This window comes from Alnus glutinosa, chromosome 5, assembly GCF_958979055.1.
Source record: "Alnus glutinosa chromosome 5, dhAlnGlut1.1, whole genome shotgun sequence".
NCBI classification, from domain to species: Eukaryota; Viridiplantae; Streptophyta; class Magnoliopsida; order Fagales; family Betulaceae; genus Alnus; species Alnus glutinosa.
Genome location: NC_084890.1, coordinates 9,977,529 through 10,093,828, shown reverse-complemented (window position 1 = coordinate 10,093,828; position 116,300 = coordinate 9,977,529). Strand labels below are relative to the sequence as shown.

Genomic DNA, 116,300 nt, shown 5'->3' with positions numbered 1-116,300 from the left:
GGGTCAACCCACTTAAATGGCCCAAAACTGCATGGGTTTTAAAAAAAAAAAAAAACTTACTCAAAAATATATCAAACCCAGAAATCTTAATGGGTCGAAACCCTACCCGTAATGTTCCAGATGGGTTGAAAACCCTAAAAAATGGAACCCTAGCCGCCACCCTTTTGTGAAAAAACCCATATCAAGATTACGGCAACTCAAAAATAGGCAGTATATCACAATACACAGAATAATGATAATAATAAAAAAAAAAATTGCCATATCAAATTTATGGGTTTTCAAACGTATGTGAACAACAAATTTAATTGTATTCACAAAACATCTATTGGATTGAACAAAAATATGTTCACAAAACTATGATTTAACAACCGAACATGAACAATAAAAAACAAACTATGTTCACAGAAATTATGGATTCAACAAAAACTTATTGCTAAGCAAAATAGCATAGAAGTGACTTTGATACCACATGTTAGAATATGTAAACATATTATATCAAACTAACATGCGCAACGGAAATAAAATGATAAGATTTGGGCTTACCTCTACCCATATTTGCTCGAACGTTTTCACAATCCATCTGTTGAACAAGAAAAAATTATTTGAGGGATCTTCTAACCTATGCCTATGACCGAATTGCTGTATTGATGGTGTACACAGGCTATTAATTTATAGGTTAGGTTAGGGACCCTCAAATCTGGTAAATACCGTATTGTTCCTCTCATCAAGGAAACAATATTATTAATTGATTTTAAATCAATTAAACGATTCCATTACGGTAATCTAAATTAATAGAAATTACCATAACCATAATACCGTATAAAATATTTATTTATTAAAACATAATAAATATAATAAACACCGTAATATGTGATATAAAGGCCACATAAGAAAATAATATCTTACATTATGTTCCCAAACATGTAATGGTTGGTTTTTCTATGTGAGACTCTATAGAGTTTGTAGAAAGATTAATCACTTTTTTTTTTAACAAAATCGTTCGTATATTGTAATTGGGCTTTTTATTTTTTTATTTTTTTTTTCCTCTCCATCTCCCGATTGCAAAAAAATGGGCCTTTTTCATTTTATTTTTTTTTACACTAATACAAATCTAATTATTGGGGTGCCCTTCTTCCCTTCGGAGCCTTAGGCGACCGCCTCAGTCGCCTAAGGGTAGAGCCGGGCCTAAGTTAACATGAATTTGAGTAATTAAAGAGCATTTCATCTATTTTCTCTCCTTCTTGCATTGTACCTTTTTATTCTCGTCTTTAAGGAGTGAACGTTTTCCTTCACTTTTAACTTTGACAACCAGCATGTATTTCCTTCTATAAACAAAGTTTCTTTCATTTTTATTTTTCTACGGCAAGCCGTAGCAATGTTTCGGTCCAGATATTGTGGTGTGACTTTTCTTTTTGCTTTTAATGATTTTCTAATTTTTTTTTTCTTTTGTAGTGTTTTCTTGTACTTAGCCGTGATGGTTTAAAATAGTTCAAGCTAGGCCATTGTTTTAAATGTTTTAAGCCTTTATTTCTAACACTTGAACCAATTGTCCTAACCTTTATAGCCATTGACTTGGATATTTAAAATTATTGTCCTTGACAGAAGCCATTGTTTTCTTTTGTTTTAAAACCTTGTTTTAGCAATTTATATATTTTTATACCCATCCCCGGTTTAAACATAATATTGTTCATACTTTAAAATTTTGCTTTTGTTTATCTCTGGGTGTAATGGCAACCCTTGAGTACTAACACCAAAATTTTTATAAGTTTTATCCGTAAAGAATTTGGTCATTGCTTAATTTTGGTACGAAATATTGGTAGGGGTCACTTTATACACTTAAACACCACCAGAACAAGTTAAAAATAATAGTAAAATATATTTATGAATTGTATAAATGTTGTAGTTGCTTATAAAATTTAGGGTTAGGGTTAAACACTTTTTTTGGCATCTGAGTTTTGGAAACTTAATTTTTTAGTTACTGAGTTTCAATTCGCATCACAGATGGTACTTCAATTTTAGAAAAAGACCGAATTAGTATCTCGGTTAAGTTTTTTGTCCAAAAACTAACGGTCCGCCACGTGTCCACCCCTGAGGGTTGACCTATCACAATAATTTTTTTTTTCAAAAAAAATCTAAAAAAAAATTACTAACAACATAAAAAAAAAAAAAAAGAGAGAGAAAAGAAAAAAGAAAAGGAAGAGGGTGGCCCATGACCGGTCTAGGGTGGTCGAACCACCCCCATGGGTGGTTCGGCCACCCCATGACAGAAAAAAAAAAATGAAGTGTTTTGGCCCTTGGGGGTGGCCGAACCACCCCCAAGGGCCACGAGGGTGGTTCGTCCACCCTCATGGGCAAACCCTCTCAATTTTTTTAGAGGGTTTTGGCCCTGGCCGGCCTAGGGGTGGCCGAACCACCCCCATGGCCCATGGGGGTGGTTCGACCACTCCTAAGGGCCAAAATCGGAGTGGTTCGGCCACCCCAAACCGGTCAAAAGGGTGGCTGAGTCACCCCTCTTCTTTTTCTTTTTCTTTTTTCAATTTTTTTTTTCAAATTTTTAATTAATTTTTAAAGATTTTATTGTTTATTTTTTTTATACTACAACATGTGTCAATTCTTAGGGGTTGACATGTGGCAGACCATTAGTTTTTGGACGAAAAACTTAATCGATGTACTAATTCGGTCTTTTTCCAAAATTGAGGTACCATTTGTGATGCGAATTGAAATTCAGGGACTAAAAAATAAAGTTTTCAAAACTTAGGAACCAGAGGTATATTTAACCCTAAAATTTATTGTTATCAAATAAGTAGAATTTAAAGTTTAGAATTTATATTTTAATAGCATGCCAAATTAATTTTTAAATACGTCAAGGATTCATTCTCAATTGACTAGCAGCCTAACCTATAGTTGTATTAGTATGCTTTCCTAGTTGTGGATATGATGGTAGTAATTTATTTAAACTTATGCTCAGGTGATCTCTAGCTAACTATCAAGGATTTCTCTTAGATGCATTATACGAGAGGTAAGTAGATCATCTATCCCTTCTAAAGTTATTTTATGTCATTATATTGTATCCATTGTTTTTAGAAGCTATAGGTACGTATACGTGAATAATTGTTTTATTACTATATTGTAAATTTGCCTTGCTTTCATAAATAAAGGGTTTCCAAAGAGCTTTTGAAAATGAAAGTTGTCTATGAAAAATTATATCATTGAGAAAATATGTTTGTTTTAGAAAGTTCTTATTATGAAATAATTTATAGATATACGCAATTTTTATTCTTGAAAAGTTCCCAAATTGGGAAAGCGTTATTGTTAGAAGATAATAATTATAAGAATTATGAAAATGAAAAACCCTCCTACATATCGCCCTAAAGATATCAAGAAAAGTAAAAGAAATGAAAAGCTTAAGAGATGAGGGCATATGTGGAAGAGATTATTTTGGCCAAAGAGAATTCAGAGAAAACGCGATTCGATACCAATGCTGGGATGAAGGCGCAACCATTGAATTAGAGAAGGCGGTATTCCATCAACAGTATTGTACAGGGCCTTATTATGAGGTTTATGAGGTTTTCAGTTGTGGAAATTATATCTTTATTTAATAGTTATATATATATATATATATATATATATATATATATGTGTGTGTGTGTGTGTGTGTGTGTGTGTGTATGTGTGTGATAAACATGTTTTGACGTGGTATAAAAGAAGAAAGCATTTTAAGTAAAAGGTTTTTATGAAAATAAATTTAACCCAATTGTTTTGTGGTTTGGGATTTACTTACTGAGTCTTTCAGTTCATTCAGATTACTTTTTTTTTTCTTTTTCTTTTTTTCTTTTTTTTTTTTTAAATTCAGGTGTTGAGGAAGACTAAGGGGCCGGAATGTGGGGCTAGGAAACCTATAAGGAGCATGTCATAAGTAAATTTTTTTCATATCAAATAAGTGTAGCAGCACAATAAATATTTGTTTAATTGAATCTGGTTACTCTTATGATATTATTTTAGAAGCTTTTACTGCATTAGATGAATTTTAAATTAAAGTTCCTTTTACATGCATTTATTATCTCTCTTAGCTAGTTGTTCTGGTAAACTTTAAAAAATTTTGCGCCTCTAAAAAAGTAAGTTGACAATCCTAACTGTTGGCGTGAGTTGTCATGGGAGATCTTTACGTATAAAGATCGATACTTTACATATGAGGATCGATCCCTAGAATCCTTTATTCTTTCCATGTATTTCTGATTCTTTCTCTCCGTGTATCTCTGCTTCTTTCCATAGTGTAGGAGATTGTTAGGTTATATATGTACATGTCTCGGGTGGTATAAGATACAATGAAAGAAGAACAAGATTTTACCCTACGAATTCTAACATGGTATCAGAGCATGGTCTGATTCAACCCTACTCCAAATTCATGAACCTGCCGCCACCCACATCTTCTCCATAACCATTACCCAACTCCTCTGTTTCTGGCCTACCCGAAACAATGAGCAATCCCACCGAACTAAATGAACCTTCCACTGAAATCCTCACCGAACTCACCACTCGAATGAACGAAGCTTTGACCAAAGCTTCAAACCCCATGACCGAAAATACAGCAGCTCCTATCGGCATCAAGTTGGACGGCTCCAACTATGCGCTATGGTCCCAGGTGGTCGAGATGTATATCTCGGGCAAGGACAAGCTGGGATACATCAATGGCGACATCAATCAACCTGCACAAACGGACCCAGCCTTTCGAAAATGGCGCACAGACAATGCCGTTGTCAAAGGCTGGCTTATTAACTCAATGGATCCTTCTCTGTTCGGGAATTTCATCAGGTTTCCAACAGCAAAAGGGGTGTGGGACTCCATTGCAACAACATACTTTGATGGGAGTGATACCTCCCAAATATATGAACTTCGGAGACGTGTGACCCGTCTGAAGCAAGCGGGTGGATCACTGGAAAAGTATTTTACTGATTTACAGGGCCTATGGCGTGAGATAGATTTCCGCCGCCCAAACCCAATGGAGTGTGCGGCTGATATTCAACAATACAATAGCATGATGCAGGAAGACCGAGTGTATACTTTTCTGGATGGCTTGGATGATCGGCTGGACAACATTCGCGGGGATATTCTGCAGATGAAGCCGTTTCCAACAGTTGAGCAAGCATATGCCCATGTCCGCCGGGAAGCTGTCCGACAAGCAGTGATGATTTCCGGTGATTCTGTCGACAACCTAGGAGCAGTCCTCGCTTCAAAAAGTTTCAGACCCGGTCAACACTCTTCATCCAAGTCACTGTCTCTCGACAATGGGAAACACGGCTCTGGGTCACGACCACGTGCTTCCTCTGATGGACTCAAGTGCACACACTGCGGAAATCTGAAGCATACACGGGACACGTGCTTCAAACTCCATGGGTATCCTGATTGGTGGAATGAACTCCAGGCTAAAAAACGTCGTGATGCTCCGGAATCCACGGGTGGGAAGGGCCAGGCCGCAGTGGCTACTGCAGATGCACCGATCTCAGGTCTCTCCCTCTCGGCTGAGACCTCCAGAGAGACTACAAACCCCACGGATTCAGGTAACCGTGGCACTGCCCTATGCAGCTCCTCTCAAGGTGAGAACAGGGACTCATGGGTGATTGACTCAGGGGCATCTGACCATATGACTTTTGATGACAAAGATTTTATCGAATTATCTCAACCCCAGCGAACGTGTGTTGCAAATGCAAATGGGGGTCTTTCCCCTGTTACAGGAGCGGGCACAGTCAATCTTTCCCCTACATTATCACTAACCCACTGCTTGCTTGTTCCTTCTCTATCACACAAGTTATTATCTGTGGGGCAGGTTACTGCGGCTTTGAATTGTGTCGTACTCATGTACTCTACTTTTTGTCTACTACAGGATATTCTTACCAAGGAGATAATTGGGCGTGGTACTAAGCGGGGGGGGGGGGGCTCTACTACGTGGATGACTTCAGCATGGGCCGGGCATTCCACGTTCATCATCCCATTGATAATAAAGAAAGACAGATTTGGATGTGGCATCGTCGGTTAGGACACCCATCATTTGGTTATATGAAATATTTGTTTCCTAGTTTATTTACCAATAAGTCAATGATTGATCTCAAATGTGACACATGTATTCTTGCTAAGAGCCATCGAACTACTTATCCTTTGAGTATGAATAAGAGTAATGTTCCCTTTGCTTTGGTTCATTCTGACGTGTGGGGTCCTTCCCCGGTTTCTACAATTTCTGGTATTCGGTGGTTTGTCATATTCATTGATGATTGTACTCGTATGACGTGGTTGTATTTGCTGAAAAATAAATCTGAAGTGTTGAGTGTGTTTCAGTTCTTTCACACTATGGTTCAAACCCAGTTCTCTGCTAAAATTCAGATTCTTCGCTCAGATAATGGTGGGGAGTTTAAAAACCATCAGTTTCAGACCTATATTCAGAATCATGGTCTCATACATGAAACATCTTGCCCACATACTCCTCAGCAAAACGGGGTAGCCGAGAGGAAAAATCGTCACATCCTTGAGACTGCTCGGGCCCTACTACTTGGGGCTCACATGCCTAGTCGTTTTTGGACTGATGCCGTAGCCACAGCAGTACATCTCCTAAATCGGATGCCATCCAGGGTGTTGGACTTTACTACCCCCCTACATACTCTATCTACTTATTTTCCCTTACCCACAGTGCTCATGATTCCTCCTAGGGTGTTCGGGTGTGTGGTCTTTGTCCACCTTCCCAAACATCAACGCACAAAACTAGACCCCTGTGCTATCCGCTGTCTGTTCCTGGGTTATGCCATACATCAAAAGGGATACCGCTGCTACGATCCGGCTCAACACCGGACATATGTGACCATGGATGTTACGTTTCTGGAGACGGAGCCATTCTTTCCCTCTCCTGTTTCCACTTCTCCTCGTCAGGGGGAGATTCCGGGTGACGACCGAATTGGCTGAAGTTTGACTGGCCAGGGTTTACTGAGGCTAATGAGGAAGTGAATGAAGATCCACACATCGGGTTCGAACACGAGGAACCCCATAACAGGTCAGACATGCCTAGAGCTGAAGAAGATACCCCCCCTCGCACTCCAGTACCGGCAGACCCATCTCCTGAGAATATTCCTGAGGTAAATTTCCCCACCATACCTATAGACTCTAATATTGTGGATACTCTTGTTGTTGGATATACCTTACCTTTCAGGCACAATCGAGGAAAACCACCAACTAGATACTCTCCAGAGATGGGAGAACGGAGCTCAAGGTACCCAATTGCAAATTATGTGTCCACAGAAAGGGTATCTGAATCACTCAAAACATTCATACATGGTCTTTCCTCAAATCATGTTCCCTCAGATATCCATGAAGCTCTTACAGACCACAAATGGACCCAGGCTATAAAAGAAGAAATGGAGGCGTTATTGAAAAATGAAACATGGACCCTAGTCCATCTACCCAAGGGAAAGAAGACCGTGGGGTGCAAATGGGTATTCTCCATCAAACACAAAGCAGACGGGTCGATCGACAGGTACAAAGCAAGGCTAGTAGCAAAGGGTTATACACAGACATACGGCATAGATTACCAAGAAACCTTCTCGCCAGTAGCAAAATTAAACACTGTCAGAGTACTCTTATCTCTTGCAGCTAATCTAGACTGGCCACTACATCAGTTCGACGTAAAGAACGCCTTTCTCCATGGTGACCTTGAAGAAGAAGTCTACATGGATGTCCCACCAGGTTATACAGCCAACTCCGACTCCAAAGTAGTGTGTAAGTTACAACGAGCACTGTATGGATTAAAACAATCACCTAGAGCATGGTTCGGGAGATTTAGCTGGGCGATGAAAAAATATGGGTATACCCAAAGCAATTCAGATCATACACTATTCCTGAAGCACAGACTTGGCAAGGTCACAGCCCTAATAATCTATGTAGACGATATGATCATTACAGGTGATGATGTGGTTGAAATATCAAAACTTCAGAAACAGTTAGCAACTGAATTTGAAATGAAGAGCCTTGGGGGACTAAAATATTTTCTGGGGATTGAGGTCGCTAGATCAAAGCAGGGCATATTTCTTTCCCAGCGAAAATATGTTCTGGACTTACTATCAGAGGTGGGGCTACTAGAATGCAAGCCCGCAGACACTCCAATCATTCAGAACCACAGACTTGGGGAGCTCACAGATCAAGTGTCTACAGACAATGGGAGATATCAAAGGTTGGTTGGGAAACTCATTTACCTCTCTCACACTCGCCCGGATATTGCCTATGCTGTAAATGTGGTAAGTCAGTTCATGCACAACCCGAGCGAAGATCACATGAATGCGGTAATCCGGATTCTTCGTTATTTAAAGTCATCCCCAGGAAAAGGACTCATGTTCTCAAAAAATGATCATCTCAGGGTTGAGGGATATACAGATGCAGATTGGGCAGGAAGTGTATCAGATAGGAAGTCTACATCAGGGTACTTTACATTTGTTGGTGGAAACTTGGTCACATGGAGGAGTAAGAAACAGAATGTGGTGGCCTTGTCAAGTGCCGAAGCAGAATTCCGAGGGATAGCCAAAGGTCTATGCGAGCTCCTATGGCTAAAACAATTACTAACAGAAATCGGATTCACTCCTAGTTGCGAGATGGATCTCTTTTGTGACAACAAGGCTGCAATTGATATTTCACATAACCCTGTCCAACATGATCGAACTAAACATGTGGAGGTAGATCGGCACTTCATAAAACAGAATCTCGAGACCAAGGTAGTTCGTTTCCCGTTTGTCAAATCCGAGGATCAGTTAGCAGATATTCTTACTAAAGCCGTATGCAGTAAGAGCTTCTACAACTCACTTGACAAGTTGGGCATCAGAGACTTGTATGCACCAACTTGAGGGGGAGTGTTGGCGTGAGTTGTCATGGGAGATCTTTACGTATAAAGATCGATACTTTACATATGAGGATCGATCCCTAGAATCCTTTATTCTTTCCATGTATTTCTGATTCTTTCTCTCCGTGTATCTCTGCTTCTTTCCATAGTGTAGGAGATTGTTAGGTTATATATGTACATGTCTCGGGTGGTATAAGATACAATGAAAGAAGAACAAGATTTTACCCTACGAATTCTAACACTAACCCCAGCGGGTTGGAGGTGTTACATCCCAAGAACTAACAAATAAACATTATGCTGGTAGAGTTAGAATTAAAAGAGAGGGAACTAGTCTGAAATCTAAACAGTAAGATGATGTCTGAACTCTGAACAAATGTTGGTCCCCTCTTTACACTTCCCAGTAAAATAATCATATAGACCGACGAGACAAGTCGATCATATAGAGAAGGGAATTACCTTCGGAATTGGGAGCCCAATCATGCAATGGATCCACCAAGCATGAATAATCACAAGGTAGGTTGTATTTTTCAAACAAAATCTACCAGATGCTTATCTAATTCTTTTTTCATAAATCTAAGAATACTTGGCAACGAGTCTTTCCTAATTAATGGGGTACTCGAATGCCTCGATCGCCCCCAATTTGGGTAAATTAAAAGGGTGTGAAATTCAAGTGTTCATAATCAAAGTAAAAGATTTCAAATAAGAGTTAATTAAATTCATTTTTGCCCATATGGTTTAACATTTTTTTTTTTCACCAAAATTTCATTTTGTATCAAAAATAGTATCTCACTTATGGTTAAAAATAGAAATGGTCCATCTATCTAACTTTCGTCCATAAGTGAACAAAAATACACATCAATACCCTTCAAAAATAGACAAGTGGCTGAACCATCCCCCACAAGACTACAAGAAAAAAGAAAAAGAAAATATAGGATTGGACCTTTGGATTGGTCGGCAATGGGGTGATTCGGCTACACCCAAAGGCCAACCTCTTAAAATTTATTTGGAGGGTTGGCTTCTTGAGAATGATCAAACCACTAGACCCGCTATATATACGGAGGCGGCCGAAGCACCTCATGGCCTTAAGGAGTGATTCGAAATACATAAAGAAGGAAAATTTTGGTTTCGGAAATTTCAGAAAAAGCTTAAATGGGAATAGTAGGAATCCAAGCGGAGCGGATGTCCAAATGGAGAGGTTGGAAGACAAGCGCGAGAGAGAAGATGGAAGAGAGTTACTCTTTTGTTTCTTGTTGGTTAATATACTTTAAAATTAAACAAACAAAAACCAAAGAAAATAGATTATAAAAAAGAATATTCTAATGTTTTTGAAGCCGCGGGTTCAATTCGACCTCTTCAGATGAGTTTTAGTGAATAGCTCGGAGATCAATTTTTGTTTTCCCTTTTTGTTGTGAACTGATCATTAATTCTCGAAGAATAATTATTACAGTTCAACGGCGACTGACTGTAGAATTCTCGTCGTTCTCATACGACGTCGGGTGAATTGAAAGATGTAGTGTTGTGACATTAATTAGCTATATCATATCGTAGAATTTTCGTTTTCAATCTTAACATCTAGTGCTTCTGTGCCCGCATTTCCGTGCAAACCACTCATTTTCTATTCGGATCGTAAGTTTTGATTTTCAAAGATTCGAGATGTTTGACATTGAAAAGTCCAAAAAATTCTGCAGTCAATCTCAGCGGACCAATAAGTTTACTCCCATTCAAACAATAGTTTCCATTTCCAAAAAAATACTGGCCTATATGCTCTTTCTTTTTTTTTTCTTTTTTTTTTTTTTTTTTTTTTTTTTTTTTTAAATGTTTGGCTCAACCGAAAATAACAGTCAACGAAAATTATTTTTAATATTTGACCATAAAAGCCTCTTTAATTTTAATTTAAAAAATGATTTAAAGTTTTAAAAATTGTAAATAGTTTTTTGAATTTAAACTATTCGTTCTTGCAGGTACGTTTGTGAGAATCTGCCACCGTCAGGCATTGAAGTTTGTTAGTAGTACGAATATACCGACGGGTCTTCGAATTTTGGTATGTGATCGTCGAATTTCGGCGTCGGCGACCGTCACCGGAATCTGATAGGTGCTGGAATCTGGCATTTGTCTGTAGGAATCCGTTACGTCCGGTCACCATTGTCAGATTTCGCAGACCATATTCCGTGTAAACTGGTCGGAATTTAGCTATTGCCGCCAGATTCCAGCCTTCATCGCTGGAATTCAGCAACAGTAACCGAAATCTTACCGGTCAGTAACGAAATCTCGTTATCGGTAATTTTTCGCTGTTGATGATTTTTTTATACCAGTCAAATGTCAAAAAATATTTTAATATTTTATTTTTAAAAAAATAATTTCGTTAAAAATATTTTATTTCGAAACAAACAAAAATTAGAGAATTCACCGTAAGTAATGAAAGTTATGTTGTGAAATCCTATTGCAGTACTTAATTATAACCTTTTCGTTGGAGACTTAGTCTAAGGTACGTATTTCAGTCGACTAGCTTCTTCTCAGCTGACCAATTCAAAGATACAAAATTCCACGCCGATGCCCTCTTGTAAGAGCTCTTTTCTATGTACTAATTATTTGTTTTGCTCAACCCTAGTTCTTTGGTTGAGTACTGGATGAGGACATTCAACACGTTTAGATCCAACGGTATAAGAAGTTCGACACGTACAAGCTAATTAAACGAAAGGAGCTCATAAATTTAGATCGAACGGTATAAGAAGTTTGCACAAATGCTTATTCATCAAAAAAAAAAAAAATTTGAAATTTATTTATAACGTACCAATTCGACAAGAAGCTCATAAATTTTTCATCTAATACCTAGCTTTCGTACTTGGTGCATTCAATATATATATATATAAAGAGTTCTATGCATGGCATTTCAATTTCAGCAGGTACGGAGGCATGAATATTGTCCGGAGCATCGGAGGTGCTCACATTCTCTCAGGAATTCCATTCATCCGTGGTGGGATATTGATCTCTCCATTGTAAGAGTATCTTGCAACTCTATTGCTTGAAGTTGCATTGCCTTCGTATGCCTTTGATACCACTTTAGTTAGCGGATTAATGATAGTAGAAAATAAATGGTAGAAATTGCACTATATATAAGGTAGAGGCCTCAGAAGCTCTAGAGGTTCAAATGTTCTGTACTATTGGATGTTATATTCACTGAACACTCATTTAAAAGAGTCAACCATTCATCTTCAAGTGGTGTGAGCTTACCGTCTTCTAATAGCCTTAAAATTGATTCCGAAAAATTCCTAGCTATTGGGGAGCCTTTCTGGAATGCCTGCATGGAAGATAAGAATCGATACCTAGCTATCAGAGAAAAAGATTCTTTTAACTGGCTATTGGGGAGCTAGCTTACCATCTTCAAGTGGTGTATTTTAAATCTTTTTTGGCAATATTTACTATAGAAATTTGGGATGATCGATCGATTAACTTGAAGTTATGTGGAAATTGAAACAGCAAAGTTGTAGTAACTACTCACAAATCCAAATCCTCCAAATTTATAGGTAGTAGGTGTGGTGGTGGCAATGTATCCCTTGCAATGCTTGTTGATAAAAACTTTCTTATATGGAAGTTCAAGAAAGGCAGCAATTATATCATTCTTCTCAAATAGTCCTGTGTATTCAGATTCGTTGAAAACTGTGATGATGTTCTGTGAATGGAATCCAATCACATCCTCCAGGTAATTCCTGACAAATGAACCATTATCACAACCAATTTTTGAGTTGATGCTCTTTAGCCGCTCGATATCTGTGTTATTTGGTTGAGCGCAAATTGAGTATATTTTTACGAGGTTCTTATACTTTATGCCGTATAAAAGTTTTAAGTAAAAAATAATATTTTAATTTAATAATTAAAGAAGAAGCGTCTCTTCAAAAGTAGAAAAAAAAAAAAAACCAGAAAAAATCTTTTTATTTTTTGATTACCTTGATAACATATCGTATCTTTAACATGTAACGGCCTGATTTCATATAATTTGATACTTTAAAATTTTAAAGATCCTAATCCTGTACCCTCCTTAATTAGCCATGGCTGATCGAATGCAATACGTTGATTTTACTTTGCCGTTTGCGGAGTCAGGTTTGTCGATGATTGTTCCAGCAAAACCGGAAGGGTCAGCATGGATGTTTATGAAGCCATTCACATTGGAAATGTGGGTGGCGACAGGTGCCATCTTGATATACACAATGCTCGTAGTTTGGTTCTTGGAGCGTACGTCCACGCAATCCAGAATTTAATGGCCCCTGGAAGAACCAGATGAGCACTGCGCTTTGGTTCACCTTCTCATCTCTTTTCTTTGCTCATAGTAAGTATCGAAATTTTTAAACAATTTTCAAATTTTATATATACACACACATATATATAAAGAGAGTAAAATTGAAATTTATAAGGCCAACACATACTAAGTTATTGCTTTAAAATAATATTTGGATGTATGCACTTGTGTGTAAACTCTAATACGGTGCGAAAGATTGGCAATACTAGCCTTAATGGCGCACTTGGCATAAACCATCGGAGCTTGGAGCGAACTGTAATTTTAGGACGCGCAGTCTTGATCATACAATATGGTAGTTTGATCTAAATCATATGATGCTTCTAAGGTAGATCTAACTATTGGATTTATGTGATCATTAGTAAAGTTAACTATAAGATTAAATTGAATTTGATCTTATGGTTGAGATTAAGTGATCGTTACTAACAATTGCGATCAAACAGTTACAATTAAATAATCATTAGTTCTAATTTAATCAAACGGAAAATTAAGTGCTTGTTAATATATGATGGCCGGTCAAATTTTAATGACTATTAGATTAGCAGTTAAATACTTTTCTGGTGGTGAACAAACATTAAAACTACTGATTTAACATTATAAAGAGTCCACTGCATGCAAAAGTTTTAGTATAGAGAAAATTATATATTTATGTTTCTCTCAAAACCTTCAAGTCTCTTTGTCTGGATCGATGTTCTAATTTGCTTTCTGTTCTTACATAACTCTCGCTATATATATATATATATATATATATATATATATATATATATATATATATATATATATGTATGTATAGAGAGAGAGAGAGAGAGAGAGAGAGAGAATAACAATAACATTGTTTTGCTTGCCGGCCACTTTAATGCACCCATATATATATAGCACGTGGTTTCATATTGCAGAGGAAAAAATCTACAACAACCTCAGTCGTTTGGTGATTGTACTATGGCTTTTTGTCGTCTTGGTCCTGACATCAAGCTACACCGCTAGTCTGTCTTCAATGCTGACTGTTCAACAGCTGCAACCCAGTGTTACAGATGTAGACTGGCTAAGGAAGAATAACTTGACAGTTGGCTGCGATGGTGATTCATTTGTAAGGACATACCTGAACAATGTTGTTGGGTTCAATCCACAAAACATCTTGAATGTCACCAGCGAATACAATTACACAGGGGAATTTGAAACCAATAATATATCTGCTGCCTTCCTTGAACTCCCATACGAGAAAGTTTTCCTCAATAAGTACTGCAACGGCTACATTGGCACCAGACCCACCACCAGATTTGGAGGATTGGGCTTTGTAAGTAGCAACTCCTTCTCGATCTCTTCCTTTCGAAATCTACTACAAAAGAAAATAAGAAAATTCTTTCTTTCTCTCAATGCAGATATTCCAAAAAGGCTCTCCAATGGCCAGGGATTTTTCTAAAGCCATTCTGTCTCTATCGGAGAACGGTAAACTAAAGGCACTGGAAGACGCATGGTTGACTCCTCTGGATGAGTGTTCAACCAACATAACTTCCAACACAACTCAAAGCCTGAGCCTCCAAAGCTTTTGGGTTCTCTATCTAATATCCTTTGCCACTTCCACCATTTGTTTTCTACTATCACTAATTTGCTCACCAATAAATCGTCGGCAACATCAGCATATATGCATATGAAGGAAATGTAACCCCAGATGATGAAAGTGTTTGGAAGAAGGCCGTTACACTAGTAAGATACTTTCGTATCAAAATTACAGGAACAGCTCCTCTAGCGGACACATTGGATATAAATCCAGACACGTAGGATGTAGTTGACACTCTGGAGCCGTCCTTCCCAGCAGCTGAAGTTGAAATTACTACAATGAACTCCTGACCGTAAGTCTTAATTAGAATATTTTAAATTCTCAACATTATTGGTTGGTTTAGTTTCCTCTCGATGGGTTTATTACCTTACCTTAATGATATTAGGATTTTTATTCACTGTTCCTAAGTTCTCTATTGATAGAGACTATTGTAATAATATTTGATTGAGATAATTCAATATATATAATAAAGATGATGTAGCTCATTCTTGCTTCCTCTCTCTCTCTCTCTCTTCTCTTTTTCTTTTGTTATTTTCTCTTCAATATATTTAACAGTATATAAGAAATAGGAAGACACATATTGTTAGTCTATCTTGGCGTTTAACTCTCTCTCTCTCTCTATATATATATATATAGTGTGCATAACATGATTTTTCAGTACGTGATCAACAGTGAATAATTGCTCAATTTGTTAATGTAATTTGAGAGTAATTTTTGTGTTTTGTTTAAAAAGTGTTTCGACGCACTATAAAAATACAAGCATTTTGACGCGTGTCTACAGTACCCGTTACTGTAGACACGCGTCCAATTTGACACTTGTCTTTGGAGACACGTGTCTAATTGTACAGCCGTCCAAAATGGACACGTGTATTTAATACACGTGTCAAATTGGACACTCGTATTTAATACACGTGTCCAATTGGACACGCGTATGAAATACTCGTGTCCAAATGGACACGTGTATTATTACACGTGTCAATTTTGGACGCGTGTCTAAATACACGCGTCCAATTGGACGCGCGTATTTAATACGCGTGTCCAATTGGACACGTGTAATAATACACGTGTCCATTTGGACACGAGTATTTCATACGCGTGTCCAATTTGACACATGTAATAATACACGTGTCCATTTGGACACGAGTATTTAATACGTGTGTCCAATTGGACACGTGTATTAAATACGCGTGTCCAATTTGACACGTGTATTATTACACGTGTCAAACAGTTATTTTTTTGCCAAATATATATTAAAAAAAAATTCTGTGTTGTATTAATTTTTTTTTTAAAAAAAAAAAAAAAAAAAAAAAAAAACTCTTTATCTTATTAATCATACAAATCTTTGAAAATACGGTGTACATAACTTATACACATAAAATTAGGTTTGAAAGCTATATGCTATATGTAAATTTTATGGTTGGAATTTATACTTTTTAGGTTCCTTATTTATATATATATAGTATACTAATAAGTACCTAAACCCTAACCTAATTTACATATTGTACTATATGCATAATTAAACAAATTTAGTGCTATATATCTAATTAAACCAAATAGTTCAAATTAGGGTTTAGTTTTGTACACCATCTACGTTTAGAAACAAAAAAAAAAAAAAAAAAAAAAAATTAAACATAACAAAGTTAAAAAACCTATAATTAATACTATATATATAGATATGCATGCATGTAAACGGTTTAGAAACTATATACAGTAACCTTGCTATTTATGGCTATATATAGTAAATGCAATTATTTTAAGAGTTCTGCGCTACATAATAAATTAAATACTTATAGTTTAGTCCCTCATATAGTACATACATTTAGGGTTTATGGCTATATATAGTACATACACTTAGGGTTAGGGTTTATAGCTATATATAGTATATATAGTATATACACTTAGGGTTTGGGTTTTATGGTTTATAGGTATATATAATATATACACTTAGGGCTATGGGTTATAATTTAATTGATTTTACATTTAATGAATAATAATGTCAATATATTTTTCACGTGTCATTATTGTACACTTTTAATTATATATATATTAAATCATGAGCAGTTCAAAATTAGATTGTTCCGATATATATAGTATATACACTTAAACTTAGGATTTATAGCTATATATAGTATACATACTTAGGGTTAGGGTTTATCGCTATATATAGTATATACACTTAGGGTTAGGGTTTATAGCTATATATAATATATATACTTAGGGTTAAGGTTTATCGCTATATATAGTATATACACTTAGGGTTAGGGTTTTATGGTGTATAGGTATATATAATATATACACTTAAAGCTATGGGTTATAATTTAATTGATTTTACATTTTATGAATAATAATGTCAATATATTTTTCATGTGTTATTATTGTACACTTTTAAATATATATATTATATCACGAGCAGTTCAAAATTAGATTGTTCCGATATATATAGTACATAAACTTAGGATTATGATTTATAGCTATGTATATAGTACATGTATTTAGGGTTAGAGTTTATCGCTATATATAGTATATACACTTAGGGTTAGGGTTTATAGGTATATATAATATATACACTTAAAGCTATGAGTTATAATTTAATTGATTTTACATTTTATGAATAATAATGTCAATATATTTTTCATGTGTTATTATTGTACACTTTTAAATATATATATTAAATCATGAGCAGTTCAAAATTAGATTGTTCCGATATATATAGTACATATACTTAGGATTATGATTTATAGCTATATATATATAGTACATGTACTTAGGGTGTTTATAACTATATATATATATATAGTATATACTTTTGGACAGAGGATTAGGGTTAGGGTTTATGACTATATACAGTACGTACCCTTAGGATTATAGTTTATAGCAATATATAGTCTATGCACTTAGGGTTAGAGTTTAATTTTATGGTTAGGTTTTAGTTTTTATTTTTTATTTAGGGTTTAATATAGTATATATACTTAGTGTTAGAGTTTAATTTTAGGGTTAGGGTTTAGTTTTAAATTATAGTTTACGGTCTAGTTTTAGCGCGTAAGGTTTAGCTATATGTACGGTATATACATTTAGGGTTGCATGGGTTTGTATTTTTTTTTTTATGTGGTTAAATTATATAAATACATATATATAATTTATTTTTTTAAAAAAATACATTTGGGGACGTGTATTTAAATACACGTCCTGGATTGGACACGTGTACTCAGTACACGTGCCCAATCCTTTGGCCAGGACAGTTGCGCGGGAGTTCTCCCGCGCGCCACCTGGCCAAAACAGGCGTACGTCTATATGTATATATATATATATAAATTTTAAAATTCAAATAATAATATATTAAATATATATATATATATATATATATATATATATATATATATATATATATATATATATATATATATATATATATATATATATATATATCGGAAATGGGTAGCTTCCAGAGGAAGCTTCCCATCTCTGATCACTCTCTCTCTCTTTCTCTCTCTCTCCCCCTCTCCGTTGACACATACAGCCGCACCGGACAGCTCCCGGCCACCGCGATCCGCCCTTCCCACAGGTGAGACACCCTCTCTCCACCTCTCCTCTACTCGGTTCTCGGTCTCTCTCTCTCTAATATCTCGCTCCGTCTCTCCCTCTCTCTCTACCTTTCTCTCTCTATCTCTCTCTTCCTCTCTATCTCTTTCTCTCTCTGTCTACCTCTCTCCCTCTTCCTCTCTATCTCTTTCTCTCTCTCTCTCTCTCTCTACCTCTCTCTCTCTCTCTCTGTGTGTGTGTGTGTATCTCTCCCTATCTCTCTCTGCCTCTCTCTCAGTATACTCTCTCTCTCCCTCTCTCTCTCTGCCTCTCTCTCAGTATACTCTCTCTCTCTCCCTCTCTCGCTCTCTCCCTATCTCTCTCTCTGTATCTCTATGTCTCTCTCTCTCCCTATCTCTCTCTGCCTCTATCTCTCTTGGCCTCCCTCTCTCTCTTTATCTCTACGTCTCTGTCTCTCTCTCTGTGTAATAATATGAAGTTAGTTTTTTGTAATTTTGTGTTTTTTATTTTTGCTGATAGTATTAATTTGTTCCTCCCAAAAAATGCAGGTACAAAAAATACAACAATCAGTAGTATATTACATCACAGAGTACAGGATTGTGAGTAATTTTCAAAATTTGTTTCCTACATTTTTTGGCTATAATAAATTTCAAATATTTCACTGTATTTATTTATATATTTTTCTTAATTGTTTATCATTGTAGTATTACTATATTTGTTGTATCATTTTTTTGATTTTTCTGTGGTTGGTTATTATGCATAGAAAATATGCATGCGTACAGTTGTATGTTTTTTGGTGATATATTTTACATTTACAAATTTGTGTTGTTATTATCATTTTCGACAATTATCATATTTTGGTTTTTGGGAATTCTATAAAACCGAAATCTGGCAAAATGACTCAACAAAATGATCCTCATATAGAAAATCACTTCTTAAAAATAAAATTATGGAATTGTTTAAACTAAAATTGAAACAAGTATATCGTACTATTCCTTTTTGGTATTTTCTTGAAAAAACAGTTTGAGAAACATAAAATGACCCAAAATATTTAATTTATGACCAAAAACCCTTAAAAAAACCAAAAAACCAAGCTCCTTAACCCTAAACCATTAAAAAAAAACAAACACCCTAACCATAAACCCTAAATCCTAAACCCTTTACGAAAAGTAAAACCCTAACCCTAAAGCCCAAACCCTATAACAAAACAAAAACTCTAACCCTAACCCTAAACCATTTTTTTTTAAAAAAAATACCCTAATACCCTAACACCCTAACCCTAAACACTAAATTCATAACCGTAAACCCTAAGCCCTAACCCTAAACACGGAAAAATAAACCCTTTTTATAAAAAAAAGAAATACCCTAAACCCATATTTGTTTTTGTTTTTTAAAAAAAGAACATTCAACTCTTAAAACAAAACAAAAACCCTAACCCAAAAAAAAAAAAACTAAAACCCTCTAAACCCTTAAGAAAAAACTAAAACCCTAACCCTAAACCCTTAAAAAAACAAAAAATTCCTATACTTCCAAAAAAAAAACTAAAACCCTAAACCCTTTTTCCAAAAAAAAAATCCTACACTTTCTAAAAAAAAAACCCTAACGCTAAACCTTAAACCTTAAACCTTAAACCCTAAATCCTAAACCTGAAACCCTAAAAAAAAAAATTCCTACACTTTCTAAAAAAAAAACCCTAACCCTAAACCTTAAACCCTAAAAAAATATATCCTACACTTTCTAAAAAAAAATACCCTAACCCAAAAAAAATATATATATATATATATATCCTACACTTTCTAAAAAAAATACCCAAACCCTAAACCCTAAAAAAAAAAAAAATCCTACACTTTCTTAAAAAAAAACCCTAACCCTAAACCTTAAACCATAAACCTTAAACCCTAAATCCTAAACCCTAAACCCTAAAAAAAAATCCTACACTTTCAAACCCTAAAAACCCTAACCCTAAACCTTAAACCCTAAACCCTAAAAAAAAAATATCCTACACTTTCTAAAAAAAGAAACCCTAACACTAAAAACAAAAATCCTAACCTTAAACCCTAAACCCTAAGAAACTAAAGCCTAAACCCTAAACCCTAATCCTAAATCCTTAAAAAAAAAAAATAAATAAATAAAAAATCCTACACTTTCTAAATAAAAACCCTAACCCTAAACCTTAAACTCTAAACCCTAAACCCTAACAAACCCTAAACCCTAAACCCTAAAAAACAAATATCCTACACTTTCTAAAAAAAGAAACCCTAACACTAAAAACAAAAATCCTAACCTTAAACCCTAAACCCTAAACCCTTTAAAAAAAATATCCTACACTTTCTAAAAAAAGAAACCCTAACACTAAAAACAAAAATCCTAACCTTAAACCCTAAACCCTAAGAAACTAAAACCCTAAACCCTAATCCTAGATCCTTAAAAAAAATAAAAATAAAAAATCCTACACTTTCTAAATAAAAACTCTAACCCTAAACCATAACGAACCCTAAACCCTAAACCCTAAAAAAAAAAATATCCTACACTTTCTAAAAAAAGAAACCCTAACACTAAAAACAAAAATCCTAACCTTAAACCCTAAACCCTAAACCCTTAAAAAATATCCTACACTTTCTAAAAAAAGAAACCCTAACACTAAAAACAAAAATCATAACCTTAAACCCTAAACCCTAAGAAACTAAAACCCTAAACCCTAAACCCTAATCCTAGATCCTTAAAAAAAATGAAAAAAAAAAATCCTACACTTTCTAAATAAAAACCCTAACCCTAAACCATAACGAACCCTAAACCCTAAACCCTAAAAAAAAAATATCCTACACTTTCTAAAAAAAGAAACCCTAACACTAAAAACAAAAATCCTAACCTTAAACCCTAAACCCTTAAAAAAACATATCCTACACTTTCTAAAAAAAGAAACCCTAACACTAAAAACAAAAATCCTAACCTTAAACCCTAAACCATAAGAAACTAAAACCCTAAACCCTAAACCCTAACCCTAGATCCTTAAAAAAAATAATAAAAAAAATCCTACACTTTCTAAATAAAAACCCTAACCCTAAACCATAATGAACCCTAAACCCTAAACTCTAAAAAAAAATATCCTACACTTTCTAAAAAAAGAAACCCTAACACTAAAAACAAAAATCCTAACCTTAAACCCTAAACCCTAAACCCTTAAAAAAAATATCCTACACTTTCTAAAAAAAGAAACCCTAACACTAAAAACAAAAATCCTAACCTTAAACCCTAAACCCTAAACCCTTAAAATAAAATATCCTACACTTTCTAAAAAAAGAAACCCTAACACTAAAAACAAAAATCCTAACCTTAAACCCTAAACCCTAAGAAACTAAAACCCTAAACCCTAAACCCTAATCCTAGATCCTTAAAAAAAATTAAAAAAAAAATTCCTATACTTTCTAAATAAAAACCCTAACCCTAACCCTAAACCATAACGAACCCTATACCCTAAACCCTAAAAAAAAATATCCTACACTTTTTTAAAAAATAAACCCTAACAATAAAAACAAAAATCATAACCTTAAACCCTAAACCCTAAGAAACTAAAACCCTAAAGCCTAACAAACCCTAATCCTAGATCCTTAAAAAAAAAAAATCCTACACTTTCTAAATTTTTACCCTAACCCTAAACCTTAAACCCTAAACCATAACAAACCCTAAACCATAACAAACCCTAAACCCTAAACCCTAACAAACCCTAATCCTAGATCCTTAAAAAAAAAAAAAAAAAAAAAAAAAAAACACTTACACTTTCTAAAAAAAAACTAAAACCCTAAATAAAATAATCCTACACTTTCAAAACAAAAAAAACCCTAAACCCCAACAAACCCTAACCCTAAACCCTTACAAACCCTAACCCTAAACCCTTAAAAACAAAAAATTAAATAATCCTACACTTTCAAAAAAATGAAACCCTAAACCCTAAACCCTAAACCCTAACGAACCCTAACCCTAAACCCTAAACCCTCACAAACCCTAACCATAAACCCTAAACCCTAACAAACCTTAACCCTAAACCCTAAACCCTTACAAACCCTAACCATAAACCCTTTTAAAAAAAAAATAAAACAAATTCTTACACTTTATAAAAAAAAAAAAAAACCCCTAAACTCTAACCATAAACCCTTTAAAAGGGAAATAAATTCGTACACCCCATGTTGCGTGACATGCACAATTTTTTTACACGTTTATACTGTAAGACGTATGATTTGTCTTGTCCTCTTAACCCTATACAGAGAAATATGGACAAGTCTTGGATGTCAGCACCTAGGGGTACGACACAGTATAACGACGGGTGTAGGGCGTTTGTGGCATTTGCCGTTAGTAACTGTACGGCCGTCGATGGAAAAATTTACTACCCATGCAAGTATTGTCGAAATAACCAGCGTCACACTCCAGATTACGTTCTTACCCACCTGACTGGAGGTAGGGGGATGAATCCGGGATACAATTTGTGGTATATGCACGGTGAGACTACGACTGGGTCCGCTATTCCTGGTCAGTGTTCGAGTTATCACAGTGGCACAGATACCGCTGCCTGTAGCACTGAACATGGTGAAGTCACAGAACAGGAGGGTGTCGCCGTGGAACAGGATGATAACATGCACGCCATGTTGCGTGACGCCTTCGGCGTACACGATGTTCCTGAAGCCGTCAGTACTCTTCCGCAACAAGTTGATGAAGATACCTCTTGCGGGGACACATTGAAGTACCAAGAGCTGTTAAAGACCGCCGAGAAGCCCCTTCACCCTAGTACAAAGCATAGTAAATTGAGTGCTACTGTACACATGTACAATTTGAAGTGCGTTGGAGGTATTAGTAACAAGATTTTTTCAGACATTCTCAAATTTATCAATCAGTTGTTGCCTCCTTGCGATGAGGCATTGCCAGATAACACGTATGAGGCGAAAAAGTTTCTAAGTGGCATGGGTCTGGGGTATGAGAAGATTCCGGCATGCCGTAATGACTGTATGTTATTCTGGAAAGACAATAAAGAATTAGATTCATGTACCGTATGTGGAGAGTCTAAGTGGAGGGCTGATACACATGTAGATGATGATGGTGAGATCATATCAGGGAGAAAAAAACGCCCGGTGAAGATCTTGAGGTGGTTTCCACTCATCCCACGGTTGCAGAGGTTATTCATGTCTGAGCATACTGCGCCCCATATGAGATGGCATGCAGAAGACCGCACTAGGGATGGCGTATTGAGGCACCCGGCCGACGGTGAGACATGGAGATCGTTTGACATTTTACATCCAGATTTTATGGCAGAGAGTAGGAACGTTCGGCTTGGTTTGATAGCAGATGGATTTAATCCATTTGGAAAAATGAGCACATCCCACAGCACATGGCCCGTAATGCTGGTGCCGTACAATTTGCCACCTTGGATGTGCATGAAACAGTCGTCCTTCATCCTGTCCCTAGTTATCCCTGGACCGAGCTCACCAGGTATGGATATTGATGTTTACCTTCAGCCATTGATTGATGAGTTGTTGGAACTGTGGAATGTAGGGGTACGAACATTTGATGCTTCAAAGAAGGAAAATTTTATTATACGATCCCAGTTGATGTGGACAATAAACGACTTGCCAGCGTATGCAGATTTATCTGGTTGGCCTAACAGGGGTGCGAAGGCATGCCCTTGCTGTATGCAATCGACACGTTCTATACGCTTAAAGAACGGATGCAAATTTTGCTATATGGGGCACAGAAGATACCTGCCGCCTGAACATCTGTGGCGACTGAACAGGAGAACATTTGACGGTACTGAAGAATTTGACAGCGCGCCGATTGTGCCATGCGGAGACGAGATACTCCAACAGTTGGACGGAGTTGCGTTTGGGGATGAGACTGCGGGTAAGAAGAAGAAACAGAAGAAGCGGAAGAAGGGTGCAGGGAGTTCCGATGTTATATGGAAGAAGAAAAGTATCTTTTTCAGATTGCCGTATTGGAAAGACAATTTGCTTCGGCACAATCTTGATGTTATGCACATAGAGAAAAATGTCATGGACAATATACTTGGCACTATTTTGGATATGAAAGGGAAAACGAAGGACAACTTGACAGCTCGGCTGGACTTGCAGGAAATGGGGTTGAGACCTAAGTTGCATCCGTTCACGGCCGCCAATGGTAAAACGTATATTCCCGCTGCCTGTCACACCATGTCTAGAGAGGACAAAGAAAATTTTCTGAAGGTTCTTTGAAATGTGAGGGTCCCGGACGGATATGCCTCGAATATTTCACAATGTGTTCGGCTCAAGGACTGTACAATTTCCGGCTTGAAGAGCCATGATAGCCTCAAATTGATGCAACAGCTTCTCCCAATTGCACTGTGTAAGTCATTGCCTGATAAAGTTGTTAGACCTCTTGTGGAGATTTCTGCATTTTTTAGAGGCATATGCTCAACAAAGCTATCACAAGAAGATATGAACCGACTGCAGGGTGACGTCTGTATCACTTTGTGCAAGCTAGAACAGATATTCCCTCCAGGGTTTTTTACCAGCATGGTCCACTTGGTCGTGCATCTTGTGCGCGAGTGTAGACTCGGCGGACCCGTGCAGTATAGATGGATGTACCCGGCAGAGAGGTAAAATTTGGCGTAATATGTATATATATATTTCAATTTAATTGTAACCCTAATTGACGACAATTAAATTGTCGTGTATCTGTGTACACCAGGAGTCTTGGGAATTTCAAGTCTAATGTGCGAAATAAAGCGGCTCCTGAGGGGTGCATTGCGGAGGGGTACATAGCGACCGAGCTGGTAACGCTCTGTTCAAGGTATCTGAATAACGCACCAACATCCCACAACAGACCTCAGAGAAATCCTGATGGATCGAAGGGGGCGGGCACGCGTGTTACTCTGAACCTGTTGATAATGCACCAGATTCATCGTTATATTGTGTTCAACTCTGAAGAGTTTCACAATTTGGGGATGTAAGTAGTGTTTATATATTTAACAGAATTCGAATAAAAATATTAATAACAATTACTACATAATTGTATATGCTGAATGTAGGATGTACAAAGACGCGCTTAGGCGATCATGCACTAGAGGTCGCATTACGGAGGCTCTTATTGAAGCACAACATCATGAGCAGTTCTGCGAATGGTACCGTGCATATGTAAGGAAATAGTTGTAATTTTGAAATTGGATAAATTTATGCGGGTTCAATATAATTACCCAATGTGATGTTTAATATTTGTAATTATAACATAGGTCGATGGCCTGGACGATCAATGTAGGGAGGAATTGGGCCACAACTTGGTTATGCGTTGTAGAGGGCTGAAGGAGACAGCGGTCAAGTACAACAGGTACGTGGTAAATGGGAAATTGTTTCGTACGCTTGCCCATGATGTGGGAAGGAGGACTCAGAACAGCGGCGTATGTGTTCCTACCGTTGAAGGCGAAACGTACTACGGGCAGTTAACCGATATAGTTGAGGTCGAGTACTATGACAGGACTATGTACGTCCTATTTAAGTGCAATTGGGCAGACCCCACGATGGACAGAGGATTCACAATAGACGAGTATGGCCTAGTGTTTGTCAACTTCAATCACCTCGTCCACAGGGGAGAACTGATTCAGGACGAGCCGTACGTGCTTACATCTCAGGTAGATCAAGTATTCTACGTCGAAGATGGAAGGAACCCAAATTGGGTTTGTGCGGTTAGGACCAAACCGCGCAACGTGTACGACGTTGGCCAAGGGGATGGGAGTAATGAGGATGGTACAACCTACCATGAGTGCGTACCGCTCGTACTAGCCACTGATGACCTACCCGATACGAATGATGAATTCGAGTACGACAGGCCCGACATTGATCCGATTGAAGCTCCCGTGATACAATGATTGATGTATTTGTTGTGAGTATAATTAGCTTGAACTCAACACACTTGACTGATATATATATTGTTTGTACAATTCGCTTGAACTCAATATAATTTTTTATTATTTGCATAAATTTCGTTGTATAATTTGTATATTCATTAAAAATATATAAAAAAAACATATTCTAATTAATTTGTCTACATTTGTTCGCAGGTATTGATGGACCATAGACTCCCGCCTTATGCATATCGGGCACCTCGCCCACCCATGCCCCCCATGACCACGCCCACTGATTCGACGGCATTATATACTGCGGCGTGGCCACACCACCTAGACGGGGCTTATAGACCATTGTTGCTGGGTACGGTGGTCGTGCCGACGTCAGATCACGGGCAGACCAGCACAGCTGGACCTTGCAGCTAGAGCTGCCGACATTATCTCAGATAGGGTTCACCCAACCGGGTAACGCCTATCGATGGTGGGTGCGAGAGGGGATGGGGCCACAGGGTTATGCGCCGTACTTTCCGTATACGTATAGTGTACCGTCGACGTGTAACCCTGATAGTGAGACGCAGGATTGTAGATTTCCACTGCCCATGACCGGGGACATGCAGATGCCGGTTGTGGGGTTGGGACAGATACCGGCACAGGCGGCGATGCAGGGCCAGAGTTTGGGGGCGAGTCAGGGCCCGGGGCATGTAGAGAGCCAGATGCCTTTATCTGGTGAGAGCCAGGTGCCACTTTCCGGTGAGAGTTAGATGCCAGATGTGGAGGGGAGCCAGAGTACCCATGAGGAGGACGTTGCGATGTTGGGTACCGATCAGTTGGCCCCCGGTAGCCCCCAGGATATGGATTCAGATGATGATTAGCAGCCTCCACCAGCCGGAGGGGTTGGTGAGGAGGTTGCAGGCGACCCAGCCAGCAGCACATAGGGATTGAGCAGATTCGGTTGATGGGTAATTACATGTTTAGACATCCTTAAAACTCATATTATGTTACCGAAATATTTTTTTTTGTTTGGAAAAAAATAACTATTTGATTACAATTTTTTTATATATATATATATATATATATATATATATATATATATATATATATATGTTCTTTAGTGTTAACCAATTAAATGTTGAATATTTTTTTCATTAGGGTACAACCCAGACGGGACCATTTATTATGAGATGATTGACGACCCAGCGAGAAAGTGGGTGCTCCCGAGGGGGAAGAAGGTTGTATTGCAGTACAATGCTGCTATACAACCTGTAGGACGAGCCTGCAATCTTTTTCGGCGGGCTGAGGGCAAGCTGATCAGGAGTGGGTCCTACATACACATGCGGGACGAATGGGCGAGGGTAAATAAGCAGATTAAGCAGGCAATGTGGGACGCGCTGATGGTATGTTTATGAATATAATTTAATTATTTATTTGAATTAAACTTGAGATTAATGTTTTTCTTGAAGTTTTTAAACCTATAATGCTTTGATTGAATGTGCAGGAGGAGTTCTATCTACCTGTATCAGTAGACGCGCACAGGGCACAACAGGAGGCGTGGAATAATATTGTCCGTAAGCACCGCTCGTGGAAGTCGAGGTTCAAAACCAAACTATGTATTGGAGACGGTGACACGCCCGAGAGTATCCGTGCGAGAATGCCGGACAATTTTTTTGAGGAGTATGATGCAGCAGATGTAGAGTTCCTGCTGAGAGATTGGTGCAGAGAGCATAAAATCGTATGTAGGCCAAAAAAATGTCAACTATTTTTTAATAACAGTTCATTTAATTTTAGTTTTAATTTAAGTGTGTCAATGCTTACATTTTTATTTTCATGTTCAATGCGTAGGCAACCTCTGAACGGATGAAGAGGCTGCGGGAGGGGAATGACATTCCCCATTGTGCGGGATCTAAAAGTTATGCCAGATTTAATCACGAGGAGGTATGAAAATATATATGTTTATGTTTTTAATATTTGTTGGTAATTGTTTTTCTTTTTCTTTATACTATTTTTATCGCTATCTGTTTGTTATATATGTCAAATGCATGACGACAGACATGTACATCTGGCACGCCCCCCACTCGCGCCGGGTTGTTCGTGAAGACCCACACAAGGAAGGACGGCACTTACGTGAACGAACGTACACGGGTCCTATGCGTATGCTACTGATTTAATTTACTCATATTTTTAAATTATGTGTGATATGTCATTATCCAATATATGACTTTTTCATGTTGACGACGTACAGGAGAGGATGACGCAGAGTTTATCCAGTGATCCAGCCACCACGCAAAGCGTCTCCGCAGACACGGTGCGTTGGGCACCGAACGACGCTTACGAACAGGCGGTTGGGAGGCCTGAGTATGCAGGGAGGGTTCGGCAGGTTGGGCCGAACGTCACACCTGTTCGAGGGACATGTTTCTCATATAGGCCTCGGTCACAGGGGGGACCATCTTAGGGCACGTCTCGGGATTGGGCCGAACAGTCTCGGAAGATGGAAGAGATCCAAGCGGAGCTACAGGCTGAGCGAGCGAGGAATGACCGGTTGGAGCAGCGCGTGCAACAGTTCGACGGCATAGAGCAGCGCATGCGACAATTTGAAGTCTTCATGTCCTCCATAGAAGTATCAGCACCATGTCTTGGTAATCAGTCTTCACCTGCACACGTAGGTAGTACGTCGTCCGTTAGTAGTGCATCTGCAGGTATAATTTATATTGTGTATAGGACAAAATTAATTTCAATTTGTTTTCATTACCCCTTTAATTTTGCAAGTAATATTATATACTTTAATTGTCTATATTATTTGCAGGTAATTCGACAACGGTTGGTACGTTGTCGCCTGTTGGACGACAGCTGAGCCAGCACTCCACTGTTGCTACACCTTCGCCCGCTACACCATTCATTGCGCAGCAATCGCCGGTTGGCGAGAACACGCCTGGGACGGTACCTCGTGATTCGCAGGGACACCCTTCAAATTTGTAGATATTTTGTGTAATTATTTTTTGTTCGTAAATATTTGCTTGTTAACAAATATGTTATTAACTATTGATTTGTGTAATATGATTTCGTGCTGTTTTTGGGTAAAATAAATATTGCGTTATTTGTGGTCGGAAATTACAAAACTTGAAAAAAAAAAAAAAATTTAATTAACCCAAATAAATTTAAAAAACAATAACAAAATTATATTTTAAAAAAAAAATCCAAATTCAGTTTTTTATTTAATTAAATTTAAATTTTATTTAAATAAAAAACTGAATTTGGATTTTTTTTTTTAAAAAAAAATCAATTTGACACGTGTATTGGAATACACATGTCAAATTTGACACGTGTATTTCAATACTCGTGTCAAAATGTTTTGACACGTGTATTATTATACACGTGTCAAATTTGACACGTGTATTACAATACACGTGTCAAATTGTGCAGTTAATGACATGCACATTTGACACGCGTCTCACGCGTGTGAAAATGAACGTGTCCAACTGTTTGACACGTGTACGACACTGTACACGTGTCAAACTGCACGTGGCAAATTGAAGTGATTTTTGTAGTGACGTGACATAAATATTAGAAGTTTTTTTAATACCCAAGTTTTTCATATCAAAATTAAGTAATAAAAATTTCTTTGTATTTTAAATGATTTTACTATGATCAATACAAAAGATTAATACGTCACCATTATATAAGTACATTATTAGACAATTATTTTGTAAAATTTGCAATATAGACACTTACCAGATAAATATATATAATCATTTATAACATAATTGTAGCAAATTAAGTTTTCATGCTAATGTTTTGCTGCTTGTTTAAGCCTATAAAGTATACGCGACTAATTTATAGATTTTCATGTTTACGTATAACAACCATTTAGGTTGTTCTATATATATATTTCTTCATTTAGTTCACCATTTAAAAATAAATTTCAAGCTTATATATATGTGGAGGTCAAGATAATTAAACTTTGATAGTAGCAATTAGTAATGAGAGCATAAGTATCAAAGTAATCTAAAACCATATTTTGTTTAAATTCCTTAGCTCTTAACTTCGCTTTAAACTTTTCTAAAGCCGGATATCTATCGTTAATTTCTTTCTAAAAGTCCATTTACATTCAATAAAGTGAACCAAAGGATAAATTCATTAATTCCATGTCTTATTATCTATTCTCAAATCCATATATATATATATATATATATATATATAATAGCCTCTTAATTTAAAAAATACAATATCTTGAGACTTCATTGCCTCTTCATATGTTTAACGCCTTTAGAACGAAACACAATGCCACATGGCAACCAGAGGTGAGCGTGGGAAAATGAACGGTCAACATCAAATATATCGTGTTCGAACGAAAGAGCTTGTCGTTCTAACATAGCAGAATCTCCACGTGTTAGCTTTCAATTGAATGGTAGCAGAATATCAACGATCATGATTTCGTCACGTGCCAAAATGACTAATGGGATGAGCATTTTAATGTCCAGGGTCAAATCGCATTTGAATGGAAGAAAGAATCGTTTGAATGGAAGAACGAATCGTTTGAACGGAGATGCATCTCCATGTGTCAACAATTATGCGGTAAGACATGGTGCTGACACGAAACGTATTTAATGAAGCTAATTCAGTGCCTTTCGAATAGAAGCAAATCCTGTTCAAACTCGAGTACACAAAGTTAAAAAAAAAAAAAAAAAAAATTGCCTATTGAAAGAAATCAAAGCTGATGGAAAAATGTAAGCTGTCTTTCTTTCAATATTTTGAGAGTTTGTGTAATGATATTTCTAACTTGTTTTTGAGTGAAGGGAAAGAGAGAGAGAAAGTAAGAAAACAGTGGGAATGATCTCATACTTGCTCTCTATACTATCGTTTTGATCTTATGCACTTGCGAGTAAAACGTACATTTATTTGTTTATTATTTAGGTGGATATTTGCACAACATCTTTATTAAGTCATTGTAAAAGATGTAATGTGTGGAAATGTTCTTCAATATATTCCAAGTAATGTTTACAACATTATATACTAATTTACATGAGACAAAGTAAGGGACAAATAATTCTGATTAACAATCAATCAGAATTGGTACAAGATTATGTTGGAACTGGTGTCCAAAACTCCAATTGCATTAAGTTGTTTTTCCAAAATTATATAATATTGAACATTATATATATTTGAATTTATCATATGATATACATGTAAAGTCCCTAAGTTATATTGTATTTGACTTAGGTGTGAGTAATGAGATTATCACATACAATATCATAGTCATAGGTCTTTAAAGTTTAGGGTTAAATACATATTTGCCCCCTATGCTTTACTACCTTTATTTTTTGACCCATCAGTTTTACTTTTTATCAAATTTGGTACCTGTGGTATACGAAAAGACGAAAATGGTACCTTCGTCTGATTTCCCGTCCAAAACTAACGTCCAGCCACGTCATCCTACAGGTGTCGGCGTACATGTGCGACACCTGTCCCCATGGCACACCTTAACGCTGACGTGGCTACCATTTTTTATTTTATTTTAATGATTTCTTATATATATATATAAATCTGCGGTGGCTGCCCCCCCTATTTTGACTAAGGGGGTGGCTGAGCTACCCTCAAGGTATCATTTCTGATACTTATTCAAACCACAGGGGGCACATCATGAAATTTATAAAACCACAGGGGTATATATTATAAAAATTTGTATTTAAGTAACAAACTTTTGGTCATTTTTTGGGTTATATCAATTGGCCACGCATATAATTTTGTGTTTCCAATTGTTACACATGACCGATTGTGTGTTGTTTTTTTATTTATTTATTTATTTATTTTTTATTAAGGGTTCAATTCTTGTCAACATATTATTTTGATACACGACAGGCATTCATGTTACTTTTAGTTCAAAACAGGCATACCAAATATACCAAATATTATTTGTGTATAAAGTACCATTTGTGATATAATTACAAAACAAAAGTATCATTTCTGGTACTTATTAAAATCACATGAGGCACATCATAAAATGTATAAAACCACAAGGGTATATATTAGAAGAAAAAAATTGTGGTTTTTAATTTTAAGGTTTTTCTTTTTTTAAAAAAAAAAAATTTCTAGGGGTGGCTCGGCCAACTCCAGACCGGCCGGTCTGGGGGTGGCGAGCCACCCCCAAGGGCCATAGGGTTGGTTCAACCACCCCTAAAAATGGCCTTGGGGGTGGTTGGGCCACCCTAGAATTTTTTTTAAATTTTTTTTTATATATAAAAGAAATCATTAAAATAATAATAATAATAATAATAATAATAATAATAATAATAATAAATAATAAATAATAGCCACGTCAGCGCTGAGGTGTACCACGGGGACAGGTGTCGCGCATGCACGCCGACACCTGTAGAATGACATGGCTGAACGTTAGTTTTGGACGAAAATTTGGACGGAGGTACCATTTCCGTCTTTTCCCATACCACATGTACAAAATTTGATAAAAAAGAAAACTGAGGGGACAAAAAATAAAGGTCGTAAAGCGCAGGGATGTATAGGCTATTTAACCCTATAGTTCATAAAAGATTATTCGTAGTCATAAATGGAACTGGGAAATCCATCTAGACTATAATACGTCAACCTTAACGATTTATCTTGACTAGGAGAAACAAATACGGCTTCGGGTTGATATATTGGTGTAAGCGCAAGGTAGTGCAATGCACCAAACGGTGACCACGTGAGTTATCATTCTTTCAACACTGTGATTAAGAATGATGTATGTGTATGCCAACTTATAACAGTTACTCTAAATCCTGAAAAGATTGCAAACTCATATGTGAAGTGTATGTCACTTTGCTGTACAAGAATGAGATCAAATGATCGCATGTAGCATTGTGGGAATACTTTCTTCAAGAAAGAATCCAAATCCTTTGACATAAAGAACAAAGCAATAAGGAATATTCTCATTGATGTAAATTTAATGAGGTTAATTATTCTAAAATTCGGGTTTGAGTGTTTCGGTGATATTTACTGAAACTTCATTTTGTGCAATGTGAGATAAAAACTCACAAGGTACAAAAAATGATATATCATATAATTAAATTAGGATTATCAAGGAAAAGAGATAGTGAACTAAGTAACAGTGTATTGGCTTTGGTTCGACTACAAAATGATTCCATGGAAGGGTAATATGTAATAAATAAGTATGTCACGGGGATTGATTCATTAATTTGAAAATACATATTAGAGTGCAATCACATTTGTTTAGTGGAATCAATTGTGATTAAATGGGTTATGTGAAATTCTCACAGACCTATTTATAGCTAATTGTATTTTTCCTTTAGGTCATTCTTTGAGCTGATGTAAATTGATCAGATACTATAAGCCTCTGTTATATATTTATTTATGTCGAATTGTTTTATTTAACAAAACATGGGCTAAATGAATATAATTCCTAAGTGGCTTATTACTTTAAGATGATTGGGCTTAGTAATTAATTTCCATGGGCTTAAGTAATTTAATTACTATGGGCTTAGGAATTAATTCCTATAGGCTTAAGAAGAGATAAATAAGCATTGGGCCTCAGGGATAAAACCCAAGTCCATGCTAAAAAATATGTAGCAATGGGTTAGGGTTAAAAACCTAGCCCTAGATGCATGTGAAGATATTATCTCCCCATTAGCTAGTTAATGCATGGCCAATGGGAGATATTCCTTGGCCGTGTATCCTAGTAGCTAGGAGGAGGAATTATACGTACCCCTCCAATAACTCCTATGCTATCTTAACTACATCTATGGATTATCTCATAATCCTATCAGAAGAAGTAAACCCAAGTCTATAAATAGAGAGCTATAGTGAAGTATTAAATACAATTGTTAGACAGTTTTATTACTTCAAGCTGTGAGTCCACACTCACGCTTCAAAGTCAACATTCAACATGTAAGCTTCAAAGTCAACTGGCCCTAGTAGCCTAGGAGAGGCCGATTTCCATTGTAAATACTCTGAACATGTAATGTGACGACCCGTTTTTTTTTTTTTTTTTTTTTTTTTTTTTTTTAAATATACAAACGGATCTTCACAGTGGCACGACTACATGTCGCTCAGCCAATATATGGCACATGCCCCATAACATGCACCTGATAATCAGAGTTCTATTTATGCAACGGAGAACATAATGATACAATCATTAACTCAGCGGAAAAGCATATCTAAATATAAACATATTGTTTACACAAAAGAGCCATTTACATGTCTAACTGTTTAAGGCTTAACATCATTACAACTATTACAAAAGGATGGCTACACAAAAGAATAAGTGACGCATTTGTCACGAGCCATATACAAAATACCCAAAAGTATGGACAACCCGCGGTCCATAGCACTACAACTGTCGCGTCATGCTCTAGTCATAGTATCCCAAATACAAAGCTACGGGGTCATCCTCCAAGTCGGGTGTACCTGTAGCCAAAGAAGCTCCATCTATACGGTTGTGGGGGTAGCCACATCCATATAGGTGAAATAATGAGTTCACCGTCTTAGCATAAATAAATACACTAAGACCTCAGAGGTATACTATTCACTGAGTTTTCGCAAAGAACCAACTTTTCTTTTTTTTGTCATGCGTACACTATAACAGCCACCAATTTTATAAATTTTTGTTTGAAAACCCCCATAGCTGATATAGTAAACACTGACTTATAGAAAACATTTAAACATGATAGGCAGCTAAGATTATACGCAGAAGTTTGTTGTAGAAACAACTACGTACGACCTCACCTACGATGTTTGCTTAGGTTTACATAACCCTTATGTTAGAAATCAATGGCATTTAAATCATGCAACTATCCGATAGAAATATACATAAGCTCTTTTCCATTAAAACTCTTATGCATACCAATACGTATAGCAAAACTACTAATAATATAAAAACATCACTCATCAAAACCATGCTATGAATGATTATGCAATGCACATCATGGGTTACCCCAAGCATCATGGAAATTAATCCAAGCATCATGGGTTACCCCAAGCATCATGAAAATTAATCCAAGCATCATGGGAATTACCCCGAGCATTGTTTCCCGTGAGTTGTGAACCTCACTTCGATGCACGTTTAGCGTTCATATGCATATGCATCGTGCTTTAAAACAATATACACAATATACATTTCATTTTATGAATCATGCCTTTAACACATGCTTTCTTTACAAAACATAATCAATTCAACATGTCATTTCTTTAACAATTTGCATAACTTAAATCTTTATACTCACTCTAAACTCACCAATCATGTTCATAGTTCAAAACATCATCAATATTTCAATATACTCCAAAGTACTCAAATCATCCAAAACAATTCATAATCAACATACAGTTGGTTCAGGTTTGTAAAACAATATATTTTGCAATTCATCATATACGAAAATAATATTTCTCAGTGAGTAGAATACTCACCTTGAGCTGCTTATACTCCCAAATTCCAACAACTCAAGATTCGACCCACAAAGTGCCGCTAAAACACAATACAAAGCACCATTCAGTTTCTTAACTAATAACTACGCTAAGTAGCACCTTGAATCGCTCAAAGGCTACATCACTAAGTTACCCATAAAATTCTAAGGTTTACTTTATTACCCATTAATTAACTAAGCCTATACATAGAATTATTATTAGGTTTACAATTACAATCTCCGATTATACAAATTACTAACATTAAAACCAAACCCCATAAACACTTATTTTCATGAAATCCATAGATAATTTTGGGATTAATCAACACCCTAAATTCAATTAATTCACAAATTAAAAATCTAGGGTTTAAGCACCTAAAAAAAAATCCCAAATTAATATTCACTAATCTAATCATACTAAATGCTAACCACCATTTTATTTTTACTAAACCATAACATAACAATGCTATTTTAACACAAATAACATTAACCCATAAGGTTTACTTAGGATTAGACACAAAATCCCAATTTAGATACATAACTCCAAAAGTTAGGGTTTTAGAAAGACTTACCCAAAGTTCACCAACTAATACCCAAGGCTTGGGTAGCCTCCAGAAAATTCCAAATAGCCAACACCTAAAGAGAACATTCAATTAAACTCACATTTACAAGATTTAATTAAAAATCTCAAAAATATGAGTTTAGTGTTTTACCTCAAAATAATCGGTCAAAACGTAGATCCACACGCGTAGATCACGTTTCCAAAATCAGATTTGAGATTGAGCCCTTAGATCTTCCTAGATCACAATTTTTCACTAAAAAACCTCCCCCCTTTTCTGTTTCTTCTTTCACGTTGTGCTTTCTGCTTTCTGCTAGAAAAGGAGGCACTACTGCCTCTTTCTTTTTGTTTTTCTTTTAAGTGAGGTGCGCCTCACTGAGTGAGGCGCGCCTCACTAATTGCTGCGCCCTGTTTGGGGCGCAGGTGTGGGGCGCAAGCCCCACACTTTAATAATTAATTTTTTTATTTTTTTATTTTTTTTATTTTTTTTTATTTTTTTATTTTTTTAAAGAGGCAGCCGTGCTGCCTCTGAACATCTTTTTTTCTTCTTCAAGTGAGGCGCACAGTGCGCCTCACTATATATATATATATATATATATATATATATATATATATATATATATATATATATTTATATATTTTTTGTATTTAATTATAGTTTTTTAGCATTTCTCATGACATATACTTTTTTTTTCTTTTTGATTAGTGTTGGATTAGACTTACTGTAAAGACCAGGAAAATAAATAGGAGATTTATCAATTAATAAATTGTATTCATTAATAGATGGGCATAATAATTATTATAGTGTGGTTTAAATAAATATAGGGTCAAATATTAATTCTAAAATGATAGAAATAATATAAAATGGGGTCTTAATGTAATTTACATAAGTTGGAGCATTTAAATAAAATGTAATCCTCTTTGACACATGTCAGCATTTGGTTGGCTATGAGAAGATAGCACTATCTTCTCCCAACCACTCACACATGGACACATGTCCCACTTACCCTCTCTCTTCCTTTTTCCTTTCTTTTCTTTTCTTTTTCTCCTCTTTTTCGGTGGACACCAGCAGCCCCCTTCTCCTTGTCTTTTCCTTTTTTCCTTTCTTTCCTCTCTCTCTTTCCCCTCACGCACGTTCTTTTCTTTTTCTTCTTCATTTTTCCTTTTCTTTCTTCTTTCTTCCCCTCGTCTCCTCCATTTCCGCATGCTGCTCTCCTCTTCCCCCTTTTCTCTCTTCCTCTCTTCTCCACGCACGCCCAATAAGAAGAAAAACATAGAGAGATCGTGAGAGAGAAAGTGACCCAGTCCGTAAGAGTGATGCAGTCCGAGAATTAGAAGGGGATTTTGGTGATTTCTGGCCATTGGTGGATGAGGAGCAAATCCTGTATTTTTAAGGTAAAAATCGTGTTCCCCTTTAGCTCTTAGATATGGATTTTGAAATAGATTTCTTGTTCCTTAGATTTGGGTTTCAAAATGGATTTCACTTCTATCCCTTTGGTTTTTCTACAAACCGTATGGGTTCTTGGGGGTTTGAACTAGATGTAATCCTAGGATTTCTAAAGTTCTGAATTTTGGTATATAATTTTATGGGTTTTGATTGAATTTGGTTTAAGAAGAAATTTAGGGTTTCTAGGTGATTTTTGGGGTGTTGGCCGAATTGTGCAAGCCTCTTGGAGTTTTGTTTGGTGGTTTTAACTTATGTTTAATACTCTGTAATGGTTTGATTTCGGGGTGGAATTATGTTTGATAAATGAGATGGTTGATGGAATTTTGGCGGTTAGATGGGGAAGAAAATCTTGACATATTTGATGATGTATTTTAGGGCTCAGTTTGGTGATTGATATTTTGAGTTTTAGAGAATGTATGAGCTAATTTTGAGGAGTGTTTTAATTGAAATCAAATCTGGTTTTTGGGGTTGATAACTTGATGATGTTGGTTAGTGTTTGATTGTTAAGGATCGAGTTTAATGACGTAATTGATTTATTGGTGTTTTGGGTTAATGTGGTAACTTTTAATTTCTGTGGCCGAATGGTGGTGTTAACTACATGCGTGTTTGGTTGGTTGAAGTTGTAATTGATTGTGTGAGTTAAATTGGGGGTATTTTTGATAGTTATAAATTATGGTTGGTTTGGATGGTTGTATAGCATAGTATGAGTTGTGGTGGAATTTGGATGTATAGGTGATGGTTGGGTTTTGAATTAGTTGGTGATGATGAATTGGTACCATGGTTGTTAGGTTGAGCTCCTTATTATGGTTGAGAGGGTATACTAATTATGAAGTTGAATTAAGTTATGATTGTTGATGATTGTTGTGATGATATTTTGGTATTATGATTGTGGAGGATTGGTGTTATGATATTTTGGTTGAAGATATGAGATTATTCTCACTTGAGAGAGAAGTTGGTATTGATGAGAATGTTTGAATTTGTTGAATCGATTAAAGTTGGATTCCTCATTTTAGTGTTATAGGTATGGTGATTATGTGATGGTATTAGGTTGAGGTTATAAGTAATACGGTTCTAATCTTGGCGGTAATTGAGGAATGAGTCAAAGTAACTAATTATAGAGCTTTATATGGGTAACAAGTGAAGATAGCAAAAAATAAATTATAGAACCCATCTATGCCATAGGTTTAATAAAGAGTATAGTGTAATCCTCAGCTTTGATGTTTATGTATATGTCTCAAGCTTTAATAAATAAATATATTGCAATACGTGGTTATAACCTAATCTAATAATTAATATGTTAAGCAAGATTTAGGTTCTATAATCTAAATTACCTAGATGGTTAGTAGCTAATAAAAGATAAAAGTATTGAATATAATAACAATGGTGTTAAAGGTTAATAAACGAAATAACGTTACAAACCTAAAGCCTAAGGTTTATACCAATGAGACAACAATTTAATAAGAATGTCAAAAGAGTTATAGATTACCCAAATGACCATAAGTTAATAAGTATAAGTTAGTAAGCTTATAGGAACACATAAATATAATATGAATCCACTATGTGGCGACATAGTAACTAATCCACTTGTACGTGCACACATGATATTTATGTGTTATCAGATTTGGTTAAGCGTTGTATGTGTATATATATAAATGTATATATATGCATATGCATGTAAATAGGTTAAATAAATATTGTTAACTTGGTAAAGAAATAACAAGCCAATAATGGATTAATAATAATAATGTGCTGTAATAATAATAATAAATAGGCGAACAAAATAGTAGACATGTCTTAAAGATAATAAGCGATATAGTGTTAACTTATAACCAATGTTTAACCTAATAATAGTTTAGGATACTTAGACTTAGAAGCGGGTAATGCGACGTGTGAGTACGCGAGTAGTCTATGTGTCAAAGAGTGTAGAGTTCAATAGCATAGCCTAACGATACCAATGTCTGCAGGATAGTGTCCGGATTGGAGACTTCAATGGGTTCTCCAATGTAGAGTTCGAGTTGGAGTCCAATGCAGCCAAGGTGAGTATTCTACTTACTGAGAAAAGATATTTTTATGTATTTTATAGAAATGCAAATGATATATGATTTTCTTACTGAACCAACGATATGTTAACATGTATGCTTTGGATGTTTTAAGTAGTTTCAATTATGTTGAAATATCAATGATGTTATGAAATGATGCATAAATGAAAGGTTTTGAATTGATTGAAGTATTTGAAAGGTGTTGTAGTTGGGATTTAATTATGCAAAGAAGAATGATGAAATTTCATGTTGATTGGTTCATGGTATTTGAAGAAAGCATGATTTGCAAAGAATAGGAGTATAGAGTTTGAGTTGTAAAGCATAATGCACGAACACATAATAAAGAAGAGAGCGTGAGGCTCATAATAAAGAAGAGAGCGTGAGGCTCATAATAAAGAAGAGAGATAATGAAGAGAGCGTGAGGCTCATAATAATGAAGAGAGCGTGAGGCTCATAATAAAGAAGAGAGCGTGAGGCTCATAATAATGAAGAGAGCGTGAGGCTCATAATAAAGAAGAGAGCGTGAGGCTCATAATAATGAAGAGAGCGTGAGGCTCATAATGAACAAAAAGACTATCATGAGCATGCATAGCATTGTTTAAATTGTGTAATGTTTTCATGATAAGTATATTGTAGTTTTGCTAGACGTATTAGTATGCATAAGAGTCTTGATAGAAAAAGAACTTATGTATATTGGTATCGGATTGTGTGATGTTTTTATGAAAGTATATTGTAGTTTTGCTAGACGTATTAGTATGCATAAAAGTCTTGATAGAAAAAGAGTTTATGTATATTGGTATCGGATGGTTGCATGGTTTAAATGCCATTGTGTTCAATAACGAATCTTTCACGTATAATACTAGCTGCCCAGTGTATTTAAATGTTTTCTATTAGTCGGTGTTTGCTATATCAGCTATGGGGGTTTTTCAAACAAAAGTTTATAAAATTGGTAGCTGTTATAGTGTACGCACGACTAAAAATGAAAAGTTGGTTCTTTGCGAAAACTCAGTGAATAGTATACCTCTGAGGTCTTAGTGTATCTATTTATGCTAAGACGGTGGGCTCATAATTCCACCTATACGGATGTGGCAAACCCCCACAACCGTATAGATGTAGTTTCTTTGGCTGCAGGTATTCTGGTCGTAGTTGATGATGTTGTAGAAGGGCACTTTGGATATTATGACTGAAGCACGCCGCAACGGTCGTAATGGGTGGACCACAGGTTGTCCACTTGTTTATAGGTTTAGTTTATGGCTTGTGACGTTTGTGTCACTTGTTCTTGTAAAGCCATTTCCGTTATGTAATTATATTGAGAAAAGACTTAAACAGATAGATGTAATATGGCTCTTTGTTTATGATTATTTGTAATAGAAATTATGTTATGATTTCCGCTATTAGGTTATGTTTTCCGCTGCATAGTTGATAGATGTTATACTCTGATTTGCCAGGTACATATTATGGGGTATGTACCATATTTTGGCTTTGCGACATATCGTCGTGCCACTGTGAAGATCCGTTTATATTTTAAAGGACTAATATTTATGTAAATGTTTTGTATAAAAAAAAAAACGGGTCGTCACAGAAAATGGTATCAGAGCAGTTTGCTCTAGGGTTGTTAGGAAAAGCGGAAGTTTAGGTTTGTATTAGAGTTTAAGGATAATAAAAGAGCCTTAGGAATGTAAAAGCTTCAACAAAGATAAAAAGATTTAAATAATGTTCTTTGTGTGCATTGCATAATTATTGTAATGCATCTGTTAGGATTTGGGTTGGTCATGTAGCATAGTTCTGTGTAGACAAGTCATGCCACCTAGACAATGACCTCTTTCTTTGTTTGGAAGTGTTGCATACGTCTCAATTGATTCAAGTGTGACACATTCCTGTATCTCGTCCACGTATGTGGAGTCGTGTAGGTAGAGTACGAACCCTTAGATCTAAACATATGTGTGACCACTCTTGTGGTGACGCTGTATGGGTAGGCCTAGGTGTCTAGTCACTTAGTCTTTCATAAGAGTCTAGCATGATTGTGTTAGGCCATAGGCGAAGTAAGAGAGAGCTTCACGTGAGGGTGGACTAATAACCGTCCTTTGAGAAGTGATGACGTATTCTTTGGGCGCATCGAAGGAGACTCGAATCTTGAAGAGCACGAGACCATTGTACGAGATCAATTCAAGAAAACTGCCTAGCTACAACTATGAGGACGACACCCTAGCGAGGAAAGAACTACTTAATGACGAGAGACGTTTTCGAGGAATCCGACCGATAGGTACGAGTTAAGATACTAAAACATTAATGAAACAGATTTAACAAGTAAATAACTAAAATGATAAATTTCAGGATATCTTATTTTTAAATAAATAGTGATTTAAAAAAAAATGATTTAAAAATGGGTAGTCAAGTTAAATATGACAAAATAAAATTTGTAGGCTAAGCCAAAATACTTTTAAAACACAATTTCAAACGTAAGGATTAACTTAAAAGTTAGTAGTTCAAACATGGGTTATGTGTAAAGTATAGAATTTACAAATGATTATTAAAGTCAAAGTGCTAGTTCAAATATGAACTTTCAATATATACGGTTGTACGTATTAGAGAATGTTGTTTGAATTAGGTCCAAGTGTTAGAAAGGAGTTAATTGTCAGTTGACTTTTGATGAAATAATAGTGTCATAGCACATTTGCGGTCGTGAAACCGATATTTAGGAAAATTTATGTTTTAAAGGTATTGATAACGGTGGAATAGTAAGAAATTAATGGATTGGATTGATAAAATGTTGAGGATAAGCCACCGATCATGAGTTAGGAACAAGTTAAGGCATAGTAATGTTTGGTTAAATATGAAAATCTAAATGGTTTACCTATTTGAGGATGGTAGTACTTATGATTTAAAGAGAAATAAATCATAAAACCACATGAGGTTAAGTAAATTTGTGAATATTGGAGACACTTAGTAAGCCCACACTAGATCTTGGATGTCTTAAAGGTCACAATTGAGGACAATTAGAGTTATTCCAATATGATTTTAGGAGTATATACGGTAAACGACATAGGAGATTCATGTAGAACAATCAAAATATTGTTGAGGTTGCTTAAAAAAAAGAAAAATATTCATGGCTAAACTTTGGTGATAGTGCCACAATGACAAAGAATTTGAAGAACTAAGAATAAGTTGAAGTATACGGTATAGAGGAATAGGTCTGGTTCACCTTAAGTCATAATTTAGATAATGAGTTGGAACTAAGGAGGGGTGACTTAGTGAAATGACTTGGACTTGTGATGGGTATGTACAAAGAAGAAACAAGTGAGGATAGTTAAATGGTATGCAGTAAAGTGACGTATGAATTAAGTGATTGACGATTGTTGAGGAAGATGGAAAGATTAGTTATGACTTCGGGGATTAAAAATAGAATGCGTGGTGCAAGTTAACTTTGAGGACTATTAGGGTAGCTTCAGGTAAGCATCTGAGATCATAAGCGATATTTGCAAATTTCGAGGACGAAATTTAATAAGGAGGGGTGGATGTAAAGACCAGGAAAATAAATAGGAGATTTATCAATTAATAAATTGTATTCATTAATAGATGGGCATAATAATTATTATAGTGTGGTTTAAATAAATATAGGGTCAAATATTAATTCTAAAATGATAGAAATAATATAAAATGGGGTCTTAATGTAATTTACATAAGTTGGAGCATTTAAATAAAATGTAATCCTCTTTGACACATGTCAGCATTTGGTTGGCTATGAGAAGATAGCACTATCTTCTCCCAACCACTCACACATGGACACATGTCCCACTTACCCTCTCTCTTCCTTTTTCCTTTCTTTTCTTTTCTTTTTCTCCTCTTTTTTGGTGGACACCAGCAGCCCCCTTCTCCTTGTCTTTTCCTTTTTTCCTTTCTTTCCTCTCTCTCTTTCCCCTCACGCACGTTCTTTTCTTTTTCTTCTTCATTTTTCCTTTTCTTTCTTCTTTCTTCCCCTCGTCTCCTCCATTTCCGCATGCTGCTCTCCTCTTCCCCCTTTTCTCTCTTCCTCTCTTCTCCACGCACGCCCAATAAGAAGAAAAACATAGAGAGATCGTGAGAGAGAAAGTGACCCAGTCCGTAAGAGTGATGCAGTCCGAGAATTAGAAGGGGATTTTGGTGATTTCTGGCCATTGGTGGATGAGGAGCAAATCCTGTATTTTTAAGGTAAAAATCGTGTTCCCCTTTAGCTCTTAGATATGGATTTTGAAATAGATTTCTTGTTCCTTAGATTTGGGTTTCAAAATGGATTTCACTTCTATCCCTTTGGTTTTTCTACAAACCGTATGGGTTCTTGGGGGTTTGAACTAGATGTAATCCTAGGATTTCTAAAGTTCTGAATTTTGGTATATAATTTTATGGGTTTTGATTGAATTTGGTTTAAGAAGAAATTTAGGGTTTCTAGGTGATTTTTGGGGTGTTGGCCGAATTGTGCAAGCCTCTTGGAGTTTTGTTTGGTGGTTTTAACTTATGTTTAATACTCTGTAATGGTTTGATTTCGGGGTGGAATTATGTTTGATAAATGAGATGGTTGATGGAATTTTGGCGGTTAGATGGGGAAGAAAATCTTGACATATTTGATGATGTATTTTAGGGCTCAGTTTGGTGATTGATATTTTGAGTTTTAGAGAATGTATGAGCTAATTTTGAGGAGTGTTTTAATTGAAATCAAATCTGGTTTTTGGGGTTGATAACTTGATGATGTTGGTTAGTGTTTGATTGTTAAGGATCGAGTTTAATGACGTAATTGATTTATTGGTGTTTTGGGTTAATGTGGTAACTTTTAATTTCTGTGGCCGAATGGTGGTGTTAACTACATGCGTGTTTGGTTGGTTGAAGTTGTAATTGATTGTGTGAGTTAAATTGGGGGTATTTTTGATAGTTATAAATTATGGTTGGTTTGGATGGTTGTATAGCATAGTATGAGTTGTGGTGGAATTTGGATGTATAGGTGATGGTTGGGTTTTGAATTAGTTGGTGATGATGAATTGGTACCATGGTTGTTAGGTTGAGCTCCTTATTATGGTTGAGAGGGTATACTAATTATGAAGTTGAATTAAGTTATGATTGTTGATGATTGTTGTGATGATATTTTGGTATTATGATTGTGGAGGATTGGTGTTATGATATTTTGGTTGAAGATATGAGATTATTCTCACTTGAGAGAGAAGTTGGTATTGATGAGAATGTTTGAATTTGTTGAATCGATTAAAGTTGGATTCCTCATTTTAGTGTTATAGGTATGGTGATTATGTGATGGTATTAGGTTGAGGTTATAAGTAATACGGTTCTAATCTTGGCGGTAATTGAGGAATGAGTCAAAGTAACTAATTATAGAGCTTTATATGGGTAACAAGTGAAGATAGCAAAAAATAAATTATAGAACCCATCTATGCCATAGGTTTAATAAAGAGTATAGTGTAATCCTCAGCTTTGATGTTTATGTATATGTCTCAAGCTTTAATAAATAAATATATTGCAATACGTGGTTATAACCTAATCTAATAATTAATATGTTAAACAAGATTTAGGTTCTATAATCTAAATTACCTAGATGGTTAGTAGCTAATAAAAGATAAAAGTATTGAATATAATAACAATGGTGTTAAAGGTTAATAAACGAAATAACGTTACAAACCTAAAGCCTAAGGTTTATACCAATGAGACAACAATTTAATAAGAATGTCAAAAGAGTTATAGATTACCCAAATGACCATAAGTTAATAAGTATAAGTTAGTAAGCTTATAGGAACACATAAATATAATATGAATCCACTATGTGGCGACATAGTAACTAATCCACTTGTACGTGCACACATGATATTTATGTGTTATCAGATTTGGTTAAGCGTTGTATGTGTATATATATAAATGTATATATATGCATATGCATGTAAATAGGTTAAATAAATATTGTTAACTTGGTAAAGAAATAACAAGCCAATAATGGATTAATAATAATAATGTGCTGTAATAATAATAATAAATAGGCGAACAAAATAGTAGACATGTCTTAAAGATAATAAGCGATATAGTGTTAACTTATAACCAATGTTTAACCTAATAATAGTTTAGGATACTTAGACTTAGAAGCGGGTAATGCGACGTGTGAGTACGCGAGTAGTCTATGTGTCAAAGAGTGTAGAGTTCAATAGCATAGCCTAACGATACCAATGTCTGCAGGATAGTGTCCGGATTGGAGACTTCAATGGGTTCTCCAATGTAGAGTTCGAGTTGGAGTCCAATGCAGCCAAGGTGAGTATTCTACTTACTGAGAAAAGATATTTTTATGTATTTTATAGAAATGCAAATGATATATGATTTTCTTACTGAACCAACGATATGTTAACATGTATGCTTTGGATGTTTTAAGTAGTTTCAATTATGTTGAAATATCAATGATGTTATGAAATGATGCATAAATGAAAGGTTTTGAATTGATTGAAGTATTTGAAAGGTGTTGTAGTTGGGATTTAATTATGCAAAGAAGAATGATGAAATTTCATGTTGATTGGTTCATGGTATTTGAAGAAAGCATGATTTGCAAAGAATAGGAGTATAGAGTTTGAGTTGTAAAGCATAATGCACGAACACATAATAAAGAAGAGAGCGTGAGGCTCATAATAAAGAAGAGAGCGTGAGGCTCATAATAAAGAAGAGAGCGTGAGGCTCATAATAATGAAGAGAGCGTGAGGCTCATAATAAAGAAGAGAGCGTGAGGCTCATAATAATGAAGAGAGCGTGAGGCTCATAATAAAGAAGAGAGCGTGAGGCTCATAATAATGAAGAGAGCGTGAGGCTCATAATGAACAAAAAGACTATCATGAGCATGCATAGCATTGTTTAAATTGTGTAATGTTTTCATGATAAGTATATTGTAGTTTTGCTAGACGTATTAGTATGCATAAGAGTCTTGATAGAAAAAGAACTTATGTATATTGGTATCGGATTGTGTGATGTTTTTATGAAAGTATATTGTAGTTTTGCTAGACGTATTAGTATGCATAAAAGTCTTGATAGAAAAAGAGTTTATGTATATTGGTATCGGATGGTTGCATGGTTTAAATGCCATTGTGTTCAATAACGAATCTTTCACGTATAATACTAGCTGCCCAGTGTATTTAAATGTTTTCTATTAGTCGGTGTTTGCTATATCAGCTATGGGGGTTTTTCAAACAAAAGTTTATAAAATTGGTAGCTGTTATAGTGTACGCACGACTAAAAATGAAAAGTTGGTTCTTTGCGAAAACTCAGTGAATAGTATACCTCTGAGGTCTTAGTGTATCTATTTATGCTAAGACGGTGGGCTCATAATTCCACCTATACGGATGTGGCAAACCCCCACAACCGTATAGATGTAGTTTCTTTGGCTGCAGGTATTCTGGTCGTAGTTGATGATGTTGTAGAAGGGCACTTTGGATATTATGACTGAAGCACGCCGCAACGGTCGTAATGGGTGGACCACAGGTTGTCCACTTGTTTATAGGTTTAGTTTATGGCTTGTGACGTTTGTGTCACTTGTTCTTGTAAAGCCATTTCCGTTATGTAATTATATTGAGAAAAGACTTAAACAGATAGATGTAATATGGCTCTTTGTTTATGATTATTTGTAATAGAAATTATGTTATGATTTCCGCTATTAGGTTATGTTTTCCGCTGCATAGTTGATAGATGTTATACTCTGATTTGCCAAGTACATATTATGGGGTATGTACCATATTTTGGCTTTGCGACATATCGTCGTGCCACTGTGAAGATCCGTTTATATTTTAAAGGACTAATATTTATGTAAATGTTTTGTATAAAAAAAAAAACGGGTCGTCACACTTACAAATGCCACTTATATTTTCTTTTCATGACTACCATTTACAAGTCCATAGAATAAAATAAAACACTTTATTTTATTTTACCACACTTAATAGACTTATTTTAATTAATCCTAATAAACTCATTAAATATTTTCTTGGACATTACATGTTAACTTAAATAATTTAGCTTTGTTTATCTTGAAGAAATTTTTTTTTCTAGAATCGGTACATATTCTGCTGCGGCTAATTTGATTAACGCATAATCCCTGATCGTTGCTATATGAGATTTGTCTCCTCCAAACTTTCCTTCCTTTACGGCTGTGTCTCAGTATGCTTGATGAGCAAGGCAGGCAATGATTTGCTGGTTAATTGTATCCATATTGGTTTTGTTGGTTTGCCTTTAGTGTCACGTCTCTGTTGGATTCCATATTGGTCTGATTGCATCCATATTGGGTTGGCTTGATTGCTTCCATATATTGACCTTGTTGCTTTCTTTGGTGTCACGCATCACAGAGTGGTATGTGGAGGTTGATATTGCAGAATTTGTGGCCGCTGCAATATCTCCAAGATGCTGTCTTGCAGCTGGCTGATCTTCAACAGCTGTTGTTGCCGTGTCAGCTGCATCATTATGTTTAACACATTGTTCCTTGCTGCAATGCGCTTATGGAGATCAAATCCTTCTCAAATGAGATTGTCATTTTCTTCCTTACCAGACAGACTGATGTTGCCTAGACTGCTACCGCATTCAGGTCGTGCTGTGCAAGTCCTCATCCTCTTAAGGTATGTGGCCGTTGAATGTGTGAGTGATTTTATTTATGTTGAGATCCCTTAATTTCTTTGGTGAGGATATGTTGCTGTAGCGCGATTGAGTTCATGACATTGAGCTCCCTCGAATTACGCTGGTGAGGATCTACAGGATTTGCTACTGTAGTGGCATGCACGTTGACAACATTCAGCTTGTTTTTCATGGGAAGTATTTTTGTGGGATGTCATATCGGGTTTGTCTGTCATATTGGGTTTGTATGTCTTTTGTCGCTCAATGGGTGTGAGCTCTCCTAGGGTTTTCTATGATGTATAGTGCTATGTAATAATGATCTTTATTTTATTTTATTTTTAATTTTTATTTAATTTTTTTAAAAAAAGAGAAACCCGAGAAAAATAAACCGGTTAATAAAAAGGAGAGGCAATTAAAGTTACCCATATTTTGGCTTTTTAATTTGTTGGCCCATTTATTTGGCATATTGTTGGTCCTGTTGTTGACTTAGACTCATCTTTTGGCCTTTGTTGTATTGTTTGATAACTCATGACCATTTAAAGCCCATAATTGGCCTCATTTTAGCTCTTGTTGGCTCTCATTTTGGCCCTTTTTGGCCTATGGTCGTTAAAGGGCATCTTCAATCATCGTTGCCGCTATTAACTCCAATCACATTCGCAAGCCACCACCAATCCTAGGGATTTCCAGCCACCATCTTTGGCCTCCGCTATTTGCCACTCACCGCTACCATCTTCAGCAAAAAAAAATATCATACTCAAGATTCTACAATTTTTTACCTTGAGTTTGGGGGGAATATTAAAATAAATTATGAGATTTGATTTATATTAGAATATATCATTGGATTTGATTGTAGTCTCCTATAATGAGATTTGATTGTATTCAAACCTGATTTGATTTGATCTCCCCCTACCATTTTACATATATATATATTCTCCACCTCCATATAAATAGAGACATTTGTATTATAAATTTCATCAAGTGAATAAGAGCAAAACATAGCGCTTAGGACTTTAACTTGTAGACGTAAGTCATAGATCGAATCACGTAAATTTCCATCCCCAATGAAATTAACAATCAGTAGTTAACTTCATGATTCACCTACAATCTCATTCTATAAAGAGTAGACCACAAGATATAGTGTCTTTAGGGCATTAACAAGTTTTTTTTTGGTATTTAGTAGATTAACAATTTTTGATAATTTGATGAGAATATTTACGTAATTGATAATTTAGGAGAAACTGACAATTGGATGTTAATTTGACAGAAATACGTGTGCTTTTTCATAAAAAAAAAAATAAAAATAAAAATAAAGAAAAGATATAGTACTGTTGTGACATTAGCTAGCTATGTAACATTGATCTAATATCATTTTCTATTTTGCTTTCCCCTCTTTTCGTTTTCAATCTTAACATCTAGTGCTTCTGTGCCCGCAGTTCCGTGCAAACCACTCATTTTCTATTCGGATCGTAAGTTTTGACTTTTAAAGATTCGAGACGTTTGACATTGAAAAATCCAAAACAATAATTTCCATTTCCCAAAAAATTCTGACTTATGCTCATTTTCGTTTGTTTGGGCATGAAAAAATTTTTGTATTTTTTTTTTTTTAATAATGATTCAATGCCACCTAAATATACAACTTTTCATCACCTTGCCTATGTGGCAAGGTGGTCCCCCACTACTTTTTGAGTTTTTTTATTTTTTAAAAATAAATTAAAGTGAGGGATCACCTTGCCACATAGACAAGGTGGTGGAAAGTTGTATATTTAGGTGGTAGTGAATCATTACTCTTTTTTTTTTTTTTTTTTTTTTTTTTTTTTTTATGTTTAGTGCAACAAAAAATAACGGTCAATAAAAATTATTTTCAGTTTGACTGTAAAAGACTTTTTAATTTTTAAAAAACGATTTACAGTTTTAAAAACCGTAAATAGTTTTTTGGATTTAAACTCTTCGTTCTTGTAGGTCGTTTGTGGGAATCTGCCACCGCAGGACATTGAAGTTTGTTGGTGGTTCGAATCTATCGACGAAGGCCCTCGAATTTTGGCATCCGACAGGTGCTTGAATCTGGCACTGGTATGCCGGAATCCGACTACGTCTAGTCACCGTTGCCAAATTTCAGCAATCATATTCTGTAGAAATTGGCCGGAATCTGGTCATTGTCGCTAGATTCCAGCCTTTATGTTCGGAATCCAACAAAAGTAGCCGGAATTCTGTCCACTAGTGACGAGATTTTGTTACCAATGATTTTTTGTTGCTAGTGATTTTTTCGTAAGAACCAAATGTTAAAAAAATATTTTAAAGAATTTTTTTTTTTATTATTTTCATTAAAAATAATTTACAATGAAATACAGTTTATGCTGAAACAAACAAAGCGTTAGAGACTTCACCGTAACTCCGCAATTGATGAAAATTATGTTGTCAAATCCTATTACAGTACTTAATTATAACCTTTTGGTTGGTGACTTAGTCTAAGGTCTATACGTATTTCAGTCGACTAGCTTCTTCTCAGCTGACCAATTCAAAGATACAAAATTCCACGCCGATGCCCTAGCTCGATCCTCTTGTAAGTGCTCTTTTCTATGTACTAATTATTTGTTTTGCTCAACCCTAGTTCTTTGGTTGAGTACTGGATGAGGACATTCAAAACATTTAGGTCCAACGGTACGTACAAGAAGTTCGACACAAGCTAAACGAAAGGAGCTCATAAATTTAGATCGAACGGTATAAGAAGTTTGCACAAACGCTTATTCATCAAAAATAAAAAAGAAAAAAAGAATTGAAATTTATTTATAACCAATTAGACAAGAAGCTCATAAATTTTTCATCTAATACCTAGCTTTCGTACTTGGTGCATTCAATATATATATATATATATATATATATATATATATTGAGTTCTATGGCATATATTTCAATTTCAGCACGTGCAGAGGTATGAATATTGTCCGGAGCAAAAAAAGATCTCCCTGGAATATTGATCTCTCCATTGTAAAAGTACATGTCTTGCAACTCTATTGCTTGAAGTTGCATTGCCTTCGTATGCCTCTGATACCTCTTTAATTAGTTATCGGCCGGATTAATGAAAGTAGAAAACAAAAGGTAGAAATTACACCATATATAAGGTAGAGACCCCAGAAGCTCTGGAGACTCAAATGTTCTGTACTATTGGATGTTCCATTCACCGAACACTCATTTGAAGGAGTCAACCATTCATCTTCAAGTGGTGTGAGCTTACCGTCTTCTAATAGCCTTAAAATTGATTCTGAAAAATCCTTAGCTATTGGAGAACCCTTTTGGAATGCCTGCATGAAAGATAAGAATCGATACCTATTAGAGAAAAAGATTCTTTTAAGTGGCTATTGGGGAGCTAGCTTACCATCTTCAAGTGGTGTATTTTAAATCTTTTTTTGGCAATATTTACTATGGAAATTTGGGATGATCAATCGATCAACTTGAAGTTATGTGGAAATTAAAACAGCAAAGTTGTAGTAACTACTCACAAATCCAAATCCTCCAAATTTATAGGTAGTAGGTGTGGTGGTGGCAATGTATCCCTTGCAATGCTTGTTGATAAAAACTTTCTTGTATGGAAGTTCAAGAAAGGCAGCGGTTATGTTCTTCTTCTCAAATAGACCTGGGTACTCAGATTCATCGAAAACTGTGTGGATGTTTTTTGAATGGAATCCAATCACATTCTCCAGGTAACTCTTGACAAATGAATCATTATCACAACCAACTTTTGAGTTGCTGCTCTTTAGCCACTCGATATCTGTATTATCTGGTTGTGGTCGTTGCACGGTGAGCAAAGAAGACAGACTAGCAGTGTAGCTCGAGGTTAAGATCAACACAACAAAGAGCCACACTGCCACCACCACTCGAGTTAAGTTGCTATTAATTTTCTCTTCTGCAAAGAAATTAAAAACATGGAGTTCATGACCGGCAGTTCTAACTCAGCAAAAAAAGTCGACGATTCAATTCGATCACAAGCATTCACAAGATATTTCAACTTGGTTATCATAGAAATATATAATAGGACATCATATAATATGAGAGAGAGAGACAGATGAAGCGTTAGGACTACATCTTGAATATATTGGACTATGATGAAATGTATTATAATGGTCTATATTTATAGATTGAGAGGCTACGAGTGGTAAATAAGAAATCTTAGACTAAATAAAGAAATGAATAAATATGATGAAGCATTACGTTAGTAAAGTCCATATCTGGGGCTCCTGTTGATTAGAAAGCCTTATCATATTAGATTTAGCATAATCCTGCAGGGGTGTTGTCAGTAAATTCTTGCTTCAAATAATGCAGTGTTTGATTCACAAACAAGTAAATTTTCAAGTCAGATACGATTTGAACTCGGTGTCTGTGCATACAAACTCAGGGCTGCAACCTTGTAATTTTTGTAGTTTTCTAGCATCCTAATTAACCCTTAAACTCCGACTAATTTCTCTGAAGTACTGTCTTATATATATAGAGCAGTAACAAGTTTATGTTGTTAAGGTACTATGCCCTTTTGTCCAATAACAAGAAACTTTACTAATTTAGTTGAATGACATCCACACTAATAACAATATTGAGTTGTTTAGATAACATTATTGAATGCAAGTCATATGTTTTTGTGGTAAGCGTCATAGAATATTTCTCGTCATAATTCTAGAAATTTGGTACTTACTGTGAGCGAAGAACAGAGAGGAGAATATGAACCAAAATGTGGTGCCAATCTGATTCTTCCATGGGCCACCAAATTCTTGATTGAATCGATGCTCCAAGAACCAAATTATAAGCATTGTGTAAAGCATGATGGCACCAGTCACCGCCCACACTTCCCACGTGAAAGGCTTCAAAAACATCCATGCTGTCCCTTCAGGTTTTGCAGGAACTATCATGGACAACCCTGACTCGGTGTATGGCTGAGTAAAGTCCACGTATTCCAATCTGTCAGCTAATATGGTCACGTCACCAACGACAGCATCATATGTCTTCCATTGTTTTTGATCCACATGACAAGGGTAGTCTTTATCAGAAACAAGAAATTGTTTTCGGAAAATTGAAAAAACATAATAATCATCAAATGAGAAAAATCCATGTTATATACAACTGGTTTTAGTTTTGGTCATATATTTGCTGCTCTTCCTGCAACTTCCAAGTATAAGAGCAGATAATGCAGCAGATGAAAATAACATTTCAAATTCAACAAAAAGAGATAAACCAGCAGCTCTATCAAATTGATTGTTGGCGCTAGCTCTATCAAATTGGATTTCATTTGTCCAAAATTTATATCATATCCAGAAGGCACATGTTGCTGGGTGCTACGTATAAAGGATGAAGCATATTGTTGATATAAAAGATATAAAAAGAGTTTCAAAGTCGATACCTTGTTAGAGACGCTGTAAACCAATTCGTCGTAGGTGCCGTGGAAGGGCGGCATAAATTCATACGGCAAAGTATAACTCAAATTAGATAGCACCGTCTTGAAAACTTCAATGCACCAACCACCATATTTGATATCATCTTTGTTGCTGTCATTTACCTTCACAAACTTCTGGAATGAAGTTCTACTGGGAACAACAATTTTCAATGGATTCTCGTTAGTAGGCATTACCCACCCTTTTGGTGATCCTCTTGTTAAGTTCCCGGGCCAAATTATTGAGGCGCCATCCAAAAGTTGTGCAGTTTTCTCTCTACCTTCTGCGTAACTTCCCGGGCCAAATTCTTCATACCTCTTATCTATCTGGTCTACCACATTTACAATCCACATCAACGGGGGAGTTTGCAACGGCTTTCCTGCTGCGAAACTTATTTCGCCACTTAAACCAGAGAAACTGCTTGATACTATATTCCTTAACAGCATCTCTGCGCTACTGCTGTTACTCGTCCTTGTCTCTATGGCCTGTGAAATGGCCCTAATGCTATCATATGCTCGTAGAGCATGAATTGCCGGCTTTGGATACTGGGGTTTGAATTTTTTTGAGAACTGGGCGTAGAAATCTTTATAAGAATCAGTAGCATTAGAATAGTAGGTCTTGATCCCTAAAGCACCTTGCATAGAGGAAATAACAGAGTCCTCAACCGAGTCCAGCAAACTTGTTACACTGTCGGTCATAATCCAAGCCGAGTCTCTCTCTATAAGTCCAACTTTATCAGCTTCTCTGAACAAATGAGCCACCATCGACAACGATGACTGAAGAACAATAAAAACCCGAGATTTGGTTGCTTTCCGTAGCTTCAACAGCTCGCCCAGAACAAGCTCTTGTGGAGAAGATGGCGGAAGAACTAAACGATACTCGATCTCTGAGTCAACATCCTGAAGAGCCTCGGATAGAAGAAGAGCTGACATCCCCCAGTCACTGTCATACACGTCATCTTCATATATCACCACAACCCTTTTCCATTTGTACGCCTTAACAATATCTGTAATGCATTTGATTTGGGCAGAACCGTCGTTAGCCATTTGTATCAAGAAAGGCCAACGGCGTTCCATCAGCGGTGGGGTTATGGCAGGAGCCGCAAATGAAATAATCGGAACTTTTTCCTTGTTTCCAACAGCTGCTACGAATGCGGCTTCCTCCCATTTGTTCATGCCAATAATTACATCCACTTTCTTCTCCTTAATTAGCTCTTCAGCTGCAGTAAAAATAAGAAATTATTTCTATAATTACAGGATGGAAAAGAAGCCTTAAAATTTACTGACCAGCAGAAGCAACTTGAAAGGGGTCTAATCCGCTGGAGTCCTGGAAATGGAGGGTCAGCTTGTTAGAGTTCAAAAAGCGGTTGAAGTTTTCGGCGGCAATTTCAATGGCTATTTTCTGTTCTTTCCCGATTCGGGACGTGACATCAATGATTCCACCGATATTTGTAACTTTGGTTGCATGAGCAGCTTGACCTCCATCGGGTTCGGAGATTAAGAGAAGAAAAGAGACGACAAGGGGAAAGGAAAAAAACCCCATTTTGGTATTTGATAATTGTGTACACAAAAGAATAAATAAATAAATATACAAGGCTCCAACACTTATTATATATGGACATGGTTGTTCTTCTTTGAGTCTACAGTTCTCTCTTTGAATTGTTGAACCGTTCGTAGAAAATGTCAGCGTGGAATTTGGGATATTTTGGTTGGTATCTTTGATTCTTTGACTTGACTGTAAAGGGCGCCGCAGCTTTCCCATTCCCCCTCAAAATAACTCAGCCCGGTCAAAAACTAAAACTCAACTCACCCCTCTATTATCCATCATTTTTTTTTTTTTTTTTTTTTTTTGTGAGTACTCTATTATCCACCATTGTTAGAAAGAGCAAAGGACCAAAGGTAGAAACCATCTTTTTATTTTATAATTATTTTATAATGTTAATCGATGTGATAATTTTAATCAATATTATTTTTTATTTTTTTAAACAATAATCGATTCAAAGGTTAATTAAAATTGTTATGTCAATATTATGAGATACTTGAAAGATAAAAAAAATATAGTTTCTAACATTATTGTTGTAAGTTAAGAATCATATTCAACTGATGTGTAATTTATTTTTTTCGGTTTTTTAATTTTTTTATAAAAAAAAATTGTTTTAACTTTTTTTTTAAGATTTTTTTTTTTTTTTTTTTTTTTTTTTTTTTTTTTTTTTATGGATAATTTGGGGACATTTGTTCCTAAAAAGCCACATGTGTTGCACGTGGGTCCATTTTCTTTAGAAAAGACAGATTTAAGTAACGAATGGCAATATTGAAAATTTCAAAAACTTGGTTGGAGGGTACATTGCTAATTTTTAAACATTGGATGCAAAAGTGAAAAGAAAATCTAACTTTTTTATTTTATTTTATTTTTTATTTTTTTATTTTTAGGGGGATAAAATGTATTTATTTTTTCTTCCATTCTTTATTTCTCATATCACTCTGGAAAATGGTTTTCGACAACTATCTAGGATATCTTTTCACTTAACATACATGTCTGTCGTGAGATAATAGTCACTTTAACTATGAGAAAATGCTAGATTATATTAAGTTAACAGCATCGAGGAATACATGATCTCAAGGGAATTGTCCCTTCGTGTAATGGCGTCCACCATGTCTTCGTTAAGGTAATTATGTCTCAAAATTGGCGTGCAGCTAAGAGAGAGATATATATATATATATATATATATATATATATTGGGTCATATTGCTCTTTTTATTGAAAATATCATAAAAATAATTCCAAATCAATATTACCCACCATATAATTGAACCTCAGAATTTGGAGCAAACATCTCTCTTCACTTGTTTGACTTAGTAGAATCGATTCCCTTCTAATAAAGCTTTGCTAAATTTGATCATAACCAGTTTCTTCCTAAGATTGTAGAGACTATATCTCAACTAATTATTTATCCACTATGCACGCTCCACTCACTAAGGTAAACAATTTACTCTCTTCATTCATCACGAGATCATGACCTCCTCAGAAATATAACAATTACCAATATTGGAGGCATCTAAAACTTCTGATAAAATAAATTACAACTCCGAAACTTTTACATTTGTCGCTACTCACTCTTCTTGCATTTTGGGAGTTTAATTTGCAAGTTAAGGTAGAAAATGAGTTTATGATGTAATCATTATCGATTACATCTCTAGCCATGAGTAGTATAATTATTTAAATAAAAGTTTATCTCTTATCTTAAGAGATAGGCGGTTGATTAGTAGTAGAAGTAGTCTTTTTAATTTTAAATAAGAATATCTAGATTAATATGTTATTTGATTTAGTAGCCGTCATATTTAGTAGTTATCTAAGTAGAGGAGTATGTTAATAAGAAGTTTTATCTCTTAGGATAAGAGTAAACGATCAGATCATGGTTGCACTACAAAAATAGTTGTCATTCGCCACGTGGCTACAGTAGTGGTTACTGTAGCCACGTGTTATGCTGACAACGTGGCAACATGCAGCTGGGAGACGTTCGGCCACGTGTATTTATTACACGTGTCCAATTGGTTAAAACCAAGTCTTTTCCTTGTATTCCAGTAGGTCTCTAGCCATGCAGAATGACACTTCTACTTCAATTGGGTTACCTAATTATATATAAGGAACAAATCAGTAATTATATGAGAATGTTAAATTTTGTTAAGTAAAATACAATCTCATTGTATTTTTTGAGAGTTTCTGGCTCACTCGAAACATATCAGTTTCTTTTCTCGTTGTTGGTTAATCTATCACCTTAACTATTTGACAGCTTTCCACCATGAGTTACTCATCATCTCTTCTTGCAAGTGAAACAACAACTATCATAGTTTGAGGTCATTGAGTCGTGACTTCCAATCAGATTTTTGGCCGAAGTCGTTCAATGAATGTCCTCACTAGCTGTATATCGGACCAATTATGAGTTTGATCACATAACTGTTCAAAACGACTTATGTATTCCTAAATTGTTGATGTTTGCCAAATTTTTACTTCCTTACCATCCATATTTATATGTTAAAAATAACCAAATCAAACAAGGAGCCATTCCACAAATTCCTTCCAAGTTGATTCTCCATGGCACACTACCAACCAATTATGAAACGACTATAATGCCTTCCCTTCAAGAGTATCAGTTGCTATCTCAACCTTTGATATTTCTAGTGTCTAGTGAAAATTGAAAATAATATTATGCGAGTGATACTCAGCCAGAGGGATCTCAACGATCAACTTTTAGATGTTGAACTTCGTACTCTTGATCTCCTCATGATTGTACGTTTGGTACAGACACTCAATGTCTGATTGTCCCAAAAAGTACTCCTATCCCTCGACGGTATAGGGATAAATGGATGGCTTGTTTGATGAGGTCATCAATCAAATCATTTTATTTATTATGTATATATAATAAATAAAATTAGAAAATATAAAACTTTACTAATAATATAAAAAGTAGGAAAAACTTCAAAAACTTCACTAAACTTCTACTCATCTTGAAATACTATCCTAAATTAAATTTAAAAACCTTCAATTTCAACCATCGAACTTTTAATTTGATGCAATGCCCATATCTATTAGGACTTTTTGTGAAATTCTTGAAAATGATGAAAATACTCTCTTTTTTGTTCTTCTCATTTAATAATAATAAAAATTTGGGCTCTGATCGATGGCGGAGTCACCACCTTAGGTTTCGTGGTGACCCACAGTTGTGGCTCACCAGACCTATGGTGGGGTCACCATTTTTTTTTGTTTTTTTAAAAAAATTAAGTTATTATTTTTTCAATTTTTAATTTAAAATTAAGGGCTAAATACCCTATTGGTATCCGAGTTTTAATCTTTATTAAATTTAGTACCTAAGTTTTCATTTGTTTCATAGATAGACCTGAGTTTAGGGGTAAAAATCACTTTGGTATTTCTATTACATTTTTCTTCCAAATATTAACGGTCTGCTAGCAGTTGACACGTGGCACTATATAAAAAAAATAAAAAATTATATAAAAATAAGAAAGTAATATAATTTAAAAAACAAAAAACAAAAAAGAAGGGTGGCTTAGTTTGGGGGGTGGTTCGCCCACCCCATGACCAAAAAAAATAATAAAAAATGATGGGTTTTGGCCCTTGGGGTAGCCGAACCACCCCCAAGGGCAATGGGGTGGTTCGACCACCCCTAGGTCGACCAGTCTAAGGGTGGCCGAACCACTCCCGTGGCCCATGGGTGTGGTTCAGCCATTCTCATGGGCAAACCCTCTAAAACTGAGCCACACCAAGGGTCAAAATCTATCAATTTTTTTATTTAATAATTTTTTTATAATTTTTTTTTCTACCATGGGTGGTTCGGCCACCCTGGTGCGCCACCCTTTTTTTTTTTCAATTATTATTTTATTATTTTTATATAGTTTAAATATTTTTATTTTTTATTTTTTATTTTTTTTTGTATGGTACTACGTGTCAACCTCTGCGGTGGACTCGTGGTATACCGTTACTATTTAGATGCAAAATGTAATAGAAGTCCTAAAGTAGTTTTTACCCCTAAACTCAAGTCCACTTATGAAACAAACGAAAAATCAACTACCAAATTTAAAAAACTTAAAATTCAAGTAATAATTAGATATTTAACCCTAAAATTAAAAACAAATTTAAAATTTTATAAAGATTTAAAAGGCATAAAAGTCATTTACCAGCAAAATATCCCAAATTCCATGCCGACATTTCCTAGTCTCGGGTCCGCGTTTTCTGAAGTCAATTCAAAGAGAGGAAAGCGAAATATACGAAATTCCTCGGCGATATACACACTCTAGATCGAAGAACAACCAGATATGCATGTCCATATATAATAAGTGCTACCTTGAGCCTTGTGTATTTATTTATTCTTTTATTCTTTTGTGTACACAATTATCACATACAAAATGGGATTTCTTTTCTTTACCAATAACATACTTCTAAAGTTTTGCCACCTCTTTTCCCTACTAATCTCTATTCTTCTCTTGATCTCCCATGGAGGTCAAGCTACTAATACAACCATAGTTACAAATATTGGTGGAATCATTGATGTCAAGTCCCGAATCGGGAAAGAACAGAAAATAGCCATTGAAATTGCGGCGGAAAACTTCAACCGCTATTCAAAGTCTAACAAGCTGTCCCTCCATTTCCAGGACTCCGGCCAGTTAGACCCCCTTCAAGTTGCTTCTGCCGGTCAGTAAATTTTACGATGATATATCATATTTCTATTGTATTTATAGAACTAATCTCCTACTTTTACTGCAGCTGAAGAGCTCATTAAGGAAAAGAAAGTGGATGTAATTATTGGCATGAACAAATGGGAGGAAGCCGCACTCGTAGCTTCTGTTGGAAACAAGGAAAAAGTTCCGATTATTTCATTCGCAGCTCGTGTCATAACCCCACCGCAGATGGAACGCCGTTGGCCTTTCTTAATACAAATGGCTAACAACGGTTCTTCACAAATCAAATGCGTTGCAGATATTGTTGGGGTGTACCAATGGAAAAAGGTTGTGGTGATACATGAAGATGGTCCGTATGCCAGTGACTCGGGGATGTCAGCTCTTCTTCTATCCAAGGCTCTTCAGGATGTTGATTCAGAGATTGATTATCGTTTAGTTCTTCCACCAGCTTCTTCTCTGTCTTCTCCAAAAGGGTTTGTTCTGGACGAGCTGCTGAAGCTACAGAATGCAACAAAATCTCGGGTTTTTATTGTTCTTCAGTCATCGTTGTCGATGGCGACTCATTTGTTCAGAGAAGCTAAAAATCTCGGGTTTATGGGGAACGAGTCAGCTTGGATTATCACGGACAGTGTAACAAGTTTCCTGTACTCGGTTGACGACTCTGTTATTTCCTCTATGGAAGGTGCTTTAGGGATCAAGACCTACTATTCTACTAGTACTGATTCTTACAAAGATTTCTATGCCCTGTTCTCAAAAAAATTCCAATCCGAGTATCCAGAGGAGGCTAATCCTAAGCCGGGAATTCATGCTCTACGAGCATATGATAGCATTAGGACCATTTCACAGGCCAGTAACATCAGTAGCGCAGAGATTTTGTTAAGGAATATAGCATCAAGCAGTTTCTCTGGTTTAAGTGGCGAAATACGTTTCGAAGGAGGAAAGCTGTTGCAAACTCCCCCCAAATTGAGGATTGTAAATGTGCGAAATAAGAGGTATGAAGAATTAGACTTTTGGGCGCCATATGATAGGTTCTCAAAAGGCCTTGTGACAGAAAAAGGTAGACAACGTTTGGCTGCCCCAGTGATTTGGCCCGCCGAGATGAACTTAAGCAGACCAAAAGGCTGGGCAATGCCTACTGACAAGAATCCATTGATAATTGGAGTTCCCGGGAGAACTTCATTCCAGAAGTTTGTTAAGGTAGATGACAGCAACAAAGATGATATCAAATATGGAGGTTGGTGCATAAAAGTTTTCGAGATGGTGCTATCTAATTTGAATTATAGTTTGCCTTACAAATTTGTGGCCTTCAACAGCACCTATGACGAATTGGTTTACGGAGTTTTCGACAAGGTAACAATTTCAACTTTGCCGTTCAGTTTCGTGAAACTCCTTATTAATCTTCATGTAGTGCATGACACAAACAAACAACTTCATTTTAATTTTCGAAAGTACTTTACAAAAGTTTTCAAAAAAGTGATTTGAGTTTCGAACAGAGTTCTTGAAAAAGTGGGAATTGAAAAGTAAATAGAATTGAAAAAACTAATTGGATAACTTTTGTTTGAGAAGCATTTTTTGGTGATTGAAAATTTCATATGTTTTTCTGATGGGACTTTCTTCTGATGTTGTTTTCTCAAAACTCTGAATCTTCTCAAGCCCCTTGGTATAATAAACTGAACTATAGGTGTTTGATGAGATCATTTTCACACACTTGGTGTCGAGATTTCGACTTGTATTTGTAAATAACTATTTACAGAGGATTGCACAATCAGATAACGATACAAGATAGCATTACAAATTCAAAATGTTATTCTATCCTATCTTAAGTTTGAGTTAATGTGTCTGTCATGATCTTGAGCTGCTGGTTTATATCTTTGTGTTGAATTTGAAATGTTGTTTTCATCTGCTGCATTATCTGCTCTAACACTTGGAAGTTGCAGGAAGAGCAGCAAAATCTGCTCTTAACTGGAATTTTCTCAGTTGATGATTATTGTGTTTTTTCAATTTTCCGAATACAATTTCTTGTTTCTGATAAAGACTACCCTTGTCACGTGGATCAAAAACAATGGAAGACTTATGATGCTGTCGTTGGTGACGTGACCATATTGGCTAGGGTTGGCAATTTTTGACACGACCCGCGAACCCGACACGAACACAACACGAAAATTCAGGGTTAGGGTTTAATATTATCGGGTTCGGGTCATAATCGGGTCAACCCGATTATGATCCGTTTATAATCGTGTCTGGCGGGTCAACCCGCGGGTTGACCCCCCAGACACGTTTTTGTCCTCTTTTTTTTTTTTTTTTTTTTTTTTTTTTTTTTTTTTTAAAGTCAGGTCCAAAACCAAAAGGACCGAAACGGTGAAACCCTACCCGGATCACGCATCACCCATTTCTTGTTTTCTTTTTGCTTCACGCCATCACCCAGTTGGGCTAGTGCCGCCAGTTCACCATCTTCAATCTTCATTAAGTTCACAGACTCACAGTTCACACCGCAACCCTCCTAAACGGCCGAGACACCTCTCGGAGACTCGGATCCTCCCCACGAGGTCCAGGGGCCCAAGCTCTCAGAGCCGCAAAAGCAGAGTTCTCAAAGCCGAGCTCCACCACGCAACCCTCCAAAACGGCGACATCTCCACCGGTTCTGTCCGGGCTTTCCCTTCGATCTCCACCGGCGTCGTCCCCACCGGCTCTTTCCATTCAATTTCCACTGGCGTCGTCCCCACCGGATCTTTCAAGGTCCAAGCCAGTCGAACCTCCTAAAGGCGGAAGTGCTCGGTTCTAGTCATCGACTCATCAGATCCGGAGGCTTGGGCTTGCCAGCCCTGCTCGGCTGCTCCACCTCGTCGACGTCGTGTCCTGTGGGCTGTGGGGTGGGCACTGGGCTCGTCGACGTCGTGTCCTGTGGGTTGTGGGGTGGGCAGTGGGCACGCGTTACCGGGTTCAACGGGTTCGTGTCGTGTAACCCGGTTCACAACTGGGTCGTGTTCGGGTTCTAGTGTCTGACCCGATTAATAATCGGGTCGGGTTCGTGTCTGACCCGATTATGTAATCGGGTCAGCCGGGTCGACACGAACCCGACCCGTTGACCCGAATTGCCAACCCTAATATTGGCTGACAGATTGGAATACGTGGACTTTACTCAGCCCTACACCGAGTCAGGGTTGTCCATGATAGTTCCTACAAAACCTGAAGAGTCAAAAGCATGGATCTTTTTGAAGCCTTTCACGTGGGAAATGTGGGTGGTGACTGGTGCCATCATGCTTTACACAATGCTTATAATTTGGTTCTTGGAGCATCAATGCAATCCAGAATTTAGTGGCCCATGGAAGAATCAGATTGGGACCACGTTTTGGTTCACATTCTCCTCTCTGTTCTTCGCTCATAGTTAAGTACCAAATTTCTAGAATTATAACAAGAAATATTCTATGATTAATATCTGAATATTACAACATACACGATTATTTATATATTTTCAGTTAAGTTTCTGTCAGAAACATCGTCGCATCGAGTGCTTGTGAACTCCATGTTTTTTCTTTGCAGGAGAGAAAATTAACAGCAACTTAACTCGAGTGGTGGTGGTAGTATGGCTCCTTCTTGTGTGGATCTTAACCTCGAGCTACACTGCTAGTCTGTCTTCTATGTTCACCGTGCAAAGACTACAAGAAGTTAATACAGATATTGAGTGGCTAAAGAGCAGCAACTCAAAAGTTGGTTGTGATAATGATTCATTTGTCAGGAATTACCTAGAGGATGTGATTGGATTCAATTCAGAGAACATCATCACGGTTTTCAACGAATCTGAGTACAGAGAGCTATTTGAGAACAAGCATATAACTGCTGCCTTTCTTGAACTTCCATATAAGAAAGTTTTCATCAACCAGCATTGCAAGGGGTACACTGCCACCACACCTACCTATAAATTTGGAGGATTTGGCTTTGTGAGTAGTTACTACAACTTTGCTGTTTCAATTTCCACATAACTTCAAGTTGATCATCCCAAATTTCTATAGTAAACTTCAATGTCATGTCTTTGAGATTTCTTAGCAGAAAATATGTCTTTCAGACAATTTAAATATGGGAAGAAATAATTCTGTAGATCTTTCTCAAACTTTCCATGCATGGTGGCCAAATGTTTAAACACAAATTTTAAATAAATACTAATTAAAAAAATCTTTGTAGTACATGCTATGATATAAAAGAAACAAAAAAAATATACAAGAGTATATCTAACTACTTACACCATTTCGCCCTTTTTTTTCCCTCTACCTTTTCTTCTATCATCCATTTAATTTGGAGTCTTATAAGAAAATAGCATCTTTTTCTCTGATAGGAATCAATTCTTATATATCTTTCATGTAGGCATTCTAAAAAGGCTCTCCAATAGCCAAGGATTTTTCAAAATCAATTTTAAGGCTATTAGAAAAAGGCAACCTCACACGACTTGAAGATGAATGGTTGACTCCTTCAAATGAGTCATGTTCAGTGAATCTAACATCCAATAGTACAGAATATTTGAGCCTCCAGAGCTTCTGGGGCCTTTACCTTATATCTGGTGCAATTTCTACCATTTGTTTTCTACTATCATTAATCCGCTTACTAAAGAATTATCAACATGATCAGCAAGAGGCAAACGAAGGCAATTCAACTCCAAGCAGAACAAGTGCTTGGAAGAAGGCGCTTAGGCTCGCAAGATTCTTATACAATGGAGAGATCAATATTCCAGGGATAGCTCGTACTTTGGCTCCCACCATGGCTCGAGGTGATTGGAGTTCTTCAAGGTCATGTGTGGCCGTGTGATAGTTTAAAATAGTTAAGCTAGGCCATTGTTTTTGGGGCGACCTCGTTTTTTTTTTTTTTTTTTTTTTTTTAACAAAACGTAAAACGAGTATCACAGTGGCACGACTGCATGTCGCTCAACCAACATATGGCATATGCCTCATAACATGTACCTGAAATATAAAGTTATATCTACAGCGGAATACATCATGATACCATCAAACATAGCGGATTACCATAATTATAAATAAACCTGTTATCTACACAAAAGTGAGCCATAACACAAGTCTATCTGTTTAAGGCTTAACTACATATAACTATTACAAAAGAATGGCTTATATAAAATAATACGTGGCACATACGCCACAAACCATATACAAAAGTACTCAAAATAAGGACACCATAGTCCAACCCCCTACGACTGTCGCTACAGGCTTCAATCGTAGTAACCCAAATAGTACGCTACCGGATCATCATCCGCCTCAGGAGTACCTGCAATCATAGAAATATCATCAACACGGTTGTGATGGTATCCACATCTGCATAGGTGAAAGAATGAATCCATCGTCTCAGTATAAAACATACTAAGACCTCAGTGATATAAAACTAACTGAGTTTTTACAAAGAACCAACCTTTATTTTATTTTTAGTCGTGCGCACAATATATCAGCCACAATTTACAAATAGCTAATACAGCAAACACCGACTATTCAAAAAATATTTAAGACATACTATATAACCGTGAAAATATATAGAAGTTTCAGTCTACCGATTGGAAGATTCTACATATAAACCCCTCTATTATAGTATTTTTCAACGATGGCTCAGACATAGGTGTACACGATCACTCTATCACAGATATCATGTCTACACATTAGTCTTAAGCAATAAAACATGACATATTACTCTTCCATACTAGGATATCATCCTTCAACATTATACTTGCAACACCATCTCTAATCGTATTTTAGCTTCATGCCTTGAACGTCAATAGATCATGTGAGCACTACAGTTAAACTCAATTATGTTAACACGTCTTTCCTGAAAAACAATAACAGTCAACCTTCTTACTCATAGACATGCCATTATTCGCACCTGGGCAATTATGAATCCATGTACATTCAAGTTCAATGTTTCTTAACACATGTGACTATCCGATAGAAATATAAATAAGTGCTTTTCATTTAAGACACTTATACATACCAACACGTCTAGTAAAAGCTATTCATAACATAAAAACATCACTCATAAAACAATGCTATATATGATATACATGAAACTGGGTCTACTGGGGGCTTGGGTCCCCCACGATGCTGACAACTGCTGTTTAACTGTGTTTACTGCATTCTGTTACTATTGTACTGTTATTATATGTATGCTCTATACTACATGCTCTATGCTCTGTGCCTGACCAGTATATGTTTCACTATTGTATCATGCTATAAAATCATGCAGTTGCTAAATCATGTTCCCTTAAAACTAAACAAATCCAACATTTCATCAAATACTTTGAAATCATTCATGTTAGTATTTGTATTGGCTACATTCTGGTTAAAACAAAAACACTTTATGTAATGGTTGCGTTTTAACAGGACAGTCGATTTTCAAATCGGAATCTTCATAATATTCAGACATTTACTGTTTACAAGCTTCTAGAACATATCCATGAAGAGTCCATTGCAAAAACCAAGACAAATCAGTCGGTTCTTGTGCAACCGTTCGGACAGGCCTTTGAAGGCGTCCGAACGCCCCGCAGTGTCTTATGGATAAACATTGAAGACACTCGGACGACAGAGCAACACCGTCCAGACGCCAGGTCAATTAGTATTCAACAAGGATTGTATTTCAGAAGTCAACACTATTTGGAAAGTTTCTGTATTCCGTCTGGACGACTCGGCAACTCGTCTGGACGATATCCAGTAATTCAGATAACTCCAGATTTCCGTTCGAACACGGAAAGAATTCTAGCGAAGACCATCCGGACGCTCGGTCAAGCCATCCGGATGCAAACCTGATAAGGATAGAATTGCGCTATTTCTGAAGGATCGCTGAAATCCGTCTGGACGAGGCTATCTTCTGTCTGGACGCTCGTCAGTCAGAGTTTGATTTTCAACAGTTTTCAAGGTCTCTTGAAGCCTATAAATATGGGGCTCTAGGCTAGTGTTTTGTATAGAATTCAACAGAGAATTGCATAGTGCTTTGAGATGGTGTTTAGTGAGAATCGAAGATCTGCTAGCTCTCAAGCTATTGCCAGTATGTGCTCAAGTGTTCATGCGAAGTTTATCTTAGGGGTTGGACCTAATGTAACGACCCACCCTCAATGAAACAATATTGTCCGCTTTTGGCTCCCCCAAACCAGACTTCCCAGGAAGTCACTCATCCTGGGATTACTCTCGCAGAAGCACGCTTAACTACGGAGTTCTGATAGGTTCATCGCCATCATGGCTTTAAAACGCGTTGTGTCATAAATTGTACATTTATACATATAAGCACATCTCCATTCCCAGGAGATGTGGGACATCACAATCACCCCTTCTTGGGACCCAGCGTCCCCGCTGGCGACCTTCATGGGATCTATGACGACCCATTTTTTTTTTAAAAAAAAAACATATATAAATGGATCTTCACAGTGGCACGACTACTTGTCGCTCAGCCAACATAACGTACACGTTCCATAACATGTACCTGATATTCATAGTTACATCTAACACAGCGGAATATAAATATCAATATGCAGCGGAACACATATCATAAGCAGAAATACATCTAATACCTAACTGTTAATTACAACAACGAGAGCCATTTACGAGTCTATCTATTTAAGGTTTATAAAACATATTACACTAATTACATACTAAAATACAGGGTTCAATAAATACATAAGCCACATAAAACACGAGCCATAAAAATATAATACGCAAAATACGGACTACCCATGAGTTCATAACTTATGACTGTCGCGATGTGCTCCAATCATAGCATCCCATACGCTAGGTGAACGAGTCAATATCTATATCCGTAGAACCTGCAACCAAAGCATCAATGTCTGTACGGTTGCGGGGGTTGCCGCATCCGTACAGGTGGAATTATGAGCCCACCGCCTTAACATAAATAATTACACTAAGACTTCAGAGGTATACTATTCACTGAGTTTTCACAAAGAATCAACTTTTCTTTATTTTAGTTTTGCGAGCACTATAACAGCTACCAATTTATAAACTTTTGTTTGAAAACCCCCATGGCTGATTTAGCAAACACCGACTAATAGAAAATATTTAAAGCATACTATGTAGCTGCGAACACATACAGAAGTTCCAGTCATCCCACCTTGGAAACAACTACATATCTTCTCACCTACTATAAAACTATTGGGGGTAATTACCTTTTTCCCCCATGAACTACCAACTTTTGCGCAAAGCCCCCACAAACTACCAACTCGACCAAAATAGAGCATTCAACTACCAAAGACAACCATTTTCCCCTCTTCCGCCAGTCAAAAGGGTTAAAACAAATGGTCAACAGGTCACGTGACTGTCACATGCTGTTTTACCCTCATTTTCTTCCTATTTTGCCCCCATGAACTGCCACCATCTTCCAACATGCCCCTATGAACTACCACCATCTTCCAGCATGCCCCCATGTAAAACGGCACGTGACGGTCACGTGACCCGTTGACTGTTTGTTTTAACCCTCTAATTGACGGAAGGGGGGAAAATGGTTGTGTTTGGTAGTTGAATACTCTATTTTGGTCGAGTTAGTAGTTTGTGGAGGCTTTGCGCAAAAGTTGGTTGTTCATGAGGGAAAAAGGTAATTACCCCAAACTATTGTATTTTGTGACTCAAATGTACAAAGAAACAGCATTGCCAGATGTGATAACTTCATGTCAAAAGATGTTTACATTACCCAATCCAGTAACGTACAATCTAGGTACATCAAGCATAAAACTATGGTAGCTCAAATGTACAAAGAAACAGCATTGCCAGATGTAGGTAACTTCGTGTCAAAAGACACTTATATTATCCAATCCAGTAGCGTACAATCTAGGTACATCAAGCATAAAACAATGGTATCTTACTCAGCAATACAAAGAAACAGCATTGCCAGATGTAGGTAACTTCATGTCAAAAGACACTTACGTTACCCAATTCAGTAGCGTACAATCTAGGTATACTAAAGCTCGATTCCTTTAAATCATGCAATAAGAAATATATATATCATAAAAACGATATAAACAAACACACCAAGATATATGTATGCATATGCCAAGCGAACGGGGACCGTATCCTAAAGGACAGGGACCGTATCTCAAAGAACAGGGATCGTATCCCAAAGGACAGGGACCGTATCCCGAGGTTTGTGCCGTTAAGCACGCAATGCATCATGTCTCCCCCTTTATAACTCACACTAAAAATCTCAGTAATTTACAATGCAACCCTAGTCTACAAAAATCCCCAATCATATCCTAGAGTCACACCATTTATTCAAACTCCACATATCATATACATACTTCAACATCATCATAATTTCAAGATATTCAAAAGTACTCAAATCATCCAAAACAGATATCTTCAACATACAGTTGGTTCAGATTCATAAAACATATATATTTTGCAATTTATTAATATATGAAAATAATAGTTTCTCAGTGAGTATATTACTCACCTTGGCTGCGCAGATATTAAGCACTAGGTCTCCTAAACCTTGCCATGCAATGCATTACTGTAAAAACAATACATTGCACATTGTTGACAACTTCTAATATTGGACTCACATTTAGCTCTTAAATTGCTCAAGAGCTAACCCATAGAAAACCCATAATATTTCTAGGGTTCCCAAATATTTACCCATAATCCTAGACACTAACTAAACTCAATTAACACTAACCTAAAGTATTTACTACGGGTTAGTTATTAAAAACACCATTTAATTATTTACTCATAATATTAATTACTAACTTATCATTATTTCCACTAACCCATAAATTATTTTTACTAATACTTTTATAATAATATTAGCCCTAAAATTATATTTGCTAATCTTTGGATTATTTCTCACTAACATTTTATCAATATTATTAACTCTAATATTATGTTCATAAATCTTTTTACATCAATTACTAACATAATTTAACTATCTAAATTTTAATCAATTAAAACTCTCAAATTAATTTAACCCATCAAATTAGGGTTTTCAAAATTAACCCATAATATATAAAATATTAACTTGATCACAATAACTATTAATCTCACCAACATAAACACTAATATATTTAAAATAACATTAATTCATAAATTATGAATTAAAGGAACTTACCCAAATAATACCCGGTGTTTGGGGAATCTTTGCAAGCTCCAAATAGCACAAAGTCTAAAGAAAACACTATATCAAACTCATATTTTGCTAGATTTAACCAAAAATCTCAAAATATGAATTTAGCTATTTACCTCAAAATGATCGGTAAAAACGTAGATCGGACTTCGTAGATCACGTTACCGAAGTCGAATTTGAGTTTGGACGGTTGGATCTTCGTAAATCATGAATTTTGTAGAAAAACCCCAAAGAGGACAAAAGAGATAGGCATTCTGCCTCTTTCTTTTTTTCTCTCCCACGAGATAAGGCGTAGACGCCTTATCATCCTTTTCTTCTCCTTTTTTTTTTTTTTTTTTTATTAATTTTGTTTTTCTTTGGGAAGGGCCAGATGGCCCTTCCTTCTTTTCGTGAAGGGCCAAGTGGCCCTTCACTTTAAGTATGTGGGGCGTAGGTCGCCCCACATGCTTTATTATTATTATTATTATTATTTTTACTTGACTTTTCTTTTCTTCTTTTAATTTTTCTTTTCATCTCTTTATTTAATTTTATTAATTAATTTCTTTTATGTTTATTTTTCATTTTTAATTTCTTTTCTATTTTATTTTCTTTTTCAATTTTCTTTAGACTTTAAAAATATTCCTTTGCATTTTTAATGACACTAAAATAATTTTAATTAGTTATTTACTCAAATTCTATACTCTAATTATTAAATAATGTCTCAGACATTACAGGATCACCCCATTCTTGACGTCTCAGCGAGTATCCGCTGGCAACCCTCATGGGCTTGTGCACGCTCCCACCATCTCAAGCTAGGTAATGGTTTTGATACCATTTGTAACGACCCACCCTCAATGACACAATATTGTCCGCTTTTGGCTCCCTCAAACCAGACTTCCTAGGAGGTCACCCATCCTGGGATTACTCTCGTAGAAGTACGCTTAACTGCAGAGTTCTGATAGGTTCATCGCCATCACGGCTTTAAAACACGTTGTGTCATAAAAGGTGCATTTATACATATAAGCACATCTCCATTCCCAGGCGATGTGAGACATCACACTTAAGGTAAAAGAATCCATCAAAAACCCCTTCAAGTGGAAGATCTGGTTGGAAAGCGTTCGTGTTGGGTTACACGTCAGAGTTAAAGATATGACTACTGCATAAGGGTATGTAAGTACGAGTGTCTTGTAACTAGCTTTGTTTTTGAATAGTGGATTTCTTGAGTTTGGCTGTTCCGGAGTGGTTTTTCTCTTCACAGAGTTTCCACTTTGTAACAAATACCTTTTTTTATTTAAATTCCGCATTTCAGATATTTGTTTGCACACAAACACACACACACACACACATACACACACACTTCGTTTGTTTAAGAAGTCAATAAATTATTTTCTATTCAAAACATAGTTTATTTAGAAAACATAAATAGTTTCAACATGACATGTTCTTAAACAATTTGCATAATTTAAATCTCAACCGCAGCACAACCTCAAACACTTTAAATTAATTCAACACATTTCACTCATGCATCATTTCTTAAACATCATTGATATAGTTTAAACATAATCGAAACTAATTAAATTATCTCAAAACATATAATTCATCATATAGTCGGTTCGGTTTCATAAACAATATATATATATATATATATATATATATATTCTCAATGAGTAAAATACTCACATCAGATCGTTTGTACTCCCAATATCCAAACGACTCGAAACTCAACCGTAAAGTACCGCTAAAAATATAATACATTGCGTTAATTAGTATTCTAACTAATAATCACACTAGGTGGCATTTATTTAAAATTTCTAATCACTTTATTAAACCCAATATTGGTAACCCATAAGCATTACTAAGGGTTAATCACAATAAAATAGCATTTTAACAAAATACCCAAAAAACTAAGGTCTATAGAAAACTTACCAAAAATTCACCACGCCAAGACCCAATGCTCGGGAAGCTCCTAGCAACTCCAAACCACACAAAATCTAGAGAACACGCCAAGTTAAACTCATTTCTATAAGATTTATAAAAAATCTCCAAAAATGCAAGTTTAGCGATTTACCTCAAAACGTTTGGTCAAAACGTAGATTAGGCTTTAAGGATTACGTTACTGAAGTCGAATCTAAGATTGGAGAGTTGGATCTTCGTAGATCGTGATTTTTCTATGAAAACTCAAAAGAGAAAAAAATGAAGAGGAGTCTCTGTTCTTAAAATAAAAATGAAGAGGCTTTGCCTCTTTTATTGAAGAGGCCACTCGGCGTCTTGATTAAAATAGCCACCTGGCCTTTTGAGTGAAGGGTATTAGCCCTTCACTTAATTTTTTGGACGTGGGGCACAGACCAGTGCCATATATATTACTTTATTTTATTTATTTATTTATTTCTTTAAATCATTATTTTTTTTTGTTTATTTAATTTTTTTTTGGACTATAAAATATTGTCTGTGCGTCCTATTGTATTTTTCAGTCTTTAAATTAATTTTAGTCATTTATTCCATTAAATTTATTCTTAAAATGACAAATAATGTAAAGACCAAGAAAAATAAATAGGAAATTTAGTGTTAATAAATTATATTTATTTAATAGGATGAGAATAATAATAATTTCTAAGGAGATAAATTTATATAATTGGAGTAAAAACGAGTTTTAGTAAATAAATAATTAATTGCATTAGTAAAAATATAGTTAAAATTAATATGGGGTCAAATATTAATTATTAAAAGATAGAGTTTTAATACAGTGGGGTTTTAGTGTAATTCATGGAAGTTTGTGCATTTAAATAAAAAGGTAATCTCACCTTCTCACGTGTCGCCATTGGATTGGCTTAGGAGAAGACTCACAATGAGACAAGTGTTCAACTTCTTCTCTCTCTTCCTTTTCTCTTTCTTTTTCCCCTCTTTTCTCCCTTTTTCCGGATTCCTCTCTCTCTCTCTCACTCTCTCTCCCCCCCCCCCCCCCCCCCCCCCCTCTCACCTGCACGCCTCTCTTGTTCTCCTTCTTTTTATTTTCCTCTCTTCCTCTCTTCTAGTCCCGCACGCCAGTCCCCCTCCCCATCTCTCACGCCCAGTTTTCCCTTCCCCCCTCCCTTCCTCTTCTATTACACACACGCACAGTGAGCCCGTGAGAGAGAGAGAGAGAGCTGCCATGGAGGAGATCTAGCCATGAGAAGAAGGAAAATAAATGGTAATTCCCTAACCCTTTTCTTCGTATTTTCGGATTACTCACTGTATTTATAGCTCGAATTCTAGTTTAGATGGTTTCTAACGATTGGGTCGAGTTTGTGGGTATTGGGTGTTAAGCAAGAACCGAATGGGTTCTTGTTGGGTTCGGTTTTGATAGTTAATTTATGGTGTTTAGTTCCTTAATTTCCATTGAATATTTGAGTTGCTTGGATTGATTAAGTTTTGGAGTTTTGGTGGTTTTTGGTAGAGGATAACCGAACGATGCTTTGATGAAGAAAAGAAAATAGTATGATCTGCCATGATTTTTATTTAGGTCCGAAATTAGGAATTAAAAATGGAATTGGGTTTGTTTTGATTAAACCATTTGATGGGTATTGTTGTCTTGAAATGAGTCTCGGTTTTGGAAGTTTATAATTGATTTATTTGAGTTGTTTGGATTGGTTGAGTTCTTGAATTTTAGGTGGATTGTGAAATGCTTGAAGTAATTGAGAGAAGGGATGATTTGTAGGGAACTTGATGGATGTATCTTGTTAAATCCGAATGTAGGATTGATGTTAACCAAAATTGAAGTTGATGGGTGTGTTTTCCTTGGCTTTGATTTGTATTATTTTTCATGGGTATTTTCTAGCATGACCAAATGGATGAGTATTATGTGCTAATTGAACTATTATTTGTGGAGGTTATAAAGGGTTGACTATGGTAAAGTTAGAATATAAGCTTAAGTGTTTGATTTACTAAAAGGAATGAGTCTTTGGATAATTTAGTTTTAGTTATGTTGACTTGTTATGAATTGTTGATTTGATATTGGTTTTATGACTAATAGAGGAGTTGGTTTTAATATGAAAATGGGGATTTCAAAGTATTAGTGTAGGAGTGTATTTTGATGTTAAAGGATGAATTGTTAATGGATAAGGTTAGTTTGTTAGAGTTGTTTGAATTGTTTTGATGATTGGGACCCGTATGGACTAAAAGACTTTATGTGGGTATTCCCACTTATGAGGGAAGTTAGCCTTGATATGTAAATGAGGATTTTTTTAGTGTAAATGGGTAACGTTGAATTGATTAAAGTTGGATTCATTGTCATAAATCATTGGGATGACTGGGGAATGTATTGTCAATTTATGGTTAAGGTCCTCATCTTAGTACTAATTGAGGAATGAGAAATAAGATAAGGAAATTGGTTAGGTTGGTTTGTTGAGAAGAGCTTGGAGTTAATGTTTTAGATATATCCTTTGGTGTAAATGGCAAATGCGGTTGAAATAAGGAATGAAAAAATGTTATATACGTATGGTTATGTGGTTTTTGTGTGCTAATAGATGTATTGGGTTATGTTTATGAGCTTTGGATGGTTTGGATTTTAGGTAAGGTATGAGAAGAATTAATGCCTAAGGACACTAAGACAATATGATAAATAGGTAAGTGTTGGGCGTTGGGTTCTATGAGCCAATTAATAGAACATATACTTAACTAGAAATAAATTAAGGAATGAGTAAATAGTGTAGGTCAAATGGATATAATAAATAAATGGAATACATAAGGATTATATAGCGTTGGAGCCATAGCTTATATACAAGGAATTACTAAGCCAATCTTTATACGTATTTGGATTAGGTTTAAGCCTGGTGAGCATTTTATAGGTGCATATATATATATAAACACACACGTATATTCATGTACATATACAAGTATGTAAGTTAGATATATATTACTAACTTAGTAAATAAATAAAATGTTATGAAATGGAGGTTAGCAATGATAATATAATGCGGCAACAATTGATAACCTAATAAAATAGTAAACATACCTTAGTGTTAATAAACATGACATAATAGGAACCTAAACCTAAGTGTTAATTTAATAATAGTTAGGATACTTAACTAGACTTAGACACGAGTAACGCAACGTGTGAGCATGCGGGTAGTCTAAGTGTCATAGAATGAGTTTCATAGCATAGTCTAACGTTATAAGTATTTGTAGGGTCGTGTCATGATTGGAGACATTGACTTGTTCTCCAATGTAGAGTTCAAGTAACTAGAACACCGGAGAAACGTTGGAGTCATAAGTCGTATGCAACCAAGGTGAGTATTTTACTCACTGAGAAAACTACTTTTAAATATGTTATAGAAATGCAAACACTATATTATTTTATAAATCTGAACCAACTGTATGTTGAATATATACACTTTGGATGTTTAAGTAGTTTCAATTATGTTGAAAGATCAATGATGTTATGAAATGATGTATGAATGAAAGATGTTGAATTGATTTAAAGTATTTGAATGTGTGCTGCAGGTGAGATTTAAATTATGCAAAGAAAAATGATAAAATTACATGTTGATTGGTTTATTGTATTTGAAGAAAGCATGATTTGCAAAGAATAGGAGTATAGAGTTTGAATTGTAAAGCATAAATCATGAATACATTAACGGAAGAGAGGGTAAGCCTCATAATAACGAAAAGAGGGTAAGCCTTATAATAATGAAAGAGAGGGTAAGCCTCAATGAATAAAAAGACTATCATGAGCATGTATAGCATTATTTAAATTGTGTGTTGTTTTCATGATATGTATATTGTAGTTTTGCTAGACGTATTAGTATGCATAAAAGTCTCAATGGAAAAGAGCTTATGTATATTTCTATCGAATGGTTGCATGATTTAAATGCCATTGCTTTCTAACTTAAGGGTTATGTAAACCTGAGCAAATAAACCACAAAGTATTATCGTAGGTGAGGTCGAACATAGTTGTTGGTACAACAGAACTTCTACGTATAATCTTAACTGCCTAGTATGTTTAAATGTTTTCTATTAGTCAGTGTTTGCTATATTAGCAATGGGGGTTTTCAAACAAAGTTTATAAAATTGGTAGCTGTTATAGTGTACATATGACTAAAAAAGAAAAGTTAGTTCTTTGCGAAAACTCAGTGAATAGTATACCTCTGAGGTCTTAGTGTATTTATTTATGTTAAGACGGTGGGCTCATAATTTCACCTATACGAATGTGGCAAACCCCCACAATCGTATAGATGATATTCCTTTGGCTGCAGGTACTCCGATCGTAGTTAATGGTGTTGTAGATGTGCAGTTGAGGTATTATAACTGAAGCTCGCCACGACGGTCATAATTGCGGGACTATGGGTGTCCTCGATTTTATAGGTTTTGTTTATGGTTTGTGTGTAGTTGGCTTGTGTCACTTGTTATTGTATAAACCATTTCTGTTGTGTAATTATATTGAGGAAAGACTTAAACAGATAGATGTTAAATGGCTCTTGTTGTAATTAATTTATGATAGATGTTTAAGATGTGATTTCCGCTATTAAGTTTATGTTTTCTGCTGCATAGTAGATAGATATTAAACTCTGATTTACCAGGTACAGATTATGGGGTATGTATCATATGTAGGCTTTGCGACATATTGTCATGCCATTGTAAAGATCCTTTTATATTTTAAAAGATTAATATTTGTTATTCTATAAACCATTTCTGTTGTGTAATTATATTGAGGAAAGACTTAAACAGATAGATGTTTAAGATGTGATTTCCGCTATTAGGTTTATGTTTTCCGCTGCATAGTAGATAGATGTTAAACTCTGATTTACCAGGTACAGATTATGGGGTATGTATCATATGTAGGCTTTGCGACATATTGTCATGCCACTGTAAAGATCCTTTTATATTTTAAAAGATTAATATTTGTTATTCTATAAACCATTTCTGTTGTGTAATTATATTGAGGAAAGACTTAAACAGATAGATGTTTAAGATGTGATTTCCGCTGCATAGTAGATAGATGTTAAACTCTGATTTACCAGGTACAGATTATGGGTTATGTACCATATGTTGGCTTTGCGACATATTGTTGTGCCACTGTAAAGATTCGTTTATATTTGAAAAGATTAATATTTATGCAAATGTTTTGTATTAAAAAAAAAAAAAAAAACAAGGGTTGTCACAAATAATATTCGGGACATCACAGTTTTAAATGTTTTTAAGCCTTTATTCCTAACACTTAAACCATTTGTCACCACGTAAACGCTCTCCTAGAGAGAGAACCTCCACCTTCTCTCTACCCATGAGTAAAGGAAAAATTAGGTTTTTGTACCTATCTTCCACTTTGAAATTTCCTCTTCCACCTTTGGTAAAATCTGATACACCATTTTTATCATTCAACACCTCTTCTACTAAAAAGCCTCTTCTCTCAATCCCCAAGACAAGGAAAAATTAGGTTTTTCTGTCCCTATCTTCCCCCTTTGCAATTTTTCTTTGCTGAGCTACAAGGAATCATCCGGCAGCCTTCCACCGTTCTCAGGCTTTTCTATTGATTCCACAAAATTTGAGGCTTGCCTCTTCTGTCCAATGAAAATATTCTCTTAGAATTGTAGAGGTTTATCTCAATCCTCTAAAATTCATAGTTTACAGGCCCTGATTAGAAAAAATAATCTTGATATTATCTTCTTGTCTGAAACTAAGACGGCCTCTTCCATTGCTAGTTCTTTAATGCATCAGCTTGGTTTCAATATGCTTGTTCAAGCACCTCCCTCTAGCTCTCGAGGAGGACTTTTACTAGCCTGGAAAAATGATGTTACACTCTCTGATTTTTATGTATCTCATGATATGATTTGTGCTCGGTGTTCCTTAGACTCCCCTGCGGTTGAATGGTTGATTTCGTTTGTTTATGGACCCTCATATCAGAAATCCACTTCTGATTTTTGGACCACGTTAGCCGCTTTTGGTGACCATTGTGATATTCCATGGCTTCGTATTGGCAATTTTAATGCTTTTACTACTCAAAATGATAAATTGGGCGGTAGACCTTTTCCATGCTCCTCCAGGAATACTTCTAGTCATTTTATGAATCAGTTTGGTATGATTGATCTGGGATTTTTTGGTAACCCCTATACGTGGTCTAACCACCGGTAAGGGCATAGTTTGATTAAAGAACGTATTGATTGGGCTATTGCTACAAATCAATGGATTCAGCATTTCCTTTCTTTCTCAGTTACCATTTGCTTGCTCATAATTCTGATCACAACCCACTGCTCGTAGATACATCTATTAGATACCCTTCCCTCCCTCGCCCTTTTCGCTTTGAAGAATTTTGGACTTGGGGTCCCACATGTGGAGTTGTTATTAAAGAAGCTTGGTCTATTCTTGTATCTGGCTCCCCAGCTTACTGCTTGACAACAAAACTAAAAAACACCAAGCTAGTGTTTAGATCCTTACATGTCAACTAGAGTTCCCTAGATTTATGTTTCCAAAGGGATTCTTCTTGAATCATATATTCATTTAAAAGGGACTTGAGGTGAAGCTCGAAGGCTGAGTTGGAATTTGAAGGAGGGGCCTGTTGAGTAATGTCAAGTAATTGATAAGTGGAGTCCAGTTTCCGTTTAATTTCCCCAAAGAAATGCTTATTCCAGTGTCTGATTGCACTACCGCCCCATCAGCCTCTGCAACATTATCTACAAGATCATCTCCAAACTGTTTGCTAATAGGCTTAAGCCTTTTCTCAATAATATTATTTCTCCATTTCAGACAGCTTTTGTCCCAAACCGCCCCATCCAAGATAATTCTATTTTGGCTCATGAGATGCTCCACACTCTTAAATCTAAGCGGGGTAGAGGGGGCCAAATGGCTGTTAACATTGATATGGAGAAAGCCTTTGACAAAATGGAATGGTCTTTTCTGCTAGCAATTCTTACAAAACTTGGCTTTCATCCAAAATGGATCAATTAGATTAGACTCTGCATTTCAACCTCCTCTTTTTCAGTGTTACTGAATGGCAGCCCTTTTGGGTTCTTTTCCCCATCTAGAGGTTTTCGTCAAGGTGATCCTCTCTCCCCTTTTCTCTTTATTATTGGCACTGAAGTTATCTCTCGTATGTTTCATCGAAGCCTTCACGGTTTCAAAATAGCTAGATCATGTTCTCCCTTAAACCATCTTTTATTTGCTGATGATCTAGTCATTTTCACCACTGCAACCTCTAGCGAAGCAACTATTATTAAGGATTGTCTCAATAAATATAGCTCTTGGTCTGGTCAAACTGTCAATGCAAACAAATCTAATATTCTGTTTAGCAAGAATACAGCAGCTTCAACTATCTCAGCTATCAGAAATATTCTTCCCTACCAGATCACACCCGCTATAGCAAAACATCTTATTCTCCCTATCCTTTATGGCAAATCCAAAACTGTAGCTTTCTCCAACATCTTAGAGAAGGTAAATGGAAAAATTGAAGGTTGGAGATCCAAAACTTTGTCATAGGTAGGTAAAACTACACTGGTTAAAGCGATGGTCTCTGCTCTACCATCTTATGCCATGTTTTCTTTTCTATTCCTGGATGGTCTATGTAACCAATTGGATAGGACTTTTAAAAATTTCTAATGGGGTTTCCCAAAGGACAAAGTCGCAATCTGTCTCTCAAATCCTGGAAATCCATGTGTTTGCCTGAAGATCAGGGTGGCCTAGGATTTAGACTTATAAAAGATGTGAATTTATCTATGATATCCAAGCTAGGATGGAAATTGCTCTCAAGTCATAACAGTCTATGGGTCTTTCTTTTTTAACAAAAGTACATCAGGTATGGTAACTTCTTATCTTCTTCTCTCGCAACAGGCTCCTGGACTTGGAATGGCATCAAGGCTACTCTCCCTATTATCTCTGTTGGAGCTTGCTTTATTCCCCATAATAATTCCAGCCTTCCTATATGGTCTTCTCCATGGATTCCTACTGCTCCATCCTTCACACCTACACCTAGATTGCCTTCCATCCCCACCAACCACCCCTTATCCTTTTCTTATCTAATTCATTCCCCTACTTTGACTTGGAGGCAAAATGTATTGCAATTCTTATTTGATCCCACCACTGTCCCTAAAATATTAAAAATCAATATTCGTTCCAACTATGATTCCCTTCTCTGGACCCCATCCACCACTGGTGTTTTCTCAACAAAGTCTGCCCACCACGCCATTAGTTCTTTCTCCCCTTCCACACCTTCACCTCTCTCCAAATCTTGTTGGAAAGCTTTCTGGAAGCTCAAGTTGAATCATTGCTTAAAACTTTTTCTTTGGAAGATGGTATGGAATGTTATTCCTACCAAATTTCGAATTTCTCATTCCACACCATCTTCCCTATCAGACACCAATGCTCTCTTTGCTCTTATCCCATTGACTCCCTCTCCCATCTCTTTTTCACTTGTCCCATTGCTCGTATGGTTTGGCACCAATCTTTTTGGCCTTTGGACACTATTGCATTAAATATTACTGACGTGACAGATTGGCTCCTTATCATTCTTGATCCACACCGTATGCTTGGCGCAGCTCCAACAGAGACTCACAGGTTCCAAATTTTTGCTGTTGTTGCATGTGACTATCTTTGGTTTACCAGGAACAAAGCTCATCATGAGGGCCTTATCCCAAATGCTCTTATTATATCAACTACAATAAACAAGACTATTCTAGAACACTATTATGCATAGACAACCAAATATGATAAAACTTTTGAAGTCTGGAAGAGTGGGAGGACAATGTAAGGGAACCCTTGTACACCCTCCTCAGCAGGGGGAGAACTATGTAGAGGAGTGGGGGGACAATGTCTGGGAACCCCAAAGTTGTGTAAAAACTCATAAATAGCCATAAAAAATAAAAAAATAAAAAAAAAAATAAAAAAAAAAAAAGGTCTTAAACCCCCCAATTTCCAAGCATTTCTACCCCCTCAATGGCATATTGCCCCATAACGTCAAATCCTCTTAATTTTTATTTCAAAAGCTGATGTCAAATCCTCCTTGAAATTGGTTGTTTTTCTTCTCAAAGGTAGACTTACGTATGGGTAGTGGGCCGGGGATGTTTTAAAGACGATTGCAGACTTCAAAAAATTCAGATTTGCAGACTTACCAGCCCCGTCTTTACGCAATCTAACCCCTAGGCTAAGCTAGCTGCTTGTTTTTCTTGGTCACTTTTTTCTTCCTTTAACATCCTCACCCAAAACTTTAGAATTAGAAGAAATCTCACGGCCCAAAAAACCTGATGACCGATGGACAATGCGTTACAATCCTCTATTGATTTGGAAAAATAAATATCTACTAAGGGTAGTAGTTATTTTATTTATTTTCATGTAACTATTATTTTATTTATTTTTTGTTAGTTGTTGTTTTCACGTTAAGTAGTATAAGTCAATTCTAATCATATTAGGTACGTACATAATATTATGTATGTATTTCTATAAGAATATTTTCATAAGAGTCACTTGATTGATATCGTCCTAATTTTTCGTACTAAACAGTCCTAATTTTCCTTAAGAATATCGTTATAGTTTTTCAGAATACTAAACAGTAACGCTGGAACCCACGTCACTAAATTTATTTTAATAATCGAAGGTTTAGTTACCTGAGTGTCACATTACTAATACTACGATACTGGACTCTAGAAATGTGAAAAACGCTTTTACACGTTACTAAACATAAGGTTTTTTGTAGTGGAATAAAATAAAAGAATAATTAATCAAAATTAGCGCTTGGGTTGTGAGGTCTAAGTTTCTTCTAAGAATTTAAATTATTCCATTACGAACTTAGGTTCATAACACAATGGTTCTCCTGAATCATGATCGATTAAACGCACTGTGTAGTCTGTAGATAAAGGCCAACGACCAGTTGGGTGTTCCTCATAGAGCTTCACGTGAGTTGAACTTTAATGGATTCTTAAATAATTTTCTTCTGGGTACTTTGATTTTTATGAGTTCTAATTTTGTTTTGGATTGGATTTTAATTAATGTCAAATATCTGACCTGTGTAAGGTGGCTTGTATGCATAATGTATTGGTCTGTATGTCTGTACATTTTTTTTTTTTTTTTTTTTGTTCATTTGCTTTGATGTGAAAGTTGAAACTGTGAAACTGTCTTATTTTGTTGGCCTGGGCGGCGTTAGGTCATGACTTGGTGCTTGGTGGGTTCACTTTTTGGTGTGAAGGTGCAGTGGGACATGAACAGTAAAACCCATCAGCTTACATTACAAATAAAATAATGAAATAAAGTATATAATGCTAAATAAACATGAACTTAAGAAAGACATTGAAATCTCAGGTTACAACTTCCATGAATATATATAGAAATTATGGTCTTATATGTAAATAGAGCATCCAAAGGTGGATTGATCTGCTTTTATTTTAATAAACACGGGTTTACACATACATAGATAGAGCTACATGTATTTATGCATTTATTTATTTACGTACGTTAGGACCACCCTTATTAAATATCCTGGTCCCACCCCTGCTAGCTCCTCCGTCACCTCCGGTCCTCATCACCACTCATCTCTCGATCTCTTGATCTATTCTATTAGAAGTAGTAAAGCAAGCAAACTTGCGAAGGACGTGTGAAATTGTCCACCACATGCCAACATGATAGAATTTTGTCCCCATTTAAGAATGGCGACCCAGACGAATCCTAAGTTTGTACGTATATAGGATTACAAACCACTAGCATGAACGCGTAAAAGGTCCCAAATTTCCCCTCCACTGTAGGTAACCGAGTAATATAATGTTGTCTTCTAGCAAAACCAAGTCAAAGAAATGGACCTTCCCGCCCAGTTTCCTACCAATTCCTCGTTTCCTAACCCATAAAAAGCCGAATCAAGAACTTCCGATCCCAAAAGTTCCCCAATGGCATTCTCAGTTTTAACGGTTAGCACAATCACTTTTCTTTTCGCTCTCTACTGTGGAGCTGAAGCCGCCATCGCTAACGAAGCTACGAACATAGGTGCCATCATTGATGTTAATTCCCGTATAGGCAAAGAAGAGAAAATAGGCATGGAAATTGCGGTTCAGAACTTCAACAAAAACTCGAACACTCACAAACTCTCCCTCTATATCCGGAAGCCTCATAGAATAACTTCTGTTGGTTAGTGTTATCTCTATCTATCACGAATTCTATTACATTTCTCCAACTTAAAAGATATTATTGCATTTACCCATATGGAATATCTGAATTCTGATTGCGTGCAGCTGAAGAGATGATTAAAGAAAAGAAGGTGAAAGTGATTATTGGCATGCACACGTGGCAGGAAGCAGCTCTGGTAGCCGATGTGGGAAATGAAGCTCAAGTTCCCGTTATTTCATTTGCAGCACCCGCCATTACCCCACTACAGATGCCACTTCGTTGGCCTTTCTTAATACAAATGGCTAAAAATGGTTCTGAAGAAATAAAATGCATTGCTGATATTGTTCAGGCGTACAATTGGCAAAGGGTCGTAGCGATTTATGAAGATGAACCGTACGGTGGTGATTCTGGGAAGTTGGAACTTTTATCCGAGGCTCTCCAAAATGTGGGTTCGGAGATTGAATACCGTTTGGTTCTTCCACCATCTTCCTCTGTGTCTGATCCGGAAAGGGTTGTCCAAGAAGAGCTCGATAAGCTACTGAAAATACAATCTCGGGTTTTTATCGTTCTCCAGTCATCATTAGAGATGGTGACTCATTTGTTCAGAGAAGCTAAGCAGATGGGATTTGTAGGGAGGGATTCAGCATGGATAATTGCAGAAAGCATTACAAGTTTGCTGGACTCTGTTGACAACTCCGTTATTTCCTCCATGGAAGGTGCGTTAGGAATCAAGACTAACTATTCTGAGATCCGCAAGCATCAAGATTTTTATTCCCAGTTCCGAAAGAATTTCAGAACTGAATATCCGGAGGAAGATAATTCTGTGCCTGGGATTTATGCTTTGCGAGCATATGATAGCATTACAACTGTAACACAAGCGATAAACACAATGAGTACTAGTAACGCTAGCAGTCCAAAGAAGTTGCTACACAATATCTTATCAAGCAATTTCTCTGGTTTAAGCGGCGAAATACGTTTCGAAGAAGGCCGGCTGTCGGACACTCCCATATTGAGGATCGTCAACGTTGTTGGGAAGAGATACAAAGAAATTGACTTCTGGGTACCAGAGCACGGGTTTTCCGAAAACCCTGCCATAGAAAAAGTGAAAGAGCAAAATGAAACAAGATTGGCCGGCCCAGTAATTTGGCCGGGGAACTTGCAAGATCGTCCTCCGAAAGGTTGGGGAATGCCGACAAATGCAAAGCCACTGCAGATTGGAGTTCCGGGGAGAACAACGTTCGAGAAGTTTGTGAAGGTTGAGTATGGAGAGACACCGGACCAGAACAAATACGATGGCTTTTGCATTCAAATTTTCTATGAGGTGCTAAGCCTTTTAGACTATCATCTGCCTTACGAATTTGAGCCCTATAATGGCACCTACGATGAGCTGGTTTATCATGTCTATAACAAGGTAACAACTTCACATTTTAATATTCCCTTGAAAATAGGTTTCTTAATAAAAAACTAAATAAAAAATTATGTTTTTTCTTCTTTTTTTTTTTACAGCTTATTATATTCCACCAATTAAGTTATATAATATTCGAGAGTATGCATGTCTTGCTTTTTCTAGCTATATATTTGTGAACGCCCATTTTGGTAATTAAATAGGCTGCGTTTAATTAAAAACAAGTAATTAATAATTGTACTTTGCCCCTTGTACTAGTATAGAGGCTATAAATCAAATTAGTTTCCAACAGCACTCTAGTAAGAAAAACAGGAGATTAAGAAATGAAATTCATATATAGACTTTTGACTTTTGCGGTGACTTCATTTAATTAATTTGCCAAATTTCCACTTGCCACCTTAATTCCTTACTTGGTGGACCCATTAGTCAAAATCACCTTCTCTCTCTACGACGGAAACCGCGACTTTACATATGTTTGATAATAGTTTTGAAGAGTGGTTTTTTTTTTTTTTTTTTTTTTTTTTTTTTTTTTTTTTTTTAAAAAAAAAAAAAGAAAAAAAAAAAAGAAGAAGAAGGTATTTTCATGTGACATTAAGGTGAGAAATACTGTTTTTATTGCTGTGGTTTTAAAAAATGTTTTGAGGTGATATAATCATATAAAGCTAAGATGAGAAATGTTTTCTCACATGTCTATATTTAAGAAAATATATTATAGAAAAAATTCACTTACGACCCCTAATCTTTCATCATTTTAAAAATTATACTTATAAATTTCAAGAAGTGTCAATTTCGAATATCCATCTTTTAATTTTAATTATTTTTCAATTCCATCACTCCGTTATAATTTTTCATAAAATCTTAACGGTGTGGTGTCAAAATTCTTAAAATACCTCATCTTCTTTTTTTAGAAAAAAAAAAAAAGAAAAAAAGAAAAAAAAATTGCATGAATTTAGGCGTTGGTCAATATTTTATGAAATTTGCAAAAGTACTCATGCTTGAATCTTAGAATTTTTTTTAACAAAAAAATAGGGGTATTTTAAGAATTTTGACAGGATTTAACGGATGAATAAAATTTTAAAAAATAAAAATAAAAATAAAAATGAAACACTAAATTGACACTTTTTAAAATTTAAAAGTGTAATTATAAAAGTGATGAAATATCAAGGGTTGTAAGAGAAGTTTTGTCATGTGATTTTGTGGAGCCTACTTAATAAAATTGTTTGGTTGGGTTTTTTTTTTTTTTTTTTTTTTTTTTTTTTTTTTTTTTTTTTTTAAACTAAAAATGTTTATTTTGTGAATACACATGCAAGTGTAGACCTAACTTTTTACTTATTAAAAGAAAAATGGCCATGTGGCCACTCTTAGCAGAAGAGAGGGGAAGCTATGTGGCTGGCCACCTCTAGCCTATTGTGGTACCAATGCAACCACCTCTAACTTGTGCGAGGCGGTTGGGTGGCTAATTTTTTTTTTTTTTTTTTTTTTTCCTTTATAATTTTGTGAACTAATAAAAAATTTAAACCCTTGTTTTTTAAAAAATATTCTTAAAAGAAGGTGTGAACAGTTTTCTAGGAAATGTTGTGCGACTTGAAAACAATTTCAAGGAGTTTTATGTTTTGAATTGTTTGTTATTTGTTTTAAAATCGAGGGTCCAAATAATAAAGAAAGTCAAAGAAAAAAAAATCAATTGTGGACTCCAGGAATCATAAGTTTCTATATAATAAGCAGTTTTTACTTAATGATTAAGCATATATATATATATATCACACTTTTCTCTTTGTTTATTAAGAAGTTGCATGGTCCTTTTAGAGAGACAGAGAGAATTAAGCGTCTTGGAAGAGAAGTAATCTAAGAATAAGACTAGCTAGAAACAAAGAGGCCCCGTGGAAAAGCAATATATGAATCGATCTTTGACTAAAATTAAAACGTGCAAGTAGTAGTATATATAGCCTGTCTTTTTTTCTTTGACAACTTGTTTGTTTCTTATAAACATCTTCTGCTCGCTTGTCATGCATGTGGGCAAAAACACAATGGATCGGAAGTCTTATGATGCTGCCATTGGCGACATTACCTTACTGGCTAAGCGAATGCAATACGTTGATTTTACTTTGCCGTTTGCGGAGTCAGGTTTGTCGATGATTGTTCCAGCAAAACCTGAAGGGTCAGCATGGATGTTTTTGAAGCCATTCACATTGGGAATGTGGGTGGCGACAGGTGCAATCTTGATATACACAATGCTCGTAGTTTGGTTCTTGGAGCGTCCATGCAACCCAGAATTTAATGGCCCCTGGAAGAACCAGATTAGCACTGCGCTTTGGTTCACCTTCTCGTCTCTCTTCTTTGCTCATAGTAAGTATCGAAATTGTTTGACAATTTTCAAATTTTTTATACACACACATATATATAAAGAGAGTAAAATTGAAATTTATAGGCCCAACACATACTAAATTATTGCTTTAAAATAAGTAATGTTTGGATGTATGCACTTATACGTGTGTAAACTCTAATACGGTGCGAAAGATTGGCAGTACTGGCCTTAATAGTGCACTGGCATAAACTATCAGAGCTTGGAGCGAACTGTAATTTTAGGACGCGCGGTCTTGATCATACGATATGATGATTTGATCTAGATCGTATGATGCTTCTAAGGTAGATCCAACTATTGGATTTACGTGACTGATAGTAAAGTTATCTCTAAGATTAAATTTCTCTCCAAAATAAAAAAGAAAAAAAACTCTTAAGATTAAAATATTGGATTTGATTTAACGGTTGAGATTAAATGATCGTTACTAACAATTATGATCAAATAGTTAAAATTAAATAATCGTTAGTTCTAATTTAATCAAACGGAAAATTACGTGCATGTTAATATATGATGGTCAAATTTTAATGACTATTAGATTAGCAGTAAAATACTTTTATGGTGGTGAACAAACATTAAAACTACTGATTTAACATTATAGAGAGTCCACTGCATACAAAAGTTTTAGTACAGAGAAAATTATATATTCTTATGTTTCTCTCCAAACCTTCGAGTCTCTCTATCTGGATTGATGTTCTAATTTACTTTCTGTTCTTACATAACTCTTGCTATATATATAGAGAGAGAGAGAGAGAGCCAATAACAGTAACGTTGCTTTGCTTGCCACTTTAATGCACCCATATATATATAGCACATGGTTTCATATTGCAGGGGAAAAAATCTACAGCAACCTCAGTCGTTTGGTGATTGTACTATGGCTCTTTGTCGTGTTGGTCCTGACATCAAGCTACACCGCTAGTCTATCTTCAATGCTGACTGTTCAACAGCTGCAACCCAGTGTTACAGATGCAGACTGGCTAAAGAAGAATAACTTGAAAGTTGGCTGCGATGGTGATTCATTTGTAAGGACATACCTGAAGAATGTTGTTGGGTTCAAACCAGACAACATCTTGAACGTCACCAGCGAATACAATTACACAGGGGAATTTGAAACCAATAATATATCTGCTGCCTTCCTTGAACTCCCATACGAGAAAGTTTTCCTCAATAAGTACTGCAACGGCTACATTGGCACCAGACCCACCACCAGATTTGGAGGATTGGGCTTTGTGAGTAGCAACTCCTTCTCGATCTCTTCCTTTCGAATCTACTACAAAAGAAAATAAGAAAATTCTTTTTTGTCTCTCGATGCAGATATTCCAGAAAGGCTCTCCAATGGCCAGGGATTTTTCTAAAGCAATTTTGTCTCTATCGGAGAACGGTAAACTAAAGGCACTGGAAGACGAATGGTTGACTCCTCTGGACGAGTGTTCAACCAACCTAACTTCCAGTGCAACTCAAAGCCTAAGCCTCCAAAGCTTTTGGGTTCTGTATCTAATATCCTTTGCCACTTCCACCTTTTGTTTTCTACTATCACTACCTTGCTCACCAATAAATCGTCGGAAACATCAGCATTCACACGAAGGAAATGTAACCCCAGATGATGAAAGTGTTTGGAAGAAGGCCGTTACACTAGTAAGATACTTTCGTATCAAAAGTACAGGAACAGCTCCTCCTTTAGCGGACACATCAGATATAAATCCAGACACGCAGGATGCAAATGAATGTTCTTCAAGGTGGGAGTTCATAAGCATTTCTGACACACTGGAGCCGTCCTCCCTAGCAGCTGAAGTCGAAATTACTACTATGAGCTCCTGACTTTAAGTGTTAGAATTTTTTAAATTCTCAACATTATTGATTGATTTAGTTTCCTCGATAGGTTTATTACCTTACCTTAATTATATTAGGACTTTTTCTTCACTGTTCCTAAGTTCTCTATTTATAGAGACTATTGTAATATTATTTGATTGAGATAATTCAATATAATAAAGATGATGTAGCTCATACGTACTTCATCGATCTTTCTCTTCTCTTTTTATTTTGTTATTTTCTCTTTAATATATATATTTAATTGTATATATATAAGAAATTGGAAGATCACGTACATATTGTTAGTGTATCGATCTTGGTGTTTAACTCTGCCTCTGAGTCAAGTTTGTTTGATTGAATTCTATCACGATCGATTAGACTAAAACACTATGATTAATTGGATGTTCAATCGATTAGAGTAATATACTTGGATCAATCAGATCTTCTATCGATCCTATAATTCTGTTCTAATCAACTCTAATTTGAGATCAACTATTTAATTAAGTTCAACTCATAAATGAGCCAGTCTTGAAATCCTTAAAACTCGCATCGTCTCAATTACAACTATAAATACAACTTATGTAGTGCTATATATATTAATGTTATATATAATATATAGGGTTAAAGTTATTATAAATTGAGTCGTTTTTATTTGTTAAAACGGCTCCAATTAGAGTCCTTTTAACAAAACAGCTCTAATTTGAACATTTTTTTGTTTTTTGTTAAAATGACTCAAAATAGAATGGTTTTTAAAAACAGCTCGAATTAGAGTTATTTTAGAAAAACAGTTCGAATTAGAGTCATTTTAGAAAAATGGCTCAAAGAGCCTTGTTTTTTTTTTTTTGGTAGACAAAGGGAGCAAGAACCCTTGCTAAGCAAAGGAGAGAGATGATCATGCAAATACATTGTTTGAAAGACCGAACCCCTTACCAACCATCTATTAGAAACATAAGCTACAACACTAAACAACCAGTTAATATCTATTTTGATAGACAAAAGGATGTCAAAGAGCACTCGAACAACACTCTTTGGATGTGTAACACCTGAGTAAATTAGAGGATACAAATAATAATAAGATACTAATTAAGGATGATAGAGTATTAATAAATGTGACGACCCCTTTTTTTTTTTTTTAAAAAAAAAAAATGTACAAACGTATCTTCACAGTGGCACGACTACATGTCGCTCAGCCAACATAACGTACACGTTCCATAACATGTACCTGATATTCAGAGTTACATCTAACATAGCCGAATATAAATATCAATGTGCAGCGAAACACATATCAATAGCGGAATTACATATAATACATCACTGTTATTAACAACAAGAGCTATTTACAAGTCTATCTATTAAAGGCTTATAAAACACATTACATTAGCTACATACCAAAATATAGGCTCAACACATACATATGCCACGTAGGACACGAGCCATAAATAAAATACCCAAATGCGAACTACCCATGAGTCCGTGACTTATGACTGTCGCAATGTGCTTTAATCATAGCATCCTCATACGCTAGGTGGACGAGTCAACATCTATACCCACATAACCTGCAACCAAAGCATCAATGTTTGCACGATTGCATGGGTTGCCCCATCCGCACAGATGAAATTATGAGTCCACCGTCTTAACATAAATAAATACACTAAGACCTCAGAGATATACTATTCACTGAGTTTTTGCAAAGAACCAACTTTTCCTTTTGAGTCATGCGTGCACTATAACAGCTACCATTTTTATAAGCTTTTGTTGGAAAAACCTCCATAGCTGATACAACAAACGCTGACTATTAGAAAGCATTTAAACATACTAGGTAGCTAAGAATATACGTAGAAGTTTTGTTGTAAAAACAACTACATACGACCTCACCTACGATAATACTTTGTGGTTTGTTTGCTCAGGTTTACATAATCCTTATGTTAGAAATTAATGGCATTTAAATCATACAACCATCCGATAGGAATATACATAAGCTCTTTTTCATTGAGACTCTTATGTATACTAATACGTCTAGCAAAACTACTCATAATATAAAAAACATCACACTCATAAAAACAATGCTAAACATGATCATGTAGGTTTCCTCATGGAAATTAATCCAAGCCTCAAGGGGTTTAATCCAAGTACCTCATGGAAATTAATCCAAGCCTCATGGGAATTAACCCAAGTAACTTATGGAAATTAATCCAAGCCTCATGGGATTTAACCCAAGTATAGTTTCTCGTGGGCTATAAACCTCACTTCGATGCACATTTAGCGTTTATATACTTATGCATCATGCCTTAAAACAATACATTTCATTTCTTGAACTATGCTTTTAACACATGCTTTCAATATAAATCTATAAACAATTTAACACATCAATTCTTCAATCAATATTTCTGTAATTTAAATCCCAATATCTCACAATCAAATCCTTCAATCAGTTCAAATCACACTTTTCAGTCACACATCATTTCTCATAAACATCATTGACACTTCAACATAATCAAAACTACTTAAAACATAAAAAACATATTGTCAACATACAGTCATTTCGAATTTATAAAACACATATATTTTGCAATTCTATAATATATGAAAATAGTAGTTTCTTAGTGAGTAGAATATTCACCTTGGCTGCGCGAATTTAAACACTAGGTCTCCTAGACACCACCTTGTAATGTATTACTGTGAAATAACACATTGCACTATTTAGCACTTTAAATAATTAACACCCTAATTAGCACTTCAATCGCTCAAGGCTAAACCGTTGGAAAACCCATAATATTTTTAAGGGTTCCAATTATACTCTCGTAAACCTTATTTACTAATTTTAATCACAACACTTCTAACCCAAAACACTTGTTTAGGGTTAGACACTAAAATTACATCATATTTTCTTACCCATATTAACAAACACTAATTAAACCTAAATAACACTAATCCAAAAATATGTACTAAGGGTTAGATATTAAAATTACTATTTAACTATTTACTTATAATATTAATTACTAATTCACAATTATTTTCACTAACACTTTTATACTAACATTAACTATAAAATTACATTCACTAATCTTTTTACAATAATTACTAACTTAATTACTTATTTACTTAAATCATTAACACATTTAAAATAGTATTAATCCAAAATTATCTTCACTATTCTTTTACAACAATTACTAACTTATTAACATAATTTAACATTCTAGGTTTTAATCACTTAAACACCTAAATTAATTTAACCCAACAAATTAGGGTTTCTAAACTTAAGCCCATAATTTATTTTACTAACCCATAACATAATATTGATATTTAAACACTAATAACACTAACCCATAAAGTTTACTTAGGATTAGGCTCAAGAAATCTCAATTAAAATATATAACCTAAAAGTTAGGGTTCAAGAAAATTCACCAAAAATTCACCAAACCAAAACCCATGGTTTGAGTAGTCTCAAGCAAGTTTCAAGTAACCCATACTTAAAGAAAACATTAGATTAAACTCATATTTCAAGATTTTAACCCAAAATCTCAAGAATACGAATTTAGTATTTTACCTTAAAATGATCAGTGAAAATGTAGATCCGAGTGCAAGAATCACGTTTTTTAAGTCGAATTTAAGTTTGGACGATTGGATCTGGACTGGACGTGAAAAATGGACTTCTTGCCTTTTAAAAACTGACGTCATCCACTATTGAAAAGGCCATTTGGCCTTTTTTTTTTTTTTTTTTTTTTTTTTTTTTTTTTTTCTTTTTCTTTTTCTTTTGAATGGTGCATGTGGGGCGCAGGTAGGCGCCTTACACTTCATTTCTTTCTTTTTTTTTCTTTTTCTATTTTCCATTTTCTTTGTTTTCTATTTTCTTTTCTTATATATATATATATATATATATATATATATATATATATATATATATATATATATATATATATATATATATATATATATATATATATATTCTTAGGACCTAAAAATATTAGTTATATTTTTTTTTCATGACTACCATTTACAAGTCCATATAATAATTTTACCACATTAAAAATTTATTTTTATTTGATCCTGATAAACCTATTTTATAAACTTTGGTCTTTTAAAAATATTCTCTTACATTTTAAATACACCTAATTAAGTTTAATCAATTATTTCCTCAAATTTATTCTTTAATTCTTAAATAATTTCCCGAACATTATAATAAATTATATGTCTTGGTCATGTTGAAATGAAGCATGGTTAGATCTAATGGTGTTAAATCAATTAAAGTTGGAACTTAGACTCAAAACTTAGAAATCTTTAGTAGGAACAAAATGTCTCGTTCGAATGGAAGGGGATCCTGTTTGAACGAAACACAGCGCCACATGGCAACCAGAGGCAAGTGTGGGAAAATGAATAGCCAATATCAAATCTGGGTTGATCGTGTTCGAATGGAAGAATGTGTCGTTCTAACATAGCAGAATCTCCACGTGCTAGCTCGGGATCAAATGGTAGCAGAATATCAATGGTCATAATTTTGTCACGTGCCAAAATGACTTACGGGATGAGCATTTTAATGTCGAGTGTCAACTCGCATTTGAATGGAAGAACGAATCATTTGCATGGAAGAACGAATCGTTTGAGCAGAGAAGCATCTCCACATGTCAACAATTATACGGTGAGACACAGTGTTGACTCAACGCGTATTTAATGATGCTAATTCAACACCTTTTGAACAGAAGCAAATTCCGTTCAAACTCGAGTACACAAAGTTAAGAAATAATAATAATAAATAAATAATAAATAAATAAGTAAATAAATAAATTTGCCCATTGAAAGAAATCAAAGTTGAAGGAAAAATGTAAGTTGTCTTTCTTTCAAATTCTGAGAGTTTTTGTAATGAAGTTTTTGACTTGTTGAGTGAAGAGAAACAGAGAGAAAGTAAGAAAATAGTGAGAGAAAGAAGGAGGAGCTTGGAAGACAGCTTAGAGGTATAGTATAAATTTCTTACACTCTCTTGCTCTCATTTCAATTCCATTAAATTTATGAATGTTGATATGTTGAATGGAGAATATTAGGAAGTTGCTGTGGAAGTACCGTGGTGATCATTGTTGTTGTTGTAAGGTTGTTGGAAAAAAGTAAAGAGAATTAAGGTTCTCAAGAAAATGAAGATTTTTTAACGTAAAAAGTGGATGCAGAGTGGAATGAGGTTGTATGGTGTAAAAGGAAATTTTGGGATTGTTAAAATTAGGTTTGAGTGAGTTTTTCATGTTGGGGTGCAATTTATGCACGTTGCCTTTCGAACAACGCTAATGGTGTTCAAACAAGGCCATACCCGAGAGCCCCAGTTGAAGTTCTCGTCTAATCCCTAGTTGAAGTTCTAGTCTAATTTCGTTCGATCGAGCTAGGTCTAGAGAGCCCCAGCTGCTATTGCAATCGTAGTACATTCAAACGGGACTATCTAGCTAGATGTAAAAGATTAAGGCATTCCTAGGGGAAATGGTTATTTAGGGTTTTGAGCATACATATATAATATAGACAAACACGCGGTATAGAGTTAACACTTAAAAGTCTAGTAAAATTTGTAAGTAAAACACTTCACTACAAAAATTAAAAATAAAAATAAAAAATAAAAATTGGCCACTTGCAGTTCACCACGTGGATGGGGGTCATCCACGTGGGAAACTGCTAGCCACATGTCAGTGGTGACGTGGGTGCGGCGTGGTAGATCAGGGTGTTGCGAAATATACATTTTGCAACGTGGCCACGCTGTCCACATCGCCACTGGGCCACGTGACTTATTGGCCACGTCGCGACACATGGATGATGTGGATTAACCGTCAGCGATGTGGTCGAAACCCACGTGGCACATTGGCCACTTGCCCGAATCCCACGTGGCCATCTGTAACGCCCCGCTTTTCCAAAAAGCGTAAGTGAAAATTTTGATTTTCACGTGACATTACGACATCATCAGAGTTAAATATTAGCAGCGGAATATTTTTTTTTTCTTTATAATGACACATTAGAGCTGACTAAATAACCTCAATATATAAAATAATAACATTTGTTCCAATAATATAATTACATCTCAAATAATAACGTACGTGCCACAAGCGGCATTTAATAAAGTATTAGTAATACCAAAATATTATAGCATCAAAGAGACATATAAAAAGAGTTTGACATATGTACATAAAATGATAGACTAAGCAGGGTAGTCCATCACATCCAAGAGACCACAACACCAGTGGTAACCTAGCCTCAAAAGACTGCTACTCATATCCATGAATCCATCTAAGCATCTGGATAGTCCTGATACTCTTCATCCTCAAATCCTGTATTAATAAATAATACAGAAAGAAACAATAATACAAAAATACTTAAGTGAGTCAGCTGTTTTCAATAATATAATGAATGCTGATTTATTTATGAAATGCAACACAATGAAATATAACTCTATGATTATATGTATATGTAACTCATGTTCCGGGCATGAATTGAATATATATATAATAATAATAATAATAAAGCAATGATATGACAGTTTCATATACCGAGTTTTATTCATTAAAGCAACTTTCTTCTTACCTAATTCTAGTTATAGCCTTTGCTCGGTTAACAGCTTATTCTAGGAACCTATGCTCCTTTCAATTGAAGCCTATGCTTCGTATATTTAAAGCCTATGCTTCTTTTATCGGGGGATTATGCTTATCTGTCAAATTGAAGCATATGCTTCTTTTATCAAGGGCCTGAGCTTATTCGTCAAATTAAAGCCTATGCTTCTTATATTTGAAGCCTATGCTTCTTTCATCCAGAGCCTATGCTCACATCTTATTATATTAATACTGGTAGCCTCTGCATCCCAGTGTTGTTATTTATTAGATCTTTCACAGGGCCTAGGCCTTTGCACACCAGCTTTGTTATTAATCGGTTTAGTTAAAATAGAAAATATGTAAAATCTTATGCACAAACAAATAAACAAATAAATAAACACAATATTAAGGAAAAGTCCACCAGCATCACTCTCAGTAAGTATAAAGATACTTACATTCTTCTTCTTCTTCTTCCAAAAGGGTTTCCACACAATAGTTGACTGCACAATTATATATATGTGATAACAAATCAGCACAACGCCAAGAAAGTTGCATATTTCTATTATCACCACTCTTTTTAATTCCTAACTTTAGATCCTTAACATTAAGTTAATGTATGAGTTAAGTAAGTACTTTTGCTATTCTTTCCAATATAGATATTCTTAATACAATACCTTCATACCATAACGGCTATATGTATAATATATACTATATAAACATTATATTAACTAAGTATGTTCTGTTATCAAAATCCATATGGTGACTTCAATAATAATAGGTTTAATATAAAAAATAGACGAATGGCACAACGGCCCAAATATCAATATTTGACTTATAAATAAAATAACGGCATTAATATATTTAATACCTAGAAATGTTTTCAAAAGATTTGAGCGGGCTTTAAAAATAATATTGTTTACAACATATACATATTTCTTTTCCGAATATATAAATAAATCACTTATACAAATAGAAACATAAACTAGCTTTATAGAGGCTTACCTAAGGCTTCTAAAAAAAGAGCTAAAAGTACACCCTTGTTGTAGCATACGGGAAAGATAACTTTTCTGTTTTTCTTGTAAAAGAAATGCAATACGTGAGAGGAAAAGAGAGTTCATTCTTTTTGTTTTCTCCCTCCTTTCTCTCTCTTTTTCTTTTCTTCTTCCTTCCATTGTTTGTTGTACCCGAGAGAGGAAAGAAAAGAGAGTAGAAGAAATGGAGAGGATCCAGTTTCTCTTTCTCAAAAGGGGAAGAGAGCTCTTGTTTCTTTGTAGAAGAGGAAGAGAAAAGGAGGTTGTTTGCTGAAATTTACAGCAACAATGCTTTGCAGAAAACCAAAGAAAAAGCTGCTGAAAGTGAGAGAGAAACAAGGAGAAAAGAGAGCTTTTGCTGTACTATTTTTCTGCAGAAGAATGAGAGTTTTCTGTGGCATTTTAAAGAGAAGAGGCTGCTGTTTTGGGAGAGAAAACAGGGACTTTACTTGCTGTTTTTGTGCAGCATGTAAGATATTATCTCCATATATGGCCTATATGCCACATATACGGTGTTTATTATATTTATTATAAATATAATATACGGTATTATGGTTATGGTAATTTCTATTAATTTAGATTACCGTAATTGAATCATTTAATTGATTTAAAAATCAATTAATAATATTGTTTCCTTGATGGGAGGAACAATACAGTATTTACCATATTTGAGGGTCCTTGACCTATCCTATAAATTAATAGCCTGTGTACACCATCAGTACGGCAATACAGTCATAGGCATAGGTTAGAAGATCCTTCAAATAATCTTTTCTTGTTCTTCAGATGGATCGTGGAAAAGCTTGAGCAAATATGGCTAGAGGTAAGCCTGAATCCTGTCTTATTTGTTTTACGCTGCGCATGTTAGTTTAAGTAATATGTTGAATATTTCTAACATGTGGTATCAGAGCCAACTTCTATGCTATTTTGCTTAGCAATAAGTTTTTGTTGAATCCATAATTTCTGTGAACATAGTCTGTTTTTTATTGTTCACGTTTGGTTGTTAAATCATAGTTTTGTGAACATATTTTTTGTTCAATCTAGTAGATGTTTTGTGAATACAATTAAATTTGTTGTTCACATACGTTTGAAAACTCATAAATTTGATATGGCAATTTTTTTTTTTTTTTTATTATCACTATTCTGTGTATTGTGATATACTGCCTATTTTTGAGTTGCCGTAATCTTCATATGGGTATTTTCATAAAGGGGTGGCGGCTAGGGTTCCAATTTTTAGGGTTTTCAACCCATTTGGAACATTACGGGTCGGGTTGGTTTGTGACCAGGTAGGGTTTCGACCCATTAAGGTTTCTGGATTGGATATATTTTCGGGTGGGGTTTTTTAAAACCCATGTAGTTTTGGGCCATTTAAGTGGGCTGACCCAATTTGAGCCAGCACTATACATAGACCCATAGGCCCGACCCGATTAAGTGGGTTGACCTAATTGCCCAATACAGTAGCCCATTTGGAGTCTTGTGACCCAAAAGCCCAACCCAATATAGTAGCCTATTACAGTAGCTTTTAAATAAAATTAAAAATAGTAGGCTCATGTGGGGTTTAGAACTTGGGTTGACCAAGTGTAAAGGGCTAAGGCCATTTATTAAACCATTGAGCCATGTATTTTATTATGTCCTCATGTTGCAATTTTATTTCTCTTATGATTTGCATTGATCTGTATTAAAATTATTGTTTCTTTAATACATAAATTGAGGAATATTTTTTAATTGTTAAATTTATATTGTTTAAATATAAATTGCTTGATGCCTAGATCTAAGAATAATTAACAATACCATATACGCTGGTGTGTTTACAGTAATATCCAAGAATGCAATGTCTAGAAAAGTTCTGGCTAGGAAAGTCTTGGGATTTAAGTGTGTCCAAGTGACCCCCCTCACTTTCCTGGGAACTTACCTGGTTGCACCTTGGAAAATGCTGTTTACCCCATTTAGATATTGGTTTGTTATATTCCTGGGGCTATTAAGGGGGCATCTATAAAGTTGTTAGATGTTAATGAAGTCGTAATTATCATAATGATTTTGGGGAGCCACAGCATCCCGATTTTTAATGATAATTACATCAGGATTATACATAAGAACATCATAAAGAATTTTGTTAGATGTTCATAAACTGCAGAGTGATTATTATGATTTTGGGAGAGCCACAACATCTTGATTTTATAATAATTGCATAAAGATCATACACATGAACTTCATATAGAAAAATTAACATCGTCTTGTAATTAATTCATAAATTTAATTACTTATCCCCATAGGGAAGTTTTTTATTTTTATGACTTAATTAGAATAAAATAACAAATTTAGTATTGAAAGTAAAATTTTCTCTCGGTTGCCCACAGGTACGGAGAATTTTATTTATCAATATTTAAATTTATTAGTCTTATTGATAAAGAGTAAATTTCATGCATGATGCAACCTTTGCCCACAGGTAGGTTGAAATTTACTATTTAAATTGGCATTGGCTAATTTAAAATAAAGTTAATATCGTCTTGTAATTAATTCATAAATTTAATTACTTATCCCCACAGGGAAGTTTTTATTTTTATGACTTAATTAGAATAAGATAACAAATTTAGTATTAAAAGTAAAATTTCTCTCGGTTGCCCACAGGTACGGAGAATTTTATTTATTAATATTTAAATTTGCTTTAGTCTTATTAATAAAGAGTAAATTTCATGCGTGATGCAACCTTTGCCCACAGGTAGGTTGAAATTTACTATTTACTATTTAAATTGGCATTAGCTAATTTGAAATAAAGTTACTTCATAGCATTAAAGTATTTTTATTTTTTATATTCTTGGTCATTGTAGCTATTCGTATTACTCTACTTTTGGTAGTTTTATATTCCAATACTTTAAGGTAATATTTTTTCTGACTGAAAAATATTAATATGCTTTTCATTTGGGGTGTTAAAAATTTGGTGCTCTGTGTGGACAAACTACCTACTCCCGCGGAATTAAGTATGCCACGTGAGATTATTAAGCATGAACGGTGGGAGTGATTTAATCACTTAAGTTAGATGTTCATGAAATCTCATGTCACTAAAGTTATCAGGGATTTATTCCTGAATGTTTTAGAGCCAAAGTTTTATAAAGGTTGTTTATGAACATTTAGTAAGTTCAAACAAAACAAAACTTGGCTAGCACCCTAATAGAAAAAGCTTTAAAGACAAACCTTTTAAAGTTTTTAAAGTGTTTATAATCTCATTATGGGAATGAAGGATATTATAACTTAGCTTAAGTCCTTAAAGATTGAGATTTTTTGAGTCATTGTTGGTCTATTTCATTTTTTGAATTCTCTTTTCTAAGTGTAGAATTTTATCTTTTAACACACATAAGGATAAATGGTTAGTAAGTGAACTTCTAACTATGTTTGTTCAAGGATATGAGAGAATTCATAAAGGGTTCACATGGTTACTCATGTCAAGGGAATGACCGATAAATGCAATCATGTCCAACATTTAAAGCATGAGAATAAGGTGCCAATAAAGTATTATGACAATCAAGATACCTATTTCTCATGCAATAAGGAAAATTAAGGGCATATAAAGAAAGATTGCATGAAGTATAAGAAATGACTTAAAATAAAGATAATCTCATATATCTAGTATGTCGTGAATCTCTTTTAGTGACTCATTCAAATATGTTGTGGATTGATTATAATTTAACAATCCATGTTGTCAACACAAATGCAGAGTCCTTTTTAAAATGAATAACACGTGTTTATAATTTGAGGTTGTTGGGATCTATAGGTTAATTTTGAAATTCAGTTATATTTTTTTACCTTTAAAATGATTTATATTCCATAATCTTTTAGAAATTTATTTTCTAGTTTGGCTTGTTAAAAATTTCAATTTTATTTTAAACTTGAAATTTTTCTTATTTTTTGGTGGAATATTGGTTGGGGTTTAATTAAAGTCAATTTAAAATTGACCTATATCCCAATTTTTGAAACAAAATTATTTGTTTATTTCTGCATACTGATGTTGACGTAAAGTAGAGTCTTTGAGAATTTAAAAATACTCTTGTTATGGCTTTGGAGATTGAAATATATCTCCATACAGAAAATAAAAGTCGGTAATTTACTAACTTTGGTGCTTGTGTGGACTGCATAAGGGAAAGCATACCAATAAGACCATTAGAGGTGCCAACGAGAGCCTTTTGAGATTCTTAAGATCATGTACATTGAAAGGTGTTGACCTTTTCATACTCATTACCTAAATGGTCAGAGATATTTTTATCTCTTTTAGTGATGACTATATAAAGTTTATGTATCTCTATCTTCTAAATATTAAAGCTGGGGTATTGAATGCTTTCAATACCTATAAGGAAGAAGAAGAGAAACAATATGAAGATCATAAGATCTAATATAGGCATAGAGTATTAAGGTAGGTACACGCAAAAGGAAAAATTATTAGTAATACTAATCTGCTATTACCCTTATAGAGTAAAGCTTTGAAGACCGTTGTGTATATGTTAAACAAGATTCCATCTAAGGTTGTCCTTAAGACACCTTTTAAAGTATGAAATAGATGGAAGCTTAGTTTAAATTATTTACACATATGGGGTTGCCTTGCTAAAGAGAGGATTTATAATCCTCGCCGTAGAAAATTAGATTCAAGGCCAACCAGTGGATCTTTTATAAGCTATCTAGTAAACTTTAAAAGGTTTTAATGTTTTATTATCCTTCATATAATCCTAGAGCTGTTGATTGTAAAATTTCTAGAGGATGTGAAACCTAGTGGGAGTGCTCATTCACATAAATTGAAATTTGAGGAAGCACTAGAGTTGGCCAAATCTCCTCCTCATAGAGGATGATTGATTGTATTCAGAGAAAATCAGATTGATTATTCTGAGCCACAATCACTTCTAGAACAACCAACTCATACAGAATAGGTTCAAAATCTATTCTCCCATTGCAAAATGCAGAGGAAGTAGAATTAAGAAAAATCCTATAGAATAAGGAGGTCAACAATTCTTATTGATTATGTTGTATATCTCCCAGAGTCTGATGTTGACATTGGACATAAAGATGATCCAAAATTGTTTTCACATGCTATGAGTGGAGAAAACTCCATATAGTGATTCAATGCCATGAAGTAAGAGATAAATCTATGGCTCAAAAGTCAGGCTAGACTCGTAGCCAATGGTTTTACTCATAAAGAAGGCATTGATTATCATGAAACATTCTCTCCAGTGTCTAAGAATGGTTCACCAAGATAATCATAGCATTAATAGCTCATTTTTGACTTAGAGCTACATCAAATGGATGTGAGAACAACTTTCGAGAATAGGGATCTCAAGTAAGAGGTTTACATGAAACAATTAAAAGGGTTTTATAAATAACAGTCAGAAAGCTTGCAAATTAAAGAATTCTATTTATGGGCTGTGATAGATCTCTCATCGATGATATACTTTTTGCAAGGTTATTATTTTATTGTTTATTGAAAAACCTTGTTAATTAGTATATATACCTTAAGGTCAGTGGGAGTACAGTAATCTTTCTGGTCCTATATGTGGATATTTTTTTTGCAAGTGCTGATTTAGGTTTGCTACATAAAGTTCATTTCACAAAAACTTTGAAATGAAGGATTTGGGTGAAATCTCTTATGTCTTTTGACATAGAGATTCACAGAGACATAAAGAATATTAACATTGTCTCGGAAGGCCTACATTGAAAAAGTTTTGGGAAGATTTAGAATGAAGGATTATGTACCTTTAGTAGCAATTAAAAGGGACCAATTAAAGACAGATTAATGTCCCAAAAGGTATTGGAATAAGGGCAGATGAAAAGTTTTAAGCGTCTGCATTATTCATAACCATATGACTGACAATAAGTATATTGAGTCAATAAAGTGTTGCAAATAAAGTCTTGCAGTATATGCAAGGAACCAAGAAGTACAACTTAACCTAAGGATACACTTTCCATTTGAAGGTGGTTAGTTGTTTTGCTGATTGTGTAGATAGTAGAAAATTCTAGCGTGCTATGAATTTAGTACACAGGCATGATGGATGAGACATTTTGTTGAAGGTGGCCGTGTGGCCTTTGACTTTCTTACGGATAAAAAATTAAAAAACTAGAGAGCGAGTTGGTGCGGCCACCCCTATCCTTCGTTGGAGGTGGCCGTGTGGCCTTTGGCAGAGACGGAGGGAGGGGGGTAGGGGCCATGGCCCCCCTCAATTTCTTGAAAGAAAAAAAAATTATAAGGTTAAAAAATCAAAAAAAATTCTAAAACGGAGTATATGTTTAGCCTATTACCCTTCTCAACAATATAAAAGAAATGAAAATAGTAAACAACGTTTGATTCCCGAGAAAATGAAGAAAAAAAAATTATTGGAAGCTGAAGAATGGGCAGCTTCTGTTATGACGCGGGTTCAAGGAAGTTGAAGAGTGGGCTTGTAGGCATAAGACATTGGAAAAAGAAATTAATGGCGGAACACTGGTTCGTTAGTTGCCTAGGAAAGGGACAAATTGCAGAGAAACAGGAGTGCTCGTGTGAAGTGTGCAAGCCAAATGCTTGGGTGAAAAGTCGTGCAAAATTAATGGAGGAAAGGTGAGACATGAGTTTTCAAAAAAAAAAAATATGGAGCAACAAGTGCTGGGAATATATATATATTATATTAGCCTAATCTCCCTATCAACAAATTTTTTTGTCCTTAGCCCCTGTTCATAAAAGTTTCTGGCTCCGTCTCTGGCCATTGATCTCTAATTTTGTTGTTTTTTAAAAGTAATAAATCAGCCTTCACATATAAAAATAATAAGGGAGAACTTCACTTAAGGATATCGAACTATCGGCCTATTTGACTTAAGGGTATTGAACTTCAAAACTTCAATCGACTGAGAACCACGCCTTATAAAGCGGATGTCACTAGTTCGAATCCCTCATTCCTCTCTTGTATGGACATGTAAAATAAAGAAATAAAAATTAAGATATTTAATTTTTAAAACGTCTCAATATATAACATGTACTCCATTAAAATTTACTATTAAATCCTGCCAAAATCTAGTACGATAGATAATCCATTGGTAGCCTTTTTATAACTCAGCGAACGAAGCCAATAGGACGGGTGGACGGTTGACTTGCTCGATCTTTCGCTTTCTTTTGTCTTCTTCTTTTGCTCCAACAAGCAAACAATACATTAACTCGTAGAATATTTTACTCAAAGACAAATCTGTTGTGGATTATTACATAAAATCAATTTCTACAAGTCAGGATTTGGCTCCTCTGCTGTCGTGTCTATTTTTGCCGACATGGTTTCGGCTAATCTCGATTGTTAATGTAAATAATTTGAGAAGCAAGACCATTTACGTCCCGTTTCAACAAATTTATTTATTTTTATTTTAGTTAAACAAAATTACTTCTTTTTCTTCTTCTTTTTTTTTTTTTTTTTTTTTTTTTTTTTTTTGTTGTTGTATTTTAACTACTAATTTTATTTTATTTTTTATTTATTTTTTATTTTTTTTTAAAAAAAAAATCAAAGTCCAACTCTCTATTTGAGCTATATGTTTTTGCTATTTTATTGAAATATTCTTTTTGAAGAATTTCTTTATTCTTTTTTTAAGAGAAAAGAGAATGTTAGATTTTTTATTTTTTTATTTATTTATTTTTTCAAATTTGGTGAGGGAACAATGCCTATCAAATTTGGTGAGCACTATATATATATATAGTAGCTCATTAAATGTTTCAGCATTTTGTTGAGTTGGATATAATTCAATTTGTTTCATTCAACATTTTGGCTAGTCAAATGTGCCTTTTTTAAAATACAATGACGTCTTAAAATGTGAAAAAAAAAAAAAAAAATGTACGTTTTTAACTCGAAGACAAGAAGAGTATGCGTTTTTGAAAATTCAATATTTTGAATGTCAAATCACAATTTTACAAAATGCTGAAATACGTATTTAAAAATCATGTTTTTTAAAATTATTATTTTTTAAACGACACATTTTAAGCATAATTTGAACAGGGTGGCGATAGTTTTAGGAGAGCGCCCATGATGCTTATTATGGCGTAGAAGTAGAAGAACGGTTTGTATTTTGCTAGGAATCTTCTTATACAGATGCAGGAACATGCCTGTTGTGGTTGTGGGTGTTTCTAAAGCGTCGGACTCTCATGATGTTACTGTAGTTTTATAAGGAAGACCACAAACTCCAAGTCAAAGAGGTACACGTACTCATTACACCCTCTTACTCTTACTTCAACCATACCTACTCATAGAGAGCCTTATTAACTTAGAGCATTCCTATTAAACTCTCTAAATTTTCTCTAAATTTTAGCTCAAGAATCTACTTTTTTGATTTTATCTATCACTTTGAAAATGCTTCCTACATCAAACACTCTAAATATTTCTCTATTTAAATTGAATATTAATATTTTATTGGTTTTAAGCAGACTCCTAACAAATGAAGAGAGAGGAAGAGTGAAAAGTGAAGTTAAAGGAAAAAGAAATAATAAAATATTGAATAGCTCATAAAACTTGTGAGTCAAATTTGGGGTGAGATTTTGACAAGAGCTAAAATAGAGAATTTATAGAGAGCTATTGGAGTTAAGTTTTTCGAGTTTATCACCAAATTTTGGTGAAAATTTTGAAATGAAAAACTCACTATAGATGCTCTTAGACATTGAAATGTCCCCCATCGATATTCCCAACAAGTCACCCGTCTCTTTATTTTGCAAGTACCTTTGACCGAATTAGAAGGAGGCGGGCAATTGTATCAACAATATTTTTTGTCATGCATGATGTACCTACTATTTCTAAAATTAAAGGCCTAGAGTTAAGAATCTAAAGGATCCATTAATAAATTATGAACTCCCTTACATTTTTTCTTTGTTTTAGCATAACAATAAGAAAGTAATTAATTATATTAGTATTGTTTAATTCTAAAATGTACCAACAATCTACATTAATTAATAGAATATTATTCTCTAAATTTTGGTGTGACAGCTGAAGATTTGATTAGAGAGAAAAAGGTTAAAGTGATTACTGGCATGCACACATGGCAGGAAGCCGCTGTAGTAGCTGATGTCGGAGGGCAAGCTCATGTTCCGGTCATTTCGTTTGCAGCGCCGGCCATCAACCCACCTCTAAAGTCACTCCGTTGGCCTTTTTTGATACAAATGGCTAAAAATGGTTCTGAACAAATAAAGTTTATTGCAAATATTGTTCAGGAGTACAATTGGCGAAGGGTCATAGCGATTTATGAAGATGATCAGCAATATGGTGGTGATTCCGGCAAGTTAGCACTTCTATCTGAGGCTCTCCGAAATGTTGGTTCGGAAATTGATCACCGTTTGGTTCTCCCACCGCATTCTTTGGTGTCTGATCACCCGGAAAATGTTGTCCGTGAAGAGCTGGTTCAGCTACTGAAAAACACAAAGTCTCGGGTTTTTATAGTTCTTCAGTCATCATTGGAGATGGCGACTCATTTGTTTAGAGAAGCTAAGCAGATGGTGTGACGACCCGTTTTTTTTTTTTTTTTTTTATACAAAACATCCACATAATCATTAATCCCTTAAAATATAAACGGATCTTCACAGTGGCACGACGATATGTCGCATAGCCAACATATGTACATACCCCATAATATGTACCTGGTAAATCAGAGTATAACATCTATCAACTATGCAACGGAAAACATAACCTAATAGCGGAAATCACATCTTATACATCTATCACAAATAATTACAACAAAGAGCCATTAAGTATCTATATGATTAAATCTTTCCACGAATTAAATAAGTGACATAAATGGTTTTGTACAATAACAAGTGACACAAACGTCACAAGCCATAAACCAAACCTATAAACAAGTGGACAACCCGTGGTCCACCAATTACGACCGTTGCGGCGTGCTTCAGTCATAACATCCAAAATACCCTTCTACAATGCTATCAACTACGACCGGAATACCTGCAGCCAAAAGAACATCATCTATACGGTTGTGGGGGTTTGCCACATCCGTATAGGTAGAATTATGAGCCCACCGCCTTAGCATACATAAATACACTAAGACCTCAGAGGTATACTATTCACTGAGTTTTCGCAAAGAACCAACTTTTCATTTTTAGTCGTGCGTACACTATAACAGCTACCAATCTTATAAACTTTTGTTTGAAAAACTCCATAGCTAATATAGCAAACACCGACTAATAGAAAACATTTAAATACACTGGGCAGCTAGTATTATACGTAAAAGATTCGTTATAGAACACAATGGCATTGAAATCATGCAACCATCCGATACCAATATACATAAATTCTTTTTCTATCAAGACTTTTATGCATACTAATACGTCTAGCAAAACTACATTTAAATCATGCAACCATCCGATACCAATATACATAAATTCTTTTTCTATCAAGACTTTTATGCATACTAATACGTCTAGCAAAACTACAATATACTTATCATGAAAACATCACACAATTTAAACAATGCTATGCATGCTCATGATAGTCTTTTTGTTCATTATGAGCCTCACGCTCTCTTCATTATTATGAGCCTCATGCTCTCTTCTTTATTATGAGCCTCACGCTCTCTTCATTATTATGAGCCTCACGCTCTCTTCTTTATTATGAGCCTCACGCTCTCTTCATTATTATGAGCCTCACGCTCTCTTCATTATTATGAGCCTCACGCTCTCTTCTTTATTATGAGCCTCACGCTCTCTTCTTTATTATGGGCCTCATGCTTTATGCTTTACAATTCTAACTCTATACTCCTATTCTTTGCAAATCATGCTCTCTTCAAATACAATGAACCAATCAACATGAAGTTTACTTTATTTTTCTTTGCATAATTGCAGTACATATTCAGACACTTTAAATCAATTCAAACATTTCATTTATGCATCATTTCATAACATCATTGATATTTCAACATAATTGAAACTACTTAAGACATTCAAAGCATACATGTTAACATATCGTTGGTTCAGTAGAAAATCATCTATCATTTGCATTTCTATAAAATACGAAAAATATCTTTTCAGTGAGTAGAATACTCACCTTGGCTGCATTGGACCATGACTCGAACTCTACATTGGAGAACCCATTAAAGACTCCAATCCGGACACTATCCTGCAAACATTAATAACATTAGACTATGTTATTGAACTCTATACTCTATGACACGTACACTACCCACGTGCTCACATGTCGCGTAATCTGCTTCTAAGGCTAGTTAAGTATCCTAAACTATTATTAGGTTATCATTTAGGTTTAGGTTCTAATGATATCTTTGATTATTAATACAAAGATGTATTTACTATATGCATTAGTTTATCTTTTATTGTTATTAACTATAAATCTTATAGTTGTTTACTTACTATTATTGAGTCACATTTATCATAAGGTTCCGATACTATTTGACTTTAGTACTTAATCTTTATCATTTACTATCATCCAAGTAGTTTAGGTTTAGGACTTAACCTAATTTAGCATTTTATAATCTTTGTGTATTCCATCCATCTCCTATACGCTTTCATTTACATTCCTCATTTTCACCAAGTACCAAGATTATGATCTATTCATCTCACTTATAACTACCATCACTACCCGAGAATCTTATTAGGACTATAACATGAGACTAATCAAAACAACCCAACTCTACAAAGGACATCATCTAAAATCTTATTATTACATAACCTATACACCTAAATAAACTATAGCAAAGAATTCAATCATTTATCGTAATCAACCTTAATCAATTCAACTTCATCAACACCTAGAATATCCAACTCATAAATATAACATAGAACATATTTTAGCCTTATTCAACAAACCATAACCAAGATGTCCTCACTAAAATACCATTTCACATTGACACATACATACTCGGCCCATAACAACCAAACATCCAAACCCATGCCAAATTTCAACCCATTTAAATAATAAGATCAATCTCCTACCACCAAACCTTCAATATCCATAGCCTTACATCAAGATCAATCAAAACCCCTCTTTTACATACAATGAGCCATAGCCATTAAGGACTACCAAGGATCAACCACAAACATTAGACGCCACATAAAACTAAATCCATAAATCCATCACAAGCATTAACCTTAATCCTCAACAATTAATCATAAACTAACATCATCAAATTACCAATCCAAAAATCCATATTTGAATCCATTAAAACACAACATTAAATATAGCAAGGTTTTCCCTCACATCAACTCACCAAAATTCCAATAATCATAGCCACTATCATCTACCAAATTTCTTCCAAAACTAAACCCAATTCCATCAAACATTCTACCATCAACATAATGGAGCAATAACCGTCAATTAGCACAATTATCCCCAATTTACAACCACCGACCAGATTTGAATTTTCACCAAAGGATCTAAACATAACTCCAAGCTCTTCTCAACAAACCAACCTAACCAATTTCCTTATCTTATTTCTCATTCCCCACTTAGTACCATGATGAGGACTTTATTTACTAATTCATAATCCATTGTCCTCAAAGCATCCAATTAAACCAAAATAACGAATCTAACTTAATTGAATCAACCTTATCCAACATATCATCAAAATCCTCATTTCCATATCAAGACCAATTCTCAACAACTTACATTAAGACTAGAATTATATTACAAAATCTAACACAATTCCTTAAAATAAATTGCCACCAAGAACTAAGCTTCATCAAAGAACCACAACTTAACTAGAAATCAAAATCATCCATGAAATCCAACAACAAAGACACCCATCAAAGCTTTAACTCTCTTCCATAAGCATAATACTCAATTTACAACTCTCAAATCCAGATTTGGATTACCATCAAAATACCCTTCATAATCACTTTCCATTCCAACATCAAGCACTCACCACAATTTATTCACAAATTAACAATCTAATTTTAAATAATTAAAAACTTCAAGTTAATCTAGTCCATCAAATTAGGGTTTTCTAAACTTAGCTCCAATAACAATATTTTAAACACAATCACATTTACTAGAAGTTAATCTCTTAAAATCCCCAAATATCAAATACTCAAAAATTAAGGCTCAAGGAAAAACTTACCCAAATTCACCAAACTCCAACCCAAAGTTTAGCTAGCCTCAAATACGCTCCAATAAACTCAAACACCTAAAGGACATAAAGGATTAAACTCATATTTAAGATTTTACCTAAAAATTATGAAATTATGAAATTAATGTTTTACCTTAAAGTGAACGGTAGTAATGTAGATCCGAGTGCAAGGATCACGTTACCGAAGACGGATTGAAAATCGGACCGTTAGATCTTTGTGGATCGTAATTTTTCTACAAGGAAAACTCTCATTTTCCTTACCCCATGTCTCACGCCTCTGATGGTCTGACGAAGGAGACTCTGCCTCCTTTTTTCTTTTAAGTGCACCACACACTGTCTACTTTTCCTCTTCTTTTTGTTTCATTATTATTTTATTTATTATTTTTATTTTTTTCTTCTTTTCTTTTAGAAGGGCCACATGGCCCTTCATGTTTAGTGGTGGGGCGCAGGTCTTGCGCCCTGCGCCTCACCACTTCATTATATATATATATATAAAATTTAATTAATTATTTATTTTTATTTTATTTTCTTTTATATATATATTATATTCAATTATTTATTTTCCTTTATATTTTCTTTTGCTTTATTTTCTATTTCCTTATTTAAATTATTTAATTCTCTTTTTTTTTTTGTAGTTTCTTTTCTTTGGGCCTAAAAATATTTTCTTGCATTTTAAAGACGCTAAATTAACTTAAACTAATTATTTATCCAAATTTCGTGTTATAGTTATTACAAAATGTCCTGGACATTACAGATGGGAGATGGGACTTGTAGGGAATGACTCAGCTTGGATTATTGCAGACAACATTGCAAATTTGCTGCACTCTGTTAATGACTCTGTCATATCCTCCATGGAAGGTGCGTTAGGAATCAAGACCAAGTACTCTTCTGAGAATCACGATTTTTATGCACAGTTTCGGAAAAATTTCAAAACTAAATATCCGGAGGAACATAAGTCCGACCCTGGAATTTATGCCCTACGAGCATACGACAGCATTGGAATTGTTACACAAGCGATAGAGAAAATGGCTGCTAACATTACCAGTCAAAAGATGTTGTTAGAGAATATGATATCAAGCCATTTCACTGGTTTAAGTGGAAAAATACATTTTGAAGCACGCCAGCTCTCAGACACTCCTATATTGACGATTATTAACGTTGTTGGGAACAATGGGAAGGGATTCGAGGAAATAGGCTTTTTGGCACCGGAGTTTGGTTTCTCGGTGAGCCCAGAAACTTTGGCCGGCCGAGTAATTTGGCCAGGGAAATTAAACCGGACTCCGAAAGGTTGGGAAATGCCTACTCCTGCAAAGCCACTGAAAATTGGAGTCCCAGGAAGAACAACATTTGAGAAGTTTGTGAAGGTTGAGTATTGGGAGAAACCGAATCAGAACAACTATTCTGGTTTCTGCATTCAAATTTTCTTGAAGGTGCTTCACCTCTTAGAGTATGATCTGCCTCACGAATTTGAGCCCTATAATGGCACCTACACTCATCTGGTTTCTCATGTCCATGATAAGGTAACAACTTTTTCTCCGCCATTTGTTATTGAGAAGTCCTTACTATATTCAACGAAAATCTGAGGTCCGCAACTCATACCTGCAGTTTGAAAACGTAAGATTTTCTCACGTTTTCGAACCACTCCCAAACATGATACTTTTCATAATATCGTCTAACCTAACATGCAACACACTTTTTTTTCTTTTTTTTCTTTCCTCTTTTATATGGATAGAATAATTTGTTCTTATTAGAATTGTATGCTTGTGATCATGTGGGTGGCTGGGAATATTACAATAAAAGACTTATGAAGCTGTCATTGGCGACGTGACTAGACTTGCCGACCGGTTGCAATACGCGGATTTTACGCTGCCATATGCTGAGTCGGGTTTGGCGATGATAATTCCAGCAAAACCAGAAGGCGGGTCACCATTGACGTTTACCAAGCCTTTCACCTGGAGAATGTGGGTGGTGACTGGTGTCATCTTGATGTACACAATGATCATTGTTTGGCTCCTTGAGCGCCAATCCAATCCAGAATTTGGTGGCCCATGGAAGAATCAGATTAGCACTGCACTTTGGTTTACTTTCTCCTCTCTATTCTTTTCTCATAGTAAGTATGAAGAATCCTTTCGAAAATTTTGAGAATGCTTCTGAATCGAAGAAACATTGCTTTGGTACTTACGATTTCATGTTGCAGGGGAAAAAGTCCACAACAACTTAACACGTGCGGTTGTTGCAGTGTGGCTCTTTCTGGTGTTGATCCTAACCTCGAGCTATACTGCTAGTCTGTCTTCCATGCTCACAGTGCAACAACTCCAACCAAATGTTACAGATATTGAGTGGTTAAAGAAGTACAACTTGAAAGTTGGTTGCGATGCCGATTCGTTCGTACAGAAATACTTGCAGAATGTGCTTAACTTCAAGCCGGAGAATATCGTGAACGTCATCAGCGGATACGATTACCCAAAGGAATTCAAAAGCAACAATATATCTGCTGCCTTCCTTGAACTCCCATATGAGAAAGTTTTCCTCGATAAGTATTGCAAGGGATTCACCGGCACCATACGTACCAACAGATTTGGAGGATCGGGCTTTGTGGGTAGCTTTTGTTTGTGCCTTTTTTTTCATGCATACGTTATTGTTTTGAGTTTTCCCCTAGCTTTTTGAAATCTTCTTTTGCTCCCCCCGTTCAGGCCTTCCAGAAAGGCTCGCCATTCGCCAGGGATTTTTCTGAAGTCATTCTAAAGCTTTCAGAGACAGGAGAAATAAAGAAACTGCAAGATGAATGGTTGACTCCCTCACATGAGTGCTCACCCAACATAACTTCCAGCAAACAAGAAAGGTTGAGCTTCAGGAGCTTCGAGGTTCTCTATCTACTATCTTTTGGCACCTCTACCATTTGTCTTCTACTATCTGTAATAGATAACCGGCAACATCAAACTGCCAATGGAGGAAACGTTACACCTGGTGATAAGAGCGTTTGGAAGATGGTTAGACTCATAAGATACTTGAGCATCAAGAATAATCCACAAAGAGCTCCAGCTTTGGCAGAGACAGATGACAGCTTATGGAAGAAAGCAGCTAAACTAGTAAGATACTTTTCTATTAACAACCAAAGAAGCGCTCCAACTCTGGCAGATACATCGCGAACGAATGAGACACATTAGATAAAAATGAATGCTCTTTAATCCAAATCTTTTAGTTTCGTAATTAGAACATCTTAAGCTTTTTAATATATTAGATATATTTGAATTATTATTATTGTGAGTCTTAATATAGACGTGTGTTTGTTTATGTATAAATGTGTGTGCATAATGAATTTATATACATATAAAACATATATATAAACTCAAAATTTGAGTATCTAAGATTGAAGTTAATTTATTTAATTAACTCAAAGCCTGAACATTCAATACTTTGCTCAACTCTTGCACGATTACATACCTGCTTCCGACTACCTGCACCTTCACAATTCGCCTGCCAGCATAAACTGAAATGTTATGGATTCCTGATTGTTAAGGAGGATCACACAGATAAAGGCTGAGATTAAGATTTCCTGCATCACGGTAACTAAGATTTGAAGCTAGCTTGCAAATACCTTTCACAGTTAATGACAATCATCTAAAGGGTAGCAGCCTTCTCAAGATCTCATTCAACCAAACATATTATATTCTACAAATCGTCAGAATTATAAAATGATTCCTCTGGGTGCAAGTTAACTATCAATAAGATACATACGCATGCAAAGATTCCTTAAATCAATCCCGGCTGCTACTTTCATCAGTTAAATTCGAAATGATTAACTCAACGCTCCAGAGGAATATGATTCCTAGTGTTAGACAACAAATAAATCTAGAAACTCATCAGTTTCTTCCTCTATGAATCAAAACTAGCTCCAGCAGAGAACTTTAATAAATAAATGGCTTCTAGTTGTATACTTCTGGTCCATACCGACTTTCTGAAATCTGAATTTTTTACTCTGGCCACACACCTAGGCTAACAAATTTGAAAAAAAAAATTAAAAATCACAATCAGGTCTTTTAAGTACGACGTGATGGAAAGTATTGATAAAGCAATTTTGGGTAAAGAAGGGAGAGATAAACAAAGAGAGAAAGAGATAAAAGTTTCTTCTAGTTTTAATTAATAAATGAGAAAATTACAATTTAGTCTCTCAAAGTGTTAGGCGTTTGGCAAGTAATCCCACGAATTGTCAACGCTTAAACTTTGACCTCCAAAACTACTAAAACATTTTTAAAAAGTCAATTTTATTGAAATATGCCTATAATACCCCGGCCCTAGGTGGTGGCCGCTAGCCACCCTAGAGGTGGCGCCGCCACCTCTAGAGGTGGCTCATAGGCCACCACCAAACACCCATTTTCTTTTTTCTTTTTTCAAAAAATTAAAAAAAAATAAAAATAAAAATAAATGGGACTTCTTGAAACGTTTTGGTGCTTTTGAGTGCCAGAGTCAAGCATTGATAGTTTGTGGGGCTACTTGCAAAACAACTGGCAGTTTAATTTAGGCTTGACAATTTTGACACAATCCGCGAATCCGACACGAACACGACACGAATATATAGGGTTTGGCTTTAGGCTATAACCCGTTTATGACCCGTCAACCCGTTTATGACACGTTTATGACCCGTTAATGACCCACCAACCTGTTTATGATACGTTTATGACCCATCAACCCGTTTATAACATATTTATGACGCGATAATTACAAATTTTTTACCAAATTACTTAAATGGGTTGACACGCTAACCCGATGGGTTGACACGACAACCCGAATTGCCAAGCTTAGTTTAATTGGAAGGCTAAACTGTAATTTTTCCTTAATAAATATAAGTAAAATGCCACATAGAATATCATATGAACAAAGAGTTGTAACATCATTGCTTTTCTAAAGTCAGGCAACCATCTAAATTTTTTAGTGCACTTCATTTAGCAACATCAGCTGCCCCATAAGAAATTAACATAAATAAAAATAAATAAATAAATAAAATAAAAAATAAAATAAAATCATTGCTTTCTATTAGTGAGACTGATGGAAGTACTTAACTGTGATTTTATTACAACTTTCAAATTTTATGCACCAAATTTGAACTATGTGCATTTTTCAGGGACTAAAACAGGAATTTGTCAATACATAACAATATTAAGAATCAATTTTCCATAAAAAAATATATATATGGAAAAAATGAAATAAAAAATAATCAATTGCCCTTCAATGAAGACCTTATAAAGCTCTGAGAAATCCTCCCCAAGCCTATCTGATGGTTGGCCAGTCACTATCTTGTAACCACATAGACTGTTTGTTGCATTAGGAACCTACAGAACAAGAAAAATTAGATAGGTATTGTGCAGTAGAGACACAATGATTGCTCGGAGAATCCAATCATTTGAAACCAACCACCTTGTGAGCTAGATGATGAAACGTGTACAACAAGCACTCAACATAAGTGAAGTTCGTCTCTTCTCCAGTCTTCCTCCTAGGCATATATTTCTGAGAAGGAAAAAGAAACATGTTATGAGATCGAGATACAAATTATTTCCACGTTTTTGAAAGAAAAAAAAAAAAAAAAAATTTTGTACTTCAAGCAAGGCTTGAGCACTTTATACTCTAAGAAATAGCATTCAAGCAGGCAAAAACAAAAGAAACTCTGATGTAAATGTACAATGTCAATCCTGTTACTGAAGGCGGAGTTGAAATGTACAGTAATTTAACAGTTCTAAATACATGGGTTCAAATTTGTTCCGTCATTTAAAAGAGTGTGTACCTTTAATAGTTGAACAACATGTTGGGGTGAAGGCCGGCCAATAACAAAATCACAACGGAAATTATATATCTACCCCTCTTTTGTGCAAATTAAATAGACAATCTAACACCAAAAATATCAACTCACCTAAGAACAATGCAGAAAAATAAATCTAGCAACCACCATAAGCACGACACCAAAATTTGTACGTGAAAAATCCTCCGGTGTGAAGGGAAAAACCACGGGACCTAATCCAACTAAAACTTCCACTATCAACAATAATGGGCTTACAATGTCTTCTCTAGAACAATATGTAAAGGTTATCACTACTTCAAGAATACACACATTCTTGGATTAAAACATAAATTCATCACTCCAAATGTGGATTCCAACAAGAACAAAGAAATGTCTCACCAAGTGGGGATCAACAATCGAGCAACTGGAAAGGAAGTCCAACGATCGACACCAATCAATGCGTAGCCCTCGTCGTCAGGAACAATAGACTGAAATTTCATCAAGATCGGACCATAGATGATCCTCTAATCTCTAACGGAAATGGCTATGTGAAAAAAACTCTATTTTTCTCTCTTCCCTATCTGTTTGCTCGAGCTTTTTTTTTCCAAAAACTTCTTCCTTCTCTCTGTGTCTCAAGCTGAAAAATCAACTTGCATTTTTTTTCTTCTTATTATTTTTTTCTTCCTTAGACACAAGTCACACATTGTGCGTGACCTGTTCCTTGCCAACAGAAACAAAGACGCAACCTCTGTTTCTTTTGGCTCACACAAGGGTTGGTCCCCCACATAGGAGGGACCACCCAACAAATCTTCCCCTCCCAACTAGGTGAGGGGCTCCACCAAACCCATTTTCCTTAGACAAATTTCAAGCTTTTGCATAGGCAACGATTTTTTCATCATATCTGAACCATTATCATCAGTATGAATTTTCTCAATCTGCAACAATTTCTTATCCAGTACATCACAAATCCAATGATAGCTAACATCAATATGTTTTGATCTTGAGTGGAAAGTTGAATTCTTACTGAGATGGATGGCACTCTGACTGTCACAGTAAAGCAAATACCTCTCTTACTGTAGACCCAGTTCTTGTAAAAACTTTTTCATCCATAACAATTCTTTGGCAGCTTTTGTGATAGCAATGTACTCAGCCTCTATAGTAAACAAAGCAACACATTTCTGCAATCTGGGTTGCCATGACACTGCTCCTGCTGAATAAGTAATCAGGTATCTTGAAGTAGACTTTCTAGAATCAAAATCACCAGTCATATCTGCATCTGTAAACTCATCAAGCACTTGCTTACCGTTACCGAAGTACAAACATACCCTCGAAGTACCTCTAAGATACCTGAGAATCCATTTCACAGCTGCCCAATGTTCTTTGTCGGGATTAGAAATGAACCGACTGAC

The 116,300-nt window shown here is 35.3% G+C and overlaps 5 protein-coding genes and 5 long non-coding RNA genes across 10 annotated transcripts; 7 read left to right on the top strand and 3 right to left on the bottom strand.

Moving 5' to 3' along the window:
* Positions 1-14,091: 14,091 nt before the first annotated feature.
* On the top strand, positions 14,092-15,098 carry LOC133867805 (glutamate receptor 2.5-like). The gene is made up of 2 exons (XM_062304567.1): positions 14,092-14,454; positions 14,540-15,098. The coding sequence occupies exons 1-2, from the start codon at positions 14,155-14,157 to the stop codon at positions 14,810-14,812; spliced, it is 573 nt and encodes a 190-aa protein (XP_062160551.1). The 5' UTR covers positions 14,092-14,154; the 3' UTR covers positions 14,813-15,098.
* A 19,158-nt stretch (positions 15,099-34,256) lies between these two features.
* On the bottom strand, positions 34,257-36,318 carry LOC133869867 (uncharacterized). The gene is made up of 4 exons (XR_009900566.1): positions 36,234-36,318; positions 36,093-36,156; positions 35,525-35,582; positions 34,257-34,549 (listed from the first exon to the last, which is right to left on the bottom strand). It is a non-coding gene; the product is annotated as an uncharacterized LOC133869867 (long non-coding RNA).
* Positions 36,319-36,994: 676 nt separating this feature from the next.
* On the top strand, positions 36,995-40,954 carry LOC133868632 (uncharacterized). Its single transcript, XR_009900370.1, has 3 exons — positions 36,995-37,474; positions 39,491-39,562; positions 40,676-40,954. It is a non-coding gene; the product is annotated as an uncharacterized LOC133868632 (long non-coding RNA).
* Positions 40,955-43,425: 2,471 nt separating this feature from the next.
* LOC133868631 (uncharacterized) lies at positions 43,426-47,220 on the top strand. The gene is made up of 3 exons (XR_009900369.1): positions 43,426-43,753; positions 45,770-45,841; positions 46,942-47,220. It is a non-coding gene; the product is annotated as an uncharacterized LOC133868631 (long non-coding RNA).
* Positions 47,221-51,624: 4,404 nt separating this feature from the next.
* On the bottom strand, positions 51,625-55,125 carry LOC133868942 (glutamate receptor 2.7-like). The gene is made up of 4 exons (XM_062305934.1): positions 54,870-55,125; positions 53,553-54,802; positions 52,851-53,157; positions 51,625-52,070 (listed from the first exon to the last, which is right to left on the bottom strand). Exons 1-4 carry the CDS (start codon positions 55,123-55,125, stop codon positions 51,625-51,627), a joined length of 2,259 nt encoding a protein of 752 aa, XP_062161918.1.
* A 4,365-nt stretch (positions 55,126-59,490) lies between these two features.
* LOC133869718 (glutamate receptor 2.7-like) lies at positions 59,491-63,822 on the top strand. Its single transcript, XM_062306791.1, has 5 exons — positions 59,491-59,787; positions 59,860-61,124; positions 61,844-61,872; positions 62,878-63,158; positions 63,315-63,822. Exons 1-5 carry the CDS (start codon positions 59,502-59,504, stop codon positions 63,752-63,754), a joined length of 2,301 nt encoding a protein of 766 aa, XP_062162775.1. The 5' UTR covers positions 59,491-59,501; the 3' UTR covers positions 63,755-63,822.
* A 9,008-nt stretch (positions 63,823-72,830) lies between these two features.
* On the top strand, positions 72,831-76,517 carry LOC133869606 (uncharacterized). The gene is made up of 2 exons (XR_009900482.1): positions 72,831-73,044; positions 76,067-76,517. It is a non-coding gene; the product is annotated as an uncharacterized LOC133869606 (long non-coding RNA).
* Positions 76,518-82,705: 6,188 nt separating this feature from the next.
* On the top strand, positions 82,706-88,686 carry LOC133869504 (glutamate receptor 2.9-like). The gene is made up of 5 exons (XM_062306528.1): positions 82,706-82,928; positions 83,033-84,318; positions 86,352-86,658; positions 87,503-87,900; positions 87,986-88,686. Exons 1-5 carry the CDS (start codon positions 82,838-82,840, stop codon positions 88,487-88,489), a joined length of 2,586 nt encoding a protein of 861 aa, XP_062162512.1. The 5' UTR covers positions 82,706-82,837; the 3' UTR covers positions 88,490-88,686.
* A 15,020-nt stretch (positions 88,687-103,706) lies between these two features.
* LOC133868941 (glutamate receptor 3.5-like) lies at positions 103,707-112,285 on the top strand. Its single transcript, XM_062305933.1, has 6 exons — positions 103,707-103,722; positions 105,020-105,527; positions 109,873-110,638; positions 110,919-111,228; positions 111,316-111,713; positions 111,812-112,285. Exons 1-6 carry the CDS (start codon positions 103,707-103,709, stop codon positions 112,283-112,285), a joined length of 2,472 nt encoding a protein of 823 aa, XP_062161917.1.
* Positions 105,721-109,432, bottom strand: LOC133868593 (uncharacterized). Its single transcript, XR_009900364.1, has 4 exons — positions 109,252-109,432; positions 109,110-109,175; positions 107,084-107,155; positions 105,721-106,006 (listed from the first exon to the last, which is right to left on the bottom strand). It is a non-coding gene; the product is annotated as an uncharacterized LOC133868593 (long non-coding RNA).
* Positions 112,286-116,300: the final 4,015 nt, after the last annotated feature.

Coding starts and splice junctions, on each gene's coding strand:
- LOC133867805 (XM_062304567.1), top strand. CDS start 14,155: ATGCTGACTGTTCAACAGCTGCAACCCAGTGTTACAGATGTAGACTGG. Junction 14,455..14,539: donor GATTTGGAGGATTGGGCTTT/GTAAGTAGCAAC, acceptor CTCTCAATGCAG/ATATTCCAAAAAGGCTCTCC.
- LOC133868942 (XM_062305934.1), bottom strand. CDS start 55,125: ATGGGGTTTTTTTCCTTTCCCCTTGTCGTCTCTTTTCTTCTCTTAATC. Junction 54,803..54,869: donor CTTTCAAGTTGCTTCTGCTG/GTCAGTAAATTT, acceptor TTTTTACTGCAG/CTGAAGAGCTAATTAAGGAG. Junction 53,158..53,552: donor TTTACAGCGTCTCTAACAAG/GTATCGACTTTG, acceptor AAACAATGGAAG/ACATATGATGCTGTCGTTGG.
- LOC133869718 (XM_062306791.1), top strand. CDS start 59,502: ATGGGATTTCTTTTCTTTACCAATAACATACTTCTAAAGTTTTGCCAC. Junction 59,788..59,859: donor CCTTCAAGTTGCTTCTGCCG/GTCAGTAAATTT, acceptor CTTTTACTGCAG/CTGAAGAGCTCATTAAGGAA. Junction 61,873..62,877: donor GCTGTCGTTGGTGACGTGAC/CATATTGGCTAG, acceptor ATTGCCAACCCT/AATATTGGCTGACAGATTGG.
- LOC133869504 (XM_062306528.1), top strand. CDS start 82,838: ATGGAAATTGCGGTTCAGAACTTCAACAAAAACTCGAACACTCACAAA. Junction 82,929..83,032: donor TCATAGAATAACTTCTGTTG/GTTAGTGTTATC, acceptor GATTGCGTGCAG/CTGAAGAGATGATTAAAGAA. Junction 86,659..87,502: donor GTCTCTCTTCTTTGCTCATA/GTAAGTATCGAA, acceptor TTCATATTGCAG/GGGAAAAAATCTACAGCAAC.
- LOC133868941 (XM_062305933.1), top strand. Junction 105,528..109,872: donor AGAGAAGCTAAGCAGATGGT/GTGACGACCCGT, acceptor TGGACATTACAG/ATGGGAGATGGGACTTGTAG. Junction 111,714..111,811: donor GATTTGGAGGATCGGGCTTT/GTGGGTAGCTTT, acceptor CCCCCCGTTCAG/GCCTTCCAGAAAGGCTCGCC.